Source organism: Salmo trutta, chromosome 33 (genome assembly GCF_901001165.1).
Source record: "Salmo trutta chromosome 33, fSalTru1.1, whole genome shotgun sequence".
In the NCBI taxonomy this organism is placed as follows: Eukaryota; Metazoa; Chordata; class Actinopteri; order Salmoniformes; family Salmonidae; genus Salmo; species Salmo trutta.
The window spans coordinates 13,118,926-13,263,104 of record NC_042989.1 but is presented as its reverse complement, the minus strand read 5'-3'; the positions used below and the strand labels follow the sequence as shown (position 1 = coordinate 13,263,104).

Genomic DNA, 144,179 nt, shown 5'->3' with positions numbered 1-144,179 from the left:
CTGTCGACGAGCCATGGAGCAAAACACTTAACCCTAATTGCTCCGGTAAGTCGCTCTGGATAAGAGCGTCTACTAAAATGTCAGATATGATATTGCATGAAAAAGATAAATCAGCCATGATTTGCACAGACAAAAGATCATGACATTTGACCTTATTCACTACCTCCCAGAGTTCAGTTGCATGAAAATGTGATTTCTCAATTGTAGTTATAACATTCTTCTCATACTTGTGTTCAACTTTGACACATTATTCTGCTTTTTACTGTAGATATGTAATTGACACTTTCCCACTGAGCTGTGAATGCCTCTCCCGCTCAAGAGATCCTATTTGTTCCTTGTGTGTCTGGCGACATTTCTAGCCCACGGGCTGAGAGGAGGGGCGCGGAGGGTGTGTGAATGTTCTTGTAAATGCCACCGCGGAAGTGAGTCACCATCACTGAAGAACACAGCGACACAGGAGGCGTCTGGCTGCTGCCATTGTTTGTGTTGCCGCGACAACACTTTCATCTCATCAGAGACAGGGTTTGTGTTTATGTGAATCTGTGTGGTAAGACCCACTCATCTTGAACAAATGGAGGGAAACGTTGGCCATTAAGACTGAGATCGGTGATAAAATACTCCCCTGTATCTGTTGGGATTTCTGTGCTGCTGCAAACACGACTCAGCAGGCATGACTCATGCATTTGCATTACTCATATAGCAGGAATATACAATAAGCAGCCACAGCAGCAGCTATCAGAGCAGATGAAATCTGCATCTACCGTACAGATCTGTAAACATTGAGTGGTTAGGGCCGAATGAAGGGTAAGTGACCTGGGACAAGAGGACTCAGCGATGCAAAGCATTGAAGGGAAAGCTCACCCATTTTAACATGTGGCCTTATTTTCACTCTTTCTGTGCTTGTAGCTGATCACCCCTCCAAACTGTTTTAGGATATTTTGTTTAGAAAAGAGAAAATTGATTGCGACATTTTGCTGAGTGATTGCTTGCCATGTACTACAATGCATTATAAAAATGTGTGTAAAGCATGTAATAAAACAAATGATAATACATCAGAATCTCATTCTGCATAATGTCTCAGGACATCCTTGTTTGAATGATGTCATTTAAAACTACTAAAAAATGCATTTATGGGACAGTGGAACATAAAAAAAAATCTAAATAAATGTAGCACAGAAACAAAACCCACAATGCCATTCTGATGTAATAACATATGGTTTGGCGTGTTTCAGCATTTTATATAACATGCCTAGACACATTTTCATAATGCATTGTAGTCTATGGCAAGTGATGACTCTGTAACGAGACAAAATACAGATGTTTTTTTGGGGGCTATCACCTTCAAGCACAGAAAGAGTAAAAATAAGACCACGTAAAAATGAGTGAATTTCCCCTCTAACAAACATTTTTATCTGTAAACTCATATGCGATCATTCTGTAGGCAAATGATGCCATACCCATCTGCAGCAAGGTAAAAGAAATACTGTATTTTCAGTCTTCACAGAACACCATTCTGCTGTATTTGTGAATGCCAGTTTGATTCTTAGGCCAGATGGTGAGAAGGCGTAGAATCCAGAATATTCCGGCTATCCACCCCCTCACCCCATAGTTTCATTCACATATGGCAGTGTGCATCTCACGAAGCCACACACACGACTAGGCTGAACACATTCATAACCAATTTATTTAGCTTTAAAAATGATCGAGACAAACACTACAGGACTTTAACAAAAATGAGCACAGTTGCACTAAAACAGAAAACAAAACTGTTACATTGTGATACAAAAATATACACTTCCAGGACTATGTGACTGTTAAAGAGCATTCCCCAGATAGGAATGACTTACAGATATGTGATCTTCCACTGAAGGAAAAGCTTCATAGAATGAACTTACAAACAATATGCAATAAAACAACTTAGGATAAAAAAATAATAGGATACAAGTACATTATTCCATCAGCCATTACCTCAATAACCCTCCCTTATAAACAAAATGAGTCTCGAGCTTCTGACAAAGAAATAGGAAAAAAAGTGGTTCACTTTTTCCAACCCGTATGCAAAAATATTGTCCTTAACTTGATAAGTTGCCATTAGTAAGATCAAACAAAAAACCTACATAACACTTGCATTCACAAGGAAGAATATTAATTGTCAAGTCAGAGTTGAACTGCAACACTGCATCAGTCCAATGAAGTTCAGCACTTCTGAACAGGGGACCAGTAGGCATGCAGGTAGGGATAGAAGTCCCAGTAGCCAACACACCTAGGTGTGTCTTCATAATCTGAAGTGGCATCCTTACAGGGTCCTCCAGACGTCATTGAGACTTTCTATTTCGTACCTGCACCACTTCTTTCCTCTCCTTCAGGAAGTTCCCGAAGGCTGTACCCTCCTTGCTCTCCTCAGTCACTGAAAGGGATGATATGTTAAGTCAACAAGGGAACTTATATTGCCAGTATTTTTGTGTGTTTGATCATATTTTTGTAACAAATCTTCGCTTTCCACGCTAGAATCATTCACGAATCATGATTAGGCTTGTTGTTAGGAATGCAAGGTGATTTGATGTTATGGGTTAAATCAATGATAGCACATTGAGGCCACTCAAAAAGTTTCTCCCCTTACCGTTGTGATCTATGTCATCCGTGTCGCTGTCCTCCCCCTCTTCCTCATCCTCATCAGGGTTACCACGGTTGAAGATGAGATCACTTCGGCCCGCCACATCATCTTCCTCAGGAGGACAGGAAGTGACATTTCATTATTTATTTCACAGAACACCTGTCTCATGTACCTGATCCAAGCATATAATACACAACATGGGATCTCTCTTACACTCACACAATCAAGCACGTAATGCATCGGGGGTCACTCTCACAGGCACACAAACATGGACACACACACCTGTCCGTGAGGTCGTCTCCATGGCAACAGCTCCCATGTCCTTCCGTAAATGCTCCATCTGCTCCTGCTGCTTCCTGCTCTGAGCATCGGCCTGGAGGGCATACCAGGAACATCAGAGAATGACAGACAGATGTCCCGTGCACACACACACACACTGGCAAACATACAGATGTTCTCAGTATATTGCACAGACGTAGCATTGGTATTTAAAACACTCACCAGTTCTTTATGAAGTCTTTCATATTCAGGACGATAATCCCTGAATAACACAAAACAATTCATTTTCATACAAATATTACAGACAGTGGTGTGCGTGTTTGCAGAGCAGCACCCTCACTCACGTCTCGTACTCCTTTGCGGCCTCTGCCACCTGAACAAAGAACTCGTCCAATCCGCTGCCTGTGACTGCAGACACACCCACAACCTGCACATGAAACACAGACGTGACCAATCAGAGGGAACACTTGATAAACCCTCTCTCAAAAATTCACAGAAACACTTCCCCATAGGTTGATGTAAAAGTCCAACACAAAACTCATGGAATGTTGTCTCACATACACACACGCAGATCACACACAAATAATACAACATACAGTTCTCAGAAGTGTGCACTGAAATAGCATACGGTATTGAAAGTCACATACCCGTAAGTTGGTGTAGAACTCGTCCAGCACAAGGCTCATGGAGCGCGTCAGGTTGCTGACGTAGGACGTCTCCTGGTTCAGAGCATCCTGGAACACCTCAAAGTCCTGCATCCACTCCACCGCAAAGCTGTGGTCGATTATGTCTGTCTGAAACCACACAACACAGACATCTACCAAAATCTGTGGTTTGTTATTCCTGTATTATCATCATCATCCCCCCAAAAAAACATATTTCCTTTGAGCATGTCAACACTTACGACTACAGACCTATAGTTTTTTTCCCCCCATTCAGTAATTCACTGTTACCAAGTTAAAGTGGTTTGATGAAAGTGTTCCAATCATTTCCTACCTTGTTCATGATGACAATGAAGGGCAGCTTTGTCTTGTACAGAATGCTGGGGGGTAGGGGACACACAGTCAAAGTGAACAAGCAAAAGCACCACACTAGTTCTTTATTGCCTATATGTAAAATGTTCAATTTGTTCGAACCAATTTGTAGTTTTATTTGACCATCGGAAAGTAGCTAGTGCTCCCTTCAGTGTCAGACCTGCAGGCGTAGAGCATGTTGGACATGAAGGTGACTGGGTTGACGCTGCGAGACGTGTCCATCACGTAGACCACCACACAGGGGAAGGAAGAGGCCTGGAAACACATTCACACAGACACCAAATAGATCACAATTATGTTGCATCTAGTCATATCTTTAGGCCTAAATGTTATAACATATTACTACTACACACCAGAGTTTCAGTGATGATGGTTCCAGACGCTGACCAGGTGAACACTTCTATCTGTCCAGGAGTGTCAATCAACACATATCTGTAGACATAGGTCAAAGGTTAGGCCAGGTAGGTACACACCAGAAGAGGGGATGGCAAAACAGTACAATGCTGTACTAACTTCTAATGTACTCCTGGTAAGCTTCTTCTATGCTTACCAGGAGTAAATCCACTAACTTTCAGATTAAAAAATATATACTTACTGGTGATTGTACTGTTTCTTCTCAATGAATTTCATGACCTGAGAAGGCAAAACGGAAGATTTTGATTCATAATATCCAAATTGTGCAAGCAATAATAGTGACATCTAATGGACAGTCGAGGTGTCAAATACACGTCCTGTTATAAAGGAAAAAGAGTTGGGCCTACCTGATCAAACCTCGTAGCAAAGAGATTCAACGAGGTGACGATTCCTCCATTAGGACCTAGGCCATATTGCTTCATCACTTCTTTATAATTCACTGTGTCACGGATATCTACAAGGGGACAATAAGCAGCTTTCAGTTACTTATTAGCCATGGTAGCTAGCTAGCTAATACAATAACAGTGTCGTGGGATATCAACATATTTACAATTCTTGAATTCTATCAATAGAATACCAAGGGGGAAAAAAACATACCTTTCTGAACATTCAACAAATTAATGATTGGCATGAAGTATTACAGTATCAGCATGATGCCAGACACATGCATGGTTATGCATGGTGGTCTGAATGATTTCTTACCGATGTTGGCTGGGAAAGGAACTTCGTGCACTGCAGGGTCTAGGTTGATAACATATGGAGGAGACTTCTTGGTGTGAAGATGAGCATTGAGTCGCTGAGAAGAAACATCAACAACGTCAGCTCTAGCTAGGTAACGTTAGCATAGGTAGCTAAGTTAGAACCCAGATGGCCGTGACTTAGCTAATATATAACGTTACCGCTTCCAAACCGCTTGACTAAATGGCAAAGAAGAAAAATACTAAATTCCAGAATACAATTGTGCTTAGTTTGGTTGAGCTAGCATAGCTATGTCTCATACACCGAACTGGTAACGTTAGCTAGCTAACTTACCTAGCTACTGTAGTGCTAACAGTTAGTTAGCCAACAGTAGCTCGTTTTAGCTTACCTGCACAAAAGTTGTTTTTCCAGACCCTGCCATGCCAAGCACTATGAGACAAACGGGTTTCTTCTGCGAAGCATTTCCCGAAGTAGTCTCTTGTGCTGAGTCGCGATTGTCGTCGCCTCCTCCATCGTCGCATTCACTCCTTTCTCCTTCTTGACAAGTGCTCCCAGACGCAGAAGCCATGCTGGTTGTTGGTAGAGACTGTTGCTGTGAAGTGGTCGAGACTGTTGCTGTGAAGTAGTCGAGTCTGTCGCAAAGGGCCAGCCTGTCGTTCTTATTTCCACCACTAAGTGATGCTCTTACCCGATCTTTTTGTTTCCGTTTTTCTCCTTCAGCGTAAAAAAAAGGAAAAGGGTATTCAATAGCGTAAAGTACTTAAGTAAAAATACTTTAAAGTACTGCTTAAGTTGTTTTTTTGGGGTATCTGTACAATTTATATTTTTGACAACTTTTACTTCACTACATTCTTAAGGAAAATAATGTATTTTTTACTCCATACATTTCCCCTGACACCCAAAAGTATTTGTCACATTTTGAATGCTTAGCAGGACAGGAACATGGTCTAATTCACTCAAGGCAACATCCCTGGTCACCCCTACTGCCTCTGATCCGGCGGACTCTCTAAACACATGCTTCGTTTGTAAATAAATGTGTTGGAGTGTGCCCCTGGCTAGACATACATTTATAAAAAAGAAAAGAAAATGGTGCCATCTGGTTTGCTTAAGATAAGGAATGTGAAATTATTTATACTTTTCCTTTTGATAGTTAAGTATATTTTAGCAATTCCATTTACTTTTGATACTTAAGTATATTTAAAACCAAATACTTTTAGACTTTTACTCAAGTAGGATGTTACTGGGTGACTTTCACTTTTACTTGAATAATTTCTATTAAGGTATCTTTACTTTTACTCAAGTACTATGACAATTGTTTTTTTTCCCACCACTGTTACTATGGGACATCTGGGGATATAATTTGAATATTGAAACAATGTTGCAAATGTCAGAGACAGACAACAAAGTTTATTCAAATCTCTGCAGTTGAAAACTAAATGTTAGTCTGAAAGAAATGTGAGATAATGTCTAGATGCTTTTTATAGTGGAGATCAAGTTTATAAAGTTGTCCAGCCCTGATCTGTTTCACCTGTTCTTGTGATTGTCTCCACCCCCTCCAGGTGTCGCTTATTTTCCCCAGTGTATTTATCCCTGTGTTTCCTGTCACTCTGTGCCAGTTTGTCTTGTGTGTTTAGTCAAGTCAGCCAGTGTGGTTTTCCCCGTACTCCTTTTGCTATTCTTTTTTCTAGTTCTCCTGGTTTTGACCCTTGCCTGTTTCTGGACTCTGTACCCACCTGCCTGACCATTCTGCCTGCCTTGACCATGAGCCTCTCTGCCACTCTGTACCTCCTGGACTCTGATCTGGTTTTGACCTTTTTGCCTATCCACGACCATTCTCTTGCCTACCCCGATGGATTATTAAACATTGTAAGACTCCAACCATCTTCCTCCTGTGTCAGCATCTGGGTCTCGCCTTGTGCATTGATAAAAGTGCCTGGATGGGCTGATGAGACAGTGAATTGCGCAATCAGATGGAACAGAGTAAATAGGCATTTTAAAATCATAGATTTAGCCGGTGGTAACTTGTTGGATAGACACTGGCTGGAATGCGATTTTTAACCAATCAACATTCAGGATTAGACCCACCCATTGTATAATGGCTGGCAACATTGTTATCCCTTGCTTGCTAGCTAGCCAACTACGGCTAATTTAGTCACATCAAAAAGTACAGCCAGAATAAGAGCAAAGTAGCTGCATTTGTTTAAGCTGTTTTCTTGTGACATTTATTTGGATACATCCATAACAATGAGCTAATGAGGTGTGATTTTGCCTGGCATAGAAAATGTTCTCACTCGTCAGGACACTGTTGTTCAGAAGAGCTAGCCAACAACACAGCTAACACAATCACTTCAAACTGAAGCTGGAAAGACTGCAAACTAGATGCACTTTGTTTCGTTTGACCTTTTTTCAATTTACATTTCTTTGTATATATCCATAAAAATTATGCCAGCTGATTCATGGTTTCGACAGGCTGAGAAAAGCTGCCTGCCCGTCTGTCTCGTCCAGACTCCCGACACGTTCATTACTATAGGACAGCTGGAGATCGAATTTAAATATTGAAACAATGTTGCAAATGTTGGAGAGACAGTAAGGTTTATAAAATCTCCACTGTCAAATTAAATGTTAGATAATGTCTAGAAGCTTTTTATAGTGGAGATCAAGTTTATAAATTGCATGGCTGGGCTGATGAGACAGTGGATTTCGCAGTCAGAACAGAGTAAATAGGCATTTTAATGTCATAGAGTTAGCAGGTGGTAGCTTGTGGAATAGACACCGGCTGGAATGTGCTTTTAACCAATCAGCATTAAGGATTAGACCCACCCGTTGTATAATACTGTACATGTTAGAATCACAGTTGGCAGCAATTATAGCTGTGAATCTTTCTGGGTAAGTCTCTAAGAGATTTGCACACCTGGATTTTACAATATTTTCCCTTTATTCTTAAAAAAAATATTGAGGCTCTGTCAAATTGGTTGTTGATCATTGTTAGACAGCCATAGATTTTCAAGCCGATTTAAGTCAAACTGTAATTAGGCCACTCAGGAACATTCAATGTCATCTTGGTAAGCAACAGTGTATATTTAGCTTTGTGTTTAAGTTAATTGTCCTGCTGAAAGGTGAATTTGTCTCCCAGGGTCTGTTGGAAAGCGGACTGAACCAAGTTTTCCTCTAGGATTTTGCCTGTGCTTAGCTCTATTCGTTTGTTTTCATCCTAAAAAAAAAACTCCCCAGTCCTTGCCAATGACAAGCATAGGCCTACCCTTAACATGATGCAGCCACCACCATGCTTGAACATTTCAAGAGTGGTACTCAGTGATGTGTTGTATTGGATTTGCCCGAATATAACGCTTTGTATTCAGGTCAAAATGTTTCATTTTTTGCAGTATTACTATAATGCTTTATTGCAAACAGGATGCATGTTTTGGAATATTTTCATTCTGTAAAGACGTCCTTCTCTTCACTCTGTCATTTATGTTAGTATTACAGAGTAACTACAATGTTGTTGATCCATCCTCAGTTATCTATCACAGCCATTAAAATCACCATTGGCCTCGTGGTGAAATCCCTGAGTGGTCTCCTTCCTCTCCAGCAACTGAGTTAGGAAGGGGGCCTGTATATTTGTAATGACTGGTTGTATTGATACACCATCCAAAGTGTAATAAATAACTGCACCATGCTCAAAGGAGTATTCAATGTCTGCTGTTTTTTACCCATCTACCAATAGATGCCCTTCTTTGCGAACCAAAATACTGCATAGTTTCCTAGGAACTTGAAACGAGGCGGCCATCTCTGTCGGCGCCGCAGTTCCTCTGTCCAGTGTCTGTGTTATTTTGCCCATCTTAATATTTTATTTTTATTGGCCAGTCTGAGATATGGCTTTTTCTTTGCAACTCTTTCTAGAAGGCCAGCATCCCGGAGTCGCCTCTCCACTGTTGACGTTGAGACTGGTGTTTTGCGGGTACCATTTAATGAAGCTGCCAGTTGAGGACTTGTGAGGTGTCTGTTTCTCAAACTAGACACTCTAATGTACTTGTCCTCTTGGTCAGTTGTGCACCGGGGCCTCCCACTCCTCTTTCTATTCTAGTTAGTGCCAGTTTGTGCTGTTCTGTGAAGGGAGTAGTACACAGCATTGTATGAGATTTGTATGAGATTTTCAGTTTCTTGGCAATTTCTCGCGTGGAATAGCCTTCATTTCTCAGAACAAGAATAGACTGATGAGTTTCAGAAGAAAGTTCTTTGTTTCTGGCCATTTTGAGCCTGTAATCAAACCCACAAATGCTAATGCGCTAGATACTCAACTAGTCTAAAGAAGGTCGGTTTTATTGCTTCTTTAATCCGGACAACAGTTTCAGCTGTGCTAACATAATTGCAAAAGGGTTTTCTAATGATCAATTAGCCTTTTAAAACGATAAACTTGGATTAGCTAACACAACGTGCAATTGGAACACAGGAGTGATGGTTGCTGATAATGGGCCTCTGTGCACCTGTGTAGATATTCCATAAAAAAAATCAGCCGTTTCCAGCTACAATAGTCATTTACAACATTAACAATGTCTACACTGTATTTCTGATCAATTTGATGTTATTTTAATGGACAAAAAATGTGCGTTTCTTTAGTAATCAATAATCTTAATTTTGAGTATATTTTTTAAAACCCTATATATACTTTACTCTTTCAACAGAAAACACTGTCATTAATCTCAGATTTCACACACTTGTTCAATTAGCTTGTCATTATAATCAACTATTTAGGTATTTTTCAGAATATATTTTCCTTTTTGCGTGCTACTCACTCGTAGACAAAAATGTGTCCAATTGCCTATGCTGTTTCTGTTTCCACGCAGACTTTTGTTAATCCTTTATTTTAGCAGGGAGACCCATTGAGACCAATGCCTTCTTTCCAAGGAATCCCAAAACATACAGTACTACAAGCAATTTAAAAAGCACATTCCTCAACAATGAGGTCCTCCATTAACAACCTGAACTGCACTAAAGGCAGCAGAGCATCAAGGTGCGGAGAGCTCTGCATACAATTGAAGTCGGAAGTTTACATACACTTAGGTTGGAGTCATTAAAACTTATTTTTCAACCACTCCACAAATTTCTTGTTAACAAACTATACTTTTGGCAAGTCGGTTAGAACATCTACTTTGTGCATGACACAGGTCATTTTTCCAACAATTGTTTACAGACAGATTATTTCACTTATAATTCACTGTGTCACAATTCCAGTGAGTCAGAAGTTTACATACTCCAAGTTGACTGTTCCTTTAAACAGCTTGGAAAATTCCAGAAAATGATGTCATGGCTTTAGAAGCTTCTGATAGGCTAATTTGACATAATTTGAGTCAATTGGAGGTGTACCTGTGGATGTATTTCAAGGCCTACCTTCAAACTCAGTGCCTCTTTGCTTGACATCATGGGAAAATCAAAAGAAATCAGCCAGGACCTAAGATAAAGAATTGTAGACCTCCACAAGTCTGGTTCATCCTTAGGAACAATTTCCAAATGTCTGAAGGTACCACTTTCTTCTGTACAAACAATAGTGCGCAAGTATAAACACCATGGGACCACGCAGCCATCACACCACTCAGGAAGGAGACGTGTTCTGTCTCCTAGAGATAAACGTACTTTGGTGCAAAAAGTGCAAACCAATCCCAGAACAACAGCAAAGGATCTTGATTTAGATGCTGGAGGAAACAAGTACAAAAGTATCTATATCCACAGTAAAACAAGTTTTATATCGACATAACCTGAAAGGCTGCTCAGCAAGGAAGAAGCCACTCCTCCAAAACCGCCATAAAAAAGCCAGACTATGGTTTGCAACTGCACATGTGGACAAAGATCGTACTTTTTGGAGAAATGGCCTCTGGTCTGATGAAACAAAAATATAAATGTTTGGCCATAATGACCATCGTTATGTTTGGAGGAAAAAGGGGGAGGCTTGCAAGCCGAAGAACACCATCCCAACCATGAAGCACGGGGGTGGCAGCATCATGTTTTGGGGGTGCTTTGCTGCAGGAGGGACTGGTGCACTTCACAAAATAGATGGCATAATGAGGGAAGAAAATGAAGTGGATATATTGAAGCAACATCTCGAGATGTTGTCAGGAAGTCAGGAAGTTAAATCTTGGTCGCAAATGGGTCTTCCAAATGTACAATGACCCCAAGCATACTTCCAAAGTTGTGGCAAAATGGCTTAAAGACAACAAAGTCAAGGTATTGGAGTGGCCATCACAAGGCCCTGACCTCAATCCTATAGATAATTTGTTGGCAGACCTGAAAAAGTGTGTGCGAGCAAGGAGGCCTACAAACCTGACTCAGTTACACCAGCTCTGTCAGGAGGATTGGGTCAAAATTCACCCAACTTATTGTGGGAAGCTTGTGGAAGGCTACCTGAAACATTTTACCCAAGTTAAACAATTTAAAGGCAATGCTACCAAATACCAATTGAGTGTATGTAAACTTCTGACCCACTGGGAATGTGATGAAAGAAATAAAAGCTGAAATAAATCATTCTTTCTACTATTATTCTGACATTTCAAATTCTTAAAATAATGTGGTGATCCTAACCAACCTAAGACAGGGAATTTTTACCAGGATTAAATGTCAGGAATTGTGGAAAAATGTTTTTGGCTAAGGTGTATGTAAACTTCCGACTTCAACTGTACACGGGGTGCAAAAAAACTGAACGCAGATTTATATAATTCCGTAGTGATCAATGGGACCTAGATTTAGCCATTCCTGTGATTGGGTCTTGTGACTTGTATGTCTGTAATTGAACAATAAAGTAAGGCATGGCGGGAGTTTGCACAAGAGGGTTTTATAAACATAAAGAGAGCAGTGCATTTATCTACAAGACTTAAGTGGAAACATAACTGGTGCCTTTTCATTAGACTTGTTGTGCAATAGTGCTTTCCAGCTGCACCAATCAAAGCAGGGAGTGTGTAGCAAAGCACACCCTAACAATACAGTTTGTCAAAACCATTCAGCTTGGAGCGATGGGGGGAGCAGGGTTGCAAAATGCAATCATATCATGTAATTATATCATTAATAAAATTGTCATATATATTTTAATACAGACTAGCTAAAAAAAGTGAAAATTAATCAATTATCTAATGGATCATTATCTGGTAAAAAAAATGTAAGTTGCAAAAACATACGTTTTCACCGCCTATTTAAATTTTCTCCATGATCAGGCGCCCAAGTGGATGTCGAAAGGCTGTTTAGCTCAGCACAGTCGCAACTTGCCGAAGAGGAAGAACTTAAATGCTATACTGGTGGATGTTAACATTGAAATAAAACCCAGCCCTGAAAATAAATGTGTAATCATCTCATACCGAGGTAAAGACAGTTTCAAGTTGGATATTCAAAGGATATTCGCGCTTTCAAACCTCAATAGCCTTCAAACCACTTGAGCCACAGACTCCAAATAAGTGTCATGATGGAAAAATTGCACAAAATATTGCACAGGTCTTATTTTCACGATTTGGACATTAATTCACTTTCCAAAGCTAATAGACATGCAGAAATATGAGCAGGATTTTGTATTCCTAGTTTAGTTAGGGAGCGTAAACAAAGTACAAACTTTTTTTTACATTCAAATTTCAATAGCTCCTTGGTCATGTAACCAAGTGACTTCAAACAAGGTTCAGAATGTCCACTGACTGTACCCTTCTATATTGCACACCATTTAATTTGTCAATTTTCATCTCACGTTTTTACATGAATTTTTCAAGATTTACAATTTCAATAGCTCCTTGGTCATGCCAATTGCACACCTAAGATGTGTGCAGTGGATATACACCCATATTGCGTAACCTCTAGTCATGCATCTATGTTGTACATTAATATTAGTTTGACAATTAGGGGGTTCAGTCCAGTGTTTACCCTTTTCTTTAATATTTATCTATAATAAGTGGTAGTTCTAAGTACTTATTTTCCAACAGGAGAGACAGATATCCCCTTTCGTCATTAATATCAACCATAAAGGAAAAGGGCAAAGTACGAGAGTCATGCAATTAATTATCCAAAGCAGCGATGGAGTGAGCTAGTAAGGGAGGCTGCAGTGGGTTTGCTGTTCAATACATATACTGAACATGTAACCACAGTAATGGTGGCCAGTAAACCAATGAATAAAAATGTAATATTGACAAATTAAACAGAAATTCTAGACCTTTAATATTTTCCAACATGTCAGACAACTCCAAATAAGTATGAAACATTTCAGTGTTAACTTTCTCTTTATCCCTGGTTGATGTACATTTCAGAGCCTCTTCAGTGTGGATGGGGTATAGCATACATTTTCAACAGACAGAACTTCCAGTTTGTGTTCTTTACTCTGTTGAACTCTTGTCTTCATTCCTAGGCACAGCACATGGAACCACCATTGGCATGCAAAACATTCAATCTGAAACAATGCGTAACACGTTATAAATAATATCAAATATCAATGCAGTATGACAAATGAGCCATCCATTTTGTTATATCATAAATTGTCTTACATGCTGTCACTGTTGTCAAAAGATTATAAACATGTTAAATAAAGTTACTAACTCAGTCTTTGGGCCACATCCAGGTTCTTTATCAGTGGCACACATGAAGCAGTTGTTGGCTTTGTTGAACTCAAATCATAGGCATGAACTGAACATATGGCCGTCCGACACAACATAAAAATAAAGAACTTACATTTTCTTTGAATTAAATGTCATTACATAAGACATTTTTAGTATATGCTCAGCCATTTCTTTTCGCAGTTGCGCCATGTGTTTTTGAAGGTTCCATATCAATTTGGGAGGGGATGTTGGAAGTTCTGTGCAACTTCCTTGGCCATCTACACCAAAAAATAAAATAGAGTTTGACCTAATTGTCACATAACAGCTAACCATTCATTGAAATATATCAAACCTACATTACAAAGACCTCACAGCTGAAGGTGTCCTGCTGCATGTTGTGAGTCATTTCCCCTCCTTTCCACTTTATGTCCACCCAGTCGTCTATTCCATGGCAGGCTCTTCTCATTTTGAAGTATTCTCTTTATGTAAACATAATGGAATTCTGATTAGTTATAGGCAAATGAATACACAAGCCAAATTTGTATGCCGTTTTCCTTATCACTATAATCTAGTAAAGGTAATTTCCTTTATGCCCCATTCTACACACAGCCAAATTTATAGGCACTGAACCATTTACAGGACAATAAAAGTAGCATATAGGAGCCAACCCGATCACAGAGTGAATAAATGTAGAGTGTTTGTAGACTTTAAGAAAAAAAAATGATAAGTGACAGATTCATTAGTACATGCTTAAAGTCATATCAAAGATCACAGTACCCACCAAATGTGACGATCGTCATAAGGAGTAGACCAAGGTGCAGCGTGTTGAGTGCTCATGATAAATATTTATTTTAACTCAGAACACTATACAAAACAATAAACAAAGAAACACGAACGTCACATTCTGCAGGCTTCACTGAGCAATACAAAAACAAGATCCCACAACACCAGTTAGGAAAAAAAAAACCTACTTAATTTTGATCTCCAATTAGAGACAACGAGGACCAGCTGCCTCTAATTGGAGATCATCCCAAACAAAACCAACATAGAAATACCAAAACTAGAACATGAACATAGAAATACAAAACATAGGAAAACACCCCTGTCACGCCCTGACCTACTCTACCATAGAAAATAACATCTTACTATGGTCAGGACGTGAAACCAAATCTATGACAATAGAGAATGAATTGTAAGCACCAAAGTGTGTTTGTCAAAATAATATCTGAAAATGTCAGTTGTTGAACATATTTGCAATAGCAATTTATGATATATGCAGTTGAGGAATATTCCATGTACCAACACTACATGTAAGATGGACATAAGACATTCCCACATACAGTATTTTTTAAATTGTATTTATTTATTTATCCTTTATTTAACCAGGTAAGCCAGTTGAGAACAAGTTCTCATTTACAACTGCGACCTGGCCAAGATAAAGCAAAGCAGTGTGACACAAACAACAACACAGAGTTACACATGGAATAAACAAACGTACAGTCAATAACACAATAGAAAAGTCTATATACAGTGTGTGCAAATGAAGTAAGATTAGGGATGTAAGGCCGTAGTGGCGAAATATTTACAATTTCGCAAATAAACACTGGAGTGATAGATGTGCAGAAGATGAATGTGCAAGTAGAGACACTGGGGTGTGAAGGAGCAAAAAAAATAAAAAATAGAAATAAAATAAATAACAATATGGGGATGAGGTAGTTGGATGGGCTATTAACAGATGGTCTATGTACAGGTGCAATGATCTGTAAGCTGCTCTGATAGCTGATGCTTAACGATAGTGAGGGAGATATGAGTCTCCAGCTTCAGTGATTTTTGCAATTTGTTCCAGTCATTGGCAGCAGAGAACTGGAAGGAAAGGTGGCCAAAGGAGAAATTGGCTTTGGGGGTGACCAGTGAAATATACCTGCTGGAGCGCGTGCTACGGGTGGGTGCTGCTATGGTGACCAGTGAGCTGAGATAAGGCGGGGCTTTACCTAGCAAGGACTTATAGATGACCTGGTGCCACTGGGTTTGGCGACGAATATGAAGCGAGGGCCAGCCAAGGAGAGCATACAGGTCACAGTGGTGGGTAGTATTATGGGGCTTTGGTGACAAAACGGATGGCACTGTGATAGACTGCATCCATTTTGCTGAGTATTGGAGGCTATTTTGTAAATTACATTGCCGATGTCAAGGATCGGTAGGATAGTCAGTTTTATGAGGGTATGTTTGGCAGCATGAGTGAAGGACACTTTGTTGTGAAATAGGAAGCCGATTCTAGATTTAATTTTGGATTGGAGATGCTTAATATGAGTCTGGAAGGAGAGTTTACAGTCTAACCAGACACCTAGGTATTTGTAGATGTCCACATATTCTAAGTCAGAAACGTCCAGAGTAGTGATGCTAGGTGGGCGGGCAGGTGCGGGCAGCGATTGGTTGAAGAGCATGCATTGAGTTTTACTTGCATTTAAGAGCAGTTGGAGGGCCACAAAAGGAGAGTTGTATGGCATTGAAGCTCGTCTGGAGGTTTGTTAATAACACAGTGTCCAAAGAAGGGCCAGAAGTATACAGAATGGTGTCATCTGCGTAGAGGTGGATCAGAGAATCACCAGTGTTTCCTAATGGCAGAGTTTGCACAAAGCTCACTGTCCAATGACCCATATATTGAAAATTATTTTTGTAGCAAGCATTTTATATAATTGCTTAAATTGAAACGAATGGATTGATGTGTCAATTGTTGTTTTATATGTCAGTTCATAGACCCAATGCCAAGGTATTGGGACATCAAAAACCTGTTCCCAACTGACTTGAATTTTATATGGTATTGCTGTCAAACCTTTTGACAAGTGAAACTGATGCATTTTTTGATTTATACTAATCATTTTAAGCTATGGGTTGCATACAGACTAATTCTTTAATTTCTTCTTTAAGTAATTGTCTCTTCCAATTTTGTGGCAGAGCCGCGATGAGTTGGTTATAATTTTGTATTGAGCATACACCTCCATACACTGTTGTTAGTTACTTGTATGACATCATTTTACCATTCTTGTTTACAATGTCCTTCATAAAATACTATACCCTTGTACATTTCTTCTCTATCAGTATATTGAGTTTAGCCATATTATTTACTGTAATATTAAATCTGGCTATTTTGGAAAGCACTTTATGTATCTAGTCCCCACATTTGAAGGTGTCATAAGTATTTGGACAAATTCCCTTACAGTGTATTTATTTTTTATTTAACTAGGCAAGTCAGTTAAGAACAAATTCTTATTTACAATGATGGCCTACCCTGGCCAAACCGTAACGACGCTGAGGCAATTGTGTGCCACCCTATTGGACTCCCAATCAGAGCTGGTTGTGATACAGCCTGGAATCGAACCAGGGTTTGTAGTGACACCTTTAGCACTGAGATGCAGTGCCTTAGACCACTGCGTCACTCGGGAGCCCAAAGTCATCAAAAGTTTAGTATTTGGTCCCATATACCTAGCACACAATGACTACATCAAGCGTGTGACTACAAACTTGTTGGATGCATTTTGCCTTCAAAACATGCTAACCTCTCACCATTAGCAATAACAGGGGAGGTTATCATTTTTTTGGGGGGGGGGTGATATTTATGCCTCTGTAACCTTCTCACTCATCATTATTCAAGATTCATTCATGATTATCCATAATCATGGTAGCATCCACATTAATGTAGAATTGTTCAAAAACATTATATTCTTATTTACAATAAACGTAACTCCAAAATGACACAATACAATATTTTCCGTTCACTTCTGTTGGGCACAACATAATCCGAAGACCAAAACACAACCAAAACAAACTGCAAATGCATCCAACAAGTTTGTAGAGTCACAAGCTTGATGTAGTTACTGCATGCTAGGAATATGGGACCAAATACAAAACTTTTGACTACTTTACTACTCTATAAGTGAATTTGTCCAAATACTTATGACACCTTCAAATGAGGGGACTAAATACATAAAATGCTTTCATTTCTAAACGGTAAAACAGATATGTATGAAAATACCCTCAAGTAAAATGTGACATTCTGTACTGCCAACTCATATCAAACATTTGATCTCAAATTCAAAATGCTGGAAGTTTGCGCTTCACTGTCCAAATAAATATGCCTGACGACTCCAGCTGAATTCTTCGGCTACTCTATGTTCGCGACGTACTTCAGTCTGAGATTGCCATCATTGAAGTGGTTTGTGGTGATGTCAAAATTAGGGTTTTTGTACAAAACAAAATCATCAGCGATTGGCTCATCTCTAAACAATCACAGTGTCAAAGCCAATGACGAATTTCCAAAACGGCACTTTACCCATTTGTGTTCTGGCTTTGGCCCAACCTATGGTTTCTGGGATTAATCAGATTGTTTCGAATGTGTTTATGTTCTAGATATCATAGGGGAGGTAACCAGACTTACTGCGGAGAATAAACTAACGTCCGTGGGCGTGGCGCAGAATTTGGTTGGAGCAAGGATTTTGGGTAGCTAGGCAGCAAATACAGTGCCTTCGGAAAGTATTCAGACCCCTTGACTTTTTCCACATTTTGTTATGTTACAGCCTTATTCTAAAATTGATTAAAAAAAATACTCATAAATCTACACAAAATACCCCATAATGACAAAGCAAAAACAGGTTTCTAGAAATGTCTGCTAATTTATTTTTAAAAATAAAAACAGAAATACCTTATTTACATAAGTATTCAGACCCTTTGCTATGAGACTCAAAATTCAGCTCAGGTGCATCCTGTTTCCACAGATCACCCTTGACATCTTTCTACAATTTGATTGGAGTCCACCTCTGGTAAATTCAATTGATTGGACATGATTTGAAAAGCACACACCTGTGTATATAAGGTCCCACAGTTGACAGTGCATGTCAGAGCAAAGACCAAGCCATGAGGTCGAAAGAATTGTCCGTAGACCTCCAAGACAGAATTGTGTCCAGGCACAGATCTGGGGAAGAGTACCAAAAAATGTCTGCAGCATTGAAGATCCCCAAGAACACAGTGGCCTCCATCATTCTTAAATGGAAGATGTTTGGAACCACCAAGACTCTTCCTAGAGCTGGCAGCCCAGCCTAACTGAGCAATTGGGGGAGAAGGACCTGAGTAAGGAAGGTGACCAAGAACCATATGGTCACTCTGACAGAGCTCCAGAGTTCCTCTGTTGGGATGGGAGAACCTTCCAGAAGGACAACCATCTCTGCAGCACTCCACCAATAAGGCCTTTACGGTAGAGTGGGCAGAAGGAAGCCAGTCCTCGGTAAAAGGCACATGACAGCCCGCTTAGAGTTTGCCAAAAGGCACATAAAGACTCTCAAACCATGAGAAACAAGATTCCCTGGTCTGATGAAACCAAGACTGAACTCTTTGGCCTGAATGCCAAGTGTTACGTCTGGAGGAAACCTGGCACCATCCCTATGGTGAAGCATGGTGGCGGCAGCATCATGATGTGGGGATTTTTTTCACCGGCAGGGATTGGGAGGCTAGTAAGGATCAAGGAAAAGATGAACTGAGCAAAGTACAGAGAGATCCTTGATGAAAACCTGCTCCAGAGGGCTCAGGACCTCAGCCTGGGGTGAAGGTTCACCTTGCAACAGGACAGCGACCCTAAGTACACATCCAAGACAACGCAGGAGTGGCTTTGGGACAAGTCTCTGAATATCCTTCAGTGGCCCAGCAAGAGCCCGGACTTGAGCTCGACCGAACGTCTCTGGAGAGACCTGAAAATAGCTGTGCAGCGACGCTCCCCATCCAAACTGACAGAGATTCAGTTGATCTGCAGAGAAGAATGGGAGAAGCTCCCCAAATACAGGTGTACCAAGCTTGTAGAATCAACAAATTACTGAGTAAAGGGTCTGAATACTTATGTATATGTAATAAATCAGTTTATATTTTTTTTTATACATTTGCAAAAAAAAATTAAAAAAGTTTTTGCTTTGTGATTATGGGGTATTGTGTGTAGATTGATGAGGGGAAAAAAAATCATTTTAATCAATTTTGGAATAAGGCTGTAACGTAACAAAATGTGGAAAAATTCATAGGGTCTGAAAACTTTCCGAAGGCACTGTATATACGAAAGGGTAGTGTATTTTGTATCAAATGATGTTGACACCCAAGAATCCTGTTCTTGAATGCTGGTTAATGCTAATTAAGAGACAGAGTACAGGGAAATTACATGGGGTTAAAACACATGGGATCGTTAAACATTAGGGACTCCAGTGGTGCAGAAGTGATAGTGAATCCATTTATAGCCAGGAGTAAGGTGGATGGATCGCAGGTTAGCACAGCCAGGGTGGATGCAGAATGGATGGAGTATGGTGGCTTGATCAAAGAGGAAGCAGCCAGTCAGGTGGGCAGGTCTATGGGTGGACATGTATCTGAATCCGGACAGGATGGGTGGCCTCACGGGCCCCCAAGAGGGGGAAAGGGAGGGAAGCAGGGAGTTAGAAAAGAAGACAAAGGCATAAAGGATCCAGACATAAACATATTTGGAAAGTAAATAAAAAATACTAAATGTAACAAAGGTTAAAAAGGTGTGTTTTCTGCATGTTCTTCAAAATTTAGACTGAATCTGCTGCCCAGACAGAGGGATGGTGCACTGTAGGAGAAGGCCTGCTCCTAGCTATGTTTTCTGATATATGTGGAATAATGAGAAGGCCGGCTTCCTGTGATCTGAGGGATCTGACGGCTTAGTATTGTATTAATATGTCCTTAAGGTAGGTGGTAGTGTGTCTATTTAAAGCTTTATACTTATGTTAAGAGTTAGACTGTAGGCTGTACCGAACTGGGGAGCCAGTGCAGTTAGGCAAGAATTGGGGTGATATGTTTTTATTTTATTTTATTTGTGGCGGTACAGCCCGATAAAAAGGTGTTACAGTAATCTAGACGGTATGTAATGAAGGCATCTGTAAATGAACGTTTCTATTCATTTTACTGTAAGAATCTTACAGTGTTATGTATTGTGTTACGTAAAAAATATACTTGCTTTGTTGTATTATATAATATTATGTAAAAGTAAAATAGTTCAAAAAGAAAAAGTCACACATTATTACATTCCCCTTGATTATTACAAAATTAGAACTGCATTAAAGCATTAATGAAGTGAGTGTAATAGGAGTTCAACTCTTCTTCTTGTTTTCTATTTTATTGCCAATTGATAACACTGACTGTTTACCAAGTGGCATACCTTTTGCTGTCGGGTCATTTTATATGATTTGAATCACTGTCACGATTCCTACCGACGGTGGCGCCCCCTCCTGCTCGGGTGGCGCTCGGCGGTCGTCGTCACCGGCCTATTAGCTACCACCGATTCCCTTTTTGTTTTTCCCTTTTTTTATGTTTTCTCACCTGGCCTGAGTTAGTAAATTAAGAGGGCTATTTAGTTCAGCTGGCCCGCTCCCTATTGTGCGGGATTGTCCTTCTGTGTGTCGACTGCGTTTTGTGCGACTGTGCTTGTCAAGTGTATTTTCCCTGTTGTTGGGAGACCTTTTATTATGTACATGTGGTTTTATTAAAATTACCACACAGTGTTCGCTGCTTCCTGCGCTTCTTTCCGCCACACCACAGACAAGCCGTTACAGAATCCCGCACCACAAAGAGCATGGAATCAGCGGGAGCAGCGGGCACTCCACTTCCCTCGATGGAGGAACGTGTCCTGCAGAATACATCGGTCCTGCATCGCATCGGATCCGCCATGGACCAGGTGATGGAGAGGATGGACCGATGGGAGAGGAGTGGTATCCTCTCTCCACCTACACCCCCCCCGATACAACCATCTCCTCCTCCTACGACGTCTGGCTCTGGCGCGCTTCGCCTGGCACTACGATGGGACGGCGGCTGGGTGCAAGGGGTTTCTTCTCCAGTTAGAGTTGTACCTGGCCACCGTCAGACCTGCTCCTACAGGAGAGGAGAGCGTGAGTGCTCTCGTTTCCTGCCTGACGGGCCGAGCTCTGGAGTGGGCTAATGCGGTCTGGAACGCTCTGGACTCGGCGAGGGACCCCTACCCAGAGTTCCCGGGTGAACGGCTGTTCCACCTCAGGCAGGAGACAAGGAGCGCTCAAGACTTCGCGCTGGAGTTTAGGACCTTGGCTGCTGGAGCGGGGTGGAATGACAGGGCCCTCATAGACCACTACCGGTGTAGTCTCCGGGCGGACGTCCGCAGGGAGCTGGCCTGTAGGGACACCAATCTATCCCTGGACGAACTCATTGATATGTCCATACGGTTGGACAATTTGCTGGCTGCCCGCGGGCGTTCGGAGAGGGTCCTGCCCGTTCCACCCTCGTGAACCCCCGCCCCTACCCCTATGGAGGTAGGGGGGCCGTGTCAAGGGGCACCGGAGGAGGTGGCTCCTCCTGCACCAGCTGTGGTCGGAGAGGACACACGGCCGACCGGTGCTGGAGGAGCCAGTCTGGGAGTCGAGAAGGCAGGCAGAACACTTCTCGGTCACCTCAGGTGAGTCAGCACCAGACTCGCCCAGAACCCCCTGTTGGTCATGTGTTTTTGCCTGTTTCATTTTCTAATTTTTTTCCCTCTTCCCAGCATAGGGCGCTAGTCGATTCAGGCGCAGCTGGGAACTTTATGGACCGTGGACTTGCCATTAAGCTGGGCATTCCACAGGTGCCGATAGATTCCCCCTTCCCCGTGCACTCCTTAGATAGCTGACCATTAGGGTCAGGGCTAGTCAGGGAGTCTACGGTGCCGCTGGACATGGTAACGCTGGGGAATCATAAGGAAAGCATTAACTTTTTTCTTATTGATTCACCTGCGTTTCCGGTGGTGCTGGGGGTCCCCTGGCTGGCTGGTCACAATCCCCTCATTTCATGGAAACAGGGGGTTCTCCAGGGGTGGTCGGAGGAGTGTTCAGGGAGGTGTCTAGGAGTTTCCATAGGTGCCACGTCGGTGGAGAGTCCAGACCAGGTGTCCACCGTGCGCATTCCCCCTGAATACGCCGATTTTTGTAAAAAGAGAGCGACTAAATTACCACCTCATCGACAAGGGGATTGTGCGATAGATCTCCAGGTTAACGCTGCGCTTCCCAGGAGTCACGTGTACCCCTTGTCACAAGAGGAGACGGCGGCTATGGAGACATACGTCACGGAATCCTTGGGACAGGGGTACATTCGGCCCTCCATCTCACCCGCTTCCTCGAGTTTCTTTTTTGTGAAGAAAAAGGAGGGAGGTCTGCGTCCGTGCATTGATTATAGAGGTCTAAACGCGATCCCGGTGGGGTTTAGTTACCCACTACCTCTTATCGCTACGGCGGTGGAATCATTTCACGGAGCACAGCTCTTCACAAAATTGGATCTCAGGAGCGCGTATAACCTGGTGCGTATCAAGAAGGGAGATGAGTGGAAAACCGCCTTTAGTACCACATCAGGCCATTATGAGTACCTCGTCATGCCGTATGGGTTGAAAAATGCTCCAGCCGTCTTTCAATCCTTTGTTGACGAGATTCTCAGGGACCTGCACGGGCAGGGCGTGATTGTTTATATCGATGACATTTTGATATATTCCGCCACCCGCTCCGCGCATGTGTCCCTGGTGCGCAAGGTGCTTGGTCGACTGCTGGAGCATGACCTATACGTTAAGGCTGAGAAGTGTGAGTTTTTCAAATGAGCCGTCTCCTTTCTGGGTTATCGCATTTCCACCATGAGGGTGGTGATGGAGTGTGACCGCGTTAAGGCCGTGCGTAATTGGCCGACTCCAACCACGGTGAAGGAAGTGCAGCGGTTCTTGGGCTTTGCCAACTACTACCGGAGGTTTATCCGGGGGTTTGGCCAGGTAGCGGCTCCCATTACCTCACTGCTAAAGGGGGGGCCGGCGCGTTTGAGATGGTCGACGGAGGCGGACGGAGCCTTCAAGAAGTTGAAGACACTGTTCACCGACGTGCCCGTGTTGGCGCACCCGGACCCGTCTTTAGCGTTCGAAGTAGAGGTGGACGCATCCGAGGCTGGGGTGGGTGCCGTGCTATCACAGCGCTCGGGTGCGCCACCGAAACTCCGCCCCTGCGCTTTCTTCTCAGGGAAGCTCAGTTCGGCAGAGCGTAATTACGATGTGGGGGACAGGGAGTTGCTAGCGGTAGTCAAAGCCTTGAGGGTGTGGCGACACTGGCTTGAGGGGGCTAAGCACCCCTTTCTCATCTGGACCGACCACCGAAACCTGGAGTACATCCGGGCAGCGAGGAGACTGAATCCACGTCAGGCAAGGTGGGCCATGTTCTTCGCCCGGTTTAGGTTTACCATCTCATATAGACCGGGTTCCCTTAATACTAAAGCCGACGCGCTGTCCCGTCTGCATGACACGGATGACCGACCCATCGATCCAACTCCCATCATTCCAGCGTCTAGGCTGGTGGCACCAGTGGTGTGGGAGGTGGACGCGGACATCGAGCGGGCACTGGTGTTGGAACCTGCGCCTGCGCAGGTGCCCGAGGGGCGCATGTATGTGCCGCTCGATGTTCGAGATCGGTTGATTCGGTGGGCGCACACGCTACCTGCGGCGGGTCATCCTGGTGTAGAGAGGACAGTGCGGAGTCTAAGGGGGAAGTATTGGTGGTCCACCTTGGCGACGTGAGGTCATATGTCTCTTCCTGTTCGGTGTGTGCCCAGAGTAAGGCTCCTAGGCATTTACCGAGAGGGAAGTTACAGCCCCTCCCCGTTCCGCAACGGCCATGGTCGCACCTGTCTATCGACTTCCTGACAGATCTTCCCCCCTCTCAGGGGAACACTGCGATTCTGGTGGTTGTGGATCGGTTTTCTAAGTCCTGCCGTCTCCTCCCCTTGCCCGGTCTCCCTACGGCCCTGCAGACTGCGGAGGCCCTATTTACCCACGTCTTCCGGCACTACGGGGTGCCGGAGGATATTGTCTCTGATCGGGGCTCCCAGTTCACATCCAGGGTCTGGAAGGCGTTTATGGAGCAGCTGGGGGTCTCGGTCAGTTTAACCTCCGGTTATCACCCCGAGAGCAATGGGCAGGCGGAGAGGGTGAACCAGGAGGTGGGCAGGTTCCTGAGGTCATATTGCCGGGACCGGCCAGGGGAGTGGGCGAGGTATATTCCCTGGGCAGAGTTAGCCCAGAACTCACTTCGCCACTCCTCTACTAACATGTCACCCTTCCAGTGTGTGTTAGGGTACCAGCCGGTCCTGGCCCCATGGCACCAGAGCCAGACCGAGGCTCCTGCGGTGGAGGACTGGGTTCAGCACTCCAAGGAGACCTGGAAAGCAGTACAGGACTCACTGAAGGAGGCCAGTGCCAGGCAGAAAAGGAGTGCTGACCGCCACCGCAGTGAGGCGCCGGTGTTCGCACCGGGTGACAGGGTCTGGCTCTCGACCCGGAACCTGTCCCTCCGCGTGCCCTGCCGGAAGCTGGGGCCGCAGTGTGTGGGGCCCTTCAAAGTCCTGAGGAGGATAAACGAGGTGTGTTATCGGTTGCAACTCCCTTCCTATTACCGTATTAACCCCTCGTTTCATGTGTCTCTCCTCAGGCCGGTGGTGGCTGGTCCCCTACAAGAAGATGAGGTGCCGGAGGTCCCTCCACCCCCCCTGGACATCGGGGGGTCCCCGGCGTACAGCGTAAGGGCCATTCTGGACTCGAGACGCCGGGCGGGGGGCCTGCAGTACCTCGTGGACTGGGAGGGGTACGGTCCGGAGGAGAGGTGCTGGGTGCCGGCGGAGGACGTCTTGGACCCATCCATGTTGAAGGAGTTCCACCGCCTCCGTCCGGATCGCCCTGCGCCTCGTCCTCCGGGTCGGCCTCGAGGCCGGTGTCGGCGCGCTGCAGGAGCCGCGCGTCAGGAGGGGGGTACTGTCACGATTCCTACCGACGGTGGCGCCCCCTCCTGCTCGGGTGGCGCTCGGCGGTCGTCGTCACCGGCCTATTAGCTACCACCGATTCCCTTTTTGTTTTTCCCTTTTTTTATGTTTTCTCACCTGGCCTGAGTTAGTAAATTAAGAAGGCTATTTAGTTCAGCTGGCTCGCTCCCTATTGTGCGGGATTGTCCTTCTGTGTGTCGACTGCGTTTTGTTCGACTGTGCTTGTCAAGTGTATTTTCCCTGTTGTTGGGAGACCTTTTATTTTGTACATGTGGTTTTATTAAAATTACCACACAGTGTTCGCTGCTTCCTGCGCTTCTTTCCGCCACACCACAGACAAGCCGTTACAATCACTTTCTGACAGAACCCCTTTTGATTTGAACGAAACCTTCCATACATGTTTGCTCAATGTAGAAGTGGTCTGAAAGTGACTTTTTGGACCAGAATTCCATTCAGGAGATAGATGCATTCCCGTACTGCCATGAGAATTCCATTCAGGAGATAGATGCATTCTCGTACTGCCATGAGAATTCCATTCAGGAGATAGATGCATTCCCGTACTGCCATGAGAATTCCATTCAGGAGATAGATGCATTCCCGTACTGCCATGAGAATTCCATGTCTTCATCACTGACAAATATCAACTATTGAGTTTGATATCATTTGAAGCTTGCAAACAGGTTTGTCAAACTGTTTATGATTTATTGAGAAAACTGTGTCATTTTTTTAAGCTTGAAGGTCAATTATCTAAATCAAATCAAATTTATTTATATAGCCCTTCTTACATCAGCTGATATCTCAAAGTGCTGTACAGAAACCCAGCCTAAAACCACAAACAGCAAGCAATGCAGGTGTAGAAGCACGGTGGCTAGGAAAAACTCGATAGAAAGGCCAGAACCTAGGAAGAAACCTAGAGAGGAACTAGGCTATGAGGGGTGGCCAGTCCTCTTCTGGCTGTGCCGGGTGGAGATTATAACAGCACATGGCCAATATGTTCAAATGTTCATAAATGACCAGCATGGTCAAATAATAATAATCATAGTAGTTGTCGAGGGTGCAACAAGTCAGTAACACAAGAGTAAGTGTCAGTTGGCTTTTTCATAGCCGATCTTTGAGAGTATCTCTACCGCTCCTGCTGTCTCTAGAGAGTTGAAAACAGCAGGTCTGGGACAGGTAGCACGTCCGATGAACAGGTCAGGGTTCCAGCAGGTCTGGGACAGCAGGTCTGGGACAGGTAGGATGTACGGTGAACAGGTCAGGGTTCCATAGCCGCAGGCAGAACAATTGGAACTGGAGCAGCAGCACGGCCAGGTGAACTGGGGACAGCAAGGAGTCATCAAGCCAGGTAGTCCTGAGGCATGGTCCTAGGGCTCAGGTCCTCCGAGAGAGAGAAAGAAAGAAAGAGAAAGAGAGAATTAGAGAGAGCATATTTAAATTCACACAGGACACCGGAAAAGACAAGAGAAATACTCCAGATGTGACAGACTGACCCTAGCCCCCCGACACATAAACTACTGCAGCATAAATACTGGAGGCTGAGACAGGAGGGGTCAGGAGACACTGTGGCCCCATCCGATGAAATCCCCGGACAGGGCCAAACAGGTAGGATATAACCCCACCCACTTTGCCAAAGCACAGCCCCCACACGACTGGAGGGATAACTCCAACCACCAACTTACCATCCCGAGACAAGGCCGAGTATAGCCCACAAAGATCTCCGCCACAGCACAACCCAAGGGGGGGGCGCCAACCCAGACAGGAAGACCACGTCAGTGACTCAACCCACTCAAGTGACGCACCCCTCCCAGGGACGGCATGGAAGAACACCAGTAAGCCAGTGACTCAGCCCCTGTAATAGGGGTAGAGGCAGAGAATCCCAGTGGAGAGAGGGGAAACCGGCCAGGCAGAGACAGCAAGGGCGGTTCGTTGCTCCAGCCTTTCCGTTCACCTTCACACCCCTGGGCCAGACTACACTTAATCATAGGACCTACTGAAGAGATGTGTCTTCAGTAAAGACTTAAAGGTTGAGTCTCTTACATGGGAAGGCAGACTATTCCATAAAAATGGAGCTCTATAGGAGAAAGCCCTGCCTCCAGCTGTTTGCTTAGAAATTCTAGGAACAATTAGGAGGCCCGCGTCTTGTGACCGTAGCTTACGTGTAGGTATGTACGGCAGGACCAAATCGGAAAGATAGGTAGGAGCAAGCCCATGTAATGCTTTGTAGGTTAGCAGTAAAACCTTGAAATCAGCCCTTGCCTTAACAGGAAGCCAGTGTAGGGAGGCTTGCACTGGAGTAATATGATCCATTTTTTGGGTTCTAGTCAGGATTCTAGCAGCCGTATTTAGCACTAACTGAAGTTTATTTAGTGCTTTATCTGGGTAGCCGGAAAGTAGAGCATTGCAGTAGTTTCTTATGACAAACAAACAATTCAGATGAAGTAGAATAATGTCTAAGGTACAACATACAGATAATGAACTGTATGTTTTTAACCTCTGCTCTCCCTATTCACAGTAGAAGCATGAAACAACGTTCTAAAGACTGTTGACATCTAGTGGAAGCCTTATGAAGTGCAAAATGAACCCTAAGTCACTGTATACTGGATACGGAATCACTTGAAAAACGACAAACCTCAGATTTCCACACTTCCTGGTTGGATTTTTCTCAGGTTTTTGCCTGCCATATGAGTTCTGTTATACTCACAGACATCATTCAAACAGTTTTCGAAACTTCAGAGTGTTCTCTATTCAAATAATATGCATATCCCACCTTCTGGGCCCGAGTAGCAGGCAGTTTAATTTGGGCACGTCATTCATCTGAATTTCCGAATACTTCCCCCTGTCACTAAAAAGTTAAGGCTAATCTGAAGATGGTGCTGGCTAAAGCTAAAACTGGCGAGTGTAGAGAGTATAGAGATATTGTTATCCACGTCGGCACCAATGATGTTCGGATGAAACAGTCAGAGGTCACCAAGCGCAACATAGCTTCAGCAAGTAAATCAGCTAGAAAGATGTGTCGGCATCGAGTAATTGTCTCTGGCCCCCTCCCAGTTAGGGGGAGTGATGAGCTCTACAGCAGAGTCTCACAACTCAATCGCTGGTTGAAAACTGTTTTCTGCCCCTCCCAAAAGATAGACGTTGTAGATAATTGGCCCTCTTTCTGGGACTCACCCACAAACAGGACCAAGCCTGATCTGTTGAGGAGTGACGGACTCCATCCTAGCTGGAGGGGTGCTCTCATCTTATCTACAAACATAGACAGGGCTCTAACTCCCCTAGCTCCACAATGAAATAGGGTGCAGGCCAGGCAGCAGGCTGTTAGCCAGCCTGCCAGCTTTGTGGAGTCTGCCACTAGCACAGTCAGTGTAGTCAGTTCAGCTATCCCCATTGAGACCGTGTCTGTGCCTCGACCTAGGTTGGGCAAAACTAAACATGCGGTGTTCGCCTTAGCAATCTCACTAGAATAAAGACCTCCTCCATTCCTGCCATTATTGAAATAGATCGTGATTCCTCACATCTCAAAATAGGGCTACTTAATGTTAGATCCCTCACTTCAAAGGCAGTTATAGTCATTGAACTAATCACTGATCATAATCTTGATGTGATTGGCCTGACTGAAACATGGCTTAAGCCTGATGAATTTATTGTGTTAAATGAGGCCTCACCTTCTGGTTACACTAGTGACCATATCCCCCGTGCATCTCGCAAAGGCGGAGGTGTTGCTAACATCTACGATAGCAAATTTCAATTTACAAAAAAAAACAATGACGTTTTTGTCTTTTGAGCTTCTAGTCATGAAATCTATGCAGCCTACTCAATCACTTTTTACAGCTACTGTTTACAGGCCTCCTGGGCCATATACAGCATTCCTCACTGAGTTCCCTGAATTCCTATCGGACATTGTAGTCAAAGCAGATAATATTCTAATTTTTGGTGACTTTAATATTCACATGGAAAAGTCCACAGACCCACTCCAAAAGGCTTTCGGAGCCATCATCGACTCAGTGGGTTTTGTCCAACATGTCTCCGGACCTACTCACTGCCACAGTCATACTCTGGACCTAGTTTTGTCCCGTGGAATAAATGTTGTGGATCATAATGTTTTTCCTCATAATCCTGGACTATCGGACCACCATTTTATTACGTTTGCAATCGCAAACAAATAATCTGCTCAGACCCCAACCAAGGAGCATTAAAAGTCGTGCTATAAATTCTCAGACAACCCAAAGATTCCTTGATGCCCTTCCAGACTTCCTCTGCCTGCCCAAGAACGTCAGAGGACAAAAATCAGTGAAGCACCTAACTGAGGAACTCAATTTAACCTTGCGCAATACCCTAGATGCAGTTGCACCCCTAAACACTAAAAACATTTGTCATAAGAAACTAGCTCCCTGGTATACAGAAAATACACGAGCTCTGAAGCAAGCTTCCAGAAAATTGGAACGGAAATGGCGCCACACCAAACTGGAGGTCTTCCGACTAGCTTGGAAAGACAGTACCGTGCAGTATCGAAGAGCCCTCACTGCTGCTCGATCATCCTATTTTTCCAACTTAATTGAGGAAAATAAGAACAATCCGAAATTTCTTTTTGATACTGTCGCAAAGCTAACTAAAAAGCAGCATTCCCCAAGAGAGGATGGCTCTCACTTCAGCAGTAATGAATTCATGAACTTCTTTGAGGAAAAGATCATGATCATTAGAAATCAAATTACGGACTCCTCTTTAAATCTGCGTATTCCTCCAAAGCTCCGTTGTCCTGAGTCTGCACAACTCTGCCATGACCTAGGATCAAGGGAGACACTAAAGTGTTTTAGTACTATATCTCTTGACACAATGATGAAAATAATCATGGCCTCTAAACCTTCAAGCTGCATACTGGACCCTATACCAACTAAACTACTGAAAGAGCTGCTTTCTGTGCTTGGCCCTCCTATGTTGAACATAATAAACAGCTCTCTATCCACCGGATGTGTACCAAACTCACTAAAAGTGGCAGTAATAAAGCCTCTCTTGAAAAAGCCAAATCTTGACCCAGAAATTATAAAAAACTATCGGCCTATATCGAATCTTCCATTCCTCTCAAAAATTTTAGAAAAAGCTGTTGCGCAGCAACTCACTGCCTTCCTGAAGACAAACAATGTATACGAAACGCTTCAGTCTGGTTTTAGACCCCATCACCCCACAGAGAGACCTAAGACAACACAGCATGGTAGCAACACAACACACATGGTCTTCCTGTCTGGGTTGGCGCCCCCTCTTGGGCTGTACCGTGGCGGAGATCTTTGTGGGCTATACTCGGCCTTGTCCTGGGATGGTATGTTGGTGGTTGGAGATATCCCTCCAGTGGTGTGGGGGCTGTGCTTTGGCAAAGTGGGTGGGGTTATATCCTACATATTTGGCCCTGTCCGGGGGTTTCATCGGATGGAGCCACAGTGTCTCCTGACCCCTCCTGTCTCAGCCTCCAGTATTTATGCTGCAGTAGCTTATGTGTCGGGGGGCTTGGGTCAGTCTGTCACATCTGGAGTATTTCTCTTGTCTTTTCCGGTGTCCTGTGTGAATTTAAATATGCTCTCTCTAATTCTCTCTTTCTCTTTCTTTCTTTCTTTCTCTCTCTCGGAGGACCTGAGCCCTAGGACCATGCCTCAGGACTACCTGGCTTGATGACTCCTTGCTGTCCCCAGTTCACCTGGCCGTGCTGCTGCTCCAGTTCCAACTGTTCTGCCTGCAGCTATGGAACCCTGACCTGTTCACCGGACGTGCTACCCGTCCCAGACCTGTAATCCCAGACCTGCTTGAACCCTGACCTATTCACCGGACGTGCTACCTGTCCCAGACCTGCTGTTTTCAACTCTCTAGAGACAGCAGGAGCGGTAGAGATACTCTCAAAGATCGGCTATGAAAAAGCCAACTGACACTTACTCTTGTGTTACTGACTTGTTGCACCCTCGACAACTACTATGATTATTATTATTTGACAATGCTGGTCATTTATGAACATTTGAACATCTAGGCCATGTGCTGTTATAATCTCCACCCGGCACAGCCAGAAGAGGACTGGCCACCCCTCATAGCCTAGTTCCTCTCTAGGTTTCTTCCTAGGTTCTGGCCTTTCTATCGAGTTTTTCCTAGCCACCGTGCTTCTACACCTGCATTGCTTGCTGTTTGTGGTTTTAGGCTGGGTTTCTGTACAGCACTTTGAGATATCAGCTGATGTAAGAAGGGCTATATAAATAAATTTGATTTGATTTGATTTGTGCCTGCCATGGGTTGAGACAGCGTACTCTTGAATGCAGGGTGGATATTAGAATAGACATTCCAATTAAAGTTGGCATTCGACGGTGGGTGGACCGGCGGCCATCTTACTGGTAGTAATTGGAAGTTAAAGTTTCAATTCAATTTAAATGTCCATTGTGTACAAGCTAAATTGCAGGGGTCTGAAGGGATAGGTCCGTTCTATGAATTATATTTCTATGGTTGAAATGACACCCACTCTGTATTCAAGAGTATGCTGTGTCAATAATTGATGATGGGCACAAGACACATTTTTCAGGTTATGAAAAATAGGTTCTAAGACACAACATTTGTGAAAATGAAACAAATCTGAGTCGTTTATATATATATATATATATATATACAAAAAATCATACAACAGTTTGATAAACCTGCTTGTAAGGTTTCAAATGATATCAAACTCAACTGTTATCTTTTTTCAGTGATGAAAACATGGACGTCTCATGTGGGGTATGCGAAATGGGTCAACTTTGGTCACCTCTATATCCTGAATGTTTTGCCATTCAGGTCCAAAAAGTCACTTTCTGACCACTTCCACAATGTGTAAGCAAGCATGTATGAAAGGTTTCGTTCAAATCATAAGAGGTGTGGTCAGAAAGGTATTGAAATATTATGGAATACTGTGTTCAAACTAGGTGACATTTTAACCTCTGGGTAGTAGGTGGTACAGTAAGATGCATATTAGCACCACAGACAGTTTTGGACACCACAGTAAATGTACAGCAACGTTTCCTATTGGACTCTAGTAGGGAGACTGCACTGAACTATGGTTTTATAGACACACAATATATATTTATTTTTCTCCTAAAATATTATCTATTTGGAAAAGATTGAAAGATTTCACAAAATGTTTTTTGTTGACTGTTATGCAATTAAAATAATTGTATCCCCTTAATTTGTGATCAGTGGTAAAAATACTTTGAAGTATTATATACTTAAGTAGTTTTTGGGGTATCTGTACTTTATATTTTTGACATATTTTACTTTTACTCCACTACATTGAAAATAAAATACTCAAATACATTTTCCCTGACACCTAAAAGTACTGGTAATGTTTTGAATGCTTAGCAGGACAGGAAAATGGTCTAATTCACACACCTATCAAGAGAAGACATTTGCCATCCCTACTGCTTCTGATCTGGTGGACTCACTAAACCCAAATGCCTCTTCTGAAAATGATATCTGAATGTTTCAGTGTAACCATGGCAACCCATTAATAAACATAATAAACATTTATGGTGTTGTCTTGTTTGCTAAGGAATTTGAAATGATTTATATATTTTACTTTTGATGCTTAAGTACACTACATGACCAAACGTATGTGGACACCTGCTCGAACATCTCATTCCAGAATCATGGGCATTAATGTGGAGTTGGTCCCACCTTTGCTGCTATAACAGCCTCCACTCTTCTGGGAAGGCTTTCCACTAAATGTTGAAACATTGCTGCGGGAACTTGCTTCCATACAGCCACAAGATTTTTAGTGAGGTCAGGCATTGATGTTGTGCGATAAGTCCTGGCTCACAGTCGGTGTTCCAATTCATCCCAAAGGTGTTTGATGGGGTTGAGGTCAGGGCTCTGTGCAGACCAGTCAAGTTCTTCCACACCGATCTCAACAAACCGTTTCTGTATGGACCTCCCTTTGTGCACGGGGGCACTGTCATGCTGATACAGGAAAGGGCCTTCTCCAAACTGTTGCCACAAAGTTGGGAGCACAGAATCGTCTAGAATGCCATTGTATGCTATAGCGTTAAGATTTCCCTTCAATGGAACTAAGGAGCCTGGTCTGAACCATGAAAAACAGCCCCAGACCATTATTCCTCCTCTACCAAACTTTACAGTTGGCACTATGCATTCGGGCAGGTAGCGTTCTAATGGCATCCTCCAAACACAGATTTGTCCGTCGGACTGCCAGATGGTGAAGCGTGATTCATCACTCCAGAGAACGTGTTTCCAATTCTCCGGAGTCCAATGGTGGCGAGCTTTACACCACTCCAGCCAACGGTGCCATGTTGAAAGTCATTCTATTGACAATGTGTGCTATGGAGATTGCATGGCTGTGTGTTGATTTTATACACCTGTCAGCAACGGGTGTGGCTGAAATAGCCAAATCCAGTAATTTGAAGGGGTGTCCACATACTTTTATATATAGTGTATATTTAATAAAACCAGATTATTTTAGACTTTTACTCAAGTGGTATTTTACGGGGTGTTTTTCACTTTGACATGAGTAATTTTCTATTGAAGTATCTTTACTTTTACACAAGTATGACAATTGGGTACTTTCCACCACTACTTGTGATGTTTGGTGACACATACATTTTTGGTAAATGTGTGACCAATTCCCATAGGCAACAACTGCAGTTATTGGTTCTAGACAGTGGATGGTACACTTGTGCAATTTAAAATACTTCATTTGTGTTTCATATTTTTTCTCTAATTACGTAATCTTGATTTAAATCCAGTTTTCTGGGCTCGTGCATTGGCTGTTCTTTGTTCGGTTTGAGGTGTGATACCAGATTTGATAGGCTATCCACGCTGTCACTCAAGCGCGCTATTCAAGCGGTTACAGGTTGTATGATGCTGTGTGTGAAATACATCATGTGCGGCAGAGGCAGGCGTTTGAGCCATGGAGGTGTACAGAACTTGTCGTCGCCGGAAGCATCTGTAACTTTTCTCTTCACGTCCGCGGCAACAATGTTTCTTTTTTGATTAGTCTTCTTTTTCGGTGTTCTTCCAGTCAGTTTACATGGGCAATGTAGCTTGAACATGTGAGCGCGTTTACTTTGTTCTGCTCTTATGGAAGTTTTAGATTAATTTAGTCTAAAACTGGAGTCTGAACGCTATAATTACCCCCCCAAAATTGAATCCCTGTGACCTGCACTGGATTTAATTTTTTTAAATATAAAAAGCACTTTTTTGCGTCTTGGGAATTTGTCATCGCTAGATCTTCAACAACGTGCGATTTATGTTCGATGCCTCACGGCATTGTTCTGTCTCGACCAGGCATGTAAGGTCCCTCGAGTTGAGGAATGAGTGGCCGCGAGCAATCGGGCGGTGAACACTATTTTCGGATTTAAGAACTGGGTGGAATTATCTGAAGATTCTGAACATGGATATTACAGTGTCAGAGTTGATGGGAAACTTCATGGATACGCCGCTGGTGGTGTGGGTAAGTGAATGTGCACTCAGCAAGTGCCATGGCGGATAATAATTTAACTCGGTGTCCTGCTAACCTGCTCTTGGCCACTTTCATGTTTAAATATCCTTGTCCATCTCCTACTTCTAGTGTCATATAAAAAAAATAACGTTTTTTTTCTTTCAGACATACAGTAGCAGACTGGTAGACCTGTTCGTTTACATTATTTATTTACTGATTGGTGTTAATCTTTGCTGTAAAGCCAGGAAGTCTGACATTTTCCCAACAAGCCAACACCTTTTTATTGTGTTTTATTCCTATGGTCAATGGGTTTTATTGGCATGACCTACTATTATTCCCGAAAACTTGGAACTGACCTTCCATGAAACTGAGCAAGAGCTATGCCAGCTGTTCACACAACCTCTAGCCCGAATTTTGTATCTAGTCCATGAGTGCCAATATTGGTCTATCACAGAGCCATACTTGTTAGGTCATTGTACTTTGGCTCCATTTTTATCATCACACAAGTCAAGGGAATCATAATGTTGGTTGAACTCGGTGTCACTAGAGTAGAAAGACGAGGACTGTATGTAAGCTATGCCACAGGGGTTCAGAAGACTGTAGCCTGATGGTATAACTTTTGACAACTCCTCTCTGTATGTTTATTGCCATACCATGAATGCAAGGCATGGATGTATGGCATGACAATGGTAGAAGAGTTGGCTACAGCACATAGGCCTACATACACTGTGTCACCAGGCTATGGCTACAACATTGCACAGTATGTCACCAGTCTATGGCTACAGTACACACCATGGTACCAGGCTATACCTTAAGCACATACAGTATGGCACCAGGCTATGGTGGGGGGGAGGGGGCTGATCCCCCTCATCCTGCCCTGATGTCCTGTTTGGCCAGTCGGCTGGGCCTCAGACGCTGGCTGCTTGTTCCGCTCTAACAACTCGCTACCCTCCGGTCTTTGTTTCGCTCACTGGGCCTCGTCCTCTCTGCTAGCCCTGACTCGCCTCTAGGAGGACCTCCTGGTTCCTAGATCTAGAGCCTAAATATCTTGACATGCTCACAAAGTCGTAGACATTATTAATTGAGAGAAAAAAACTTGCATTGACATCTGTCAGAGCAGGAAACGTCTGTGTATTCTTGGAAACCGAAAGCACTGAGACCCAGATGTGGCCAATCTCTTCATAGGTGAGCTGAGCTCTTTAGAGTAATCCAATCCTGTCTGCCCTTTTCTCTTCCCTTTTCTCCCTCTCCCCCTCTCCCTTCAGGTGAAGACCTTTGGACCCCTGGGCTCTGGCTCAGAGGACAAGCTCTCCATGTTCATGGATCTGGTGGATGGTGTCTTCCTGCACAAGATCATGACACACATGTGAGTGGACATAAACGTGTGTGCGTGTTAATCTGGCAGCTGTTTTGTGGCCTCAATCTATCTTATTTCATAACCACATCCTGGCATGGTTTCCCTTACTGGTATCCAACTGTGTTCAGACATCCTACCCCTGCCTTCATGGCTCACTGACTGGATTTTAACTCACTCTTTCAGCTCCTTTTCTGCCCTTCATGAGTCAATGTGATGCTAAAGTCTCTCTCGCTCCTTCCCTCTCACTCGCTTTTTCTTGCGCTCTCGCCTGCCTTTCATGAGTCAATGTGATCCTAAGGCTGCGGTTATATCTGCACAATGTGGCTGTCTGTTTGGTTAGTACTGGGAGGCCTCTCAGAGCTCTTGAGCTCAGAGATGCATTCAGTCTGTCTACTGAAAACAGTGAACACAGACATTCTCACTGCTGGAAATAATGTATGTGAAAATATTAAAGAAGTGTATGTATTATTTTTTCCATTTTGATTGTGATAGTTTGCTCTGACACAGAAAGGGCTGCTTGTTTCTCAAAATTACTGCCCAGATATCGTCTGACAAATCTGACATGGCTCAGTCTTTCTCTAAACCGTCTCAAGTTTCTGAACCATTTCCTGTGCTCTGTCACTTCAAAGGAAAGTGGTGTGCCCTGAATGGCAGGCAATGCAGTCGCAGTCAGTGACTTAGTTTTAGAAACTCCCTGTAATGCTGTGACTTGTTTCTGAAATCAGCTACCAATTTTCTCTCTCATCTCTTGCTCTCCTTCAATTATACTCTTCTCTCCTCTCTCCCTCACTCTCTAACTGTGTCTAGCGTCTGTCCCTTTGTGTTGCCCCCAGCTGTGCTAACCATACAGTCCCCCCTCCTCCCCCTCCCCCCCTCCCCACCCCCTCCTAAGTCCTGTCCTTTAACCTACTTTCCCCTGACTAGCTGCTCCTGCTTCCCCTGGCCTATCTGTCTTAATGAGGGGCTTTAAATGCTGTATGCTCCTCCTCAAACAAAGACAATATTATTATGCACAGGACAAGGGGACAGAAAACAACCCCTGCCAGGACAATGACTGGTGTAACTCTGCCGTGCATGATTTAGCCATGTAAATAAGTCCATGTGACATCACTGGTATGTCTAGTAATTATCATACGCAATATATAATAAAGTATGTAGACATCTCTTCAAATTAGTGGATTTGGTTATTTCAGCCACACCCGTTGTTGACAGGTGTATAAAATAGAGCACACAGCCATGCAATCTCAATAGACAAACATTGTCAGTAGAATGTCCTTACTGAAGAGCTCAGTGACTTTCAATGTGTCACCGTCATAGGATGCCGCCTTTCCAATAAGTCAGTTCGTCAAATGTCTGCCCTGCTAAAGCTTCCCTGGTCAAGTGCTGTTATTATGGAGTGGAAAGGAGCAACAACGGCTCAGCCGCAAAGTGGTAGGTCACACAAGCTCACAGAACTGGATTGCCGTGTGCTGAAGCGCGTAAAAAAATCTTCTGTCCTCGGTTGCAACGTCAGCACAAGAACAGTTCGTCGGGAGCGTCATGAATTGGGTTTCCATGGCTGAGCAGTCGCACACAAGCCTAAGATCACCATGCGCAATGTCAAGCGTCGGCTGGAGAAGTGTAAAGCTCGCCACCATTGGACTCTGGAGCAGTGGAAACACGTTCTCTGGAGTGATGAATCCCACTTTACCATCTGGCATACCGACGGAAGAATCTGAGTTTGGTGGATGCCAGGAGAACGCTACCTGCCCGACTGCATAGTGCCAAATGTAAAGTTAGGTAGAGGAGGAATAATGGCCTGGGGCTGTTTTTCATGATATGGACCAGGCCCCTTTGTTCCATTGAAGGGAAATCTTACCGCTACAGCATACAATGACATTCTAGACGATTCTGTGCTTCCAACTTTGTGGAAACAGTTTGGGGAATGCCCTTTCCTGTTTCAGCATGACAATGCCCTCGTGCACAAAGTGAGGTCCATACAGAAATGGTTTGTTCCAACATCTAATGGAAACCCTTCCCAGAAGAGTGGAGGCTGTTATAGCTGCAAAGGTGGGACCAACTCCATATTAATCCCCATGATTTTTGAAATGAGATGTTCGAGCAGTTGTCCACATACTTTTGGTCACGTAGTGACACAATGACATGGCATACATTTGAGGGTACACACGGTGGTTAGAGACCCCCCTCTGGTTGTTCCAGATACCCTTTTTATTATTTTCATGGAAATGTTTCTCCAATACTCAAGCCTGGGCCTGCTCTGGGCATGTATTCTAGTAGTTCTGATATAGGATCAAGCTTTACCTTTTAGATGCAGTGCATTTGGAAAGTATGCATACTCCTTGACTTTGTTACGTTACAGCCTTATTCTAAAATTGATTAAATAAAAAATGTTCCTCATCAATCTACACACAATACCCCATAATGACAAAGTCGAGGTACAGATCTGGGGAAAGGTACCAAAAAAATGTCTGCAGCATTGAAGGTCCCCAAGAACACAGTGGCCTTCATCATTCATAAATGGAAGACATTTGGAACCACCAAGACTCTTCCTAGAGCTGGCCACCTGGCCTAACTGAGCAATTGGGGGAGAAGGGCCTTGGTCAGGGAGGTGACCAAGAACCTGATGGTCACTCTGACAGAGCTTCAGAGTTCCTCTTTAGAGATGGGAGAACCTTCCAGAAGGACAACAATCTCTGCAGCACTCCACCAATCAGGCCTTTATGATAGAGTGGCCAGACAGAAGCCACTCCCTTGTAAAAGGCACATGACAGCCCGCTTGGAGTTTGCCAAAAGGCACCTAAAGGACTCTCAGGCCATGAGAAACAAGATTCTCTAGTCTGAATAAACCAAGATTGGCCTGAATGCCAAGCGTCACATCTGGAGGAAACGTGGCACCATCCCTAAGTTGAAGCATGGTGGTGGCATCATCATGCTGTGGGGATGTTTTTCAGCGGGAGGGACTGGGAGACTAGTCAGGATCAAAGGAAAGCTGAACGGAGCAAAGTACAGAGAGAGTTCAGGAGTGGTCCAGCCAGAGCTTGGACTTGAACCCGATCAAACGTTTCTGTAGAGATCTGACATTAGATGTGCAGCGACTCTCCCCATCCAACCTGACCGAGCTTGAGAGGATCTACATAGAAGAATAGGAGAAATGCCCCAAATACAGGTGTGCCAAGCTTGTGGCGTCATACCCAAGAAGACTTGAGACTGTAATCGCTGCCAAAGGTGCTTCAACAAAGTACTGAGTGAAGGGTCTGAATACTTTCTTCCTTTTTTTATACATTTGCAAACATTTCTAAATGTTTTTTGCTTTGTCATTATGGAGTATTGTGTCTAGATTGAGGGGGAATAAAAATAAAATATCAAATATCTTATTTTAGAATAAGACTGTAATGTAACAAAATGTGGATAAAGTCAAGGGGTTTGAATACATTCCGAATGCACTGTAATAATGTATACGATTATATGGACAGGGTGAGCGGTGAACCTAGATCAGCCCTCATACTCTAAAAGGCTTTTTGGATACAGGGCTCACTCTGCTTTCTCAGCCAGCCAGTGAGAACTGGGAATGGCCATGTCAGAAAGCTGTACATTTAGAACTAAAGGCAGCTAGTACACAAGTTTACCTGAATAAAAAACTATTCCTTGTTTTTAATCTAAAGCCCTTTCAGAGACTTACTGAAATACTGGCCCAAGCTTGGCAGCATTTGCATGGTGTGCCCACAAAACATATGTAAATGAGGTTAGCACAAACAACACTTATCCAGACCAAGCCCTCAAAACAGCCAAGCCTTGCCAGGAACATGGGCTCTGTCGTAAATGGAACCCTATAGGTCTCTGGTCAAAAGTAGTGCACAGAAGTTATTCACACCCCTTGACTTTTTCTACATTTTGTCTGCATTTAAAATTTATTTAAATTGAGATTTTGTGTTACTGGCCTACACACAATACCCCATAATGTCAAAGTTGAATTATGTTTTTAGACATTTTTTTTAATAAATGAATGAAAAGGTGAAATGTCTATGTGCAATAATAGTGTTTAACATGATACAATTATCTGTAAGGTCCCTCAGTCGAGCTGTGAATTTGAAACGCAGATTTAACCAATAAAATAAAGCAGACATTGAATATCCCTTTGAGCATGGTGAAGCTATTAAATACACTTTGGATGGGGTATCAATACACCCAGTCACTACAAAGATACAAGGGTCCTTCCTAACTTAGTTGCTGGAGAGGAAGGAAACCGCTCAGGGATTTCACCATGAGGCCAATGGTGACTTTAAACCAGTTAGAGTTTAATTGCTGTACTGGGAGCAAACTGAGGATGGATCAACAACTTTGTAGTTACTCAAATGCTAACCTAAATGACCGAATGAACAGAAATAAGCCTGTACAGCATAAAAACAATTGTCTACTTTCCAACAGACTCTGGAGACATTCACCTTTCAGCAGAACAATAACCAAAAACACAAGGCGACGTCTACACTGGAGTTGCTTACGACATTAAATGTTCCTGAACATGTATTGACTCAGGGGTGTGAATACTGATGAAAATTAAATATACAAATATATAATTTACAATACATTTTGTTACATTTCTGAAAACGTGTTTTCACTTTGTCATTATGCGTTATTGTGTGTATATGGGTGAATTCAGGCTGTAACACAACAAAATGTGGAATAAGTCAAAGGGTATGGATACTTTCTGAAGGCAAATAGGGTGTCATTTCAGACAAACCCGGTCTCAGTGCAAACCCTGTGGACTCATGTCAGACTATAACTAGTCCAATGTCCACTGACTGTTTACCTAACAAGTACAGTAGTTCTGTGACCACCATATTTAAATGTGTCCTGTTGATCAGCTCTATGTATTTCAAGGGTGTTTTCACATTTCTGGTTGGCTTTGTAGATTGAACCCTCTCCTGTGGAGACCTGTGTGTGTGTGCTTCCAGCTTGTGTAGGGGGACAATGCTGTTCCTGAAAGCCATGTGCATCCATAATAATACATCTGTCAACCAAACAATTGGGTATTCTTGGCCTACTTGTTTCGAGGAAAGAGTGACATCACGTCTGTGTGTTCTGAATAAGCACCATATTATATATGCCGTTCCGCTCTAAAGTGTAGGCTAATCCCAAACAGTAATCGATTTTCCTTTTTTTGTGTGGATATTTGGTAAAAGCAACTCATTTACTAGAGTTGGTGTACAATACATACAAATGTAGGCTAAAATAGGAATTTATAGGATTATGTACATAATAGTTGTATGTCTCGCATGCCAGACTAAACGCTTCCCAACTGAAACCGTTTCTTAGAGTTCATGCATATATTATGTCAACATTTTGTGGCGTTTTGGACTTTGGTGAGGGTTTTTTCGGCTGTATTAGATTCATTATTAGGTGAATTCTGACTATTTTGAGGAATAGGCTACAAAGTCTCAAAATGGTCAAACAGTACTATTGCTCCTTTTTTTCTCATTTTTCAGGCGACGGTCTTGTAAGGGAGTATGCAAGCACACTCCTTCGGTTCGGCCTGCAGAGATTGGCTAGGCACCAGCCGAACTGAAACATGCTGAGGCCTTAAGCAGCTGTTCAAAGAAAATATAGTCAATATAATGTTCAGATAATGCTCAGTAAAGGAAAAGGCTGCTGTTTTTTATTTTTTTTGTAGTTTACCTACTTTACTACAAAAAATAACTTTTCATGTGATGTCTTTTCTTATCCAGAGACCCCAGCCCCACAAACCAGAGAGTGAATAAGAATGTGAACAATGATGTGAACCTACGAATCCAGAACCTCAACATTGTGATCAGGCACATCAAGAACTACTACCAGGTGAGCTCAGTTCTGTCTCCACTTCCTGTTCACTCACCTCACGCACCTTTTTTAAAAATGTCCTAACCACTTTGAATGCTGCTCACCATGTCAAATTATAGCTACTTCTAATGCACACCTCGTACTCATTTACACGTCCTTCACGTGTAGAGCCAGGAGCTGTGTGTAGTCTCTGGTCTTGGTGATCAGAGAGCAGCTGGTGGGTGTGAGCATCCTGGGGATTAGACCTGGCTGCTTGGGTGTGGTGCTTATCCCCAGAGGAATGTTTCTCTCTCATTGTTTTGTCTGCTGTCCTTCCACTGACATCTCCATGATCAAACAATTACTAATACATGATGTCTTCTGTTTTAATGAGTTAAATGTTATTGTGATAATTCTGTCGCAATATTTTTGGCAGGTAGAGGTAGGTCAGTCATGAATGACAGCCTATATCAGAAACCAACAGTAGTCTTATCTTTTCTAGGTGGCTGAAGGTTTCATCTCACAACCTGTAATTATAGTAATCTGGGAATATGAATGCTTCCCCTCACGCTATCTTTAGATGGAGTAGGCTAGTAGTGTTTCATTATGAACCATGATTGCTAGTCCTCCCGTAGAAATCTTTAGAAGGAACTATGCCGACCTTTTAATTCCACTGGAAATGAGTTGGTGAAATCCACTACACACACGGTGAGACAGTGGAGAGCGACCCAACTGTTCTGGCTGACCTCTCTCAACACATTCCTTCTCTGTTTCCTCGGTTTCCCAACTACAGACGTCACACACTCCATTCAGATGCCGCCCTTGGCTGTAACACACACACACACTCCATTCAAACACTTCCCGACCCTGCCACTGGCTGCCCCGCCAGGTCCAAAGTTTCAAATCTGTGCCCGCTTTGTATGTTTATGGTGTCACCTGCTTCAGTTGTTCACACCGAACTATGCAGTGTTGTGTTATCACCCCAAATACTGTATGGAGGTTAGCTTAGTCTCCCTCTTTCAGTTTTACTTTCACACTCTGAATGTCAGAGGCTATTCCCATTGAAGAGTGTTCAATTCACATTAGCAATGTGAATGTCACGAGCTGAGAGACGGTCCGGGACGTTCTTGCTTCGCAGTTAAAATGTACCGTAAATGTCACAGTAGCGACGCATTCAAACTATTCAACTACCTAACGTTATGCAAGCAACCTTTCATGCATCTACCGTATTCAACTCTTGATTAATGGGACAAAACCATATTACACTCTTCAATAATGCAACAATTCACAAGCATGTGCCAACATTTCAATGGATTATTTTCTGATCATGCACATTTAATTTAGCTGCGAGACAAATAGCCAATGGCGCAGCTGCTAGCTAGCTAACGTTAGCTAACAATATCAAGTAGGCCTAACTTCAGCATAGCAAAAATGTACATTTACATCTCTAATACGAATATAAAAGTACAGTAACTGTATCGGTGTCATTCATATTATACAGAGCTAGGTAGCAAGATTAACAAAATGTCTACATTCTCCTCACACATAGCTGCACTGTGTTATGCAAGATTGAGTATGAGTATGTTACAGGGTAGCTTATACAAAACGCTGCCATAGTTGAAAAATCAAACCTGCTTTTGGCTATACTTTGTTCTCGGTTTGGGGAAAAAGGTTATAAATGTATGTGTTCAGTTGCAAGTGGTGCATCAAATTTGATATGCGGTAGCGTTCAAGATGTGAGAAATTTGCACGTTTTAAAGTAAGTCGGTTTGAAAAGAGCCTCATTTTCTAATTCTTCTGTTTGAAAGTAGATTTTGTTCGCTTAGTGGTTGGTTATAGTTGATAAAGCAATGGGAAACATAGATGGTGCCTCTGCAGTGTTTTTAATTAGTGTGTGTGTGTGTTGTGTAACTGAAGAACTCGGTGGTCCTCGTGAAGTGCACACACCCATGGCACTTGCAGGGAGGCCCCTTTCATTAGGTAGATAGGCTAGGACACACACAGGGCCGGGACAATGCCAGTATCGCATTATTCATTAGTACCGTGGCAAGGAAACAAAACATGAAGCGGATTTAACTTCTTTAGGAAAATGGCCTTAATGTTGGAAACACATGTTTTCATCCAGAGTCTTCATTTATTTTCCAAGTGAAAGCACACACTATTTGACATCAGGGTTTTAAAGAACCAAAGAGTTTGGTCTGCTTTGTGTTTTAATTTTTACACCCACACACACTAGGCTAATGAGTAACAGAGGTGTGTGTGTGTGTGTTCAGACCAGGGACTCACCTTCAATGTGAGTAGACTCACCAAGCCACATGGCAACTCAAAGGTTTCTTGCGTAAAGTTTTGCCATTTCCAGTGAACCTTTTCGCTTTGGATTGAACGTTTAGAGCCAGATCCACGTGGTTGAGAGTCAAGACTATAGGGCTTAATGGAGTAGGGCTCATATCTCTCTCCCCTGCTCTCTACAGCGGTTTCTGTCTGATCTAATAAATGATGGCCAGTAGAGGGGTAGAGATGTCTTCCCAGGTCCTGCTCCAACCCTGCTGTGGGAGTCTACAGAGATGGGAGAAAGAGGGAGGGAGGGAGGGGGGGTTCACTCTTCACCCCTCCCCTCTCCCCCTCTCCTCCTGATCAAGAACAGATGTGTTGTCTTTGCCTGGCCTGCGGTCATCTGCCTCCCCTGTAGCCTACATATGTATAGTAGGGAGAAATGTGGGGGAGGGGAGGTGGCTGGCCTTCAGGGCGCCAGCTCCCTGAAGGCCTGTTATAAGATTTCCGGGCCGTGCTAACAGAAACGGTTAGCTTTGGTAATGCATTAGTCCTCTCACTTTAGATTAGCCTCGTCTGGTGTTTTGTTTTCTAACTAAGTCACTCCAGTCCTGTCCTGGTTCACTAACCCCTCCGCACTCTGACCGCTAATGCCTCATTTCCCCTCAATCAGGCAGTTCTTGTTTAACACAGATATCACTGCCTTGTGTGTGCTCGCTATGCATCTACTCTCCATTTGTTTCAGACGACTGATCGTAATTAGTCCCAGTTGTGTTCTGTCCTTAACTCTGTGTGAAAGCCGTTAGCTAAAGAGAACTCACTTTGTCAAGCTGGATGGATGGTTGTGTTCTGTTCCTGCCAGCAGTGTGGCTGGTCTGTTGTCTTCTGATGCGTTATTATAGTTTGGTTGATTTGCTATGCAGTATGCTGATTACCATATATTAATGTAGATCGATCAATGTCGTTGACATTTAACCTCAGGTTCCCATCAACCATTGCACAGATCTGTTTGTACTTTATCATGATTCAATATTGACCGTGATGTTTGATCTAGATTAATCCATGGCAATCCGCATACTGCATAGCAAACCAACCAAACACCCTTTAGCTAGCATTGAATGATCACGCAGCTCTCTGGTTGTAGGTGTCTCCCTCCTTCCCTACCAACCGTTTACCCCCTCAGGGCGCCCATGTTAGTACAGTAAGGGCTGGATGATGTGATATCCAATTGACACAATTGACCATTGAAAAGAAGTTATGTTCACACAAACATGCCCAGAAGGCCTGGCTAGATAAGATATGGCGAGCGTTGCAGACTGGCAAGTATGTGGGAGCCACCATCTGAGAGAAACGCTATGTAGGGACGAGTGTGCTATTTGGGTTGCAGGCAATGAAGTTGTAGTTAGATCAATCCTCAACAGGATGTTGCTGTAGGAGGGCTGTATAGAGCACCCCACAGCTTGGGAGCCACTAATCTAAGTCACCAATCGTCTGTCTGTGTGTGTATTCGTCACACAGGAAATTCATTTGATATTGAGTTAATCTGAAAACAGTTTCACAGCTTTGCCAAACACAGCTCAAAACTGACTTGCTTATAGAAAGCATGGTCTAGAAGGCAGTGTTACAGTCCCCCACACCAACCCCCAACTATACTGTACAACCTGGAAACTGGACCAAACAGTCTTCTTTCCTTACCTTTCATCTGGACCCTATGCTGTTATAAAATATTTGAGTTTTGTACCTTAAGGATTAATAATGCGTTTTAAAACACCAGTTTACAAGTGAAAAGACCAGCCATTTTGTGTGTTTGTAGAATGAATGTGTGAGACTTTCTGCGTGTCACAAGGGATGGGGTAGTCCTGGTGGTATCCCAACCAGGATTAACAATAACTGCCAAATCTAATACTGGTTTAATACATATACCAGCTTAGCCTGGATTTCAGTCTAAACCTAAAGCATGTCTCACATTTGCTTGCTTAAGCCACCCAGACTGTTCTGGCGGTGCCCCAATTTCATCCAGGAATGGGAGACGGACGTGAAGATATTATGATGACTCTCATCCCATTGAGCCCCGTACACAGTACTATACACTGTAGGTCAGAGACAGCAGGCAGGGCTCCTATTCACTCACAGGGATCATCTCTGTGTCTGCATCCCCCGACTCCCCCCTTATATACTCTCCCCAAATTAGATTAGCTCCCAAATAACAGTCTCTGTGCGCTGCACCATAAAGCGTCCCACCAAAACCTGGACAATGGGGACACGGGGGGAGGGGAGGGTGACATTTTTTTGGTTCCCTCCTCCTCACCCCGGCTATTGTCTGGAGAGTCAGGGCACTCCACCTCACTGTAACATGACTCCTTCATTCTCAGATGTGTTACAGGAGAACTGTGTTGTCAGTCAGGACACAGCTCTCAGGTCCTGCTGTATTATGCCTCAAGTACCTTCTATCCATCACCTGTGCTTTGTGTAGTTTGGTGTATGTGTGATGCTCCTATCAACCTGCAAATGGACCTACATATGGCACAGACATGCATCTTTTGAATGCAGCCTAGTCTAGCTTGCAAAGGCATTAAGCAGAAGGTTTTTGGCTTGGGACTGTCTGTAGATTGGGCAGTGTGGTGTCTATTGTACTGCATTGCAGCTGAGGCTGGGGTTGAGGCATGGGGTACTCTGATTTGGCCTCCTGGCTCTCCTCTCTTTTCTCTTTTCCCAGAGGTGTTCAGTTTCTTCACTGTTAGCTACGGTATTCAGCTGTATAGCTCTAGAGACCAGCACAAGAGCCACAGGCATTCTCCTTTTATGTTCTCTCATCTCTCCTTTCGTCCTATTCCTTTTCCTACCTAGCACACTTGTTTCCTATGTAGCACACTCTTGCTCGCTCGCTCTCTCTCCCTGTCCTTCTCAAGTATTTTTCTCTCTCTTGTTGTTACCTCTGAAGCCTGGATGTGTGTGGCTCCCCACCCCCCAGTGCAGGAAACCCCCTCCTGAGACCGCTGCCATGGGAAACAAAAACAAGGCCTCTGACTTATTTAATTTTTAACTCTTGACATTCTCTCACTGCCTGTGCCCTAGATGAGGAGCACCATTCCCAGTCCTAGTGTTTTGGACATTGACCTTTGGCTGGTGTGTGGTTTACCTGTATGTGGTGGTTGCCCTGTGGTTCAGTGGCTTATGAGCAGAGGAAAGGCTGATCTTTGTTTACGCTGACCCTCAACACGGAGGCCCCTCAGGGGTGTGTGCTTAGGCCCCTCCTGTACTCCCTGTTTAACCACGACTGCGTGGCCGCGCACGACTCCAACACCAACTTTGCTGATGACACGACGCTGGTGGGCCTGATCACCAACTAGACGCCAGGACAACATCTCCCTCAATGTGGGCAAGACAAATGAGCTTATCGCGAGCTACAGGAAACTGAGGGCCAAACATGCCCCCATTCATATCAACAGGGCTGTAGTGGAGCAGGTCGAGAGCTTCAATCAAGTTCCTCGGTGACCACATTGCTAAGGACCTATAATTGTCCAACCACTCCAAGAGCACAACAGTCCCCCCCCCCCCCCCCCAGGAGGCTGAAAAGATTTGGCATGGGCCCTCAGATCCTCAAAGTTCTACAGCTGCACCATTGAGAGCATCTTTACTGGCTGCATCACCGCTTGGTTTGGCAACTGCTCGGCGTCCAACCGCAATGCGCTACAGAGGGTAGTGCGTAATTGGAATGGCCGATTTTTAATTAGGGCCGATTTCAAGTTTTCATAACAATCGGTAATCGTCATTTTTGGACACCGATTATGGCTGATTACACTGCACTCCACGAGGAGACTGCGTGGCAGGCTGACTACCTGTTATGCGATTGCAGCAAGGAGCCAAGGTAAGGTGCTAGCTAGCATTAAACTTATCTTATAAAAAAAACAATCAATCTTAACATAATCACTAGTTAACTACACATGGTTGATGATATTACTAGTTTATCTAGCTTGTCCTGTGTTGCATATAATCGATGCGGTGCCTGTTAATTTGTCATTGAATCACAGCCTACTTTGCCAAACGGGTGACTTAAAAAGTGCATTCGTGAAAAAAAGCACTGTCGTTGCACCAATGTGTACCTAACCATAAACATCAATGCCTTTTCTTAAAATCAATACACAAGTATATATTTTTAAACCTGCATATTTAGTTAATATTGCCTGCTAACATGAATTTCTTTTAACTAGAGAAATTGTCACTTCTTGCGTTCTGTGCAAGCAGAGTCAGGGTATATGCAGCAGTTTGGGCCGCCTGGCTTGTTGCGAACTGTATAAAGACCATTTCTTCCTAACAAAGTCCGCAATTAATTTGCCAGAATTTTACATAATTATGACAACATTGAAGGTTGTGCAATGTAACAGGAATATTTAGACTTAGTGATGCCACCCATTAGATAAAATACGTAACGGTTCCGTATTTCACTGAAAAAATAAACGTTTTGTTTTCGAAATGATAGTTTCCGGATTTGACCATATTAATGACCTAAGGCTCGTATTTCTGTGTTTATTATATTATAATTAAGTCTATGATTTCATAGGGCAGTCTGACTGAGCGGTGGTAGGCAGCAGCAGGCTCGTAAGCATTCATTCAAACAGCACTTTTGTGCATTTGCCAGCAGCTCTTCGCTGTGCTTCAAGCATTGCGCTGTTTATGACTTCAAGCCTATCAACTCCTGAGATTAGGCTGGCAATACTATAGTGCCTATAAGAACATCCAATAGTCAAAGGTATATGAAATACAAATGGTTTAGAGAGAGAGAGAGAGTAATATAATAACTACAACCTAAAACTTCTTACCTGGGAATATTGAAGACTCAGGTTAAAAGGAACCACCAGCTTTCATATGTTCTGAGCAAGGAACTTAAACGTTAGTTTTTTTATATGGCACGTATTGCACTTTTACTTTCTTCTCCAATACTTTGTTTTTGCATTATTTAAACCAAATTGAACGTTTCATTATTTATTTGAGACTAAATAGATTTTATTGATGTATTATATTAAGTTAAAATAAGTGTTCATTCAGTATTGTTGTAATTGTCATTATTATTATTTATATATATATAAAAAATCGGCCGATTTTAATCTGTATCGGCGTTGAAAAATCATAATCGGCCGACCTCTAGTAGTGCGTATGGCCCAGTGCATCACGGGAGTCGAACTCCCTGTCGTCCAGGACCTCTATACCAGGCGGTGTCAGAGGAAGGCCCCAAAAATTGTCAAAGCTTCCAGCCACCCATGTCATAGACTGTCTTTCCAGTACCGCATGGCAAACGGTACCACAGCGCTAAGTCTCGAAGACCAAAAGGCTCGTGAACAGCTTCTACTCCCAAGCCATGAGACTGCTAAATAGTTTACCCGGACTATCTGCATTGACCCTTTTTTTGCACTAACTCTTTTTGACTGCACACACATTGGACACACATTGAACTCTACTCACACATACTTACATTGACACTTCAACACACACTCTCACACAACACATGCACACAGGCACACGTTTGCCACACACACACTTCCACACTCATCACATACACTACTGCTACTGTCGATTATCTATCCTGTTGCCTAGTCACTTTACCTCTACCTATATGTACATAAGGTATCTACCTCAATATCCTCGTACCCCTGCATATCGACTCTGTACTGGTACCCCATGTATATAGCCAAGCTGTCATTGCTAATTTCTCCTATTATTTTAGATGTTTGTATTCTGTGGGGGGGGGGGGGGGGAAGAGGTTCAATACACCAGATTCCATAAACTCCAGTCCACATGCTGACATTGGTGTAGCAGCTTGATTACCTGTATGTGGTTGGCCTGTGGGTCAGCGGCTGCTCCATGTAACTCAGCATGATTGATTGTTTCCTGGACCGACTCCGACATATACTGAACAAAAATATAAACAGTACATGTAAAGTGTTGATCCCCTGTTTTGATGAGCTGTCCTTTGCCAAGATAATCCATCCACCTGACAGGTGTGACATATCAAGAAGCTGAGTAAACAGCATGATCATTACGCAGGTGCACCTTGTGCTGGGGACTATAAAAGGCCACTCTAAAATGTGCAGTTTTGTCACACAACACAATGCCACAGATGTCTGAAGTGTTGACGGTGCAATTGGCATGCTGACTGCAAGAATGTCCACCAGAGCTGTTGCTGGGGAATTGAATGTTAATTTCTCTACCATAAGCTGCCTCCAATGTTGTTTTAGAAAATTTGGCAGTATGTCCAACCGGCCTCACATAAGACAAATGGTGGTCACACCAGATACTGACTGGTTTTCTGATCCACGCCCCTACTTAAATTTATTTGTATTTTTTGTCTGTGACCACAGATGCATATCTGTATTTCCAGCCATGTGAAATCCATAGATTAGGGCCTAATGAATTTATTTCAATTTCCTGAAGTCCTTTTATGAACTGTAACACTAACTATGTCTTTGAAATTGTAGCATGTTTATTTTACATTTTTTACAGTTACGTTTAAGTCATTTAGCAGACGCTCTTATCCTGAGTGACCAACAGATTTGTCACCTAGTCGGTTACTGGCCAACGCTCTTAACCGCTAGGCTACCTGCCGCCCATAGAGACCACTGACTCATAGCCTACATAGAGAGACCACTGAAGCGTTCCGCTCCACTTATCTTGTGGTGATATGGCATTCTGCACCACCACTAGATTCCATAATCTCTTGACTGTTTGGTGGCTTGTTGGTTCTAAAGACAGCTTTGTCACTGCGTGTAACTGATGAATGAGGTTCTTAGTAGTCTACATAAACTCAGCAAAAAAAGAAACCTCCCTTTTTCAGGACCCTGTCTTTCAAAGATAATTTTGTAAAAATCCAAATGACTTCACAGATATTAATTGTAAAGGGTTTAACCACTGTTTCCCATGCTTGTTCAATGAACCATAAACAATTAATGGACATGCACCTGTGGAACGGTTAAGACACTAACAGATTAGACGGTAGGCAATTAAGGTCACAGTTTTGAAAGCTTAGGACACTAAAGAGGCCTTTCTACTGACTCTAGAAAAACGCCAAAAGAAAGATTCCCAGGGTCCCTGCTCATCTGTGTGAACGTGCCTTAGGCATGCTGCAAGGAGGCATGAGGACTGCAGATGTGGCCAGGGCAATAAATTGCAATGTCGTACTGTGAGACGCCTAAGACAGCGCTACAGGACGGACAGCTGATCGTCCTCGCAGTGGCAGACCATGTGTAACAACACCTGCACAGGATCGGTACATCCGAACATCACCTGTGGGACAGGTACAGGATGGCGGCAACAACAACTGCCCAAGTTAAACCAGGAATGCACAATCCCTCCATCAGTGTTCAGGCTGTCCACAATAGGCTGAGAGAGGCTGGACTGAGGGCTTGTAGGCCTGTTGTAAGGCAGATCCTCACCAGACATCACCGGCAACGTCGCTGGACCAAACAGGACTGGCAAAAAGTGCTCTTCACTGACGAGGCGCCGTGTTGTCTCACCGGGAGTGATGGTCGGATTTGCGTTTATCGTCGAAGGAATGAGCGTTACACCGAGGCCTGTACTCTGGAGGGGGATCAATTTGGAGGTGGAGGGTCCGTCATGGTCTGGGGCGGTGTGTCACGGCATCATCAGACTGTGCCTGCAATGACAACAAGCTATCTCGACGCTGTGCATTACAGGGAAGACCTCCCTCATATGGTACTCTTCCTGCAGGCTCATCCTGACATGACCCTCCAGCATGACAATGCCACCAGCCATACTGCTCATTCTGTGTGTGATTTCCTGCAAGACATTAATGTCAGTGTTCTGCCATGGCCAGCGGAGAGCCCGGATCTCTTGAGCACGTCTGGGACCTGTTGGATTGGAGGGTGAGGGCTAGGGCCAGTCCCCCCCAGAAGTGTCCTGGAATTAACCCCACCCCCCTTTGTTCAGGGACACATTATTCCATTTATGTTAGTCACATGTCTGTGGAACTTGTTCAGTTTGTCTCAGTTGTTGAATCTTATGTCCGTACAAATATTTACAAATGTTAAGTTTGCTAAAAATAAATGCAGTTGACAGTGAGAGGACGTTTCTTTTTTTTTTTGCTGAGTTTATTTACCCAATACCCCCAGAGCACTGGGCCGTGTGCAACAGTGTCTCTAAAACACTAATCCGATTTATTCGTGATGATTTCAGTAAGGAGGCCCCAAGAGCGGTCTGAGACATGAAGTCACCCTCTGTAATCTAGATAGTTATGAAGCCCCTAGCTGATCTGAAATGTGTGATGAACCCCAGGTCTGACTAATGTGGCGAACCCTCTCTAGTCTAGATCCAGGCAGTCCACATCCTGACTGACTGCATGATTGGCTGAGTTATTTCAGGCCACAGGCAGCCTGTGTGTGTGTTGGGGGGTTTTCTGTTTTTTGTATTGATCTCAGATTGCTAAAGGCGTCAGCATGCTTCCGTTCAGCTGGCGGCTAGCCAAACCGAACGCTTGTGCTCCCACACTCCCTGAAAGACCTTCGCTTGAAAAAATTTGAAACGCTGTAGCCAGTGCTTTTGAGACTTACTTCCTCAAAGTTGTCCCAATTTATCTGAACTCGAGTTCTGTCATTAATTTTGACGTTTTTGTCGGAGATCTTAGTCGTCCAATTTTTCATCTAAGATGTTTGATGCAGTATTTCTCCAAAGAATGTGCATGAAAACGATTAGAAGAATCCCTACTGTTGACGAATCACCGAAGGGGTGTGAACTCTGGCTACTGACGGCTTGCCTTAACCTCCGTGGGCAAGGTGGGACGCTTGTCAACAGCCAGTGGAATCGCGTGGCGTGGAATACAAATACCTCATAAATGCTATAACTTCAATTTCTCAAACATATGACTATTTACACCATTTTAAAGCCAAAACTCTCGTTAATCTAACCACACTGTCCGATTTCAAAAAGGCTTTACAGCGAAAGCAAAACATTATTGTCAGGAGAGTACCCTGCCAAAAATAATCACACAGCCATTTTCAAAGCAAGCCTATGTCACAAAAACCAAAACCACAGCTAAATGCAGCACTAACCTTTGATGATCTTAATCAGATGACACTCCTAGGACATTATGTTATACAATACATGCATGTTTTGTTCAATCAAGTTCATGTTTATATCAAAAAACTGCTTTTTAAATTAGCATGTGATGTTCAGAACTAGCATACCCACCGCAAACTTCTGGTGAATTTACTTAATTACTCACGATTAACGTTCACAAAATACATAACAATTATTTTAAGAATTATCGATACAGAACTCCTTTATGCAATCGCGGTGTCAGATTTTAAAATAGCTTTTCGGCGAAAGCACATTTTGCAATATTCTGAGTAGACCATCACGGCTAGCTAATTTGACACCCACCAAGTTTGGCCCTCACCAAACTCAGATTTACTATAAGAAAAATTGGATTACCTTTGCTGTTCTTCGTCAGAATGCACTCCCAGGACTTCTACTTCAACAACAAATGTTCTTCTGGTTCGAAATAATCCATAGTTATGTTTTGTTCATGCGTTCAGGTAACTATCCGAAGGTCTAGTTACCTGAACGCATGCGAGCGCATTTCGTGACCAAAAAATGTCAAAATATTCCATTACCGTACTTCGAAGCATGTCAAACGCTGTTTAAAATCAATTTTTCTGCGATTTTTCTCGTACAATAGCGATAATATTCCAACCGGGCGACGTTGTATTCGTTCAAAGAGAGAAAGAAAAACATGGAGAATTCTCTGTTCTCAGCCTGACCACTCACAAAGTCTCCTGCTGTTTTTCGCCCAGAGACTGGAGAGACGTCATTCCACTTTCTGGTGCCTTCTGAGAGCCAATGGAAGCCTTAGAAAATGTCACGTTACGGCAGAGATGCTGTATTTTTGATAGAGATACCCTAGAAGGAGAACAAATTGTCAGACAGGGCACTTCCTGTATGGAATCTTCTCAGGTTTTGGCCTGCCATATGAGTTCTGTTATACTCACAGACACCATTCAAACAGTTTTAGAAACTTTAGAGTGTTTTCTATCCAAATCTACTAATTATATGCATATTCTCGTTTCTGGGCAAGAGTAGTAACCAGTTTAAATCGGGTACGTTTTTTTATCCGGCCGTGCAAATACTGCCCCCTAGCCCCAACAGGTTTTAAGAAAGAAATGTGTGCCCGAACAGCTGAAAAACCCTTACCCAAGTCCAAAATGTCAGAAAATGACTTCATAATATACGCACAAACTGTTTCCGCTGGAAAGCATGTGGGTGATGTCTGTCTGCATTTAATTGCCATATGGGCCATTTCTGCCATGACTGTGTTCGTTGACTGTGTTCGTTAACAGTATTTTGATAGGCATCTGTTTTATTTTAACACACCATTTGCTGCCAACCTGTCCTCTGTGGCACTGGGCCCAAACAGAGCAACATAATCAGGGCCATACACCCCATGGAGGGGTGACTTGGCTTCCTCTGTTCATAGCTTCAGGGGTCTGCTGCCACTGGGCTATAGAAGCAACGATACAGGCACTGACTGGTTTCCAGCAGCCAGGTTGCACTGTACTCTGTAAAGGCACTAGACTAGCATCAGCTCCAGCCCTGCTTGTACCCCATAGGGGCTTGGTCATCAAGTCACCCTATCCAGGTCAACCCATGCCTTATCACACCGACCCCCAGACCTCTACACTCTCCACTCATAGGGACATGATCATGTCAACTCACTCAGGCCCTCAGACCGTCTCAGCAGAGGAGAATGGAACAGCTGGGGAGGGTTCCACAAGACTGCGTCCCCTCAATGGACACTGGGGGAGGGGATAGGGGAGTTCAGGGGAGGTGTCATCGTACTCGGTCAATAAAGGAGAGGAGAAGTGGGGGGCGGGGTTATCGTGGTGGCAGGAATGGCTCCTTCCAGCCTGCTGTTGCATTCACGCTGAATGGGGCATTAGTAGGCCTAGTGGCGGGTGTATCGGCTCTGAGACACACAGTGGGATTTATCAAGTGTGGGGTCTCGGACATTGCTTCAGTCTTATTCTTTTGTGTGTCTTTCTTTTCAACTGGGGCATCCTTGTCCCAGGTCTTTTGGCAAGAAGCCTTAATGCAGTCTGGGCTATGAAATATGGCAGACAGCCAAAAATAATCATTTTCTGTTTTATGAATGATTTCTCATTCATTTGTTACAGAGAAAAGTATTTGAAATGTGAACAGCGGCGAACCTCCCAGTCAGCCTAGTGTTTGTTGCTGTCATGTGTCTGAGGCTGGGAAGACTTGGTACCCTATTTACTCACTCTGTCAAGTTTGAGCATTTGTTTAATCCAGTGTTGAATAAGTTCTATACTAGCTCTGTTCCTTCTTATTTTAGCTATGTGATACTCTGTGGTTAGTGACTTAACTGTAGACTAGACGCCCAGGTGAGAAATAATTCAGCACCCTGTGATTAGAATCCTGAAGCTCTGATTGCAGCCACTGTAGCTCGGCTGATGGAATCATCAGTGCAGAGAGAAGCTTTCTGTACTATTTCAGAAGCATTCACAGAATGATATAGATATGAGTGCTTACAGATGTGTAGTCAGTGCTGTGAGAGGAAGGCTGTCTTCCCCACAGGGAATATGGTGCAGGGGGTCAATTAGCAAGGGAGATGGGCCACGTACATTGTGGGAATTTAATTGACAAGTTGTTTCTCGCACGCACACACACGCGCACACACACACACACACACACACACACACACACACACACACACACACAGGGGAGTGTGCTTAGCTGTGTTATTGATCATAGCCTGGGTCAGCGGTCAGACCAAGGGGGGCAAAGGGTGTGCACTTTTTAAATGGGTCGCTGGTACATGATGAAATTCTCACTCACCAGGCTGTTCTATTCAACAATGGCTATTCATACACTCTCTGGGATTTTTACTGCACATCCACTCAACCAAAATCGAGAGAAAAAAAAGATTGACATAGCATTCTTTATTTGGTATGGAAATGGTATACACCTTACTGCACCTTTTTATACACTATTATACACCCTTTTAAAAGTACATCTGAATGATATTGAAGGACCTGGGCCTTTTTTAGCATTTTTCATTCATTGTAATGTGACATAAACAACCTAGGTAGCCAGTGTGTACCCTGTGACGGAGGCAGGTCCTAATCTGTTTCCAGTACAGCCTGGTAATATCTTCAGTTATTCTGCTGTTTGTTTAGGTAGGGTGGCAGGTGGCAGCAGGTGGGTGCAAGGTGTTGGTTTGGCACAATGCCAGACTGTTCCTAGTTGTGACACCCTCGAGAGCCTCACAGTCCGTACTGTGAGACACCTAAGACGGCGCTACAGGGAGACAGAACGGACAGCTGATCGTCCTCGCAGTGGCCGACCACGTGTAACACCTGCACAGGATTGGTACATCCGAACATCACCTGCGGGACGGGTACAGGATGGCAACAACAACTGCCCGAGTTACACCAGGAACGCACAATCCCTCCATTAGTGCTCAGACTGTCTGCAATAGGCTGAGAGATGCTGGAGTGAGGGCTTGTAGGCCTGTTGTAAGGCATATCCTCACCAGACATCACCGGCAACAACATGGGCACAAACCCACCTTTGCTGGACCAGACAGGACTGGCAAAAAGTGCTCTTCACTGACGAGTCACGGTTTTGATGGTCGGATTTGCGTTTGTCAGAGGAATGAGCGTTACACTGAGGCCTGTACTCTGGAGCGGGATCGATTTGCAGATGGAGGGTCTGTCATGGTCTGGGGCGGTGTGTCACAGCATCATCGGACTGAGCTTGTTGTCATTGAAGGCAATCTCAACGCTGTGCGTTACAGGGTAGACATCCTACTCCCTCATGTGGTACTCTTCCTGCATGCTCATCCTGACATGACCCTCCAGCATGACAAAGCCACCAGCCATACTGCTCGTTCTGTGTGTGTGATTTCATGCAAGACAGGAATGTCAGTGTTCTGCCATGGCCAGCGACGAGCCCGGATCACAATCCCATTGAGCAAGTCTGGGACCTGTTGGCTCGAAGGGTGAGGGCTAGGGCGGGGTGGGGTAACATCTCACAGCAAGAACTGGCAAATCTGGTGCAGTCCATGAGGAGGAGATTCACTGCAGTACTTAATGCAGCTGGTGGCCACACCAGATACTGACTGTTACTTTTGATTTTGAACCCCCCCTTTGTTCAGGGACACATTAATCCATTTCTGTTAGTCACATGTCTGTGGAACTTGTTCAGTTTGTCTGTTGAATCTTATGTTCATACAAATATTTACCCGTTAAGTTTGCTGAATTTAAGCGCAGTTGACAGTGAGAGGACGTTTCTTTTTTTGCTGAGTGTATATAATGTGCTTGTGGGGCCTCATCCCGTAGTACAAGAGCTTCATACTTAATGTAGGGCTTCCCTAACACAGCAGCAAGCAGCAGCAGCACTGTTTAGACTAGTGTTGTCTTCTCCTCAGGAAAACTGTTTTGGGTGTGGTCTCTTTTCCTCTTATAATACCTGGTCATGGAGCTCTGTCTATACAGCCCATTGTTTACAGTGTACAACTAAAATACAGGACATTGGGGGAAAGGAATTTATTTATTTTAAGTGCAATACCTAAATGTCTCTTGGATGAGATTGTAACTGGGAGAAAGCAGAGGCACAGTACACACATTAGTATGTACAGTTGAAGTCGGAAGTTTACATACACTAAGGTTGGAGTCATTTAAACTCGTTTTTCAACCACTCCACACATTATTTTGTTAACAAACTATAGTTTTGGCAAGTCGGTTAGGACATCTACTTTGTGCATGACACAAGTCATTTTTCCAACAATTGTTTAGACAGTGAATTATAAGTGAATTATAAGTGAAATAATCACAATTCCAGTGGGTCAGAAGTTTACATACACTAAGTTGACTGTGCCTTTAAACAGCTTGGAAAATTCCAGAAAATGTCATGGGTTTAGAAGCTTCTGATTTGACATCATTTGAGTCAATTAGAGGTGTACCTGTGGATGTATTTCAAGGCCTACCTTCAAACTCAGTGCCCCTTTGCTTGACATCATGGGAAAATTCAAAGAAATCAGCCAAGACCTCAGAAAAACAATTGTAGACCTCCATAAGTCTGGTTCATCCTTGGGAGCAATTTCCAAATACCTGAAGGAACCACGTTCATCTGTACAAACAATAGTGCACAAGGGGGAGGCTTGCAAGCCAAAGAACACCATCTCAACCGTGAAGCATGGGGATGGCAGCATCATGTTGTGGGGGTGCTTTGCTGCAGGAGGGACTGGTGCACTTCACAAAATAGATGGCATCATGAGGAAAGAAAATTATGTGGATATATTGAAGCAACATCTCAAGACATAAGTCAGGAAGTTCAAGCTTGGTCGAAAATGGGTCTTCCAAATGGACAATGACCCCAAGTACTTTCCAAGTTGTGGCAAAATGGCTTAAGGACAACAAAATCAAGGTATTGGAGAGGCCATCACAAAGCCCTGACCTCAATCCTATAGAAAATTTGTGGGCAGAACTGAAAAAGCGTGTGCGAGCAAGGAGGCCTATAAACCTGACTCAGTTACACTAGCTCTGTCAGGAGGAATGGGCCAAATTCCCACTTATTGTGGGAAGCTTGTGGAAGGCTACCCAAAACATTTGACCCAAGTTAAACAATTTAAAGGCAATGCTACCAAATACTAATTGAGTGTATGTATGTCTTCTGACCCGCTGGGAATGTGATGAAAGAAATTAAAGCTCAAATAAATATATCTCTTCTATTATTCTGACATTTCACATTCTTAAAACAAAGTGCTGATCCTCAGACAGGCCATTTTTTATTCAGATTAAATGTCAGGAATTGTGAAACTGAGTTAAAATGCATTCGGCTAAGGTGTATGTAAACTTCCGACTTCAATTGTATGTATGTATGGTATGTTTGGTATGTATAGTAGGTAGGTAGGTAGTGCTTTGAAGCAGCTCTGGCGGAGTAGGTGGAAGTCCTGCTGTTCCCATGGGCAGTCTGTGCTGAGGGGGAAAGGCTCGGTGATTGGAAGAGAGGCCCATTGGGGGCAGTGTGGCCTGGGGGAACATTCTCTGACTGACGTTACTGTGTCGAGCCCAGCACTGCTGCGGCGCTACCCAGCCTGCCTCTGCTTTCTCCCTGATCTTGGCTGGTTGGGGAGGAGGAGAGGAGGCTGAAGCTCTCCTCTCTCTGCTTTTGTCTCAACCTTTCACTTGTGCTTGCTTTCACTTGCTGACTCGTCTCACTCCTAATGACGTACATGTAGAATTTAAAACACTTGGTCTACAGCTCCTCTGTCAGCTTTACGTGAACAGGCTAATCGGTCTCCAAATAACCATCAAGTCAAAGGTCCAGAAAACCAAACAAAAACACATGACCTATGGATTTCCTAGATTGCAGAGCTCTGTATTGTTCTGCATAGCAACATAGGAAGAGGAAATGGGGCCCAAGCATCTTTTTTTTTTTCTTCCAACATTTCTGGCCTGTGATCTTTCTTTGACCCTCTGGTTCCAACATCTTCAAAGCCATTCCTCCCAACGATGGTTCCATAATGTTACTGAGCTGTAGATGATGATCACAAAGTCATTTTCATTCTCCTCCCCACTTCCCCGTTTAAACAAAGGTAGATTTTACAGTGGAGATGGCTGTTGTCAAGGACACGTCTACCTATTGCACAGTACACACCTGATCACACGAAGGTATGAGGTCAGCCAGAAACTATTTTAGTTTTTGTACTGAAGGAGTTATCATTGTTGAGTGGATAATGGCGAGAGGGTAGGAGAGGAGATATTTGACTCCAGTACCTGAACATGACCTCACCTGTTCCTGCAGGCTGAAATCCATCTGCACTTATCAATAATGTAAACCCGACCTTTTTTTGTTAGTGTCCCAGCCTGTTTTCCACTAACATGGCTGATAAACCAGCGTTGTGTTCAGTTGGACCCACCATAGCATCTTCATCAACTTTTTTAAACGGTAAACTGAAAATATAGATTTTTTCTGATTGGACAAGTCCAGGTAGTCCCTCCCTCCCTGTTTTGTCATTTCAATTATACATTTTTTTTTATTGGTGCCTAATGATTATGACCCAGTACTGGAAAAACAAGGCAAATATCTCTCTCTCCTATCTCCATCAATAAGGTCTAGTTAGAGCCTTGAAGGCACCATCTGCCTGGCTTTTGTCATGTTTAATTTACACTGGTTTGGTTTCTCTTATGCTGATTTAGATGATTTGGACTAGCTGACAGCAGGAGTTGACCAGGCAAAGAGATTATGCGTTCCAAATGACACCCTATTCTCGTTATAGTGCGCTACATTTGAGAAGAGCCTAGTCAAAAGTAGTGCCCTATAATGGGCATATGGTGCCATTTGGGTCGTAGACCGAGATAGCTAGGGAACTCTATTTAGCTATGCATCATAGCCAACACCTGCAGCTACTGTTAGTATCCTCACTGGCCCGTCCTCCAGAGGGTAAACCGATAGGCAGCCGGGCTCAGAGCTGCGGTTCTCCCTCAGCTTCCTCTCGCTGATCATCTGCCTGCTCAAACATGATGGCTTGAGCCTGTAACACCTCTACAAAGCCCCAGTGCTAGCCATATTATACAAATCTTGTAATGGGACATTGTTTAATGATGTTGCTTCCCTAAATTGATCTAGTTAAGTAGCCATTCAATTAAGAGCTGTTTTCTATAAAGGCCTGGGGGTGTGTGACGGCTAGAACGTAAGCCTGTGTTTTGAATATTGATGAGGTGTAACAGAATAACAGATATATGGGGCCCTCTAGTCAGACAGTCTTATGTTTTTATGGCCATAAGAGGCTCCAGTCCAGATGCACCATGCTTATTTAGTAATGTTGCCCCCAAACCCAAGCATCTGTTAATAGCAGAGAAGTAGTAAAGTCTTATTTAATCAACATCTTGATTGAGCAAGGTAGTTCCCACAGTTACGAAACATGCTCGTGTGATCCCTATCCACAAGAATGGCAGGAAAACCGAGAAGGGCAGCTATAGATGTATCTATTTTCAGTGCGCTGTCTAAAGTGCTGCAAAAAGTAATTTATGAACAGAGAGGAATAGAGAAAGACTAATATTCTTTGTCTTGGTCTGGTTTTAGAATGTCCCACTCCACTGACACGTCTATTGTTTTTAACATACTTTATCAGGGGAGGCGAGAGAGAGAGAGAGAGAGAAGGTGACAAGCTAGTGTTCCAGGTTAGTGTTCCATAGCCTCAGGCAAAACACCAGAAACTGGATCAGCAGCACGACAAGGTAGCACGACTGATGAACAGGTTAGGGTTCCATAGCTGCAGGCAAAACCACAGAAACTGGATCAGCAGCTTAACCAGATGGACAGGGACAGCCAGGAGTCATCAGGCCATGTTGTCCTGAGGCATGATCCTAGGGCTCAGGTCCTCCGGGAGGGGGGAGAGGGGATGGGAGAATTAGAGGGAGGGTACCTAAGATCACAAAGGAGAATTGCACCAGATATGACAGACTGACTCTAGCCCCCTGGCACATAGACTATTGCAGCATAGATACTGTCGACTGAGACGGGAGATCGGGGAACACTGTGGCCCTGTCCAACGTTGGCCCCGGACAGGGCCAACCAGGCAAGATATAACCCCAAACACTTGCCAAATCACTTTCTCCACACCACTAAAGGGATATCAACAGACCACTAACTTACTACCCTGAGACGAGGCTGAGTATAGCCCATGTAGATCTCCCCACTACATGAGCCCGAGGACAGGAAGGGCAAGCCAGTGACAGCCCCCGTAATGGGGTCAGAGGCAGAGAATCCCAGTGGAGAGAGGGGAGCCGGCCAGGCAGAGACAGCAAAGGTGGTTCATCACTCCAGTGCCTTGCCATTCACCTTCACACTCATGGGCCAGACTGCACTCAATCATAGGACCTGCTGAAGAGATGTCTTCAGTAAAGACTTAAAGGTTGAGACTGAGACTGCGTCTCTCACGTGGATCGGCAGACCATTCCATAAAAATGTACCTCTATAGTCAAAAGCCCTGCGTCCAGCTGTTTGCTTAGAAATTCTAGGAACAATAAAGAGGCCTGTGTCTTGTGACCATAACGTACGTGTCGCTATCTACTGCAGAACAAAATTGTCGAGATGGGCAGGAGCAAGTCCATAATGTATTTGTACGTTAGCAGTAAAACCTTAAGCCCTAGCCTTATTAACAGGAAGCCAGTGTAGAGGCTAGCACTGGAGTAACATAACATTTTGGGGTTCTAGCCAAGATTCTAGCAGCCATATTTAGCACTAGCTGAAGTTTGATTGCCTTATCTGGGTAGCCAGTTGTCTAATCTTGATGTCACAAAAGCATGGATTAGCTTTAATGAATCATTTCTGGACAAAAGTTAGATTTTTACAATGTTAAAGATGAAATATTTTTTGATTTTTCAAAAGGGAGATCCGGGTCCAGAGTAATGCCTAGGTTCTTCAGTTTTATTTGAGACGACTGTACAACCATCGATTCATTGTCAGATCTGACAGCAGATCTTTGTTTCTTGGGACCTAGAACTAGTGTTTCTGTTTTGTTTGAGTTTAAAAGTAAAACATTTGCTGCCATCCACTTCCTTATGTCTGGAACACAGGAATTTTGGGGCTTCACCATGTTTGATCGAAATGTACTGCTTGTGTGTCTTCTGCATAGCAGTGAATGTTGAAGTTGTTTCCGAATGACATTACCAAGCGGTAAGATAGATAGATAGATAGATAGATAGATAGATAGATAGATAGATAGATAGAGAACAATAGTGGTCTTAGAATGGAACCTTGAGGAACACCGAAACTTTCCATTGATTTGTCAGAGGACAAGCCATCCACAGAGACTAACTGATATTTTTCTGACAGATCAGATGTAAACCAGTGAAGAACTTGTCCGCGTAAACCAAATGTGGCTTCCAATCCCTCCAAAAGAATGTTGGGCTCGATTTGGTGTCGAATGCAGCACTAAAGTCTAGGAGCATGAAGATAGACACATGTTAACGATATGAAATCAAATCGTAATTGATTTGGTATGCAGATGACTCTGCTCTACTGGTGTCCCATAAGAACACAGCCTCAGTGGAAAAGATCCTTAGTGCAGAGTTATACAATATCAGTAAATTACTTTCAGAAAACCTTTCTCTGCATATTGGAACAACAGAATCCAGAGTAAAGCTTGAAGTTCCCCTGGTTTTAGTGTCTAAGTGGGCAACTCAGTGGTTACACAAAAAACCTCGGTCAGCTACCTTGGGTGTGAATTGGATGGGTACTTTACTGTTGACACTATGGCTGTGAAGGTTTTAACTTCTTACAGATCATTGGGATGCTACCGTCCCACCTGCCCAACATCCGGTGAAATTGCAGAGCGCCGAATTCAAATTACAGAAATCGTAAGCATTACATACATTTTCCAACCAAGCAGATGCGTCACGAAAGTCAGATACAGCGATAAAATAAATCACTTACCTTTGAAGATCTTCATCTGGTTGCAATCACAAGGGTCCCAGCTACATAACAAATAGTCCTTTTTGTTCGATAAAGTCCATCTTTATATCCCAAAAAAGTAAGTTTCAATGGTGCGCTTGACTCAGTAATCCACCGGTTTCCCTCGTTCAAAATGCAAACAAATGAATCCCGTAAGTTACCAATAAACTTCTTCTAAACAAGTCAAAGAACGTTCCTAATCAATCCTCAGGTACCCTATTATGTAAATAAACGATAAAATTTAAGACTGAGTATACCGGAGACCAGTACCGGAGATAAATAACAAAGTACGCGCACCCACCGGAACACGCAACAAACACTACAGACAAAACGAGAGCCACTTAGAAAAACTACAAATTCTAGCTCATTTAAAAAAAAACAAGCCCGAAACTCTTTCTAAAGACTGTTGACATCTAGTAGAAGCCCTAGGAACTGCAATCTGGGAGGAAACTACTTAACTCCCTCCTCGTACTCATCTGAAGGTCGAGCATTTTAATCAGCTAGTCTGGCTATCTGTAGAGAAAAGGGTGGAGTATCTGGTAAGATCACCTTTTTATATACTGGCACTGTTGAGTGGAACAAACTATCACAGCAACTCAAAGCCTTGCCGAGCAGAACTTAATTTTAAAATAATGTAAAAATCTTGCTAATCAAGGAATAGAACAATTGTTTCATGTCTGGATCTATGTCATGTATCTATGGTATGTATTTGCGCAATGGAATTTATGGACTACCAGGGGAACTAAGGAAAAGCAACACCTGGTGACATTTTCACTGAGCTGCGGCTAGTGTACGATGAGGAGCCTAGCAGGCAGTTAGGCTCTGCTCTGTTCTGCTGTTTCTTAACCGATCTTGTGCTCTGGCTTTCTAGTTCAGTGCATTTGAAACAGAGAAGTGGGGGGTGTTTTTTGTGTTAGAGGTTTCTCAGGATGACATGGGTAACAAATGGAATGCTCAACGGTTTTTACCTGACAATGGAGCTGTAGCTAGGCCGGGGCCTCTGCCAAGGGTCTGCTGCAATGGGAGGGGAGGGAGAGTGAAAGTGGTCATTACCCCACACCACCACCACCCAGCCCCTCTATACAGAAGGCCCCTCCCTTGTAGTGGCGGCAGGCCCTTTGATTCTCCCCCAGGCCTGTCTAATCTAATGCCTCTAGAGTCCAGTGAAACCTGTATGGGAAAGGAGGGAAAGAAAAGGAGTAAAGATGTCATAGTAACTTCTGTGCCAATGCTCTCTTTTTCTCTCGCACTCTCTCTCACAATGAGGTTAACTTGACCCTAATCTTTCAGTTTTCCCTTTTTACATAACCTGCAGTATTACCTGAAGACTGTTTAATTCAAACAGACTTCAGTTAAATTCTCCAAGAGTCAAGTTTTTCATTTTACGACAATGAGTTGTTTGGAGCACATGCCTGGGGTTTACAGCTATAACCATTACAGGTGACCTACCAGTGTCAAGTTGTGTGGGTGTAATGTTTTCTATGTAGGTGTGTGTGTTTGAACGAGGAGCTAAGGTCATTTGGACGTGTTGGGTCTGGTTTACTGTGTCTGTGTGTGTGTTATAGCTTGTTACCAAGGTGTCCATTGTTCCTCTGGTCCATTCTCTCACACAGACATTGAGCATTCAATTTGTTACCCATGTGAGTGTGACAAACGAGAGAACAAACAGTACTTACATGCATGCACATGTTGTATGTATGTGATTGTGTTCCTTCCTGATTCCCAACATGTACCGTTCTGTGAATTTTGTGTGTGTTATTACAACCCTGCCCATTTTCTCTCTCACTAGGAGATTGTTACAGCTGGGCACTGCGTTGATTACTGTATGAACTCCCCTCCTCCCCAAACGTGTTCTCTACAAACTGAAAATGGTCCTCCTTTCCATCAATATTTCCTGTCTGTGTTTAATACGTTTCCCTTTCCCACCTTGCTGTGGGTCCCTGTTCAAGCTCTTAGCGACTTCACCCTTCAAAATCATGCCGGTGGAAGCTTCCTGTTCTGTTCTAGCTGGAGTCTGTGGCTTTATTAGTTAGCCTAGTTAACCCCTGCACTGGGTTACAAGTCAACACAGGACTTCTGCTGCAATGGTTTCCTTCCTCTGGTCCTGCTCTTACTTAACCCGGTATGTTCTCCTCTGTGTTTTCAGGACAGTCTCCAGCAGCTCATCCTGATGACCCTGCCTAATGTGCTGACCATCGCGAAGGACCCCCTCTCAGGTACTGTGGTGCTCATTCTCTTGTTCACAAACTCACAACAAGCCTCAGGTAGCTACGCCTCTAAATCCAGTTGACTAGCTGGCTAGTGCAATATTTAAATTAGGGGTTCCCATCTCTTGTTCACACTCACAATAAGTGCTTACAAATGCCTTTACGTATTCCCTTGTAATCTCAGACACTGTACTGTATGAGGGCCTGTTGGGGTGGAAAGGATGCACATGTTGTGGCCTTTTACTGGGGTCAGTCAGGAAGTGGGAAAGGCAGGAAAAGTCCATTGGAGCCCTTCTATCTGTAGGAGGCTAATCAGGCCATGGAGAGTGCTGAGTGTGTGGGCTCTCCGGCCTGGTGTTGACAACCTCGCCAGGATAGACCTGATATGGCTAGATGTGCCTATGGAGACCGTCAGACCTTATATAGTGGGTGTGGAAAGGTCAGAGGCCTGCTGTCCGCAAGATACAGGTATAGCTGGGGATAGTTCACCTAAGGCTACTATGGTATATTGAGCCTTGATGGGACCATCTAGTCTGATTAGTAACAACTAAACTTTTATGAGAAGGAAGAGTTGTTTTTGTTTCCTCATCTAATTTTAATCTCTGATCCCAGAACCGTATATTGTGTACACTACTCTGTCATGAGTTTAAATTTAGCTAGTGTGGTTCATGGCGCCTCTGTCCCTTATGACTTTTTTGAAACTCCACCTAGCTAGATGACTCCATAAAGCTAATACCCCGTAGTTCACACATAATGTATGTAGTTCATGCATGTACTTGCAGTACTGTATGCATGAATGAATAAAAGGAACACCAGACCAGTTATTTCTATGGCTTTTGTAACTGCTGGCGTGAGAGTAGAGTATCTCCAGGATAATGACGTCATGTTTGAAGTGTTCAGCTTCACCGCCAGACAATGTTGTTCCTTCTCCTCCCGGTGGCTAGGCCTTTCATGGGTTGGGCCACTACCATGCCGCTCGCACGCTTGTTTTGCATGTTAGTTCCTGCAACTGTCTGTCAGACACACAAATAACTTATCAAGACCTATGTGGTTTATTTTTTTATTTTCTAGCCGGAGGTCAAGTTGTCTAGATCTAGGCCTATTGATTGGTTCCGTATGAAAACGTGTTTAGCAATCAAGGACAATAGTGGTCTAACATTGAGTGGTGGAGTTGTTGGGAGGCTTTAGCTGTAAGCCAGCCTTGGTATGTGAACTGAATCTCAATATTGGTTAATGGGGGGTATGTGTGTGGATTGATGCGTTATGTTTGTACGGAATGGCCCCAGGAAGTTAGCTTTTCTGTGACTTCCTATGTTAAGTGTAGATTCGAAACAGTGAAAAGCTCCTCTCAGGGTTACACCACTGCCTGCCCTGTGTAACTCTTTTGTCTTCTTAGTTGGTCTCAATGGAATAAGGGCAGAGCTGGGTCGCAGACAGAGTCTCCATGGCAACCGTGTTGCCCCTTCCCCAGAGTGTTGATCAAGCTTTTTTGAAGTCCCTTCCAGGCCCAAGGGGACACACACACACACACACACACACACACACACACACACACACACACACACACACACACAGCTGATCCCAGACAAACCCTGCACAAAACAACATGGTAAATACTTTTTTACAATCATATGTGTCTTTTAAAAATGAAGGGCTTGCTACATCCACAAAACACCCAAATGTAATCCTGAGCTGTGGCAGATCTTAATGATTGACCCACTAACTGATGGCTCCTAACCATCAGTGATGGGCGAGATCTTCCAGCCCACTGGTGTGAGAACTGGGGGGATGGGAGAGGTCCACAAAACTGTCATTTGGGATTTGCTGCCTGCCTGGCAGGTTGATGTTTATTGGGATGACGCTTGTGTCATTTCCCTTATGATTGATGAGGATCTTCATATTGCAAATGGATGGTCCCTTACTGGACGTCTGCGAGTGTTATTAAAATAGGCCGAAGGCCTCAGGTCGTCCCCCTGGGCCCGGTGTTCCGGGAAGTAAAAAATAAAATGCGTTTTCTGGACAATTGGTTTCTGCAATATCAAATTGTAATAAATAATAAAAAAATCTGCTCTTCCGGAAAATTCCACCAGCTGGCTGTATATGACAAATGGACATTTCATCACCAAATGGACATGGCCGTTTCTCGTAAACGGAAAAGACTTCAAACGAAACTCGGTGAGCACAGGGGTGGCCAAATGTACTTTTAGCCTAGAAACAAGATGGCATCGAGGCCACAACGCTCTTTGAGTTAATGCACATTTTGTGGGATTAAAGGTTGAAAACAGTAATACAGTGCTAATTTGACCGCTTCACGTCAAAGTACATAAACCTACAGTGTAAGGAAAAATACAGTTGAAGTCGGAAGGTTACATACACCGTAGCCAACTATATTTAAACTCGGTTTTTCACAATTCCTGACATTTAATCATTTAGGATCACCACTTTATTTTAAGAATGTGAAATGTCAGAATAATAGTGATTTATTTCAGCTTTTATGTCTTTCATCATGTTCCCAGTGGGTCAGAAGTTTACATACAATCAATTAGTATTTGGTAGGATTGCCTTTAAATTGTTTAACTTGGGTCAAATGTTTTGGGAAGCCTTCCACAAGCTTCCCACAATAAGTTGGGTGAATTTTGGCCCATTCCTCCTGACAGAGCTGGTGTAACTGAGTCAGGTTTGTAGGCCTCCTTACTCGCACACGTTTTTTCAGTTCTGCCCACAAATTGTCTATAGGATAGAGGTCAGGGCTATGTGATGGCCACTCCAATACCTTGACTTTGTTGTCCTTAAGCCATTTTGCCACACTTTGGAAGTATGCTTGGGGTCATTGTCCATTTGGAAGACCCATTTGCGACCAAGCTTTAACTTCCTGACTGATGTTTTGAGATGTTGCTTCAATATATCCACATAATTTCCCTCCCTCATGATGCCATATATTTGGTGAAGTGCACCAGTTCCTCCTGCAGCAAAGCACCCCCACAACATGATGCTGCCACCCCGTGCTTCACGGTTGGGATGGTGTTCTTCGGCTTGCAAGCCTCCCTCTTTTTCCTCCAAACATAACGATGGTCATTATGGCCAAACAGTTCTATTTTTGTTTCATCAGACCAGAGGACATTTCTCCATGTGCAAACCGTAGTCTGTCTTTTTTTATGGTGGTTTTGGAGCAGTGTCTTCTTCCTTGCTGAGCGGCCTTTCAGGTTATGTCGATGTAGGACTCATTTTACTGTGGATATAGATACTTTTGTGAGTACTTCTGTACCTGTTTCCTCCAGCATCTTCCCAAGGTCCTTTGCTGTTCTGAGATTGATTTGCACTTTTTCACACCAAGTACTTTCATCTCTAGGAAACAGAACGCGTCTCCATCCTGAGCGATATGACGGCTAAGTGTTCCCATAGTGTTTATACTTGCGTACTATTGTTTGTACAGATTAACGTGGTACCTTCAAGCATTTGGAAATTGCTCCCAAGGATGAATCAGACTTGTGGAGGTCTCCAATTTATTTATTTATTCTGAGGTCTTGGCTGAATTCTTTTGATTTTCCCATGATGTCACGCAAAGAGGCACGGAGTTTGAAGGTAGGCCTTGAAATACATCCACAGGTACACTTCCAATAGGCTAATTAACATAATTTGAGTCAGAAGCTTCTAAAGCCATGATATTTTCTGGAAGATTACAAGCTGTTTAAAGGCACAGTCAACTTAGTGTATGTAAACTTCTGACCCGGTTGGAATTGTGATACAGTGAGTTATAAGTGAAATAATCTGTCTGTAAACAATTGTTGGAAAAATGACTTCTATCATGCACAAAGTAGATGTCCTAACCGACTTGCCAAAACTATAACAAGAAATTTGTGGTGGTTGAAAAACGAGTTTTAATTACTCCAACCTAAGTGTATGTAAACTTCTGACTTCAACTGTGTAACCAGCTATTTATCTATAGTAGTTTACGAGAATTCGTACAAAGTCCATTTCATGATGCTTAAATAAATGTTTTTAAGTTGACGATCCAGTTGAGGCGTGTTCAGGCGAATCCATTAAGGTGGGTTTTGGGGCTCCATGGGATTTTTCTATACTCTCGCTCTCACACACACAGTCAAATGGAGTGACATAGTGTGGGGCTTACAGACACACAGAGCCTGAAATAGTTACCTGCATTCGAACCATCAAAGAACCGTCAAACCTAGAGATCTGAAACGTTAGAATCCTGTTCCAGAGCTTAAGTCAGTAGTTCACGGTGAGTTATGTGTCTTTAGAAGGTTCTCAGTCTGAGAAACAGCCTCGTCCATTTGCAATGTCTTCAATTCATTTAACATTGCAAAAAAGACAAAATTTAGGGAAGTCCCGGAATCACAAGACTAGGTACATTGAAACCGCCTCGGCCCATAGAGACCGACCCTACAGGTTTCTGTCCGGTAGCTTGTTCAGGGACCCTGTAGCAACCAATGAAAAACGTGAATTTTCAGCACTAATTAAGGTCGCTGCTCTGGCTCCGAATGACCTATCGAGCCAAATTCGGGGTCGCCTCAGCTAGGCCTACATAATGCCAGAACTGGACCCAATTTTCTTTTTTTTATGGTTTTAACTTCACTAGGGTAGGGGGCAGCATTCGGAATTTTGGATGAAAAGCGTGCCCAAATTAAACTGCCTGCTACTCAGGCCCAGAAGCTAGGATATGCAGATGATTTGGATAGAAAACACTCTAAAGTTTCCAAAACTGTTAAAATAATGTCTGTGAGTATAGCAGAACTGATATGGCAGGCGAAAACCTGAAGAAAATCCATCTAGGAAGTACTATTATTTCAAAAGGCTGTTTTTCCATTGAAAGCCTATCCACCATACAAAGACTTGGGACCCAGTTCACAATCTCTATGGCTTCTTCTACATGTGGCCAGTCTTTAGGCATTGTTTCAGGCTTTTACTCTGAAAAATTAGGGAGATACAGCACTTTCAATGTGGACAGTGGACATTTCCAGACATGAGTCCAGCGCGTGATCGGGACCGCGCCTTTCTTGTTTCTCCTTTTCTATTGACAAAGCTTTTGTCCGGTTGAAATATTATTGATTATTTATGACAAAAACAACCTGAGGATTGATTTTAAACATCGTTTGACATGTTTCTACAAACTTTTATTGTACTTTTTGACTTTTCGTCTGGATGGTGAGAGCGCGCTTTCTGCCTTTTTTGGATTACTGAACTAAACGCACCAACAAAACAGAGGTTTTTGGACATAAAGAGGGACATTATCCAACAAAACAAACATTTATTGTGTAACATGGAGTCCTGGGAGTGCCACCAAATGAAGATCATCAAAGGTAAGTGATTAATCTAATCGCTATTTCTGACTTTTGTGAGTCCTCTCCTTGGCTGGAAAATGTCTGTGTGGTGTTTTGTGGCTAGGTGCTGTCCTAACATAATCGCATGGTGTGCTTTCGCCGTAAAGCCTTTTTGAAATCTGACACAGCGGCTGGATTAACAAGACGTTTATCTTTTAATCCTATGTATAACACTTGTATCTTTCATCAATGTTTATGATGAGTATTTCTGTAATTTGATTTGGCTCTGCAATTTCACCAGATGTTATTTGAGACAATGCATTACTGAAAACGCGCCAATTTAAACAGGTTTTTGGACATAAAAAGGGACTTTTTTGAACAAAACGAACATTTATTGTGTAACATGGAGTGCCACCAGATGAAGATCATCAAAGGTTAGTGATTCATTTAATCACTATTTCTGACTTTTGTGAGTCCTCTCCTTGGCTGGAAAATGTCTGTATGGTTTCTTGTGGCTAGGCATTGTCCTAACATAATCGCATGGTGTGCTTTCGCCATAAAGCCTTTTTGAAATCGGACACTGGTTGGATTAACAAGAAGTTTATCTTTAAAATGGTGTATAATACTTGTATGTTTGAGGAATTTTAATTATGGGATTTCTGTTTGAATTTGGCGCCCTGCAATTTCACTGGCTGTTGTTGAGGTGGGACGATAGCGTCCCAATGATACCAGAGAGGTTAACAGAAGGCGCTATGAATTGTGGGCCGGCTCTGAAATATGCGATAGTTGGCTTCTAAAAGAGTTGGACAAAGTAAGTTTGTCGGTATGTATAAGTTTGGCATCAGTATGATATCCTATTGACTGATGGCTGACTTGATGACAGTATAATATATTGGCATTGTATGTTTTACATTGCGAATGGACAGTGTACATTTCCATTGTATTTAATGAGGGATTTACCATCACCAAATAGACAGGCTGAAATCAACATTAACGAGCGATGGAGAGGAACCACTCACTGCTCAGCCATCCCGAGTTCAGTCAATTGGGCATTTCTGCAGTATATTAGAGCATGTCCAATTCGTGATGTTAAATGCCCATTGTAATACTTTGCAAATGGACAGTGTACAATTGTACATTTCCAATGTATTTAATGACGGATTTACCTTCACCAAATGGACAGGCTGAAATCAACACCAACAAGTGATTGGACAGTGTCCAATTACACACATGCTATATTGTCAGTGTGAACATGCTCTTCTGCAAGTTGACAATGTCCATTGCCAATGTATATCCGTAAGGACTTCCCATTACGAAATGGACATGCTGAATCAACACCAATGAGAAATTCTGACTTCCTGTGATCAAATAGATCTTCTAGGTTGATTCAGGGCTTAACATAGTGATGTATATCATTTGGTCAGTATATAGGCCATCTCGACATTATATATGTCATTTGCACATGGTTGACTGACTTTTGTGTTCGAAAGCCGACTTCTTATGATCATATATGGCAAATGGACATAACAGCCTGATTTAGTACTTTAAATACGTGTGTATATATATATATATCTCATACACACACCATTTGGCCATTGTTCACTGACTTTTAAGCTCTGGCTAACTTCCTATGATCATATATGGCAAATGGACAAAACAAAGGCCTTTTGGGAAAACTCAATAAAATAAGACAAATGTATGTCCATATGGTTACTACATATGTATAATTGACAAAAAAAAAGACATTTCGAAAAATGGTACAAAACACACTTGATATGAGGGTTTACAATTTTGAAAAAAATGAGATTTTGATAATTTCACCCTTGAGACCTGACTTTGACCATTTCCCATATGAAATCCTACGGTGGAATGCACTCACCCCTTTGGGATTTTTGGATCGCCTGGCATTTGCCATGTTCCGCTTGCAGTATGTTTTTGATGAACTGCCATCCATTTGAGTGGCGTTTGCGATTTGTGTATACGGTTCGCCCAATGCCAATAAGTAGCCATTCCTTTTTGATCATTTCATGGGGGTCTTCCCTTACCACTAGATAGGCCAGCTGAAAAGTCAATTGGCTATACAGTGCCTTCAGAAAGTATTCACACCCCTTACCTTTAACAAATGTTGTGGTTACAGCCTGAATTAAAAATGTATTAAATTGAGCTTTTGTGTCACAGTCCTACACACAATACCCCATAATGTCAAAGTGGAATTATGTTAATGTATTAAATGAAAAGCTGAAATATATTGACTAAGTATTAAACCCTTTTGTTATGGCAAGCCTAAATAAGTTTAGGAGTAAAAATATGCTTAAATCACATAAGTTGCATGGACTCGGTGTGCAATAATAGTGTTTTAACATGATTTTTGAATGACTGCCTCATCTGTACCCCACACATGCGTTTATCTGTAACATCCCTCAGTCGATCAGTGAATCTCAAAAACAGATTCAACCACAAAGACCTGGGTTTTCTAATTGAATGTTCCTGTGTCCTAGTTAGTCTTGACTTAATTTGGCTTTAAAATCAATTGTAAGGCTTGAAAATGGCTGTTTAGCAATGATCAGCCACCAACTTGACAGTGCTTGAAGAATTTTGAAAAGAATGTGCAAATATTGTACAATCCAGGTGTGCAAAGCTCTAAGAGACTTACCCAGAAAGACTCACAGCTGTAATTGATGCAAAATGTGATTCTAACATGTATTGACTCAGGGGTGTGAATACTTATGTCAATTTGATATTTCTCTTTAATTTTCAATAAATTTGCAAACATTTCTCTAAATATGTTTTCACTTTGTCATTATGAGGTGATGGGTGGGATGTATTTAATACATTTTGAATTTAGGCTGTAACAACAATGTTGAGTAAGTCAAGGGGTATGAATTCTTTCTAAAGTCACTGTATATCGCAAAAAATCATAAACAAAAATGTCTTAATTTCAAGATGTCCTCCCAGAGATGATTTTGCTTGTACTGTTGAAAAGCGATATACACAACTTCAAGGAGTAGGGCATTCAAGGAGTTGGTCTGATCAGATTCCGTGAGGTCATTGGCCTCCCCCTTGCTTGAGGAGCAAATAGAGAACAAAAGAGGAAAGCCCCCCTCCACCCCCCACCCACTCACTCACTTGTGCTATGACTTGCCTGGACTACCTAATTCAGATGGGCCTTTTTGTTAAGTAAATCAAATTTATATTTTATTTGTTACATGCACTGAATACAACAGGTGTAGACCTCACAGAGGTGTGAAGTAAAAAATTTAAAATAAAAGTAACAAATAATTAAACAGCAGCAGTAAAATAACAGTAGCGAGGCTATATACAGGGGCTACCGGTACAGAGTCAATGTGTGGGTGTAACAGTTCTTCCTTCCCTTTCCTCACACCTACCTGGGCTCAAACCAGGGACCCCCTGTACACATCAACAGTCACCCTCGAAGCATCGTTACCTATCGCTCCACAAAAGCCGCGGCCCTTGCAGAGCAAGTGAAACAACTACTTCAAGGACTCAGCAAGTGACGTCACCGATTTTAAATGCTATTACTGCTCACCCCGCTAACTAGTTAGCCATTTCAAACCGGTTACAAGGGGGTACCGGTTAGTCAAGGTAATATGTACATGAAGGTAGAGTTAAAGTGACTATGCATAGATTAACAGAGAGTAGCAGTAGCGTAAAAGTAGGGTCTAGGTAGCCCTTTGAGTAACTGTTCAGGAGTCTTATGGCTTGGGAGTAGAAGCTGTTAAGAAGCCTTTTGGACCTAGACTTGGTGCTCCGGTACCTGTTGCCATGCGGTAGCAGAGAGAACAGTCTATGACTAGGGTGGCTGGAGTCTTTGACAATTTTTAGGGCCTTCCTCTGACACCGCCTGGTATAGAAGTCCTGGATGGCAGGAAGCTTAGCCACAGTGATGTACTGCGCCATATGTGCTACCCTCTAGAGCCTTGCGGTCGGAGTCCGAGCAGTTGCCATACCAGGCAGTGATGCAACCTGTCAGGATGCTCTTGATGGTGGAGCTGTAAAACCTTTTGCGGTTCTGAGGACCCATGCCGAGTCTCCTGAGGAGGAATAGGATTTGTCTTTCCCGCTTCAGGACATTCTTAGTGTGTTTGGAACATTGTTAGTTTGTTGATGTGGACACCAAGGAACTTGAAGCTCTCAACCTGCTCTGCTATAGCTCTGTCGATGAGAATGGAGGCGTGCTTGGTCCTCCTTTTCCTGTAGTCCACAATCATCTCCTTTTGTCTTTGAGGGAGAGGTTGTTATCCTGGCACCACACGGCCAGGTCTCTGACCACCTCCCTATAGGTTGTCTCATCGTTGTCGGTGATCAGGCCTACCACTGTTGTCTTCGGCAGACTTGATGATGGTGTTGGAGTCATGCCTGGCAATGCAGTCATGAGTGAACAGGGAGTACACCCCTGAGGGGCCCTTGTTTTGAGGATCAGCGTGATCGATGGGTTGTTGCCTATCCATACCACCTGGGGATGGCCCGTCAGGAAGTTCAGGATCCAGTAGCATAGGGAGGTGTTTAGTCCCAGGGTCCTTATCTTCGTAATGTGCTTTGACGGCACAATGGTGTTGAACGCTGAGCTGTAGTCAATGAATAGCGTTCTTGCATAGGTGTTCCTTTTGTCCAGGTGGGAAAGGGCAGTGTTGAGTGCAATAGATTGCATCATCTGTGGATCTGTTGGGGTGGTATGCAAATTGGAGTGGGAATAGGGTTTCTGGGATAATGGTGTTGATGTGAGCCATGACCAGCCTTACAAAGCATTTCATGGCCACAGAAGTGAGTGCTATGGGTCGGTAGTCATTTAGGCAGGTTACCTTAGTGTTCTTGGGCACAGGGACTATGGTGGTCTGCTTGAAACATGTTGGTATTACAGACTCCATCAGGGACAGGTTGAAAATGTCAGTGAAGACACTTGCCAGTTGGTCTGCGCATACTCGGCGCACGCGTCCTGGTAATCCGTCTGGTTGGGGTATGTAAGTACGATGACGTCATCTTTGCACTTATTGATGAATCCAGTGACTGATGTGGTGTACTCCTCAATGCCATCAGAAGAATCCCGGAACATTTTCCAGTCAGCAAAACAGTCCTGTAGCTTAGCATCTGTTCATCTGACCACTTTCTTATTGACCGAGTCACTGGTGCTTCCTGCTTTAGTTTTTGCTTGTGAGCAGGAATCGGGAGGATATAATTATGGTCAGATTTTCCAAATGGAGGGCGAGGGAGAGCTTTGTATGCATCTGTGTGTGGAGTAAATGTGGTCTAAATTTTAAGATTTTTTCCCCCCCTCTGGTTGCACATGTAAAGTGCTGGTAGAAATTCGGTGAAACTGATTTAAGTTTTCCGGCATTAAAGTCACCGGCCACTAGGAGCGCCGCCTCCTGGATGAGAGTTTTCTGGCTTATGGCCGTATACAGCTCATTGAGTGCTGTCTTAGTGTCAGCATCGGTTTGTGGTAGTAAATAGACAGCTACAAAGAATATAGATGAAAATGCTCTTGGTAAATAGTGTGGTCTGCAGTTTCATGAGATACAAAACATTGAGACATCCTTAGATTTCATGCACCAGCTGTTTACAAATATACATAGACCGCCAACCCTTGTCTTACCAGAGGCCGCTGTTCTATCTTGCCGAAAAAGCTTAAAACCCCCCAGCTGTATGTTATTCATGTTGTCGTTCAGCCACGAATTGGTGATACATAAGATGTTAGTTTTTAATGTCCCGTTGGTAGGATATACGTGATCGTAGTTCGTCTATTTTATTTTCCATTGATTGTATGTTGGCTAATAGGGAGTTGTACGTTGGGGCGGCAGGTAGCCTAGTGATTAGAGCGTTGGACTAGAACCCAAAAGGTTGCAAGATCGAATCCCAGAGCTGACAAGGTAAAAATCGTTCTGCCCCTGAACAAGGCACTGTTCCTCGGCCGTCATTGAAAATAAGAATTTGTTCTTAACGGACTTGCCTAGTTAAATGAAGGTAACATTTTTTTTATAAAAATGGTACGTATGGTAAAGGGAGATTACCCGCTTGCTGTCGGATCCTTACAAGGCAACCAGACCTTCGCCTCCGATGTCTCTTTCTCCTGCAAATGACTGGGATGAGGGGCCTTGTCGGGCGTCTGAAGTAAATCCTTTCCGTCCGACTAGTTAAAGAAAAAGTATTCCTCCAGTACGGGGTGAGTAATCGCTGTCTTGATATCTATAAGCTCTTCGGTCATAAGACATGATGGCAGAAACATTGTACAAAATAAGTTACAAATAACGTGAAAAAACACACAATAGCACAATTGGTTAGGGGATCGTAAAACGCCAGCCATCTCCTCCGGCTCCATCGTAGTGTTAAATTAAATAATAAATGAGACTGGGGTGCCACTAAGGTTAGGGAAAAGGTTAGATTTAAAATTATATTTTATGACTTTATGGCTGTGTCAGATAGTGACTGCCCTGCAGAGCTGTGGGACTTAAACCGATTTCCCTCATTAAAATGCAAATAATTTTATAACATTTTTGACATGCGTTTTTCTGGATTTATTTGTTGTTATTCTGTCTCTCACTGTTCAAATAAACCTACCATTAAAATTATAGACTCATAATTTCTTTGTCAGTGGGCAAACGTACAAAATCAGCAGGGGATCAAATACTTTTTTCCCCTCACTGTATAAGGAATGGGTGTTTTTAATCAGTTCACTTTCATCTTCAACAGGTAAGGGCATGGAGGAGGTGAAGAGACTGCTGCTGTTGATCCTAGGCTGTGCTGTACAGGTAACATAGCCTTTTCTAACATATTCAACATGTCTTTCTTGCAAAATTGATTTGATCTCAATGATAATCTGAATGAATAAAGTTTAAATTACAAAACATTAACAAACCCTTTTAATTGAGCCAACCAGGTAGGCCTACTTTAGAATTAGATTCCCATTTGAAGACTGAGTCAGTGTAGAAGCAGTCAGTCAGTCACATATCCCTGTATTATACTGTAAACTATCTACCTTGGCAAACAGTATACATATTGTGTGTACAGTACCAGTCAAAAGTTTGGACACAACTACTCATTCAAGGGTTTTTCTTTATTTTTACTATTTTCTACATTGTAGAATAATAGTGAAGACATCAAAACTATGAAATAACACATATGGAATCATTGTAGTAACCAAAAAGTATTAAACAAATCAAAATATATTTTAGATTTTTCAAAGTAGCCACCCTTTGCCATAATGACAGCTTTGCACACTCTTGTCATTCTCTCAACCAGCTTCATGAGGAATGCTTTTCTAACAGTCTTGGAGAAGTTCCCACATATGCTGAGCACTTGTTGGCTGCTTTTCCTTCGCTCTGCAGTCCAACTCATTCCAAACCATCTCATTTTGGTTGAGGTCGGGGGTTTGTGGCCAGGTCATCGCATGCAGCACTCATCACTCTCCTTTTTGGTCAAATTCCCCTTACATAACCTGGAGATGTGTTTTGGGTCATTGTCCTGTTGAAAAACAAATTATAGTCCCACTAAGTGCAAACCAGATGGGATGGTGTATATCTGCAGAATGCTGTGCTAGCCATGCTGGTTAAGTGTGCCTTGAATTCTAAATAAATCAGTGTCACCAGCAAAGAACCCCCACACCATCACACCACCTCCTCCATGCTTCAGACCAAAGGACAGATTTCCACTGGTCCACCGCTCATGTTTCTTGGCCCAAGCAAGTCTCTTCTTATTGGTGTCCTTTTTAGTAGTGGTTTCTTTGCAGCAATTCGACCATGAAGGCCTGATTCACGCAGTCTCCTCTGAACAGTTGATGTTGAATTGTGTTTGTTACTTGAACTCTTTGAAGCATTTTATTTGGGCTACAATTTCTGAGGCTGGTAACTCTAATGAACTTATCCTTTGCAGCAGAGCTAACTCTTCCTACTCTCTTCCGTTCCTGTGGCGGACCTCATGAGAGCCAGTTTCATCATAGCGCTTGATGATTTAGGCAAATGCATTTGAAGAAACTGTCAAAGTTCTTGAAATGTTCCCGGATTGACTGATCTTCATGTCTTTTCCTGTTTGGGATAGGGGGCAGTATTTTCACGGCCTGATGAAAAAAAACGTACCCGATTTGGTCTGCCTGGTGACTAAGAGATTGGAGATGCGCTTCATGAGACCATGTTCTTTTTTCTTTTCGTCTTTGAATGAATACACTATTGTCCGGTTGGAATGTTATTACTATTTTACGAGAAAAAAAACATAAAAAATTGATTTTAAACAGCGGTTGACATGCTTCTAAGTACGGTAAAGGAACATTTTGATTTTTGTCTCGATATGCGCTCGCGCGTTACCCTTTGGATAGTGACCTGAACGCACGAACAAAACGGAGGTATTTGGACATAAATATGGATTATTTGGTACAAAAACAACATTTCTTGTGGAAGTAGCAGTCCTGGGAGTGCATTCTGATGAAGATCAGCAAAGGTAATACCATTTTTCTAATAGTAATTCTGAGTTTAGTGTGCCCCGAAGTTGGCGGGTGTCAAAATAGCTAGCCGTGATGGCTAAACTATGTACTCAGAATATTGCAAAATGTGCTTTCGCCGAAAAGCTATTTTAAAATCTGACATAACGATTGCATAAAGGAGTTCAGTATCTATAATTCTTAAAATAATTATGTATTTTGTCAAGGTTTATGATGAGTAATTTAGTAAATTCACCGGAAGTTTCTGGTGGGAATGCATGTTCTGAACATCACATGCCAATGTAAAAAGCTGTTTTTGGATATAAATATGAACTTGATTGAACAAAACATGCATGTATTGTATAACATAATGTCCTAGGAGTGTCATCTGATGAAGACCATCAACGGTTAGTGCTTCATTTAGCTGTGTTTTGGGTTTATGTGACATATATGCTTGCTTGGAAACATAATCTATTGTTTTGCTTTCGCTGTAAAGCCTTTTTGAAATCGGACAATGTGGTTAGATTAACGAGAGTCTTGTCTTTAAAATGGTGTAAAATAGTCGTAAATTTAAAAAAAAAATATTATTGCGTTTTTGTATTTCGTGCCATGCGACCCCATTGGCTCTTGGCTAGGGGTTCCGCTGGCGGAACGCCTAGATTTAAGAAGTTAAAGTAATAATGGATGGTTTCTCTTTGCTTATTTGAGCTGTTCTTGCCATAATATGGACTTGGTCTTTTACCAAATAGCCCTATCTTCTGTATACCACCCCTACCTTGTCACAACACAACTCATGAAGCTGGTTCAGAGAATGCCAAGAGTGTGCAAAGCTGTCATCAAGGCAAAGGGTGGCTACTTTGAAGAATCTCAAATTTAAAATATATTTTGATTTGTTTAACATTTCTTTGGTACTACATGATTCCATATGTGTTATTTCATAGTTTTGATGTCTTCACTATTATTCTACAATGTAGAAAATAGTAAAAATAAAGAAAAACCCTGGAATGAGTAGGTGTGTCCACAATCTTTTGACTGGTACTGAATGTGTATAAATGTATATGTTTTGTCACATATACCGGATGTGAAATGTGCTGTTTTACAGGGTCAGCCATAGTATTATGGTGCCCCATCGAGCAAATTAGGGTTAAGTGCCTATATTTTTTTTTCACGTTGTCGACTCAGGTATTTAAACCAGCTACATTTCAGTTGGCCCAACGCTCTAACTGCTAGTCTACCTGGCGCCCCACCTTGCACCTGATCACACCAGGAAGTAAAGCTGCATTGGCATAACTTTACATGTTAGAACACATCCCTGTATTATCTGAAACTGATAACAGTAAACTTTAGTGCAACGGCCTGTTAACTTATCAGCATTTTATGAATCAATTCAAAATGGCCCTCCAAAAGTTGAGATTTAATTCCTCTTTTGAAATCAACATGTCCAATGTAGCCAGAGGCTGTACTGTTCCATTCCCTTGGCTCTATCTCTATAGCTTCAGCTCTGTACACTATTGTTTTCATTCCCTCCAATCCCCTGGCCTCTCTCTCTCTTTTTTTCTCTCTTTGTTACACTGCCCTGGTTTTTCTTGTTCCTGGGGAAAAAGCAGGATAGAGAGAGAGAGAGATGACGTGTTGAATAGTTATTTTTCCAATACCAAAAAAAGTAATGTCAACATCATGCATAGATGTAATACATTTTCTAAGTTGATGCATTATCTATACCTCTTGTTTTCTCTCCATTGAATGGTAATTACTCAAGTCCTCCACATTGCCCTATACCGTATTTCTATAAGATTTAGAACCTTCTTTTCATATGGCTTATTCATATTTATGACCATTCAAACACCCAGTCCTTTGTGTTCAATAGAGAATGTGAAAACCAAGTCTTAATCAAAATGTTTTTCTGATTAGTTTATAGTCGCGACCTATAGGTATCTAACAGAAGTGCCTGCCATTGTCACTTCCTCTGCAGTGTGAGAGGAAAGAAGAGATCATTGAGAAAATCAAACTGCTCGACATCGAGAAGCAGGAAGCCATCGTCTCTCACATTCAAGAGGTGAGTAGTGCAGGTGTTCACGTCAAAGCAGGCACACATGTTCATGCGCATCAGCCCTTCCTTTTTTTGTAGTGATTTTTTTTCTTCTTCTCGCGTTATCTTCAGGTACGCATCTGGCTAAATCTGGCACATCTACAGAAACCTTGATTGATGTGCACTGTCCCTGTCAAATAAATCTAATGACGTAAAGACATATTCAGGTTTTACCCCTAGGCCTACACTTTAACAGTATGGCGTTTCCATTGACATTTAGGCAATCATGTTCATGCGTGTCTGTCAATTTGTTTATTGAGAATCTTTTTCTCGCATGTACTTTGCATCTTCACATAGACACATTCAAGTCTTATTCCCAGGCCTACAGTAATATTTTCCTTTTGACAATAGTTATTTTTTGCTTCAGACCCGGAATTACAAAGGAGGGGGCACTGTTATTACACATGTATTGGGTTTCAATGTAGAACTTATGGCAGTCCTGTTGACATTGTTATATTGTCTGTCTACCCCTTCAGGTGACCCATAACCAGGAGAATGTGTTGGACATGCAGTGGCTGGAGCTGCCAGACATGCCCCCTGAGGAGCTGGACCCCCTGTCCCGTAACATGGCCCTGCACCTCCGCAAACTCATAGATGAACGAGACGAATGTGCAGAGGTTGGTATCCAAGACGGAACAAGTCTGAAACGCGTCCAAATCATCTGTATTACCCACAATAAGTTTACTGTCACTCAGACTTGATTTGGGCCCTTTCTATACACAGTCAATAGACTGACAGAGTTTTTCTCCACCATCCTCCAGGTGATCGTGGAGCTGACCCAGGAGAAGGACTACCTTCAGTCCCAGCAGCCCTCCAATCACATGGGTTACCCCTGTCCTGAGAGGACTGTGTTGGGCCTGGACGGACCCGTCTCACTGCTGTCCAAAGAGGACCGCCAGCACCTGGCTGTGGAGCTGGCCGACACTAAAGCCAAACTGAGACGCTCACGGCAGGAACTGTGAGTCCGAATAGGGGAGAGGTTAGAGTCGGGGATAACATTTTAGCCTTCAGTACATTTTGTTAAGACAAATCATTCCCTAAGATGTTAACTTCAGAAACACTGCAAGCCCTCTATCAGAAAATATATTGACTCTAAATAAACAACACTTAACATGATTACAAAAATGTATATATGTCTGAATAAATTGATTTGCCAGCCTAATGTGTGCTGTCTCGCTCCCAGGGAGGAGAAGACTGAGCATCTGATGGATACCAAACATGAGGTGGAGAGGCTGGACCTGGAGATGCAGAAACTCAAGCAAGAGGTGCGAATTTCCTCTTTCACTTTGGCTTCCCCGCCTTCACACTATCCCCCTGTCTCTCTCCCTGTTTCTCACTCACTGATGTAAACATACACCGAAACCCAACTTTCCCTTATTTTCCAAGTCAGGATAAAGTTTCCTCCTAGGCATTTCAAATCTTGACCACAAATGACATGTTAGAAAAGCTTTGAAATTCCATCTTCAGAAGTTTCACAGTAGTGAACATTTTAGCTGTTGTCACATTCTCAGAGCCATTACCATTTTTGAATATTCACATGATACCAGGAAATTCTGAAATGTAAAGATCTGTTATTTAGCCATAACCTCCAGTACATCTAGTTTGTTGTACAATTCATGTACCTTTACTTTGCAGCAACCAAACAGAGGCAGTATACCATTTCTGAAATTAAAACCTCCAGACCAGATCCATAGTGTGCTTTTATGCCCTGTGCAGAACATGCAGCTGCTGGCGGAGGCACGGTCGGTGCGTGCCTACAGGGATGAGGTGGATGCTCTGAGGGAGAAGGCAGCGAAGGTAGATAGACTGGACACAGAGCTGTCACGCTGCAAGGAGAGGCTACACGACGTCCACTTCTACAAGACACGAGTCGAGGTGAGACACACTGAGCATTGAATTTAATTGATTTATTCTCACCAACATCAATTTTATGAAAGCTAGAATAAAATACAATACTGTACATTAACAACACATGTAAAAGGAAAATGCCTTTGTTTGCTCCACAGTTCATGCACCTTTGTTTGAAAGTGAGGTAGTGACAGCATTTATTTTTCTCATCAACACACATCCGCATGTATAGCCTATCTCATCTGTCAAGACGGATTAATATTGGTTGTGCATATTAAGACCCATAATCCTTAGCAGCACGTCTTTCATGTCTCTGGGTCAAATCAGTTCCACTTCATTGAGTAGAACATTGACTAGAACCCCTGCTGTCTCTGTCACAGGGGAACAATGGCACCTCCTGATCAGCAGAGTTGAGTTTGTCCAGGAAGGGAGCTCCACAGCTGTTAGTGGCAGGCCTTTGAATCACTATTTCCTATTGTCTCCATCTCTGCCTCATTTATATTTCACACTGTCTCCTTACTGAGATTAATATATATATATATATACATTCGCTACATTGCAGTCTGACTGAATGGAATTACAAATCGCCTTGCTTCCCCAAATAACTACTCATTATGTGATCAAGATTAGAAAACCTGCACAGCGTCTCAGGCCAATCCCCTTCAACACGCTGTATATGTCCCTCTGTTTTAGGGCTGTCCCCCAACAAAAATAAAAATCTCCATCGACCAATCAATCGGTCGAAAATTGTAAACATGTATTTTCCATATAGACACACCCTATGTGTTTTTAATAAAATCCACTATATCTACTGAACTTGTCTGATGCTTTAAGCATGCTGTTTGATTAAATCATTAAGACACACAAATTAATTGAGGGAGCAAGAGATAAAGATGGCCTAACTGGGGGAAAAAAACACCCTGTTCCTGACTCTCTTCCTCCTACTGCTGCTGGCCTTTGTAAATTCTGCCATTAAGCTCCTAAAGTTGCTGGTAATAGGGTACGTTAGCGGTCGGCAACCTTTTCAATTTGTAGTACCAATTTATTCTTACCATTTCTACCGATCTGCTTGCCAATTATGATTTTCATATGCACAATTTTGTGTAACAGTTTAATTTAATTTATAATAGTCTCAATCATTGTCATGTGGTTAATCTAAATTATATCAACATTTAATTTATACAAATCTAAAAGCAGGTAGAAAATATCCTGATTAAAAATGAAAATAAATCCTATAAATCACATTGACTTCTGTGGCCTGTCTGCAATGAACTTTTATCAACTATCGACTGTGTTCGGCCCGAAGCTCGCGCTAGCAAACGTCCAACATTGTATCATATTCTGGGCCCTCAGTTTCCTGCGCAAGTGAGCTCAGGACAGACAGCTGTAGGCTATTTGTGCAAGGAATACGAAGTAATAGGGTGTTTTATGTTTCCACTGGATCTGCGCATTACATTTTTCCCGTTCATGCCGAGTGGTTATCGATAGAGAGAGAACTGGAAAATGTTTCAAAAACTTTGAGGAACTATTGTCATTCTCAATGGATAATAAAAATACTTTGTTTACTTGCTGTTTGAGGTGAAGAAAAAAATGCTTTTGAAAAACTCCACAAGCTCATTAGTTGTGGTGGGTTAAGACAATCAGAAATAGTATCAGATCCCAAATGGGCACATTTATAGGCCTACATTTGCGTGTAGGCCAAGTAGCCTATGCCTAATTCTATGCGTAATCAGGTGCCCGTCCTTACTCAACATTGACAGGAGGGCTCCAGACAAAAGACAATTAATAAATTGGAGAAACTCGTAAATGGAGTGAAATAAACCAAAACTTGTTTCTCGCAAGTGTAGCATGCGTTGTGAGCGCTACAAACATGTCCGTGGTGATATAAGTAATGGGGAATTGATAGACACTAACAATCAAAGGGCAAACAATTCACACAATGAAGTTATGAAACCATGAATTCGCAGGAGAGCGTGCATTCTGGAGAGATACTGCAAGGCAGGAGAGCGTGCATTCTGGAGAGATACTGCAAGGCAGGAGAGCGTGCATTCTGGAGAGATACTGCAAGGCAGGAGTGCGTGCATTCTGGAGAGATACTGCAAGGCAGGAGTGCGTGCATTCTGGAGAGATACTGCAAGGCAGGAGTGCGTGCATTCTGGAGAGATACTGCAAGGCAGGAGAGCGTGCATTCTGGAGAGATACTGCAAGGCAGGAGAGCGTGCATTCTGGAGAGATACTGCAAGGCAGGAGAGCGTGCATTCTGGAGAGATACTGCAAGGCAGGAGAGCGTGCATTCTGGAGAGATACTGCAAGTGCCTTTTGCACCTTAGCCACACACCCCTTTTTCTTGGACCGTGGCATCTCCGCGACCTCAATGGATTAGTCCACTGAGATGTCCGTGAATCAGACGGGTGTCTTGTGTGCCATTAAGGAAAAAAACATTTAAAAAAATGTAGATATTTGCGATGCTCGACCCCCCCCCCCCCCCCCAAAAAAAAAAATCTTGGTCAACCAACAGCCTATCGACCAAACAATCGACCAGTCGACTAAATGGGGCAACCCTACTTTGTTTCCATCTGACAGTTTGTCTGTCTTTCTTCTGTGGCTCAGTTGGTAGAGCATGGTGTGTGCAACGCCAGGGTTGTGGGTTCGATTCCCACGGGGGCCAGTACAAAAAAGAAAAAGAAAATGTATGCATTCACTACTGTAAGTCGCTCTGGATAAGAGCGTCTGCTAAATGACTAAAATGTAAAATGTTCTGTGTGTGTGTTTCCAGGAGCTGAGAGAGGACAACGTGACTCTGATTGATACCAAAGCCATGCTGGAAGAGCAGCTGGGGGCAGCCAGGGGGCGCTGTGACAAACTACATGAGTTGGAGAAGGAGAACCTGCAGCTGCGCTCCAAACTGCATGACATGGAGATGGTAAGAAATGCAGTAGGGATTGGTCCATCTGTCTGTTTGTCTGTCCATCTGTGTGTGCTATATGTCAGTGTATGTTATATGTCAATGCAGTGTTCGTGTATACAGTGCATCTGGAAAGTATTCAGACCCCTTAACTTTTTCCACATTTTGTTATGTTACAGCCTTATTCTAAAATGTATTAAATAGTTTTTTTCTCTCATCAATCTACACACAATGCCCAATAATGACAAAGCAAAAACAGGTTTTTAGACATTTCTGCAAATATATTTGGAGTTTCTCCCATTTATCTCTACAGATCCTCTCAAGCTCTGTCAGGTTGGATGGAGAGCACAGCTGTTTTCAGGTCTCTCCAGAGATATTAGATCGAGTTCAAGTCCAGGCTCTGGCTGGGCCACTCAAGGATGTTCAGAGACTTGTCCCAAGCCTCTCCTGCATTGTCTTGGCTGTGTGCTTAGGGTCATCGTCCTGCTGGAAGGTGAACCTTCGCCCCAGTCTGAGGTCTTGAGTGCTCTGGAGCAGGTTTTCATCAAGGATATCTCTGTACTTTGCTCTGTTCATCTTTCCCTCGATCCTAACTAGTCTCCCAGTCCCTGCCACTGATAAACATCCCCACCGCATGATGCTGCCACCATGCTTCACCGTAGGGATGGTGCCAGGTTTCCTCCAGACATGATGCTTGGCATTCAGGCCAAAGAGATTAGTCTTGGTTTCATCAGACCAGAGAATCTTGTTTCTCATTGGCTGAAGTGTCCTTTAGGTGCCTTTTGGCAAACTCCAAGCGGGCTGTCATGTGCATTTTATTGAGGAGAGGCTTTCATCTGGCCACTCTACAATAAAGGCCTGATTGGTGGAGTGCTGAAGAGATGGTTGTCCTTCTGGAAGGTTCTTCCATCTCCATAGAGCAGCTCTGGAGCTCTGAGTGACCATCGGGTTCTTGGGCACCTCCCTGACCAAGGCCCTTCTCCCACGATTGCTCTGTTTGGTTGGACGGCCAGCTCTAGGAAGAGTCTTGGTGGTTTCAAACTTCTTCCATTTTTAAGAATGATGGAGGCCAATATGTTCTTGTGGACCTTCAATGCTGCAGACATTTTTTGGTACCCTTCCCCAGATCTGTGCCTCGACACAATCCTGTCTTGACAAAATCCTGTCTCGGAGCTCTACAGACAATTCCTTTGACCTCGTTGCTTGGTTTTTGCTTTGACATGCAATGTCAACTATGGGACCTATAATCAAGTTGTGGAAACATCTCAAGGAAGATCAATGGAAACAGGATGCACATGAGCTACATTTTGAGTCTCATAGCAAATAAATGTGATACAATTTCTAAATCTGTTTTTGCTTTGTTATTATGGGGTATTGTGTGTAGATTGACGAGGGGAACAAATTAATTGAATCCATTTTAGAATAAGGCTGTAACGTAACAAAATGTCGAAATAATCAAGGGGGCTGAATAATTTCCCGAATGCACTGTTAACTGTGTATATGTTGATGTGTGTGGGACTCACCCTGCTGTCCCTCTCAGGACCGGGACACGGATAAGAAGCGCCTGGAGGAGTTGATAGAGGAGAACATGCTGCTGGAGATCTCTCAGAAACAGAGCATGAACGAGTCTACCCACCTTGGCTGGGAGCTGGAGCAGCTCGCTAAGAACAACGACAACAGCGACAGTAAAGGCGCACGCACATGCATATTCTCTCTCACACACACACTAAACATGTGTAGGTTTTTTCCCAGCTACATCACTTTGAGTTGTGGTCCTGCACTGTTCAGTTCATAGGTTTGTTTTCCAGGGCCACCCATACGTAACGTATGCACGCATGTAGTCACTGTAGGGTCTGCTAAATGGCACATATATTATTCTGCTGAGAGCCAACATGTATAAATCACCTTCCATTAGTGGCTGATGGAGATTTTGGCTGAAAAATGATGAACAAGTCAAGGATTCTCAGTGAATCCTGCCAGAGCTTGTGGTGCAACCTAAAATACAAATTCAGTTCAGACACTATGCTGTTGATACTTGAATTGTATCATATTTTCAGTTTTTTATTAGAGGGTGAACATCACTATAGATTTGCACGACAGGTCTTTGCATTGGTGTGTGAGGGGTTATATTTTGGCCTCTGTGTTGAAGTTAATATTTCACTCTGTATTGTCAGAAAGGTAATATATTAACTCAGCAGCTGGCTCAGCTGTTTCCCTCAGCCTCACATTTATCACAGTGCCTGGTCCTCTAACTGTCAACACATACAGACGTGCTCAAATTTGTTGGTACCCCTCCACAAAAAATGAAGAATGCACAATTTTCTCTGAAGTAACTTGAAACTGACAAAAGCAATTGGCATCCACCATTGTTTATTCCATATTTAATAGAAATCAGTCTTTGCTTTAGATTTTTTATTCAACATAATATTGTAAATAATAAAACAAATGAAAATGGCATGGACAAAAATGATGGGACCCTTAACCTAGTATTTTGTTGCACAACCTTTAGAGGCAATCACTGCAATCAAACATTTTCTGTAGCTCTCAATGATACTTCTGCACCTGTTAACAGGTAGTTTGGCCCACACTTCCTGAGCAAACTGCTTCAGCTGTCTCAGGGTACCTTCTGCACCTGTTAACAGGTAGTTTGGCCCACTGGCGACTTAGACAGAGCTTTCTGACACTGGGCAGAACATTTCGCTCCAGAATGCCTTGATAGTCTTGATTTCATTGTGCCCTGCACAGATTCAAGGCACCCTGTGTCAGGTGCAGCAAAGCAGCCTCAAAACATAACCGAGCCTCCTCCATGTTTCACTGTAGGTATGGTGTTATTTTAAGCTTCATTTTTTTTGTCTGTGAACATTGAGCTGATGGGACTTGCCAAAAAGCTCCAGTTTTGACTCATCTGTCTGAAGGACATTCTCCCAGAAGGACTGTGGCTTGTCAATGTGCATTTTAGCAAATTCCTTTCTGGCTTCTATGGTTTTTCTTTCAAAAGTGGAGTCCTCCTGGGTCTTCTTCCATGGAGCCCGCTTTTGCTCAAAAAGTGACTGATGATGCGATCAGAAACTGACGTACCTTCACCTTGGAGTTCAGCTTGTATCTCTTTGGCTGTTATCCTTGGTTCTTTTTCTACCATTCTCATAATCCTTCTGTTCAATCTGGGGTTGATTTTCCTCGTGCGGCCGCGCCCAGGAAGGTTGGCTACAGTTCCATGGACCTTAAACTTCTTAATAATATTTGCAACTGTTGTCACAGCAACATCAAGCTGCTTGGAGATGGTCTTGTAGCCTTTACCTTTACCATGCTTGTCTATTATTTTCTTTCTGATCTCCTCAGACAAATCTCTCCTTTGCTTTCTCTTGTCCATGTTCAGTGTGGTGCACACAATGATACCAAACAGCACAGTGACTACTTTACTCCATTTAAATAGGCTGAATGACTGATTACAAGATTGGAGACGTGATACTAATTAAAGAAACAAATTAGGTTGAAATATCACTATAATCCAATTACATTTACATTTTAGTCATTTAGCAGACGCTCTTATCCAGAGCGTGAATGCATACATTTCTTTTCTTTTTTCTCCCTTCCATACTGGTCCCCCGTGGGAATTGAACCCACAACCCTGGCGTTGCAAACACCATGCTCTACCAACTGAGCCACACGGGACCAATTATTTATTATCTTTTCTAAGGGGTACCAACAAATGTGTCCAGGCCATTTTAGAATCTCTTTGTAGAATAAGCAGTAATTCATTCATTTCTTTTCACAGCTTCTATTCACAGGTTTATTCTATGACATACCAAAGGCATGCAAGTATACATGATAAAATAGCTTTTCATTTCATCACTTTTTTCTGGAGGAATGAAGCATTATTTAAATGAGCTGTAAGGGTACCAACAAATTTGAGCACGACTATGTATTATGTAAATCTACAGTGTCCTATAAATGTGGCTGACTCAAACTTTCCACACCGATTCAGTCAAAACGAAAAATATCCATTATGCAAGCAGCCAAAGCTGCTCTCTCAATCACTTCCACCCACTATTTTAAGTAAATGAAGACATACTTATGATCCCAATCTTATACTGTACAGTATACAAATGCATTGGATTAATCAATCCCCCCCCCCCCCCCCCGTGCAGCGCGCAAGTCGTTTGTGTTTGAGCTGAACGAGTCTGCATCGAGCCGTCTGCTGAAGCTGGAGAAAGAGAACCAGGGTCTGCAGACCACCATCCAGGAGCTCAGAGAGGCTTCCCTAAGTCGAGAGGAGGGCCAGCTACATACCTTGGAGCTGGAGAGTGAGAACCAGGGCCTCTGCAAGAAGGTACTGTACAGACACACACTGATTGCGCATAGACACACATACTAGAGACAGACTGACAGACTTGCGTACATGCACGCTCAGCCACTCTGATGCACGTACGCACAGGGATGGGGGTCACACCTTGAATACAGAAAAGAAGCATGCAGAAGGTACTGTATGCGTGTCCCACATACTTTTAAAGATTGACAGTCTGTTGTGGGATACTATATGCTGGTCCCACATGTCCTATATAGTTGGTCTGCAGTATGCATTGCAGTATGTTTTGTGGTGCAGTTAAAGCATGCGGGTGGGAGCCGAGCAGCATGTACCGGATTAATGCAATATTTCTCTAGTTTTCGGCATTGGCCCAGCATCGGTGTGGATGTTTTTTTTAATGTACAGTGCATTCAGAAAGTATTCAGACCCCTTGACTTTTTCCATATTTTGTCAAGTTAGACTTATTTTCTAAAATGGATTCAATTGTTTTTTTCCCCCCTCATCAATCTACACACAATACCCCACATAATAACGAAGTTAAAAACAGGTTTTAAGAAATGTATAAAAATAATTAAACACGAAATATCACATTTACACAAGTATTCAGACCCTTTCACGTCCCTGACCAAGGCCCTTCTCCCACGATTGCTCATTTTGGCCGGGCGGCCAGCTCTAGGAAGAGTCTTGGTGGTTCCAAACTTCTTCCATTTAATAATGATGGAGGCCACTGTGTTCTTGGGGATCTTCAATGCTGTAGATTGATTTTGGTACCCTTCCCCAGATTTGTGCCTCGAAACAATCCAGTCTCGGATCTCTACGGACAATTGCTTTGACCTCATTGCTTGGTTTTTGCTCTGACATGCACTGTTAACTGTCGGACCTTACATAGACAAGTGTGTGCCTTTCCAAATCATGTCCAATCAATTGAATTTACCAGAGGTGCTCCAATCACGTTGTAGAAACATCTCAAGGATCATCAATGGAAACAGGATACACCTGAGCTCAATTTCGAGTCTCATAGCAAATGGTCTGAACACCTTGTTTATTTCTGTTTTTATTTTTATACATTTGCAAAATTCCTTCCCTAGCTGGAGCGTCTGCAGACCCTGCTGGACCAGGAGAAGCAGACCACCCAGGACATGGAGGGTCTCGGGGAAGATCTGCTCAAAGACAAGCAGAAACTGGATAAGGCTCTGGAGACACTGCAGGCAGACAAGGACAGACAGGTACACACCACTTCTAACCTTACACATGCTAAATGCACCACTGATTGTGTGTGTGTGGCATCGATGGTCCCTCTTTTGTCACTGTTATCCCACCTGACTGTGTTTGTGTGTTCTCCAGATCTCCGAGCTGGAGCAGGAGAAGGAGCACCTGAGCCAGGCGGTGAGCTCCCTGCGTCAGCGCGCCCAAGCTGACAGTGAGGCTCGGGTCAGGGAGGTGGAGACGGAGAACCGCGTCCTCCACCAGACCATCACGGACACCAGGTCCAAGCTGGCCCGGCTAGAGACCCAGGGCAAGCAGTCGACTAAGGAGCTGGAGACGCTGAGGGAGAGGGGGGAGCGCTGTGAGGAGCTGGAGAGGGAGACTGCACATTTGGAGAGGAGCAAGGAGCAGCTTCAGAGGGAGGTGAGGGAGGTCCTTCTTGTGCTCACACTTGTTTTGTCATATTTGCAGAGGTCTTTGAAGAATGTTTTACTTGCAGTGATTGTGGATTGCAATCAGTGTACTCAACTTAGGTAAAACAACCACATATCACAATGATTTCAACATGACTAAGCTGTAAATGTAAACATAGGTGGCGTCTCTGATGATCACGTGTGACCGGGCCGAGACCCTGGAGAGAGACAACGCCAGCCTGGAGCAGGACAACCGCAGGCTGAAGAAGCAGGCGGACACGGCCCAGAACATCAGTCTGCGCCTGACCACTCTGGAGAAGGACCACAGCCTTCTGGACCAGGAGAACCTGGAGCTCCGCCGCACTGTGGAATCTCTCCGGCCGGCCACTGTGCGCCTGGCCCAGCTCCAGCAGGAGAATGGGGAGCTAGAGCGGGAGAGGGAGGAGCTGGCCCGGTCTGTGGAGGAGCTGAGGTCCCAGGGGAAGAGGGCGGAGAGGCTGGAGATGAGTGTCAGCAGCATGGGTCAGGAGAACCAGAGTCTCCAGCAGAGCCTGGACAACAGCTCCACCAAGATCCAGGGGCTGGAAAGGGAGCTGAGGCAGGCCGAGGCCGAGACAGGGGGGCTAAGAAGGGAGCTGGAGGAGGTGTGCCTGGTGGGGAAACGCCTGGAGGCAGTGGAGAAGGAGAAGAGGGGTCTGGAGCAAGAACTGGGCCAGTCAGAGAAGGTATGTCTGTGTGTTATGTGTAAACTGTAGTTGCCGTGTCTTAAGTACTCCTGATTTCAATTAAATTAAATTGCAGGAGAGGAAGCAGCTGGAGAAGGAGGCACGGAGGCTGTGGCAGCAGCTGGAGGTGAAGGAGGGGGTGCTGGAGGAGGGTGCTCTGAGGCTGGCCTCCCTGGAGAAGGAGGGCATCACCAAGGAGAAAGAGCTGGAGAGGTTAAAGGAGGTGACTGGGAAGGTCAAAGAGCTGGAGAGGGAGAACAAGGAGCTGCAGAAACAGGCCACGATTGACAAGAGGACCCTGGTCACACTCCGAGAGGTATGTATGGGGAAGGTCTGAGGATAATATAGGCTACAGTAGATTGTAGAGAAGTACGTGTACTATGCAGTATATACAGTGCCTTATTCTAAAATTGATTAAATCTTTTTTTTCAGCAATCTGAAAATACCCCATAATGACAAAGCGAAAACAGGTTTTAGAAACTTTTGCAAATGTATTAAAAATAAAAAACAGATACTGTTTCCATTGATCATCCTTGATGTTTCTACAACTTGATTGAAGTCTACCTGCGGTGAATTCAATTGATTGTACATGATTTGGAAAGGCACACACCTGTCTATGTAAGGTCCCACAGTTGACAGTGCATGTCAGAGCAAAAACCAAGCCAAGAGGTCGACGGAATTGTCTGTAGAGCTCCGAGGCAGGATTGTGTCGAGGCACAGATCTGGTAAGAGTACCAAAAAAGTTCTGCAGCATTGAATGTCCCCAAGAACACAGTGGCCTCCATCATTCTTAAATGGAAGAAGTTTGGAACCACCAAGACTCTTCCTAGAGCTGACCAAACGGCACAATCGTGGGAGAAGGGCCTTAGTTAGGGAGGTGACCAAGAACCCGATGGTCACTCTGACAGAGCTCCAGAGTTCCTCTGTGGAGATAGGAGAACCTTCCAGAAGGACAACCATCTCTGTAGCACTCCACCAATCAGGCCTTTATGGTAGAGTGGCCAGACGGAAGCCTCTCTTCAATAAAAGGCAAATAACAGCCCGCTTGGAGTTTGCCAAAAGGCACCTAAAGATCCTCAGACCATGAGAAGCAAGATTCTATGGTCTGATGAAACCAAGATTGAACCCTTTGGCCTGAATGCCAAGCGTCACGTCTGGAGGAATCCTGGCACCATCCCTACGGTGAAGCACGGTGGTGGCAGAATCATGCTGTGGGGATGGTTTTCGGCTGCAGAGACTAGGTGACCAGTCAGGATCGAGGCAAAGATCAACGGCGCAAAGTACATAGATCCTTGATGAAAACCTGCTCCAGAGCGTTCAGGACCTGACTGGGGCGAAGGTTCACCTTCCAACAGTACAACGACCCTAAAAACACAGCCAAGACAATGCAGCAGTGGCTTTGGGACATGTCTCTGAATGTCCTTGAGTGGCCCAGCCAGAGCCCTGACTTGAACCTGATCGAACATCTCTGGAGAGACCTGAAAATAGCTGTGCAGCAACACCCCCCATCCAATGTGATAGAGCTTGAGAGGATCTGCAGAGAAGAATGTGAGAAACTCCCCAAATACAAGTGTGCCAAGCTTGTAGCGTCATACCCAGTAAGACTTGAGGCTGTAATCGCTGCCAAAGGTGCTTCAACAGAGTAAAGGGTCTGAATACTTATGTAAATGTAATATTTCAGTTTTTTTATTTTATAAATTAGCACAAATGTCTAAACCAGTTTTTGCTTTGTCATTATGGGGTACTGTGTGTAAATTGATGATGGAAGAAAACAATATAATCAATTTTAGAATAAGGCTGTAATGTAATGAAAGGTGGAAAAAGTCAAAGGGTATACTGTATACTGAACACATCTAAACGCAACATGTAAAGTTTTGGTACCATGTTTCATGAGCTGAAATAACAGATCCCAGAAATGGTCAATCTGCACAAAATGCTTATTTCTCTCAAATCTTGTTGACAAATTTGTTTACATCCCTGTTAGTGATAATTTTTCTAATTAATCCATCCACCTGACAGCTGTGGCAAATCAAGAAGCTGATTAAAAAGCATAATCATTAGAGGTGCACTTATCCAGGGCAATAAAAGGCCACACTAAAATGTGCAGTTTTCACACAACACAATGCCACAGATGTCTGAAGTGATGAGGGAGCGTAAAATTGGCATGCTGACTGCAAGAATGTCCACCAAAGGTGTTTCCAGATAATTGAATGTTAATTTCTCTACTATAAGCCGACTCCAATGTCGTTTTAGAAAATGTGGCATTACATCCAACTGGCCTGACATGAGGCAAATGGTGGTCACACCAGATACGGGCTGGTTTTCTGATCCACACCCCTACCTTTTTTGTAAGGTATCTGTGACCAACCGATGCATATCTATATTCCAAGCCATGTGAAATCCATAGATTAGGGCCTAATGAATTCATTTCAACTGACTGAATTCCTTATATGAACTGTAACTCAGTAAAATCTTTGAAATTGTTAAATGTTGCGTTTTATATTTTTGTTCAGTGTGGATGTACCATACAGCACATGGAGTTCAAGTAGAAAAAGAAATGCAGGGTGCCGATGAATGGATAACGATTTAGTTTTTTACATATAAATTATGGATCACACCATGAGAGATTAGTATTCTGTGCATACTCTGCTTATGTCAATGCGCCTCTAAAACTGCAGTAAGGGTTACAGTAGCCTGTCCGTATACTGAATGTGCAGCGTGTTTCAAGTCTGTCTCTAGATCTGCATTTCTGCTACAACTGCCTCTCTTAAACTGTTTGGTGGACAGCTCAGTGGAATCAGCGTTATATTGTGTGTGTGTGTGTTCTGTCCAGGACCTGGTGAATGAAAAGCTAAAGGTGCAGCAGCAATGGAACGAGTTGGAGACACTGAGCCACGAGCTGGAGAAGATCGGCCTGAACAGAGAGAAACTACTGCAGGAGGAGCACAGCTGTGAAGACAAGTAAGAGGCTTTACACTATCTCTACCAGCATGCATCACACTAACTACATCTATATTGTACCAGCATGCGTCACACTAACTACATCTATACTGTACCAGCATGCGTCACACTACCTACATCTATACTGTACCAGCATGCGTCACACTAACTACATCTATACTGTACCAGCATGCCTCACACTAACTACATCTATACTGTACCAGCATGCGTCACACTAACTACATCTATACTGTACCAGCATGCATCACACTAACTGCATCTATACTGTACCAGCATGCATCACACTAACTACATCTATACTGTACCAGCATGCATCACACTAACTACATCTATACTGTACCAGCATGCGTCACACTAACTACATCTATACTGTACCAGCATGCGTCACACTAACTACATCTATACTGTACCAGCATGCGTCACACTAACTACATCTATACTGTACCAGCATGCGTCACACTAACTACATCTATACTGTACCAGCATGCGTCACACTAACTACATCTATACTGTACCAGCATGCGTCACACTAACTACATCTATACTGTACCAGCATGCATCACACTAACTACATCTATACTGTACCAGCATGCGTCACACTAACTACATCTATACTGTACCAGCATGCGTCACACTAACTACATCTATACTGTACCAGCATGCGTCACACTAACTACATCTATACTGTACCAGCATGCGTCACACTAACTACATCTATACTGTACCAGCATGCCATCACACTACCGGTGTCTCAGACTCAATACCCTACCCTCATAATACTGCAGCCATTTTTTTGTATTAAAAAAGGGAGTGTACTAATATTTTGTAACAGGTACTTAGAGCATTTGTCTGTGCTGAAGTGCTTGTGAAAATGTGTGCCCAATGTCCACTTTGGATGAGGTACAGGGGACATGTTGGTTTTGAGTTGTAAAGAGGCTTTTCATGTTTAGCAAGTTATTTGTGTTAATGGATTCTGCCCTACCTCCTGTGCCAGAAATAGTGGGTGAGTCCTGGTTTCTGTTCAAACCTGTGTTGAAAGCGTTTAATCTATTTCTCTGCAGATTTAATGTGCCATCTTTTATTTAGGCTCTTTTTTTTATTGTTTGGTGCAGTTGGTGGCATGAACACGTGTTTCACTCAAAAGTGTATGTGTTTGAGCGTTCTCCAGCAGCAGGTGTGCAGTGTTCTACTACAACCATTTTCATAAGACTGAATGGGGAAATTACAGGGGAAAGATTTTCCTTTCCTCTGTGTCTTGCAGCAGGTTAATTTTCTCTGGAATTTTCCCTGGAGAGCAGAGGCATTCTAGAATCTAGTCCTGCTTAGTGAGGTAATGTACAGTGACCGGGAGCACCATACCTGGGTTCAGATAGTATTGTTTTTCCTTCAAAAATTTTGAGCGTTTGAGCCTGGGGTGCCAGATGGGTGAGGTTTTGGGACAATTCCATTGGTTCAATTGTATCAGACAAGTTTAAAAAAAAAAGCGGCCAAAGTATTTGAAAGAAAAAACAAATACTATTTGAACCCCAGGTCCGGTGAGGCAAGCAGCAGGACAGCGCTGTGGGAATAGCTGAACTGTACACTCCTGAACTCCAGCCTTTCTGAAGGGAAAATATATGAAATAAGACACTTTGGAAAAACTTGTATTGCCTGAAAGGAGGGCCGCTTGAGGGGTTTTCTTCAGTCTCTGAGGATGTGTTAAGAGGCACCTCAAGGTAAGAGTTAGAGACCCAGCTGGGTGTCACCCAGGGGGATTGGATTAAAAGCAAAGACATTCCTTCTCTAGCTATTAGTGCTCAATGAAACCCAAGCTGCCACTAATCAGTTAACGTCAAAGAAATTCACCACCCTGAGTTACATTTCTACAGCACTTAGTAATCTTGTGTGCTCTGCACGCTTATGATATATATTTATTTTTATTTAACTATTGGGTTCAACCTCTTGTGGCTAGGGTTTTTCATATTTTTCCCTGTCTTAGTGCAAAGCTAATACCGTGACTCCTTAGTACACATGAAAGTCTTATGGTTGGAAAACTTTTCAGCATTACCTCAGCAAGCAAACCTCTGTCTCAAACTTGATATCCCATAGTATTACTCTAGTCTCTCCTAAGTGAAGGCTTGATATCTGCCACACATGCAGTCTCACTCAGCCTCAAAAACATGGATAAGTAAATGCACATCATTCTGCAGGAATTTCCATTATGTTTGATCATCATCGGACTTAAATAAAAGCCCCACGTTGCTGATAAATTCATTCATTGAGATTAAAATTTGTCTTGGACTTTCTATTGGCCTTCATGACATTTAGACATACTGTTTGCCTGTCTCTTTGCCCCCTCAGTAAGTTCAAGATCTTGGAGAGTAAGATCGAGTCAACGTTAAAGAAGACTCTGGAGATCCGTGAGGAGAAGATTCAGGGGCTGGAGTCCCGACTGGAGGAGTCTAGTAGTCTCAACCAGCAGCTACGCACTGAACTCAGCACCGTACGTACCTAATACGCCTCTCTCATTCACTCACACTCAAGCATATTTGGTGCACACACACAGTCTACTAATCATACTCTTGCCCCTACTCAATCTTTCTCACATAAACACTTTCACTTTCTACTCTCTTTTGTAACTTATTCACTTACAATCTTTTTGCTCACACTGTTGTCTTCTTGTGTTGTGGTGATTAGGTGAAGAAGACTCTGGAGGCTCTGCGACAGAGGCAGGAGGAGGAGGAGGCCCACTCCCAGACCCAGAGCTCCACACTGCAGGCTGTAGGTCAGGGCCAGGGCTGGCCCGGCCAGAAGGAGAAGTGGGAAACGGAGACTAGAGAGGCCACCGCGGAGCTCCTCAAACTCAAGGACCGCCTCATTGACATAGAGAAGAATGTGAGTGGGGATGGAATTTAAAAGGGTTGAATGTTTAGTTGACCATTGACAAGGACTTCTTCCTGTAGATCCCTCAACCCTTGCTGTGAATGCTTAGAACATGCATAGCAAAACAGCTACTACAGTAACGGTCAAAACATACTGGCCAATGCAAGCATCAGGTAAATTGTTATACAAATGGTATATTGTGCATGTTTAATCTTACCTAGATGCCTTTCCCTTCAGAATGCAACCCTGCAGACAGAGAAGCACCTTCTGAAGGAGCAGCTGAGACAGCTGGACACCCAGAACAGTCAGCTGAATGCCCAGACTGTGGCCGTTCAGAGGCAGGCTGCTCTACTGCAAGAGCACAACACGGCCCTGCACACACAGACAGCCAAGCTACAGGTACTACGATACATACTACAGGTGCTCTGCTCCACCATGTTTGCACAGCTACTGTGCTTCTCTCTCTCTCTCTGAGCTTGGTTGTGTGTCGGTCTGGCAGTTGTTACTCACCCCCTTGTTTGCATTCCTAGTAGGGCTGTCCCTGACTAAAAAAGATCTCGGTCAACCGACAGTCTTCTGTTCTTTCGTCCAATCGATCGGTCCAAATTTTTAAACATGTATTTTTCCATATATAGACACACCCTATGTCCCCCCCTGCTGCTGGCCTTTGCAGATTCTGCCGTTACGCTCCTGAAGTTGCCGGTAATAGGCTACACCAGTGGTGGGACAATTTTTTTTTTTCATGTTGAGTGCCAATTTACTATTTATCTTACCATTTCTACCGATACAGTTTTAAGCACATTTTTGTGGAACAGTATTATTTAAATTATAGTATCGCAAAATCATTGTCATGTGGTTAATCTCAATTCTATCTGTATTGAAAATGATACAAATCTAAAAGTTACTTCTATAGAAGTAACCAAATAGCCTACATAAAACCAACAAATAAAAACATTGCAGGTAGAAAATATCCTGATTTTAAAAATAAATATCTTATACATCACATTGGCTTCGCATGGCCTGTCTGCAATGAACTTGAAACATTATATCAACCATCAACTGGGTCTGGTCCAAAGCTCACGCTACTAACTTACAACAAAGCTAGAAAGAATTTTCAAATACATTGAGAAACTATTGTCATTCTCAGTGGATCTAAAAACATACTTTGGATGCCGTGGGTATGGTACTGTACATCAGTCTAAGACGTGTACTACTGAAATTGTTCTTATGTAATATAACCATATACAATGGTGCAACACTAATAAAAATGATATTTTTTTATAACAAATACGCTTTCTCCCTCTTTCGATAGCGATCGCTCTCCACGGTTCTGAAACACATCGGTGTGCTGTTGAATTGGCGCCTTTTCCTAGCCCATGTTGCTAAGTGCATAATAGAAACGTTAACCAGCATATTGGTGTTGAGAACAATGCTGCGGATGCAGCAGCAGAATGAGATGTGAAAACACCCCTTGCCTCATTGTCTAAGGAAAGTGAGGAGAGGGGAAATCCAAACTTAATTAGGTCTATAATCAATAGTTTAACTGTTAAATGTGCCTGACTTTATAAGTCATCAATATATCTACAGAAATAAGATGCTTCAGTTGCCTGTTTGAGTGTTTGTTTAATAAAGCCAAATGCAGCTGTTTTTAATCTTTGCTGTAAAGGCTTTACACTTTTTTTCATTAGAACAGCCTCTCTGGTATTGTCATTTATTTTGTGTTTACACTGTTCCAAATTGTCCGAAACAACATATTTAGAATAACAATAATGCTCCTTTTTCTTGATCTCGTTGTTGTTGTTGTGATGATAAGTAATGTCATTATCATTAGTAGGCTTAGTATAGTAGGCTTAGTATAGTAGGCTTAGTATAGCAGCCTTGTATAACCACCATTTTGAGATTCAGGCATAAAAGCACATCCTTTTTACTTTGGCCTATATTTCAATACTTTTTTAGGCTACTGTATCGATCAATTGTTCATGTCATCACACAGCATATGAATCATTCATGATTTGAAATGCAATCAAGCATTTTAGTTCAAATAAAGCAAGCCTTGAATAATTACCTTAAACAATAAATAAACCGGTGTAATTTTTGGTCTCACCTGTGGCGGCAGAAAGGCGAAGACCGACCCTGTCTATTGGTCAGGCCCTATTCGGACAGTATTAGTTTTACTGGGGAGGTTGGGGAAATGTGGCGTTTTGTGCTCATGCACATAATTACATCTGTAATATTAGTCCTGTCCAAATCATGTCAGTCATGTCAGTCATTTTTACATTGCAGGAGAGTAACAATTCCAGCCAGAATAACATACTGTTTTTTGACAAACTACAAGGTCTGATAATACTAGTCCCTTGAAAAATCAACATCCTGTGTTTTGAGAGAAATGTCTGCGTTTGACAGGTGATGCTCACTGTTTGCGCAAGAAAACAATAACTGATTCGATAAATTGAACTAAGTGCTCCGCATAAGCTATATGAATGGCGTACATGTAGCCTATCAACTTTCACAGTGAATGCTTTTGTTTGTTTTGTGCATATGAATCGAGTATTACCAGATGAATCAGTAAAAAATATTGAGCCTATTTAATGCAACCCTTGCTGTTAGTAGATCGCAAAGCAGCAGCATACAACTGACCTTTGGAAATGATAAGTAAACTTTTTCATCGATAATCTTAAAATGCATTTCAAGTGTAATTGCACTGTTTAGCTCACATCTGAAGGCTGGGTGGCATTTAGGACGTAATGCGGATTGCTAAAATATCCTAATGATTTATGATCACACTTCCTCAATTCAAATATTATGGTGACGCTATAGGAAATATGGTTTAGAAACTTTGGAACCAAGCTTGAGTTATCAGTGTGGCCCTATCACCTGGACATGTTGAAATACTGTATCTTCACGCCTAAAATAAAAACCTTCCTTCATAACTGTGTAAATGTATATAAAATACAATTACAGGGGGCAGTTTGGGGACAAAATTATCCCATTCAAATCGTCCTCTGGAATAATGGGCATTCTGGAGTAATAATTACATAACCAACGTTCTCCAGTAATACTTGTCCTGTGCGAACAGGTCTTTGGTCATGTGCATGTGATGCATACATGTGTCACGTAAAGAGAGCAAGGTTTGAGGGAATAGGAGATTTTTCCTAAACAAATGATGGATAACAGAACTCCGGTAACAGAACTTTTCAGTCAGAAATGGCTGTAATTATGTTGCAGCTTCAGCAACACAGACCGCTCGATAAACACTTTGATGTTCCGTGGTGTCGATGCAGCAGGGAGGAGAGAGAGACAACGGGTGCTAGTCACAGTCACTCGCTGTATTTTTTTATTTTCTTTTTTTTTAACACAGAGCAGCAAGTCTGAGTCGTCCCCGGCACAATCAAATCAATTGCTGGTCGGACTCCCTCTAGTCATTTCTGTGTCCTAATTATTTCATCAAACTGTGTGCTTAAAGCATCAGACAAGCTAATATAGTTGATTTGATTAAAACACATCGAATGTGTCAATATATGGAAAAATACACATTTAAAATGTCTGATTGGTTGAAAGAACAGACAACTCTTTTTTTCTTTTTCTTTTTTTTGTCTGTCAGCCCTGTCTGTGTGCCATGGGAAAAAAATATATTTATATTTGTGACCGCTCAACAGCCTATCGACCAAACAATCGACTAAATGGGGTCAGCCCTAATTCCTAGTTAGAGTAGCTGTGTCAGTTGTTGCCAATATATAGATGTTGTAAAATGAAAAAAATGTCTCCCTCTTTTAGGTGGAGAACTCCACCCTCAACTCCCAGAGTGCATCTCTCATGGCCCAGAATGCTGTGCTGCAGGGCCAGGTGGGGGCGCTGGAGAGTGAGTCAGAAGCGTGGCAGCGGCAGCGGGAGGAGGCGCGGGTGGGCAGGGAGAGTGTGCTGCAGGATCACGAGCGCCTGCTGAGTGTGCATGAGAGACAGGCAGCGGAGTACGAGCAGCTCATCGCCCAACACGCCACCCTGAAGGGCAACCAGAGAGCTCTGGAGCAAGAGCACCGCACACTGGAGAACAAGTGGGTCACACCCATGGGGCACACGCACAGGGGTTACTCAAACCACCGGGCACACACACACCAAGTGGTAATACCCTAAGGCAGGGCTATTCAACAATATTTTTACTTGGGCCATATGTAAAAAAAAAAAAAAAAAAAAAGGTTAATTGCAGGGGTGCCGGAAATTTTCCATATGCGATTATTCTTCAGAAGAACTGTATAAAAAAAGTAATACACAACCGCCAATAAATCACTTTTCTTAAAATGGAATGTTGCTTAAAGTAATTATGAAAGAAGTGGAGTGCACTCAACTTGCGTGAGTCAAGGTGCAACCAAAAAATGTTAGCATCGTTGAAAAGGCGCAACGCTATTAAAACCTTCTTAAAGATGCACTATGCAGAAATCGCACCACCATTTCCTGGTTGCTAAAATTAGAATAGTTTGCCTAATTTCAGTTTGACAAAACAAGCAAGTATTGTGTGTAGTCATTGTAATCCAATCAAATCACATATTTGTCACGTGCCAAATACAACAGGTGCCGAATACAACATGCTTACCTACAAGCCCTTAACCAACAATGCAGTTTTAAGAAAAATAACAGTTAAGAAAACATTTACTAAGTCAACAAAAGTACAAAAAATAAAAGAGCAACAATAAAATAACAATTAGGCATATTTCTATATGAATTTGGTCAGGTTGCCCAAAAAGTTACATATTGCAGCTTTAAAAGAAATTAGGTATTATTAAAATCGTCTGAAAACTAGGCATCTCAATAAATGACAATCAGCTAATGCCAAATTCCAGTCTGAAGGAGGTATGCTTAGAATTAATTTCCCTCAGTCATTAGGTGTGTTTTTTTGTCACACACAACGAGTCCTTGTACTTGTTCCTTGGTCTTAGCTTTCAGGAATGGGGTCATAATATTTAGTGGTTTAAACTGTTCAAACGCTAGAGCCAAATTCATAGGAAGAAAAAAGAATCAACATTCTGCTAGAAATCACACTATAGACAACCACCGTAGTACTTGTCATTTTGGCGGGGATTTTTTTACGGATCTTTTATTAATGTTCAGAAATGATCAAAGGGCGTGGGATAAATAAAGGGATCATATTCTCCAGAGGTCAACTACTATGGTCACACATAGATGTCATAATCCACGGGTTCACACACACACACACCAAGTGATTGCACACACATGGAAGAGTCCACAATGGGTCATACACACCAAGCGGTCAACTACCATGGTCACGAATACACTCACCAAGATGTTACACTGAGAAGGTGTAATAGAAAAAGGTCAGATTCGTTTAAAATAAATATATATCATTATTATTACAGAGTGGTCATGTTACACTGTTGTTCATGTCCATGTCATGTTTATTGACCTCGGTGAGTCTGCGTAAAATATCAATTTACATGTCATGAAGAGAACTGTTAATATATTTCTCAGAAGTTAATTTTCCAATAACAGACTTCCTCATTTGATAAGCCACATATAAACAGCCATAGGCTAGTGAAAGTATGTCCTTCCAGACTGGCTTGGCACTGGGACATTGAGAGATCGACCCAAGGAAGTGACCTATGGGTGGTGTTGAGTGCCCTTCCTGCCTCTCCCCTGCTCTCTCCTGACCGCTCCATGCCACCAGGCTGGAACAGTACAGCAGTAACAGACTGGGTGGGATTTCACTCTGAGATTTCACTCTGAGATTTCACTCTGAGATTTCACTCTGAGATTTCACTCTGAGATTTCACTCTGAGATTTCACTCTGAGATTTCACTCTGAGATTTCACTCTGAGATTTCACTCTGAGATTTCACTCTGAGATTTCACTCTGAGATTTCACTCTGAGATTTCACTCTGAGATTTCACTCTGAGACACCCTGGCTGGAGCTGGGAGAGGCTGCTGACACAGCAACCGTCGGGTTGGGTGGAGACAAGTAGCCTATCACTAGGGCTAGGGAGGGACAGGACAACATCAGTTAACATCAGGCCAGAACTGTGACTGTTCAATAACTCTGGGAGACTCATTTCATTCAGTTGGTGTTCAGATAGGGCTTTTGGATGTCAGTGGAGCTCTTCTAGTCTGCTGCTTTTATTGTTTTACTGTGGAACCTTATAACCTGTACTGCTCAGGCAGGTCACTCCTGAGGGGAGGGCCGGAGGGCGACACGTGTCACAAGTACCTCCTCTAACTATGGCGACTGTGTTCTCTTTGTTTGTTTGCTGTGGTTATATTTAGACTTGGTTATATTATGTAAGTATATCTCATAGGGCTGAGCGGTGTACCTTATTTTATGACATACCGGTATCGATGCAGGGACCGGTTTGGTTTTTACTTTAACTTCTATACCATTATTTTAATGTTTGGTTTGTTAAATGTGAAATGCCATCTGTAATGTTAATTTTTAGTTTACTTCGCTACTTGACTCATCTCTGTCCACTCTCTCTCTGTGCCACTTTCCACCAAGACCTAGCCACGCCCCCTGTCACTTGAGCGCATTTGATGTTCCTCAACCAGGAGACACTTGCGTTCAGTCTGCCTGGTTAATGCAGCACATGCAACAATGTTGATGACAACGATGCTGTTTTCACTTTGCTTCTTAATATAAATCCACTAGCGTTCTATAATGACACTATTAGTTTGTTTCTTATATCAGCAAACAGTTTGTCTTTTCTTAGCAAGTTGCCCTAAATCTTGAGATGCTTGTTAGCCGCTAATGCTAATAGCTAGCTAGCTAATAAATGTACTGAGTAAGAGCAAACGTAGCTAGCTTATTGGACAGGCTGAGGTAGTCCCTCCCTTTTCCAGTCAGTTTCTTACATTTTTTGGAAATGATGAAAGAATCAAGACGACCCTGATTGGATTGCTTTGATCTGTGATCTTAGCAGCTCTTTGAACACACCACCACATATATCATGGATGCTTAATACTTCATGACTTTTCCATCTAGCTCTTGTCGGACCCAGTATCAATATTGTTATTTCGGTGGTAATAGGAATCTATATGGGATGGGATTGCCATGGCCTATTTTTAGATGTAACACAATACAAAACCTGGGGACAGTTAATTAGGCACCATACAGTGCCTTGCAAAAGTATTCAGACCCCTTGGATTTTTTCCCACATTTTGTTACAAAGTGGGATTAAAATGTATTTAATTGTCATTTAACTGCCTCCTTATTTTCAAGCATGGTGGTGGCTGCATCATGGTACGAGTGTGCTTGACATAAGCAAATACTGAGGAGTTTTTTCAGAATAAAAAAAGGGATAGTGCTAAACACAGGAAAATCCTGGAGCAAAACCTGCTTTACACACAGACACTGGGAGAGGACTTCACCTTTCAGCAGTACAATAACCTACAATACATGGCCACATCAACACTGGAGTTGCTTACCAAGAAGACTGTGAATGTTCCTAAATGGCCAAGTTACACTTTTGATTTAAATACTATAGAAATTACTGTCTACCCATGATCCCCAACATCTTGAAGAATTTTGAAAAGAGTAATTGCCAAATATTTCACAATCTGGGTGAGCAAAGCTCTAGAGACTTACCCAAGAAGACTCACTGCTAGAATTGCTGCCAAAGGTGTTTCTAACATGTATGGACTCAGGGAGCTGAATACTTAAGCAATGACTATTTTATTTATGAAAATGTTCTTCCACTGTGACAATAGAGTATAGATTGTTGACAAAAAATGACAATTAAATCCATTTTAATCCCACAATAAAATATTAAGAAATCCAAGGGGTCGGAATACTTTGACCTCCGAGGAGAAATTGTCTTTTAACCCAGTCTTTGTTTCTGTTTTTCTGTCTGTGTCTCTGTGTGCAGGTACATAGTGCTCCTGAAGCAGAAAGATGCCATGGAGGCGCTGGAGTCCACCCTCCAGAAGGAGAGGGAGAGTCTCGGAGAGGAGATCCACAAAAACGCCCTGATCCTGGGGGAGAACCAGAGCCTGAGGGGGGAAGTGGACAGGTGAGCTCACAGCAGCACCTGAATACAGCACCAACTACCGACTCCAGCTTTTCAAAGCACCACATAGAGAACAGCCCGAGAACAGCCTGACCCTGGCACCCTCTGGTGGTTACATACTGTAATGGCTGTTTCTAACTATCTTCCTCCAGCTACACACACTTGGCCATGGTTTTTTAACACTACAGTTAGATAAAACTGGCTTTCGTTGCCAAGTGGGCAGAAAAAATAAGTATGGCAAAACTCAACTCTCAACAAAAATCTAACAAAGTTAACTAACTACAAAACTGACTAGCTGACCCTAAAATTGGTATTTTGAAGATGAATTTGTTTTGCAAAGCTCCAGGAACTCATGTCTCTCCATACGGTCTCTCCACACCCCCTGAAGGTTGACCCAGACGCATACCCAGCTACGTGTGGAGTATGATGGGCTGCAGGTGCAGACCAAGGAGCTGAAGACTAGTCTGAATGGAGCTCAGCTGGAGGTGAACCGCTGGCAGGCCAGATACGACTCAATGAAGGAGCAGCACCAGGGCCTGGACATCTCCATGACCAAGCTGGACAACCACTGTGAGGTACAGAGACGACTGAGAGACCACACCGGGACTGTCTATGGGTTTTCCTTAGAGATAAAACAGCTCATCTCTATTGTGTGTTCTGTCCCAGTTGCTGACGCGTCTGAAGGGGAACCTGGAGGAGGAGAACCACCACCTGCTGAGTCAGATCCAGATGTTGAGCCAGCAGAACCAGACCCTGCTGGAGAGAACCATGGAGAGCAAGGAGCTCTACCACGAAGAGCAAAAACAGTACATGTGAGTAGGGAGGTGTGTGTGTGTGTGTGTGTGCGGGTATATAGAGGGAGATATTTTCTACTGGAATTTGATTAGTGTCATAAATAAATCGAACAAATCCTGTGTTTCCAGTGACAAGTTGAACTCACTCCGGAGGCAGAAAGAGAAGCTGGAGGAGAAGATCATGGATCAGTACAAGTTTTATGATCCAACCCCTAAAAAGTAAGTTTTGTTACAGTTTGACTTGCTAATCTAAGTCAATGGAATAGGATGACAAATGGATGCATTTAGCAAGCCCTAGGTCCCTGAGTTGTTCCTGGTCAGGTCACATGGTCCGTAAACCCTCCTGACCCTTGCTATGCCACTTGTGGAGAGTTCCCCAAGGAGGGAAAGAGAGCTTACTTTGTGGGCCCTAGAGCATACATAGACAGGAAAGAAATATGACGCAAGTGAAGATGACCTATGGCCTGAGGATAGATGGATGTCTGAGTGTAACTGTGATTTCCTGTCTGTCAGGAAGAACCACTGGGCCGGGGCCAAGGCCTTGGCCAAACTCATCAAGCCCAAGAACAGACAGGACGGCTCGAGGGAGAGGGTGCGGAGCGCCCCAGACATCCCCCTGCCTGAACCTCCCACCCTGGAATTCCCTGACATACCTCCCCCCCTGCCACCCCCTCCTCTACCCCCCCGCCAGTCCCGCCTCAGCTTGGACTCTGTGGGGAACCACTCTCAGGAGGAGAACCACCACGGACAGGGGCACTCGCCTACCCTCACCCACTCCAGCAGAGGTAAGACTGACACGGGGTGGGTTGGGGAACTAAAGGAAAATGCAGTGTATTTTCATCTACTCATCCAGGATTGTTCTTAACTGAATAAAGAAAGGTGACAAGGCCATACAGTTCTACAAGTCCTCTTTACCACAAGAGGGAGCTCTAGCTACACACAATCTCACATTTCCTCCCCCTCCAACTCATCTTGCATGTTCTTCATTATCTACTAGTTCAATGGGGATCTATTGCATGCCTAAACATTTTAATACTTTAACTCATCTTCTCTGTTGGACTATTTTGGACTCTGTTCATTCATATAATGCATGTAGTTAACTACCTTTGTTCATTCATTCATCTCTCTTTCTCCCCCTTCTCTTTGTCATTGTGTGTATAACATAATCCCCTATCATTCAGCACCCCCAGCCCTGCCAGCAGTACTCCCTGTCACAGCAGCCAAGCGGTTTGGTTTTCTGAGGAGTAAGAGCCAGGAGAAAATAAAGGTTCCCAAGACGCCTCTCTCACGGCATTCTCTCTCTAGACAACTTCGCTTCTGGTCCTCCTCTGACATCTCCACCTGTACCACCGAGCCCCTCTTGCCCCTCATTGGACAGTTCTAATGCCACCACCATTTTCTTCATGTTCACTCACCCCCCTTTTTTAATCTGCAACATCTTAACTTTTTGTCCCTCTGTCATAATTTACTTACAGAAAACTGACCTCTTAATGCACACATTCCTCCCATCACAACATACACTATCACACATACCAACACACACAAACTGAACTCTGAACTGAACCGTTTGAGGCCTCTTAGCCTCATACCCTGCACACTCCACTCTGGACTCTGGCTAGACCCTTCAGTAAGTAGCCTTGTTTTGGATTAGAGCCCACCCCTACCGCAGCCAGCCCTTACTGCAGCCAGCAGCTTTGCCTCTCTCTGTGAAAATGAGATCTGTGTGTCTGTCAACTGATGTTTAATCATGTAAAGTGGGCAACTGAAGAGCGATGACACCAGCCCAATGAAGGCAATTACTCTGTCTGCTGTGTCTCTTAGTCTGGCAGCTGGTATAAATCTCATGTTGCACATGGCTGGAGGGATGACGAGAGGAGAACTTGTTACAGGGGCAATCTGCAATATTTACTGCTGTTTAAAGGATTGTGCTTTTAATCCCAGTGCGAAAGAAATGCCACTTTGGGGAGTGATGTGTGCACATGCAGTCTGCGCTGCGTTGTGTTAGCCTGTGTCGCGTCGCTGATAATATGAATGCCTCCAGCTAGCGTCATACTCTCTCTGACTCTCCTTGTCAAACGTGCACCACAGTCTAACATTATCCTATCCTTTATTCCATATCCTGTACTCTTATCTGTCTGTCACTCTCTGTCATGCTTTTTAGCCTCGCTCTCTGTCCACCTCTTTTCCCTCCACACCATTTGCGTTATCCCTTTGCTCAGCCATAATGACAATGGCTGTGCAAAAATACAGAATAGCTGTTCTATTGGATCTATTGATGTCTGAGACTACTAACACAGTGATGTCTGCATAAATGACCAATCCAATGTTGGACTGAGAGAGGGAGCAGGGAATGCAATAAGACTAAGGTATAGAACCAGACCCTCGCTGAGCCAGTAGCCTACCAGACACCCTGCTGACTGAGACACCACTATCTTGTAGGCTACCCACACACTCTCTCTTTCTCTCTTTCTTTCTTGAGAGTTAGAATCAGACAGGAAACTGCCAAAGCCTTCACTTCCTATAGAATAGTAGAACTGCCAGTATTATATTCTGTCTCAGCAGGCCAGGGTTCAGTCTGACTTACTATAAAGGGATTTAGCCTTTTATTCTTTGGTAAAAAAAATACTGTAATCGGATAGAAACATTGGTAGGTCCAAATAGCATCTAAAAACCATTGGTGGGCGTACAGTATCTTGCCATTTGGAAAGTGGTCTGACTGAAGAAATGATAGTTGAGTCTACTGTATATTGTGTACTGTAGCAAACGGAGTCAACTTGTGTCCTTTGAAAGCTTTTGCTGGCACTTACGCTTCACTGCTCTAGCACACACTTGTCTACCTGCCCTAACTGTCCACTGTCCAGCAGCCTCCAGCTCACCTGCCTCTGCTGTGTCCAGAATGGGGTTGTTTGTTTGGATGGATGTGGTACCATCATAGATACTAACTGCTCTGTTATTGTTCCCCTAGCACTAAACGACAGTGCAGTGTCCCGAGGCAGGGAGCTGTACCGAATTCCAGGGGGCAGCAGTGAGAGTGTCAATGGCACAGAAGAGCTCTACACCAGAAGGAGAGGTGTGGAGCTAGGGGGCGCTGCTGCTCACTCCACCCTCGCCAACCACACATCCACTTTAGGCCTGACACCCAACTCAAGCTCCAGGCCTGGACGCAGACCCAAAGGTACGGTAGGCCCAATGCCCATTTACTGACTAGCTGCCATCTTCAATGTTAAGATGTCATGATGTAGTGCAGATCTGCAGCATGTTCTTTCTATGAAACTACACATTTGCTTAAGTCTCTTCTAAAAGTCAGTAATTAAGTTTCCTTCCACAGTTAAGTCAAGTCATTCCGTTAAATAAATCAAGACAGGTGTGATGGAAACATGATGTCTATACAATTTCATAAATGTTGACAGACAGTTTGTTTGTTTGACATGGTGTGATGTTTGAGTCGGTAAAATGTATTATGTGGTGGAAAGTCCTTTATGCCCATGATATGGAGTCACGTGATGATATGCTATGTTGTGCTACCACAACAATGTGGAAAAGCATTGCGTTTATAGGCAGATGAAATAAGTTATGATAAACGTCATGGTGGTTAACTGATGGATGTTGATGAGCTTGATGCAGATTTACAATAAATATCAAGGGTATTATTTGAATGCTGGTGACATGATTGATTGATTGCTTGGCTGCAAATGATCAAATAGATTATATTGCTCTTATCCATATCTCATCATATCCTGTCCACTTTATTAGTGACCTGTTGTCTAGAGAGAACGCTCCAAAACCAGACTGGGCAAGCTTGCAATTTATAGCAACAGTTTTAGTGACGACAACCATCAGTAGAGTTTAAAATGTGACGGAAACCCATTCAATCAATCAAAAGTATTCATAAAGCCCTTTTTACATCCACAGATGTCACAAAGTGCTTATACAGAAACCCAGCCTAAACCCCCAAATAGTGAGCTATGCAGGTGTAGAAGCACGGTGGCTAGGAAAAACTCATTAAAAAGACAGGAACCTAGGAAGAAACCTAGAGAAACCAGGCTCCGAGGGGTGGCCAGTCGGCTGTGCCCGGTGGAGATTATAAGAGTACATGGTCATTAAGGCCAGATCGTTCTTCAAGATGTTCAAACGTTCATAGATGACCAGCAGGGTCAAATAATAATCAGTGGTTATAGAGGGTGCAACAGGCCAGAAGTTAATGTCAGTTGGCTTTTCATAGCCAAGCATTCAGAGGTTCGAGACAGCAAGTGCGGTAGAGAGGGGGGGAGAGGGTCGAAACAGCATTGAACTTCTGCTTTAAATTCGGTACATGGACACTTCAGCGCCAAAGTGATTTTTATGTGCACTGCGTTATCACACACAGCATTTTATCCACAAGAAATCAGTGTGATGGAAGCGTACCTCCGGTGAGAAAACATGCATTTTTTTTATGCAGGTTTTAGAATATTTGCATGAAAATCAGTCGCCAATTGAATTGAAACCTATCTAGTGTTCCAGAATAACACCAAACAGGTGACTTAAATCCCTAATCTCCCAGAGTGCAGTGCTGAAACATTGACACGTCACTTAGTCTACCAAGAGGTCAGTTATCAGTGTTTTGGAGTTATTATGCCATCCTCAGTCAATAACCACAGTCGGAACATTTGTTTACTTCCCTTGAAACCTTGTGGTCCAATCTCAGAACCTAGATACACAAACACTTACAGGAAGGAGCCTTGTGGCTCAAGGCTACATCATCTTACAGAGCCAGTTACATTATGTTATACAGTAGCAACATTTTGAATTCAGTATGTGGAAGTGAAGTGGATTATCCATAGTTTTATCTACTGTGTATAAACATGGGGTTTTCCTACAGCTTAGAAATATCCCCTTAATCATCCTTAAACACTTCTGCCCTTATAGTGTGCACAGTTTTTTAATTGTAAAGTGGGACAGTAGCAGCATGTGGGGGTACACTTCTGTTGGGACAAATGACTCGTAACACACATACCTTCATCTCTCTATCAATATGTGATGACGTGGAGGAGTAACTCACTTCCCTCTGTGCTGTGCAGGTTTCATCCATGAGGACGACCCTCGGGTTCACTCCCCCGACGCCCTGTTTGGGAGCAGTATCCATGGAAACGCAGGTGAAAGACCAGGATGATCAATACAAGTTCAGACGGCTGCTGGACCCTTGGGCTCCCTTTCACTCTCTGTGTCCCTCTCTCTGTTTCATTCTTTCTTGCTCTCTTTCTCTTTCCCTCCTCCATCTTTCTCTGCAGGTTATCGACCAGGCTCTGCTGAGCTTAGCCGCAACACCTCCAGCAGCAATTCCCCTGTGAACTGCAAAGGTACAACCAACATTATGCCTATCTGCAAACCCTGCAAATTACTTCAATAGATGCCATTTTACATTTAACTGAATTCTTTACCAGATTTGTCATTATATTGGGCATGTCTCAGGTCACTGTTTTAGCCTGCTTGCTAGTACTATCCCCCACTGTGGACTTAAGTCATTTTCAGTGTTTAGTTGACTAAAAAGCAATACTGTATCTCTTATCCTTATTGTCTATCTTTACCTCTCTACCTCCCTCTGTCCATCTAGATTCCCTGGAGCACCTGCAGGGCCGTTCTGCCAGCCTGTCCAGTGATGACGTAGTGGGCGTTAGTCACGACGTGTCCCACTCCCTGTCTCTTCCCCGGAGCTCTACGGTTCCCTACGACACCCATACACACACCCCGACCAAGAGGAGTGCGCCCCGGCCGGGCCGCCACCGAACCTCCTCCCCTGGCAGCGACATGGTCACCTTGGAAGAGTTCCTGGAGGAGAGCAACACCCTCTCTCCACCGACTGTAAGAATAGAGGGATAATGTGTCATTGGGAGATGGATGAATGGTTTGGGATGTGGATGTACTAGCTTAGTATGGTAAAACGTAAAGAGTGCATTCGGAAAGTATTCAGACACCTTTACTTTTTCCACATTGTTATGTTACAGCCTTATGGATTAAATTGTTGTTTTTTCCCCCCTCAATATATATACACAATACCCCATAATGACAAAGTAAAACATTTTATAATTTTATTTTTATTTTATAAAAAATAAACTGATTACATTTAAGTATTCAGACCCTTTACTCAGTACTTTGTTGAAGCACCTTTGGCAGCAATTACAGCATTGCGTCTTCTTGGGTATGATGCTACAAGCTTGGCACACCTGTATTTGGGGAGTTTCTCCCGTTCTTCTCTGCAGATCCTCTCAAGCTCTGTCAGGTTGGATGAGGGGTGTTGCTGCACAGCTATTTTCAGGTCTCTCCAGAGATGTTAGATCGGGTACAAGTCCGGGCTCTGGCTGGGCCACTCAAGGACATTCAGAGACATGTCCCGAAGCCACTCCTGTGTTGTTTTGGCTGTGTTTTTAGGATCGTTGTCCGGTTGAAAGGTGAACCTTTGTGCCAGTCTGAGCTCCTGAGCGCTCTGTAGCAAGTTTTCATCAAGGATGTCTCTGTACTTTGCTCCATTCATCTTTCCCTCGATCCTGACTAGTCTCCCAGTCCCTGCCGCTGAAAAACATCCCTACAGCATGATGCTGTCACCACCATGCTTCAATGTAGGGATGGTGCCAGGTTTCCTCCAGACATGACGCTTGGCATTCAGGCTAAAGATTTCAATCAAACCAGAGAATCTTGTTTCTCACGGTCTGAGAATCATTTAAGTGTCTTTGGCAAACTCCAAGCAGGCGGTCATGTGCCTTTACGGAGGAGTGGCTTCCGTCTGGCCACTCTACTATAAAGGCCTGATTGGTGGAGTGCTGAAGAGATGGTTGTCCTTCTGGAAGGTTCTTCTATCTCCACAGAGGAACTCTGGAGCTCTGTCAGATTGACCATCGGGTTTTTGATCACCTCCCTGACCAAGGCCCTTCTCCCCCGATTGCTTCGTTTGGCTGGACGGCCAGCTCTAGGAAGACTCTTGGTGGTGCCAAACTTCTTCCATTTAAGAATGATGGAGGCCACAGTGTTCTTGGGGACCTTCAATCCTGCAGACATTTTTTGGTACCCTTCCCCAGATCTGTGCCTTGACACAATCCTGCCTCGGAGCTCTACGGAAAGTTCCTTCGACCTCATGGATTGGTTTTTGCTCTGACATGCACTGTCAATAGTGGGACCTTATATAGACAGGTGTGTGCCTTTCCAAATGATGTCCAATCAATTGAATTCACCACAGGTGGATTCCAATGAGGTTGTAGAAACATCTCAAGGATGATCAATGGAAACAGGACGCACTTGAGCTCAGTTTCGAGTCTCATAGCAAAGGGTCTGAATACTTATGTAAATAAGGTAATGCTGTTTTTTTTTTTTATACATTTGCAAAGATGTCTAAAAACCTATTTTCGCATTGTCATTATGGGGTATTGCGTGTAGATTGATGAGAAAAATATAGATATTTCATTGATTTTAGAATAAGGCTGTAATGTTACAAAATGTGGAAAAAGTCAAGGGGCCTGAATAATTTCTGAATGCACTGTACATCAGCCACTGTAAGAACTTGCACATTCTATGCCATAAAGTGATGTATGGTGGTTTGGCATGGATGGAATTGTGCTTATAGCTTCTAGTTTAATATGACACATCCTGAGTTAATTTTCACAACCAGCTATAAGCGTATAGTGTCATAGGGAAATGGATGAAAGGTTTGGGAAGGTGTTGTGGCTTCATATAGTCAATTCAGATTTTTTTTTAATTATGATACATTTAGTTAGATTTCTCAGCCAACCTAGGCAGGCTCCTAGAAACAGCCTCTAAAATGTCAATGGTCTGAATTACGTTTATTTTACGTTGGCTAATGAAGAATACTGAACGGGTCTCTGTCTGTAAGTCCCCCAGTCTCAGATATAAGGTCAGGTTTCGTTCTGCGTTGAGTGATGCTACATAAAGCACCTCTCTCCAGCCCCTCTGCAGGAGAACTCCTCTCCACCAACAGCTCCTCTGACTGAGGCTCTGTATTGGTACCACCAGGGTGATGGATGGGTGGCACTGTTCGTTTTTGGTCATTCACCTCACTTTTAAACTCGCACAGTAAATAAAATCGTCATCACTTAGTGGTCATACTGTGGCAACGGGGCTTCAATACCACACGATGTACATTTTTCTTTCTCGCTCTTATTCACTATCTCTTGTTTTCTTCCTACCTCTGTTTTGAAGAATGTAGAGATCAATCTGATTCTCGGTTCCCTGACTAACCGCTTAAATCAGTGTAAAATGGGTTAACACACCTAAAGTTTTTGCCTCCAAACGTGACTAAATATGATTGAGAGCTGTTCATGCCTAAACGCACTCACATTTACCTGCATCCCAAAGTGTCAATCAACATCTGAGCAGTGATGTTACCTCCCATAGTCCCTCTTTTTAATGGTGCAGGTAGATGAGACCAAATCAATACTTCTTCCTCATTAGATTAGCTTTGTTTTCTCATCATGTCAGTGGCTGTTAGCCCTGCGAGCAGCAGGCCGCTCTGATTGTCTTGCCATTAATGTAATATAATTGATATAGCGCTGCAGTGAGATGTGTATGGCCCCTGGCGTTGTAAACACATTCCCTAATGAATCTGCATCATAGAGGCATAGGCAGACAGACCCATGGGCCATATTTCCAGGAATTTTTATACTCTTTAACAATAGACAATCTAAACAAGCACTTCACTGGTTGGATCAGTCCTGAGTCCCATGTTGTCTGTACAGTAATCCAGGAAGTTGAACATGGACAATAATAGCTTTGGATGGATTCCCTCTGTGTGATAAGGGTTTGATGTTGAAGTCTTTACTTTCTTGATTCATCTAAGTGCTGTGTGTCGGTCTCCCTCATCCCTCCCCTCAGGTGCAGACAGGCAGTCGGGAGGACCTGATGGAGGACTACTTCAGCAGAACAGGAGAGCGGGAGAGATCCACCTCTGGCCGGCCCCCTCCTCTGAGAGATGGAGCCAAGACCCCCACCAGCTATGTCACGCCCACCGTGAAGAGAGACACAGACCTCCAACGGGCCGGCGAGGTGCCAGGCAGGAACTCCAAACCAGGCCAGAGCGTCAGGCCCATCGTCCGGCTCCCTGAGGGATCCACCTCCACACCCCAGTCCCAGACCCTACCCAACCGGGCCAGCCACGGGTTAGGAGCAGGGGGCCTGCCCTCACCCCTGGGACCCCCTGCACCCCGTGGAGGTGGTCTGGGCAGCAGCAGTCTGTCTCGGACCTTCAGCCTGGCCTCTGCTGACCTGCTGCGCTCAAACGGTCCAGATAGCTACCGGACAGACAGGGAGGCAGGTGGCTCACCCAGCCAGAGTGGCGGTGGTGGAAGTGTGGACGGGGTGGTCAGGAGGCCTGGGGCTGGAGCCATGGCCAGGGAGCGCCCCCAGTCTGCCAGGCTAGCAGGACCCTCGGACATAGACCCCCGCAGGCTGCCTCTGGCTCCACCCAAAGAGGAACCACTCAGCCTGAGCCTTCCCCAGCACCACTCCTCCTCTCTATCCTTGCAGCCCGAGCGATACGGAGGAAGAACAACACCAGGCTCCATCCCCAGAAACAACGGACCCAGCACCGGACAACAACAGGGACGGCCCAACCCCCAGCAGAATCAGAAGAACCATCGTGGGGAGGTTGCCATGGTGACGCCAGTCAGGGCAGTGCCGGCTCTGAGACTGGAGGAGGAAGAGGTGCAGCGCAGGGAGGCGCGGCTACAGGCGGACTCCCCATTACTGAAGAAACCGGAGGTGGGAGGAGGAGGGGGGCTGAGCTGTGGCACAGAGGAGCCCCCCACGAGCACCCCTGCCTCCCCAGACCCCAACAACGACCCCCAGACTGTGTGGTATGAATATGGCTGTGTCTAGGAGCCGTTAGTGTAGTTACAGACCACAGCCTCAGTACTGTACAAACACTGTTCTTCCTGCTAAACCACAGGATGTCTGGCCTGGTCTTATCTGGCACTCCTAGGCTGGTCCTTACTGTACTGGATATAGCCTTTATGATTTGAAACTTTTTGAAACTTCCTAACTGGTTTAAAGCTGTAATCTTTAATGGTGAAACAGCCAACAACAAAGAAGTTACTGCAAACAACGAACACTGTTTTTCCCCTCAGACATCATTACACGCACGACAGAAGAGCAAAATATGTACTGCTTGTTTTTTTTACCATGCCGCGCAACATCTTCTCAGCTCGGTATCAAAAACAATAACAGGGCTGGCGTGGCAGCCAGTGGCGCTGTTTCCCCATAATGCGGATTCTATCTTTAAAGCTTCATAAAGGAAATGGTGCCCCGAGGGGACCACCTCAATTATCACACCACAGCTGTACCCAGCTGGCAAAACATATGGTTGATTTGATTTGCATGACCAAGGGACCGCCGGTACCGCGGTTACATTAGCACATGAATGTACATGAATGCTTTGAGGAAGACAAAAGGCACTAGGGAGCGACGAATGTATTTTAATATTTTTCTATCGGACACCGCTGATCCCCCTCAGCTCTCTGTGCACTGTATACACAGCCTTGGCCAAGAAGTTCTATTCTGAATCTGAAAAACAAACATTTTGGGGAAGGAGAAAAGAACCACTCCCAGAGTAATTGCATGGTAATTTCTGTCCTCCATCTTTAGGAGCTTAAGGACAGACAGTGTTTGATTGTCTCAACACAGCCTCAGAGTGACACATTACTGGAAAAAGGTCTGCTCCAACTTTGAACATACTGTTTTCTGTTGTGGCCTGTGGGTGACCAAACTATGGGCTTTGTGAAACTGGCTTGTGGGGAGCATGTAATTCATCCCGTATCTGTCCTTGTGCACGCGAGGCAGGATGAGAAAGTAGAGGGAGAGAGCACCGCACTGACCAACTTCCGAAAAGAGGAAAAGCAGGGCTTTTGTAGCAAGAGAGGGGACGCTTTTTAAATGAAAGGAGTGAAGGAGGATAGAGAAAGTGATGGAGGATTGCGAAAGTGATGGAGATGGAGTGAAAGTGAGTTTTTTTTTTTATATGGACAAAGAAGGAAATGGTGACATGATGATGAAAACAGATGAAGATGAGAGTTACAGAGATTGGTCAGGTTGAGAAATGAAACGGTGAAATATTTCATACTGTCCATGACTGACCACCGTGAATGCCCCCAGAAACTAGTCTCTATACCAGAGCTCTCCAAACCTGTTCCCGGAGAGATACCCTCCTGTAGGTTCTCTCTCCAACCCTGTTCCCGGAGAGATACCCTCCTGTAGGTTCTCTCTCCAACCCTGTTCCCGGAGAGATACCCTCCTGTAGGTTCTCTCTCCAACCCTGTTCCTGGAGAGAGACCCTCCTGTAGGTTCTCTCTCCAACCCTGTTCCCGGAGAGAGACCCTCCTGTAGGTTCTCTCTCCAACCCTGTTCCCGGAGAGAGACCCTCCTGTAGGTTCTCTCTCCAACCCTGTTCCCGGAGAGATACCCTCCTGTAGGTTCTCTCTCCAACCCTGTTCCCGGAGAGATACCCTCCTGTAGGTTCTCTCTCCAACCCTGTTCCCGGAGACATACCCTCCTGTAGGTTCTCTCTCCAACCCTGTTCCCGGCGTGATACCCTCCTGTCGGTTCTCTCTCCAACCCTGTTCCCGGAGAGAGACCCTCCTGTAGGTTCTCTCTCCAACCCTGTTCCCGGAGAGATACCCTCCTGTAGGTTCTCTCTCCAACCCTGTTCCCGGAGAGATACCCTCCTGTAGGTTCTCTCTCCAACCCTGTTCCCGGAGAGATACCCTCCTGTAGGTTCTCTCTCCAACCCTGTTCCCGGAGACATACCCTCCTGTAGGTTCTCTCTCCAACCCTGTTCCCGGAGACATACCCTCCTGTAGGTTCTCTCTCCAACCCTGTTCCCGGAGACATACCCTCCTGTAGGTTCTCTCTCCAACCCTGTTCCCGGAGAGATACCCTCCTGTAGGTTCTCTCTCCAACCCTGTTCCCGGAGAGATACCCTCCTGTAGGTTCTCTCTCCAACCCTGTTCCCGGAGAGATACCCTCCTGTAGGTTCTCTCTCCAACCCTGTTCCCGGAGAGATACCCTCCTGTAGGTTCTCGCTCCAACCCCAGTTGTAACTAACCTGATTCAGCTAATTATTAGAATCTGGTGCACTAGATTAGGGTTGAAGTGAAAACGTACAGGACGGTTAGAGTGCCCTGCTATATACAGTAGAACACTGTCAGTTTTGATGTCTTCTATATGCATATGATGAATATTATTTTCCAAATTCATTCCAAAAAGCACTATACAATGAAGTAGATAATGAGTCTGAACACTGGATACATTTTTACTACAGAAAACGAGTACATTATCGACCAGGGGTTAAGGGTTTGTCTTTTTCATTTTGAGTTCTTGATAGTGTTGAATTTTAGTTTTTTAGATACTGTCTGCTACCCAGCTCTAAAATGGCAATACGACTCAATGTATTTATGTTCCCCTCGATGATAAAACTACAGTATGTCTGCATGTTTTTTTTTCTTGTTTTTTTTCTCACCTAAATGTGTGTGTTGTGAAGTGAACAGTGTGTGTTTCATTGTAAGGGTGGTGTTTGAATTGTGCACAACCTCATTAATTCAAAAAGTATCTATGCGTTTTCTGTATTAGTAAAAAGTCAGTGGATAGAATTCTAATTAGACTCCTGTATTAGGTGGATGACTAGTCTGCCTGTGACAGTGTAATATAATGCATCAGATGACTATATAGAGCATGAAAATTGACCATATTTGGCACTTTTCTCTACTAACTCAAATTTCCCTTTCAGCTGTTCTCTTCAGATTGAAAGGTTGGTATGGTTGGCATTCCCAAGAGAAATATCATCTGTTTTACACACACACACACACACACCTATGCACAATACGTGTGCCATCACCATGTGTACAGGTGTCTAAGGTCTTGTCAAACTGGTGCGCAGTTCATGTGTGTAATGTACAGTAGGTTAGAGATTTGATTTTGATAATCATGACCAAACACTACTAAAAAATGACTGGAGTTCTAAAAGACAGACCTACCAACGTGCACAGATACTGAAATGAAAATATTGCAAATGTTTTCATAGCTTAATGTAGATACATAGACCTTTTCTGTCCAAAAACAATGGAAACCTTTTTAAATAAAGATTTGTAAAATGAAGTTTCTCCTGACTCTCTTTGTAGGGCTACACTACATATACAAAAGTATGTGGACACCCCTTCAAATTAGTGTATTCGACTATTTTAGCCATACCTGTTTCTGACAGGTGTATAAAATCGAGCACACCGCCATGCAATCTCCATAGACAAACATTGGCAGTAGCTCCGTCGCGAAGTGGTAGATCGCGCAAGCTCACAGAACGGGACCGGCGAGTGCTGAAGAACGTAAAAATTGCTGGCCCTCGGTTGCAACACTCACTACAGAGTTCCAAACTGCCTCTGGAAGCAACGTCAGCACAATAACTGTTTGTCGGGAGCTTCATGAAATGGGTTTCCATGGCCAAGCAGCCGCACACAAGCCTAAGATCATCATGCACAATGCCAAGCGTTGGCTGGAGTGGTGTAAAGCTCGCCGCCATTGGACTCTGGAGCAGTGGAAACGCGTTCTCTGGAGTGATGAATCACGCTTCACCATCTGGCAGTCCGACAGACATCTGGGATTAGCGGATGCCAGGAGAACACTACCTGCCCGAATGCATAGTGCCAACTGCAAAGTTAGATGGAGGAATAATGGTCTGGGGCTGTTTTTCATGGTACGGACCAGGCCCCTTAGTTCTAGTGAAGGGAAATCTTTACAGCATACAATGACATTCTAGACGCTTCTGTGCTTCCAACTTTGTGGCAACAGTTTGGGGAAAGCCCTTTCCTGTTTCAGCATGACAATGCGAGGTCCATACAGAAATGGCTTGTCGAGATCGCTGTGGAAGAACTTGACAGGCCTGCACAGAGCCCTGACCTCAACCCCATCAAACACCATTGGGATGAATTGGAATGTTGACTGCGAGCAAGGCCTAATCGCCTAACATCAGTGCCCGACCTCATTAATGCTCTTGTGGTTAAATGGAAGCAAGTCCCCTCAGCAATGTTCATTCATCTAGTGGAAAGCCTTCCCAGAAGAGTGGAGGCTGTCAAAGCACCAAGTCCATATTAATGCCCATGCTTTTGGAATGAGATGTTCGATGAGCAGGTGTCCACATACTTCTGGTTATGTTATTTCTGTTACTGTGTTACTATGGTTTGACCATTGTCAAGGTAATATGTCACCATCAGGTTGTTAATACAATGACATGACAGACATCTCTTATGGACAGTTACATGGTAATGGTCACTTTTTCACTTTAAAATGTATGCCAAGCAAGAGCCATTTGATTGCAAAGTGTATCAAACCATACACTATATGCAGAAGTCTACTTTTAATAATTGTCACAGAAAATGTTACTAAAACACATTTTTCACTTGAGTAACAGTGCATATGCAAAGTTTCGTAACAGAATGACAGTAAAATCTTCCTCGGTTTTCTTTGTGACCACATTTCCCAAATATCTACTACAAATTAAGATTCAAAGATGTCTGCAGAAAGAATGGGGCGTCAGCTTTATGGTTATTGAACTACAGTAAGTGAAGTGGATCAACACCTGGTAACAGGACATCATGGGTCGTTGATCTGTACTCTACAGAAATGAATCATTATGAATGTCCCTCCATTATCTTTAAATGTTTGGGTATTATTCTACACACTGGCTATTTATTATAATGAGCTCGACCTCCAAACAAGACCAAATTTGGTTGGTCCAGGCCAGACTAAATCTGTACCAATCATAGATGTCTATATTTCACAAGTTTCGACATCACAGAACAGCACAGTACATTACAGTAGAGTTCAGTACAGTAGAGCACAGTATATTTCAGTTGAATATATTACATACTGTACACTACTCGTGTGTTCTGCACTGAACTATACTCTACTGTGCTGTACTATGCTCTGCTGCAACGTGGTTTGTGACTATTATGAAAGCAAATCATTGCTGCAAAATTAAATATAAACGTTTAATATTTGTTTTCAGGGGCCTTTACTTAAACATTGTGTTTTGATGCATTTCTAATACTTTTAAATACTTTTTCTAGTAGTTTCTTTTAGACCCCTTTTCCATGGTGTGCCCAGAAATCAAAGCCTTTGTCAATCATTTTTCATCCGAAATATTAGGAATAAGCAAACTTATCTATGCCTTCATTTCACAAAAATATACACTCTTCACTTTCATTTGACACCAAATTTGATATACTCATATAAAGTTGGTGCTCTTTGGTACCTTTTTACATGAAAATGACCTTATTCAGCAGTGGCTGCATGGTTAAAGGATAAGCGCTAGACTCACCCACACCGTGCAACTGACGCAAGTTTAAATATTACCAGAGGGTCGTTTCCAACATGAATCGCATGAATAGACACACAGGCTAGGGTTGTAGTGTACTGGGAAGGGGCTAGGAAATTACTCTGAATGATGATATAGTTCAAGAAGATATGCTGACAAAATAAGGCACTAGGGAAACCAGCATTCTTATGATGAAAGTGGGGTTTCTCAGACAGAATATGTGGCACTGAGCCCCATAAATCCCTTAACCACCGTGCCCTCCGGTCTCTAACGCCAGATGTGAACAGTGCCTCCTCTTTCGTGCTACAGCAGCCTTACTTTCGGATCGGCCAATAACCAAGCGCTTGGTTCTTCAGAGCACTGAGAGTTACTGCCGAGAGACCTAGCGACTCTCACCATCAAAGACCGCAAACAGCCTATTTCAAGAGGCGTGGGTAAGGTAAAATATCTTTAGTATATCGCTAATTATTGGCGTTTGTGGCTTAATTAGTCTATTATAGTTTCTCTGCGCTTATTTATCTTTGCAAATAATTCCTAAATGTTGTGCTATTTGCAATTGTACAGTAGGCTTTCCTGTGTTTTGACGTCTGAGGGAAGTAGCCTAGATTGTGTATTATATAGCCTGCATTTGTATGTATCCTATTAACGCCTTCTAAATCCAGTTATCCTATTGAACATCTTTGCAGTAGATGACTTAACGGGAAGCGCATGGTGCTGTGGTGTGTACCCTAGGTTAGCCAGTGGACAACAGTTCTGCATGGAGACCAATGCGGTTAACAGGTGCAAGATTTTGGAAAGGATTTTGTATATTGTTGAGTGGGTAATATCAATAACAGTAATGTCTTTTCTAGCTTTAAAAAAAAATAAACATAGGCTGCTATCCTCGTTGGGGACATTATTCTAAAGTATTTCTTATTCTGGGTGGTATTAGGCTATATTTTTATATTTTACCAAAGTCCAATATTGGAGTATGTATCAAATTCTGCTCAACCGGTGGTGGAATAAGTCTTTTGGGGGGGAGTTTAGCACAAGAATACTAAGTAGGTTAAGAAGTCAAACAAAGAGCAAAAGAAAATATGCCGATGCATATTGGAGCTTCTCAGTGGGCCAAACCATGCCCTCAGTTTCTCTTAGAGGGCCAAGCAATGCCCTCCGGTGACAAAAGTTGGGTACCACAGAGCTGCCAGGCTTCATCTCCTGTGGCATTGGTCTATGAATGAATAGCTTGGCTGGCATTGAGCTATGAACTGATTCAGACTTTGTCTCCTACAAACGCAATCCCCAAATGACTCTTTAGAAAGGAAAGTAGAGACTGCTGAAATTAACCAGACATGAAGTGGATCTCAATACTCATTGGCAACTCAGAGTAGTGCTTTTGTAACAGATTTAAGAACGCACCGGAAACTCACTCCACAGCTAGCTTGAAATGTCACCGATGGATCTATCCTATTAGTACATTTTGGATACCTCGAACGGTTGGTACGTTGTCAAGGAGGGTGGTGTGTTAGCGAAGCAGAGGTCTTGGGTTAAAGCGTCGGTGTGCGCCGAATCAGGAGGAAGCGGTACTCTCTAAGTAAGCAATGTGCGGTCATTTACAGTGGTGCTGTGACCTAGATCTACAGTTGCACTCAGCTCAACGCTGGGGTCACTGTTAAGGAAGTTTGAGGGATGAATGTAGCACATGGGGATGTGTGAAGCTTAATCTTCAGCCTGAAGTGTCCTCACCTGCTCCAGCGAATAGCTAGCTTTTCATGAGACGCAGAAGCTTCAGGAGAGCAGTCACTTGTTCTAGCAAGGCAGGGGGCCTGGGTTCGAGCTTCGGTGTTAGAAGAGTCAGGAGGAAGTGGTACTTCCTGAGCAAGCAGCGTTACATCCTTTAAACTTCCAGTAAGATATTAGCTAAAGGTCTGATTGTGCTGTAATGTTTGTATTCTGCTAATTTATTGTTCAGTCTTTATTGGTCTGGTGCTGGTAGAGCAAGTTATGGTATGCACTTAGACTCCTCTTTGTGACCATAATGTCAGCCACATCCTGCAGAAAGGACAGGGAATGTTGTTATTGATCTAAAATATTAATACTAGAAATCCTCCTAATGCAATATCAATCAGTAGCTAATGTCCTCGTAAACCAATTATGATTTGGTACTGTACTTTTGCCCAATGGGATCACACAACAAAGGACTAATGTGAGTGTACATTATGATTATAATGAGGGTGGTTATAATGACCAACTTGCTGCCTGGTACACCTGTTGCTCTCTCTGCTTCTCCTCCACGGCTCTGTAATTGCCCCTGATGGGATATATAAATCTGTATTTAATTGAACTGAATAGAACCAGAGAAGGATATAAGCCTGTGGAACAGGCATGGGCCATGTTCCAATATCCACACTAGCATAACACTTCAAATTAGAATGCATTACCAATACAGCACATTGCTTTTTTCAAGTGGTATGCTGGTGTGGGTATTGGAAGAACTGTTTTTGGTTCCGGGTAGAACCCTTTTGGGTTCCATGTAGAACCATTTCCACAGATGGCTCTACATGGAACCCAAAATGGTTCTACCTGGAACCAAAAAGGGTTATCCTATGGGGACAGCCGAAGAACCCTTTTGGAAATATTTTTTCTAAGTGTATAGTCTTGCGTGTGAAAATACAGAATGACCACATGTTGACGCTTTACTTGATTTCTTGTGGTTTGTGTCTGAAATGGGAGCCAATAGGACTCTGGTCAAAAGTATTGCACTATAGATGGAATAAGGTACTATATAGGAAATATGGTACATTATATAGGGAATAAGGTGCTATTTCAGACACGTACATAATTCCATGTCAGACGTGATTAGACTGAATTAGCCCAGATAGGACAGATTTGTTATTCCAGGCTTGTCTTTATTGAAAAGGGATGCTCATTACATGCTAAGGGTCCACTGGGAATTACAGGACTTGTTGTGCGATGCATGGACCTGCCTGTAAACATCAGCCTCAGCCTGAGCACCTCTATAGGGTTGGCTGTTCCTCGACTACAGAGATCTGTTGTATGAAATAGGGAACACAGGTTAAACAAATATTTGTTGTGTTCAGCACAACGTAGTTAAGCGTTTTGCAACCAAATGTGTGTTCTAAATGGTTTCACATTTCCTGCCTACTGAACACGCCCGTGGCTACACATCACTTTCAGTGGGGATGGTTTATGGCTTTGTGTTGATCCAAATCTCAAATCTGCACATGGGCATATTTAGACAGGTTATATGAGGACAGAAGTTAGCGCAGAGTAACTGATGGACATGTTCATTTTGGAATAATATCACAGTGTAGGAAGGACCAGAGGCTAATGATGTGTTTTAATATTTCGTCACTTCATTCTTGAATAATAATGTTGATTTGAGACAAACTCCTTGTTCTTCAGCAGCACATGTTACTACTCCAGGCATGAGTACAGTACATCTTGGCCACATGGGGGAACTTTATCAAATGTTGGTCATGTGACATACACTATCTTGCTTGTCCCGTTTCCATGGTTTCTGGGTTGACTATCTTGTATTTCTGATATACAGCCACAGTAGTTCCAATTTAGTTTGCCAAGGTTGCATGCTTAGGGATGTTGGCAGACCCACTAATCACCTGGTAGCAAGGCCTGGCCAATCAATACATGCAGTCCAGGCCAGCTAGTAGAGTGCAGACCTCACCGATCTCTGCCTGTGTGATAAAGCAGAGAATCATTTCACATAGAACAGCAAAAGCTCTTGGGAAATCACACCAGCTAGTGTGTGTAATTCATCATGCCCGAACAGAGCAATGCCCTGTATTTTAATGCTCACACCCTGAATGTTTTAGTGTTGTTACTAGTGTAATTAAACTGTTACTACACAGGCATAATATAAGTTGTTTTCATTAGGTTTGTCATTCATGTGTTAATGTTTTACAAAAGAGCATATGGCTTACCTGAGAAGCTGTGAAGTTTTGACTGGGTCTAAGTTATGTTGAGATCTTCTCTCTGTCCTGCAGGCCTTTTTGTGGAGGGCTAGTCTGAGATAAAGTTGGGCAAACTGTTCCCTGTACTCTCCTCTGTCCTCCTGAGGTCACTCACAGCAGCACAGAAGAATCACTCTAATTGGAGGTCTGGAGTTATTAAGTTAAGCTTGCCAATAGTTGCAACTGTAACAGGATACTGTTATGCTATTTGTGACCGACCGCCTTGATTCGGTCTTATGTAGCAACATTTTAAATGGTGTTTTTTACATTGGATAAAAGCAGACACACAGCTATAAAATTGTATATCATACACTACAGTTGAGGAACAATGGGGAAAGTCATTTGAGAAAATGGCCCTTGAATGCTTTGGTACCTAGTGGAGAGCTCTTCTTTGTCTATACCAATTCAGCATTGTTCACATCCCTTTAAACCAGCCCCAACCATCTCTTTAAGGATTCACATGTGATGTCATGTGCTAAAGAGTGAGGGATGTAGTAAAGATTAAGACCAAAAGTGGTAAAAGTAGAAGCCTAAAATAAGGAAAAAATCCAGGTAAACAGAAAGTGTCCAAATATTAGATGACGCTTACCCAGACTCTTGCTAAGTGGATGTGTCTCTAAAGCGAAATGGTTACTTGCATAGTAGCAATATCAAAACTAGGTGGTGTCAATTCTAGAGAGAGATCAAAATAATATACTGTATATACAAGAACAATATCAATGATACTGGTGATTTGGTAGTTACAGTTGAAGTCGGAAGTTTACGTACACCTTAGCCAAATACATTTAAACTCAGTTTTTCACAATTCCTGACATTTAATCCTAGTAAAAATGCCCTGTCTTAGGTCAGTTAGGATCCCCACTTTATGTTAAGAATGTGAAATGTCAGAATAATAGTAGAGTGATTTATTTCAGCTTTTATTTCTTTCATCACATTCCCAGTGGGTCAGAAGTTTACATACACTCAATTAGTATTTGGTAGCATTGCCTTTAAATTGTTTAACTTGGGTCAAATGTTTTGGGTAGCCTTCCACAAGCTTCCCACTAAGTTGGGTGAATTTTGGCCCATTCCTCCTGACAGAGTTGGTGTAACTTCCGACTTCAACTGTAAGTTATATGCATACAATAATGGGTAAAGTGGCAGAGCAGCAGGATAAAAAAATAAATAGTAGCAGCAACGTATGGTCTGTGTTAGGAGAGAGTCATGTGAATAGAGGCACTGCAGACAGTGCTGATGACTGAAAACTCACCACCAGTGATGAACTGGTCTGTCCGAACAACGCATGAACAAGGGAATCTATTCGGAGAGCCTGTTTCTGTCCTGCTCTTGACTTTGATGCAGGTCATGTGATGTCTCTTCGTCGCAAAACTCCCCGATCTTCTCAAAAAGAGAAGTTTGTCTAGCTGTGTCCAGTCCAAGTGGTGCTTGTACAGGCAGACCATCTATGGGAGGAAGAATGTCAGCGTTGCTCAGCAGCTGAAACCTGGTCCCAACTGAGTCCGAATGCTCCTTGGAGACAACACCAGGCTCCAGTGCATCGAAGCTGTAACAAAACAAATTGAAAATACATTACAACCTTGCATAACATCAATTCTCCTCCCAAGTTTAGATAAGAAGAATAACCTCATGCAATGAAAATGATATTCACCTGAAGTGCTGGTACTGCTTGATCTGTGGCAGCAGCCTGAAGTACGGAGTCAGGTGTTGTTACCAGCCATAGCTTTCCACCAGCACCGTACCATCCTCCAATCCAACAAGCTGTGGGATGTTGACCCCTGTCACAGTGCTGTCCTAAACAACACCAGCAATCTCAGGCAAAAGTGTTCACTCTGGTCTTTCTAGAAATGTATAATATCTGAAACTGTAGCTAGACTCTTAACTGTATACATGGGGCTCCCGAGTGGCGCAGCAGTGTAAGCCACTGCATCGCAGTGCTAGAGGCGTCACTATAGACCCTGGTTCGATTCCAGGCTGTATCATAACCGGCCATGATTGCGAATCCCATAGGGTGGCGTACAATTGGTCCAGCGTCGTTAGGGTTTGGCTGGGGTAGGACGTCATTGTAAATAAGAATTTGTAATTAACTAAAATTATAAAATAAAATGAACGCTTCATGGCAGACTGCAACCCCTTTCATTAAATTAGACGTTGTTTGAGTTTTGTTTGTACAGCTTATTTGGCCCGTTGTGTCTAGTGACTCTGGTTCACACTGACCGTGTGCAATGGCATAAGAATCGTCCTCCTGAAAGTAGTCCATCACAAATTTTCCCACTGACCTTTGTCGATAGCGCCTGATAAATTAAGGGGATCAATGTTATTGGGAGCAGTAGCAACACATTTGCAGTTCTCCATGGCTAACGTTATATCTTTCGGATAAAAAACTGCAGTAGAAAGGATTGCACATAACGAGCAGCTCATTTTATAGACAGAAGATGCTACACAGCAGACCAATCTGAAACTCATCTCTCAGGATGTCCAGCCCATTCATTATCTCAGCCAATCATGGCTAGCGGGAAGGTTCCTGTCTTTTTCTGTGGCTTAACCAACTAGGCTCGTAATTTAACTTTAACTTTATTCATATTTACACATGACATAAAACTTTGTTATTAAGGCACATGGTTAAATAGAACATGAAAGTTCAAATGTTCCAGAAGGCATTTCTGCCAAAAAACGCATTCAAAAAATATATAAAAAAGAAATGCCTCTCCTGTGAAGTCGTGACTTGAGACATATGCCTAGTTTCCTGAAACTAGTCACCTTTTAGGATGAGAGTAGCTATCTCAGATTGTCACAGTCAGCTGCTAAAGCCTTGTTCTTAGTCCATGCATTATTATATTACTCTTTCAAAGGACTCTCATTGTATCATTTTGATTTCAGGAACACAATGACAAAACACAAATCCTTGTGACATTTTGTTTCTTCTTCCAGACACTACTGTGTCCCCATACCGTGACAGTTGTTGCTAACGTGCGCTAATGTGACTATTATGACGTTGTAAGTAACAGCAAACTTTCCAGGACATTCACATGTCTTTATATGGGCAGAAAGCTGCACTGTTCAATTTACAGTAGCTATTACAGTGAAAAAAGACCATGCTATTGTTTGAGGGGAGTGCACAACAACAAACTTACCACAGCAACTGGTTTGATATATTCATCTCTGAAGGTAAATAATGTACTTACATTCAGTGATCTTGCTCTGATTTGTCATCCTGAGGGTCCCAGAGATAAAACGTAGCATAGTTTGATAAAATACATGTTTATATTCAAATGTAGGAACATGGTTCTACAGTTGAAACCCATGCCGTCTCTGGGTCCGCACCCACACTGCCCGGCCATCTAGATGTGTGAAAGTTAATGTATAAGCTAATAATCCATCATGTATGACATTCCTGGGAGTGTATAAACTTACATTTTGTATTACCATATCATTTGTGAATGTTGTCTGTAGTTATGTACTTGAAAATGTATCAATTGACCAGTTCGGCACATTTGGGCAGACTTGATACAAAATACTGTGCAGTATTGCAATTCTTCACTGGGTCAATCTGAAACTTTGCACATGCAATCTAATGGCCAAAATCGAATTACCAAAATCTAAATTGCGCCTAAACCCCTATATTACATTATGGCCTTTCTCTTGCATTTCAAAGATGATGGAGAAAAACAATTATAGAAAATGCATGTTTTTTTTTTTGTATCATCTTTTACCAGATCTAATGTATTACATTCTCCTACATTCATTTTACATTTCCACAAACTTCAACGTGTTTCCTTTCAGATGGTAACAAGAAAATGCATATCCTTCCTTTCGGTCCTGAGCTACAGGCAGTTAGTCATTTTGGGTGAAAATTGAAAAAAAATGTCAGATTATTCTTAGTCCGTGCATTATTATATTACTCTATCAAAGGACTCTCTTTGTATCATTTTGATTTCAGGAATTCAATGACAAAACAAAAATCCTTTCCGTGTGACATTTTGTTGTTTCTTCTTCTTCCAGAGCTGAGTGAGTGGAATGGCCGGGACTGTCGTTGTTTTGAGTCAAACTCGCTGTGCTGGGCCCCACAGCCTGGTACTGTGTGGGTGCTAACAGAGAGGAACAAAGCATGTGGACCACGTCTGCCATGACAGTCAACATGTCTGAGGCTGAGCCAGACCACATTAACTGCACCATCAGCCATGAGATCCACCAGTACCTGTTCTCTGTGGCCTACATCCTGGTTCTTTTGATTGGTGTTCCCACCAACGCCTACTCCCTCTACCATGCCTGGCTTCAGCTGAGAGACAAGAACGAGCTGGGGATCTACCTACTCAACCTGACCGTGTCAGACCTCCTCTACCTGGCCTCTCTGCCTCTCTGGCTGCAGTACATCTTCCAGGGAGATGACTGGAGACAAACTGAGTGGCTTTGCCAGCTGTGTGGCTTCCTGCTCTATGAAAACATTTATGTTAGTATCGGGTTCTTATGTTGTATCTCTATAGACCGTTACCTGGCCGTAGTGTATCCATTCCGCTTCACAGCTTTTCGAAGTATGCGGGCAGCCACGTTGGCCAGCGCCTTCATCTGGCTGAAAGAGATTGCTGTGGGTGTTGTCTTTTTCAGACACAAAGAGCTAAGCAGAGACAGCACCAACCAATCGGTGTGCTTTGAGCACTACCCCATGCAGCCGTGGGAGTACCCAATCAACTACTACCGTTTTGCCGTTGGCTTCCTGTTCCCACTAGGCATCCTGTCCGTGTCGTATCTCCGCGTCCTGCGTGCAGTCGGAAAAAGCGTAGGCACGCAAAGCACCCAGAAAACGCGCATCAAGAACCTGGTGACCAGCACCATTGTCATTTTCCTGGTGTGTTTCTCTCCATACCACGTGTTCCTGCTGGTGCGTACCATCTTAGAAAGAGACTGCCCCTTCATAATCAACATCTTCAACTACTACCACGTCTCCCTGCTGCTCACCAGCTTCAACTGCGTGGCCGACCCAGCGCTGTACTGTTTCGTCAGTGAGAGGGCCCAGCAGGGGATCCAACAAGCCCAGGAGGCCTGTACCCAGGCCCTCTGCTACTGCTGCCGCAGGGGACAACACAGCCCCGTCACAGCCACAGGTACAGACTCCGAGGTGGCCACCTCCAACGAGAACAGAAAAGTCTCAGTCACACTTCTGACGTCTAGTAGTAATATTAATAATACATGGGTTTTATGAAGCTCTTTTGAAGGACCTAAAGACACTTGAATAGTAGACTAGGAGCTAGGGTTGGATTTGGATGAGAGAGAAGGTTGGGAAAAAAATACATACAGTGACAGAACATTGGACATGAGACATTGGGCAATGATATGATTATGGGCAGTCCCATGAGCAGTAACGTGAGGTTCATAGGAACCCATCAAATATGCTGTCAAATGAAAGCTAAGAGTCTATATTTTTGAGAAAATAACGCATAAATACATTTTTCAACCATTTCCAATGCAAAAAATGTGGAATAAGCAAAGGCTTTGATTTCTGTTCAAACAGATAAAAAAGGGGTCTTATAAAACATCTACCAGAAAAAGTCTTAAAGGTATTAGAAATACATCAAAACCCAGGAATGTTGCAGTAAAGACCCTTCCAAGTAATATCTATATATTTAGTTTTGCAGAAATTATTTGACGTCTGTAAGTTTAAGGAATGTTGCCTAGTGTCTTGTCATTCTCTTACCAGAAACATATTTTTAAGATATTTTCTAATTTCTCTCCCTCATGAGGAGGGAGAATAATGAAAGTTCACATAAGTAACAATTTAAGGTAGACCCACTGGTTTTAGTGTCTTTACTGATAACAATTTGGTTTATGATTTATTAAGTGATTTAAAACGTGTCATTTTGTTACCAAATTGGTAACGGAATGACTGCAACTGAATTGGCTGCAATGGGAGTTCATACTAGTTGCAAACCAGGTGGGTCATATGTTAATGTCCTCCCTTCCACTGGCATACTGTTATGTTCAGCTCATAACTGTTTTCTTTCTCTTTCCGTTGTGTGGCGGTCAAAGCAAGAGTGTGAAAACAGTCTGGACAACCCCGCCCCTGTCTCTCTTCTCTCTCTCTCTCTCCAGTTGAAGTCACTTCTCCTGGTTCTTATTGACACCTAGCCATGACTCTCATGAGCCCTCTCTATTTCCATTTACTGTAACCGGCCCTCTCACCCACTGAGCACCGACTGACACCGGACGTCTATGGACGTGGAAAAGTAGTTTACATTTTGTCAGTCCAAATCTAAACCAGTCATAGATGTCTGTTTCTACTGTACTGTACTGACCTTTACTGTACTGAACTATACTAGGCTGTGCTGACCTTTACTTTTCTGAACTATACTGTACTGTACTGACCTTTACTGTACTGAACTCTACTGTACTGTACTGACCTTTACTGTACTGAACTATACTAGGCTGTGCTGACCTTTACTTTTCTGAACTATACTGTACTGACCTTTACTGTACTGAACTCTACTGTACTGTACTGACCTTTACTGTACTGAACTGTACTGTACTGACCTTTACTGGACTGAACTCTACTGTACTGTACTGACCTTAACTTTTCTGACCTGTACTATACTGACCTTTACTGTACTGAACTGTACTCTGCTCTACTGTGCTGTATTTTGATGCTGTACTTTGTTGTCCAAACGTGTGAAACAATGACATCTATGATTGGTACAGATTTGGTCCGAACTGGACCAACCAAATTTGGTCTTGTTTGGGGCCGGAGCTCATTAGAATAATAGCCATTGTGTAGAATAATACCCAAACATGCAAAGAGGGATATTACATTTGTTCTACCTTTGTGTACTTTTTCAGGATACATCACAATGAGGAGAAGGACATTCATAATTATACACTACGGTATAATACAGATCAGGGTCTCATGATGTGACCATCTGTTTCCGGGTGTTAATCCACTTCACTTACTGTAGTTCAATAACCAAAGTAAAAATAAATCTAACTCAAGTTGTCATATCATAGCTGACACCAATTCTTTCTGCAGACATCTTTGAATCTTAATTTGGAGTAAAACATGGTCCAAAAAAACTGAGGGAGATTATATTGGCATTCTGTTACCAAACTTTACATCTGCACTGTTCTTCGAGTAAATGTTTTTGTAAAATATTCAGTGGAAATTGTTAAAAGTAGTCCTTGTGCATAGAGCTGTATGTTTTGTTGAACTTTGCAATCAATGTTTTTTGTCTGGCATACAGTCTGTGTCATTCAGTTACCGTGGCCTTGGACATATGACATAGTAAAAGTGTTATAATTAAGGTATAACATATGAATATGATGCTTTTTGTTTTTAAATGAATGTTTTATGCTTTCTTTAACATGTGCAGGACACATGTACATGTGATGCTGCCTTGTGTATAAGCCTGAGTTGAAAACTATCTTGCTTCTTTCTGCAACATTGTCAGGTTTTTATCTTTCATCACATTATGTAATATTCATTGTGTGTTTTTGGTTTTGGGAGTGACTCTGAATTCATACGACATATCAGCACAGGTACGACATATCAACATAGCCTCTTGACCAAACTTATCTCTATTTCCTGTTTGTTTATTTTTAAGTACACTGAACAAAAATATATAAAGTGTTGGTTTCATGAGCTGAAATAAAATATCCCAGAAATGTTTCATACACATAATAGCTTATTTCTCTTAAATGTTGTGCACAAATTTGTTTACATCCCTGTTAGTGAACATTTCTCCTTTGCCAAGATAATAATCCACCTGACAGGTGTGGCATATCAAGAAGCTGATTAAACAGCATGATCATTACACCTGGTGCTGGGGACAATAAAAGGTCACTCTAAAATGGGCAGTTTTGTCACACAACACAATGCCACAGATGTCTCAAGTTTTGAGGGAGCATGCAATTGGCATGCTGACTGCAGGAATGTCAACCAGAGCTGTCATTTTAGGGAATTTGGCAGTACTTCCAGCGGCCTCACAACTGCAGACCACGTGTAACCACGCCAGTCCAGGATCTCCAGTACCGGCTTCTTCACCTGCGGTGTTGTCTGAGACCAGCCACTCGGACAGCTGATGAAACTGTGGCTTTGCACAACCAAAGAATTTCTGCACAAACTGTCAGAAACCATCTCAGGGAAGCTCATTTGTGTGCTCTGCCTCCTCACTAGGGAATTGACCTGATTGTAGTTCGGCGTCGTAATCGACTTCACTAGCACGCTGGAGAAGTTTGCTCTTCACGGATGACTCCCAGTTTCAACTGTACTGGGCACATGGCAGACAGCGTTTATGGCGTTGTGTGGGTGAGCGGTTTGCTGATGTCAACGTTGTGAGCAGTTCCCCATGGTGGCAGTGGGGTTATGATATGGGCAGGCATAAGCTACGAACAATGAACACAATTGTATTTTATCAATGGCAATTTAAATGCACAGAGATACCGTGACGAGATCCTGAGGCCCATTTCGTGCCATTTATCCGCCGCCATCACCTCATGTTTCAGCATGGCAATGTACGGCCCCATGTCGCAAGGATCTATACACAATTCCTGGAGTTGTGAAAATGTCCCAGTCCTTCCATGGCCTGCATACTCACCACAAGTCACCGATTTGAGCATGTTTGGGATGCTCTGGGTCGACGTGTACAACAGTTTTTTCCAGATACTGACTGTTTTTCTGATCCACACCCCTACCTTTTTCTTTTTAAGGTATCTGTGACCAACACATGCGTATCTGTATTCCCAGTCATTTAAAATCAGAGATTAGGGCCAATTGAATTTATTTCAATTGACTAAATTCCTTATATATAATGTAACTCAGTAAAATGTTTGAAATTGTTGCATGTTTCGTCTATATTTATGTTCAATGTACAAGTAGTTATGTTCAATGTACAAAATCCCTCTGGGATTCTTGCTGCTCAATATATGTGAATTGCTCCCAGTTTCAGGGGTACGTAAGGATTCCTCAGCTCAGATTCATAACTGATGGTGTGTGGAGAGCATAGACATACTGTATATACATACATCATTGGTTGAGAGCCTAAAGGGAAGCATCAGCACCGGGTCAAGCTCAGTAGTACCCCAGAGGTCTTGACTTACTTGACTTCTGTGTTTAGCATAAGTTGTTCACAGTGTTCTCTACTGCACTCTCTTTCCCATGGGTTTATCCTGCCCCTCTTAAGGATGTCTTAGTTGGAACTGCCCCATGATGCCCCCATCCCTTTTCCTGTTCCCATGTCTTCCCAGGCCATGTCCTGGCTACACAGCCTGAGTATTTCCAGGTTAAACTACCCACATGGGAACTAACGTAGCTGACCTTTCACACTCTGCACAGATTATTTTCTGCTGCATGTTTTCCCTCCTTATATTAGGAGTTTGGTTTTAAAGTACCACATCTTCCCAGAACAGAGAGCGAGCGAGAAATAGGCTTTTCAATTGTGAATTATGCAGTTGTAAATCACTGAAGGATGGACTGGCTGTTCTAAGCGGTCAAACATTGAGACATTCAGAGTTCATAAATCAAAGTATTTCAAAGCAGAACAAGAACCCAGGGGTCAATAAATTCACACAGAAGGAGCCAGTGTAACAATATTGTTGACTCTTATATAATATTTCACAGGGGCTCTAATGGGATCAAATGTAATTTGTTTAAATGTTGTATGTTTAACCACATCATGAAAATATGAACATAAATCTGTAGAGCAAGTACTGTAACCAGTTCATTGGTTTAATTTTATTTTCTCTTGCTGTTTGAGGGATTTGCTTTGTGACCATGCAGTCATGCCTGACGTTAGCAGTGACACACTGTACTCAGTGATGCATGAAATGCCTTCTCGCTGCGTGTTTTTCTTCTTCTGCTGAAGTTATGACCTCTTGCTGTTTCCTTTCATATCAGTTTGGTCTAATCGGAAATGTTCTCTTCACATCTGTCTCATATATCCGGCAATACCTCTGTTAGCCCGGCACCTAGTGGTTAGCTCAACAAGTAGAAGGAAGTAGAGACGCTGTTGCACCCTCTTGACAAGAGTGGTGATGGTGTTGGTTCATGACAATGTGGACACCGAGGAACTCTCTGATACAGTCCCATTGATGTGGATCGGGGCATGTTCCCTCCAATGCTTCCTGAAGTCAACAATCAACTCCTTTGTTTTCTGACGATGAGGGAGAGGTTGTTGTCATGACGCCACAATGCCAGTTCACTTACCTCCTCCCTATAGGCTGACTTGTCGTGGTTGGCTATCAGGCCTATAATCGTGGTGTCGTCAGCAAACTTGATGGAGTTGGTGTCGTGCAAAGCCACGCAGTTGTGGGTGAACAGGGAGTACTGATGACACAACGCTGTGTTGAGTCAGTGTGGAGGAGGTGTTGTTGCCAATCCTCACAGCCTGCAGTCTGCCTGTCAGGAACTCCAGGATCCAGTTGCAGAGAGTGGTGTCCAGACTCGGGGCTCTGAGCTTGGTGTCGAGCTTGGAGGGAACAATAGTGTTGATTGCTGAACTGCAGTCAATGAACAGCATTCTCACATAGGTGTTCCTCGTGTCCAGATGTGTTACGGCTGTGTGAATAGTGATAGAAATGGCATCTTCAGTGGGTCTGTTGGAACAGTAGGCAAATTGGAGTGGGTCCAGTGTGCCTGACATGCTGGCCTTGATATGGGCCGTGACCAGCCTCTCGAAGCACTTCAGGATGACATAGGTGAGCACAACGGGACAATAGTCATTTGGGCATGTCACGTTGTTATTCTTGGGCACTGGGACGATGGGGGTCTCCTTAAAGCAAGTGGGGACTACAGCCTGGGACAGGAACAGCTAAAAGATTTCAGAGAAGATGCCCGCTAGCTGGTCAGCACACACTATGAGGACACGGCCTGGGAGGCCATCTGGGCCGGCTGCTTTGTGAGTGTTTACTCTATTGAGAGTTTTCCTCACGTCAGGCTCAGAGAGCAAAAGCACCTGGTGGAGGTTAGGTTCAGTACACATCACTGTATTCTGTATCAGAACGTAGGCTTGCACTCTTTCAAGTATCGTAGATTGATGCATTGCACTCTTTGTTTATAAAGCCCTCCTGCATAAACTTCCGCCGTACCTTACTTCATTGTTAACAGATGTACAAGATGCCAGACCCTGTCTCAGGGATGGCTAACTCTGGAGATCCATTCAGTTGGGTTGATCTGCTTTTAGTTTTTATGGAAGTACTTAAGTAAAAATACTTAAGTTCTTCTTGAGTAGTTTTTGGGGATATCTGTACTTTACTATTTATATTTTTGACACCTTTTACTCCACTATATTCCTAAAGAAAATGTACAATAGGTGTACTGAACAAATTTGCCTCAAAGACCGGTAAGGTCCGTCAGAATAGATTGTCCTCCAACTTGGACATTTTGGAAAACCATATAATACCAAATTCGGTATGTAGGCCCATGCTACATATCTTAACTTAGTTTGAGAACAGCTAAGGGATTTGTTAAGAGATGGGTGAGTTAGTGATAAAGCAGGAAATCAGATGCTATGTGTCCATTTAAATCCTTTGTGAATCCACTTCACAATGGCATAACAGCTTGAAACTGTTTAGGGTTACCGAAGACATTACCATGATGAACCATGTTAAGTTTGGCATTGACATCATAAAAAATAAGTAAACTATTAATAATTCACTTTTGACGATGTAACGCTAATAATTAAAATAATCATAACATCTTCTTGTCATGGTCTAAAAGTCTGATTCACTCTGAATTTAATCTTTGTCAATAGTCCCTAAAGAGTTTGAGAAAATAACATTGATGCATTCAAAGATGCTAAAAATACTAAAGAAATCTTCTTCTCATGAACCATAGGACCAAATGACACCACATTTGGAATGTAGGCCTATCGTATGTCTTAACTTAGCTAAGGAATTGGTCAGATTTTACGTGTCCATTTTAAACCACTGTAAATCCACTCTGATCTTGTCCTTTCTGTCATCCTGTGAACCCCATTCATTGCTGCTTCCAGCTATATTTTATGATTGTGTTTTGCTTTTCATGTATTGTTGTGTATTATAACATGCATTTTAATGTGTATGTGGATGTGTTGTTAATGTGTATGTTGTATTTTGATGTGTATTGTTGTGCTAAACAGGACTCATCTGGAAAAGAGCCCTTGGTCTCAGCATTGACTCCCTGTCAAAATAAAGAAGGAAAACATTTGTCATGATGGTTGATGTATGGAGTCGTGTGGATTCCTCTGTACAGTTGTTCTCTGGAAGAGAGGGCTTTCATGTAATTTTATCTTATTCAGATCTAGGGTTGCAAAAGAAGGGTATATCACTGGAAACGTTTTAAGTTTACTAGTAAACTACCCACATTTTTTACTTTTTTAAGGATTTAAGACATCAAGTGGCCCTTTTGGGTACTTCAGATTTTTACAGGTGTCTAATTATCTCTGTCCCTCTGTGTGGCCTTATCACATGTAAAATGTATTAAATAATTCAATAAGATTTTCAACAACAACAAAAAACAATGTTAAATATAAACCATCAACTTAGTGAATACCGTTGTTTAGTATTAGGGTTTCAGCATGAAATATCTGTATTTTACACACTTGTTTATTTTACTATGTCAGTATGTATTTGTTTTCAATGTTTTGGTGTCAAACTGGTGGCAGTTTTGAAAAACATAAATAGTTGGAAAAGTTGCAGAGTTAATTGAAAATAATGCCGTTGTTGATTACAAAAACGAGTTGAATCAACTTTGTTTTCATGTAATTTTAACCCCAAAATATTAACTGATTGGACTTGCCAAAAGTGATCAAAATAAGCGAATTTTGTCTTTTTTTTCACCCAATTTTTAACCTAAATCCAATGATAGGGTTACATTTTTGTCCGATTCCACTTTGTATTCACGTTACATCTCAACCAAATGTAAATCAAAACTAAACTTTGAACTGACGTCTGTGCCCAGTGGGGAGATGCTTTTTTTATTAGTTAGGCTATTTTCTCTTATAAACTCGATGGTTCGAGCCCTGAATACTGATTGGCTGACAGCCATGGTATATCAGACCGTATACCACGGGTATGACAAAACATTTTATTTTTACTGCTCTAATTACATTGGTAACCAGTTTATAATAGCAATACGGCACCTCGGGGGTTTGTGATATATGGCCAATAAACCACGGCTAAGGGCTGTGTGCAGGCACTCTGCGTTGCGTCGTGCTTAAGAACAGCCCTTAGTTGTGGTACATTGGCCATATACCACACCTCCTAGGGCCTGATTGCTAATTGAACCATATGGTCTATCTACTAGACACTCATGGACAATGTGGAGACCAATATTAAAAAGTGATACTCTCTCGCATATATGTTATTCAAGTATTAATTTCCAAAATTACTGGAGATTCCAATAACTTTGGTAAACTACCGGTAGCTTTTTCAACCCTATTCAGATCTCTGCTCTGGCATATTTTAAGAGTAAAACAAACTGTCTTGTATGTGCTCATATTTTACCTTCTCTTTCACCTGTGAAGGAGTGGTGCCTTGGCAGTTTGGATTTGATTCAAAATACAACTACACACTTCAAAACACATTTCAACAGACTAATGCATCTCACTCCAAACACACTTGTTAGGGTATGACGGACAGAGACCGAATCAGAAATGCACGCACACGCATGGCTCGGTGGAACTAGAGTTAAATTCACACTGTAATTTTATCAACTAAGCAACTAATTCCATCATCGAATAATACTTAACATTCTCAGGTGTAGCCAGTAGCTAACTAGCTAATGAATATCCTTGGTTTATTTATTTCCCTAGCAACATAAGCTTCCTTGGACGATATCAACTTGACTTTGAGTGAACCTAAAGGGCTTCATTTGGAAAGGTCACACTCAATGTCATCGCTTTCTATTATATCCATGTTAGCTAAGAAAATAACAGATTAACTAACTGTGTGACTGAGTGTGAGCATAATGTTGGAAGTCATTTTTTGGCTGGAGAATACAGTACGTCTACTGTCTTTGCAAGGTTGCCTGAAACCATACCATGTGTTTATCAGACTGTGTTGACTGTATGAAGTGTGTGTGGAAGATTTGTTTTAGACAGATCTGTGTCTGACTTGGCTCAGTTGCCTGGGGAGAGAGGGATGGAAAGTCAGGGAGGGTGGCCCTAGCATGGCACACACTGGCACTGGTATTGACAGTTGATGAGATCATGTTAGAGCGCAGACAGTGGGGCTCTGATTCTAACCAGATGTCAAGAGCACTTCATTTATTAAAATACACTGCATAAGCTGTTACATCATAAATCAGTATTACAACAGTCAATCGCATACAAGTGAGTTATGATTTCCAATACATTTCATATTTACACCATTAATATTACTAAGGAAATGTGTGTTTAAAAAATCTAGATACAGTTGAAGTCGGAAGTTTACATACACTTTAGCCAAATACATTTAAACTCAGTTTTTCACAATTCCTGACATTTAATCCCAGTAAAAATTCCCTGTTTTAGGTCAGTTACGATCACCACTTTATTTTAGAAAATGTAAAATGTCAGAATAATAGAGTGATTTATTTCAGCTTTTATTTCTTTCATCACATTCCCAGTGGATCAGAAGTTTACTACACTCAATTAGTATTTGGTAGCATTGCCTTTCAATTGTTTAACTTGGGTCAAACGTTTCAGGTAGCCTTCCACAAGCATCCCACAATAAGTTGGGTGAATTTTGGCCCATTCCTCCTGACAGAGCTGGTGTAACTGAGTCAGGTTTGTAGGCCTCCTTGCTCGCACACGCTTTTTCAGTTCTGCCCACAAATTTTCTATAGGATTGAGGTCAGGGCTTTGTGATGGCCACTCCAATACCTTGACTTTGTTGTCCTTAAGCCATTTTGCCACAACTTTGGAAGTATGCTTGGGGTTATTGTCCATTTGGAAGACCCATTTGCGACCAAGCTTTAACTTCCTGACTGATGTCTTGAGATGTTGCTTCAATATATCCACGTAATTTTCTTTCCTCATGATGCCATATATTTGGTGAAGTGCACCAGTTCCTCCTGCAGCAAAGCACCCCCACAACATGATGCTGCCACCCCCGTGCTTCACGGTTGGGATGGTGTTCTTCGGCTTGCAAGCATCCCCCTTTTTCCTCCAAACATAATGATGGTCATTAGGGCCAAACAGTTATATTTTTGTTTCATCAGACCAGAGGACATTTCTCCAAAAAGTACGATCTTTGTCCACATGTGCAATTGCAAACCATATTCTGGCTTTTTTTATGGCGGTTTTGGAGCAGTGGCTTCTTCCTTGCTGAGCAGCCTTTCAAGTTATGTCAATTATAGGACTCGTTTTACTGTGGATATAGATACTTTTGTACCTGTTTCCTCCAGCATCTTCACAAGGTCCTTTTCTGTTGTTCTGGAATTGATTTGCACTTTTCTCACCAAAGTACGTTCATATCAAGACAGAACACGTCTCCTTTCTGAGCAGTATGACGGCTGCATGTTCCTATGGTGTTTATACTTGCGCACTATTGTTTGTACGGATGAACGTGGTACCTTCAGGCGTTTGGAAATTGCTCGCAAGGATGAACCAGACTTTTGGAGGTCTCCAATTTTTTTTCTGAGGTCTTGGCTGATTTCTTTTGATTTTCCCATGATGTCAAGCAAAGGGGCACTGGGTTTGAAGGTAGGCCTTGAAATACATCCACAGGTATACCTCCAATTGACTCAAATGATGTCAATTAGCCTATCAGAAGCTTCTAAAGCCATGACATAATTTTCTTGAATTTTCCAAGCGGTTTAAAGACACAGTCAACTTAGTGTTTTTAAATTTATGACCCACTGGAATTGTGATTCAGTGAATTTTATAAGTGAAATAATCTGTCTGTAAACAATTGTTGGAAAAATTACTTGTGACATGCACAAAGTAGATGTCCTAACCAACTTGCCAAAACTATAGTTTGTTAACACAAATTTTGTGTTGTGGTTGAAAAACGAGTTTTAATGACTCCAACCTAAGTGTATGTAAACTTCCGACTTCAACTGTATATGATGAATTACAGAAGAGGGTTTTAGGACACAGATTGCGGTGGTGATTTGCTCTTAGCAAGTGTTTTGCTCACTGACTCATAGCTAAGGAATACAGATAAAAGGTTACCAAGGCAGCGTTTCTGGTTTGAAACGCATATACACATTCACATACACACACTCCCCTTTCTGTTTTTTTTTAATCTAGAAGCAGAGTGGTAGTGGCAGGAACAGAGCTCAGTCGGCAGCTTGCCACAACGGCAGTTAACTGTCCCTCAGAGCACTGCCTTCTATGTGTCTGCTCTGTGTGTGTGTGTCCTTGTGTGTTTATCTGCCAATTGTGCATGACTGATTCTTTATTTGGTTCTACTAACTGAAGATGAGACATGAAATGTCCGTTGGGAGTTCTTAAGATTGGGAGGATTTGCTTTTCAAATGTAAGAAAACATATTGAGGCAGGTTTTTGCTCTAACCCTCCCCCTCCCTTCGTGCCACACTTCAGTCTGTGATTAGTTAGAAACTGAATCTACCAGAAGGCTGATGCGACAGTGTAAGTCTCAATATTTCCATAATACAAGTAAACACAAAATAATTTTACCTAAGAAGAAAACCGAAACTTTTCATATTGAGCAATTAGGGATTGGGATGTACAATGTCTATCACAAACTAAAACCAGTTTTTATTTTGTTCTATTCGAGTGCCTTGTTTATTCTAGATGAGATCACAGAGCTACATAAACAACTTGATTTGTGGCATTTTTCATATCAGGCTTTAGCTTCAATCATGGGATAATGATGGTTTATAATCTATTACATTTCTAATAAACACGCATTCGGGAGGAAAATTGAGAGCAATCAAATGCACAGCTGCAGCCAACTCCACCTTCTCACAACATGTAAATCAACCACATATCTCAGTTCTTGATTTGATCCAAACATGACAGTCTACAGTGCATTCTAAAAGTATTCAGACCCCTTCACCTTTTCCACACTTTGTTACGTTACAGCCTTGTTCTAAAATCTATTCAATTGTTTTTTTCCCCTCATCAATCTACACACAATACCCTATAATGACAAAGC

At 43.1% G+C, this 144,179-nt stretch overlaps 3 protein-coding genes and 1 long non-coding RNA gene across 8 annotated transcripts; 2 read left to right on the top strand and 2 right to left on the bottom strand.

Annotated features, from left to right (window-relative positions):
* Positions 1 to 1,659: 1,659 nt before the first annotated feature.
* Positions 1,660 to 5,648, bottom strand: gpn1 (GPN-loop GTPase 1). 2 transcript variants are annotated; one of them, XM_029729844.1, is made up of 13 exons: positions 5,429 to 5,647; positions 5,044 to 5,137; positions 4,689 to 4,795; positions 4,523 to 4,560; positions 4,281 to 4,359; positions 4,088 to 4,182; positions 3,890 to 3,935; positions 3,541 to 3,687; positions 3,238 to 3,320; positions 3,116 to 3,155; positions 2,897 to 2,987; positions 2,621 to 2,722; positions 1,660 to 2,407 (listed from the first exon to the last, which is right to left on the bottom strand). In XM_029729844.1, the coding sequence occupies exons 1-13, from the start codon at positions 5,606 to 5,608 to the stop codon at positions 2,316 to 2,318; spliced, it is 1,194 nt and encodes a 397-aa protein (XP_029585704.1). In that variant the 5' UTR covers positions 5,609 to 5,647; the 3' UTR covers positions 1,660 to 2,315. The 2 variants fall into 2 exon arrangements, with proteins under 2 accessions (XP_029585704.1, XP_029585705.1); XM_029729845.1 differs by lacking the exon at positions 1,660 to 2,407 and having other exon boundaries at positions 2,674 to 2,726; positions 5,429 to 5,648.
* Positions 5,649 to 12,998: 7,350 nt separating this feature from the next.
* LOC115172116 (uncharacterized) lies at positions 12,999 to 14,457 on the bottom strand. Of its 2 annotated transcripts, none has more exons than XR_003871378.1 (3): positions 14,377 to 14,457; positions 13,952 to 14,074; positions 12,999 to 13,873 (listed from the first exon to the last, which is right to left on the bottom strand). It is a non-coding gene; the product is annotated as an uncharacterized LOC115172116 (long non-coding RNA). The 2 variants fall into 2 exon arrangements; XR_003871379.1 differs by having other exon boundaries at positions 13,968 to 14,074.
* A 19,834-nt stretch (positions 14,458 to 34,291) lies between these two features.
* On the top strand, positions 34,292 to 118,840 carry LOC115172417 (protein Daple). The gene is made up of 32 exons (XM_029729842.1): positions 34,292 to 34,884; positions 36,138 to 36,238; positions 41,953 to 42,061; positions 65,928 to 65,997; positions 77,973 to 78,031; positions 81,665 to 81,748; positions 82,258 to 82,398; positions 82,543 to 82,739; positions 82,965 to 83,046; positions 83,498 to 83,656; positions 86,406 to 86,552; positions 88,075 to 88,219; positions 90,683 to 90,864; positions 91,929 to 92,066; positions 92,185 to 92,469; positions 92,639 to 93,184; positions 93,261 to 93,500; positions 96,018 to 96,145; positions 98,486 to 98,627; positions 98,822 to 99,019; positions 99,245 to 99,406; positions 102,782 to 103,059; positions 106,873 to 107,016; positions 107,402 to 107,588; positions 107,680 to 107,825; positions 107,937 to 108,026; positions 108,321 to 108,592; positions 110,773 to 110,982; positions 112,865 to 112,939; positions 113,075 to 113,143; positions 113,398 to 113,645; positions 116,664 to 118,840. The coding sequence occupies exons 1-32, from the start codon at positions 34,825 to 34,827 to the stop codon at positions 117,663 to 117,665; spliced, it is 6,096 nt and encodes a 2,031-aa protein (XP_029585702.1). The 5' UTR covers positions 34,292 to 34,824; the 3' UTR covers positions 117,666 to 118,840.
* Positions 118,841 to 123,014: 4,174 nt separating this feature from the next.
* On the top strand, positions 123,015 to 134,773 carry LOC115172415 (ovarian cancer G-protein coupled receptor 1-like). 3 transcript variants are annotated; one of them, XM_029729840.1, is made up of 2 exons: positions 123,015 to 123,581; positions 131,118 to 134,773. In XM_029729840.1, the coding sequence occupies exon 2, from the start codon at positions 131,224 to 131,226 to the stop codon at positions 132,313 to 132,315; it is 1,092 nt and encodes a 363-aa protein (XP_029585700.1). In that variant the 5' UTR covers positions 123,015 to 123,581; positions 131,118 to 131,223; the 3' UTR covers positions 132,316 to 134,773. The 3 variants fall into 3 exon arrangements, with proteins under 3 accessions (XP_029585700.1, XP_029585699.1, XP_029585701.1); XM_029729839.1 differs by having other exon boundaries at positions 123,015 to 123,586; XM_029729841.1 differs by lacking the exon at positions 123,015 to 123,581 and adding an exon at positions 124,878 to 125,034.
* The last annotated feature ends 9,406 nt before the right edge of the window (positions 134,774 to 144,179 follow it).

What these genes read in the sequence shown, in the direction of transcription:
- LOC115172415 (XM_029729840.1), top strand. Translation starts at nt 131,224, where the DNA reads ATGTGGACCACGTCTGCCATGACAGTCAACATGTCTGAGGCTGAGCCA.
- gpn1 (XM_029729844.1), bottom strand. Translation starts at nt 5,608, where the DNA reads ATGGCTTCTGCGTCTGGGAGCACTTGTCAAGAAGGAGAAAGGAGTGAA. An exon ending in TCCTTTCCCAGCCAACATCG is followed by an intron (nt 4,796 to 5,043) that starts GTAAGAAATCAT and finishes GTCCCCTTGTAG; the next exon opens with ATATCCGTGACACAGTGAAT. An exon ending in TTGCTACGAGGTTTGATCAG is followed by an intron (nt 4,561 to 4,688) that starts GTAGGCCCAACT and finishes TTGCCTTCTCAG; the next exon opens with GTCATGAAATTCATTGAGAA.
- LOC115172417 (XM_029729842.1), top strand. Translation starts at nt 34,825, where the DNA reads ATGGATATTACAGTGTCAGAGTTGATGGGAAACTTCATGGATACGCCG. An exon ending in ACATCAAGAACTACTACCAG is followed by an intron (nt 42,062 to 65,927) that starts GTGAGCTCAGTT and finishes CTGTGTTTTCAG; the next exon opens with GACAGTCTCCAGCAGCTCAT. An exon ending in GAAGAGCAAAAACAGTACAT is followed by an intron (nt 107,826 to 107,936) that starts GTGAGTAGGGAG and finishes CTGTGTTTCCAG; the next exon opens with TGACAAGTTGAACTCACTCC.